Source organism: the organism of the source record quoted next, unplaced genomic scaffold (assembly GCF_019419815.1).
Source record: "Pyrus x bretschneideri cultivar Hongxiangsu unplaced genomic scaffold, Pyrus_bretschneideri_v1 Contig13, whole genome shotgun sequence".
NCBI lineage: Eukaryota > Viridiplantae > Streptophyta > Magnoliopsida > Rosales > Rosaceae > Pyrus > Pyrus x bretschneideri.
In genome coordinates, this window is record NW_025999424.1 from 1 (window position 1) to 117350 (window position 117350).

Here is a 117350-nt window from a genome sequence, read left to right on the forward strand (position 1 = left end):
TTCAACAACTTTAACGAAGTAAGATCTTGAGGAATTTTCCCGTGCCACTAACATTTCTGCTTAACACCAGTCAATGGTGCAAGGGATAAAAACTATATAAGAACAGTACTACAATACCATGAAGCCACCAGTTTCAGTTTGCCACCAAGTGTCAGAAATAGGACATTTTGAATCTCCAACCACATTGAAAAACCACCTGTACCAAACAGCGTTGGGTTAATAACTCTTTTTGGGTGTGAAGTGAAGCTTTTGAATCAGACAACAAAAGAGATGAGAACCTCCATGCACTTGGGTTAATAGGCTCGCCTACACTTCCAAGGACCCGTAACGATTTTCGCGAGTATCGTGTAACATACTGCATAATACATAAATAAATAAAATTCAAAGAACACACACATCCATAAATACTTAAGGCATTATGTAAGGGGTACTGGAATCTTAGCCTTATCCAGACAACAAAACCACCATGGATACAGAAACAGAACACTATGTAGAATGGCAAATCTTGCAATCCAGATAGTAAATGACGGAGATTATAAAGAGGACTGATTTCTTGATGGTAATTTAATAAGATACATCGAGAGATGGGACACCCAAGAAAACCAGATATGTATGACAAGGGAGCATCTTTGATGGAACAAAAGAACAAAAATTAAACAGGGACAAATGACAAGAGGATATTATAGCCTAAAAACACAGACAAGCTTTATACTTCAACAAAATCATGTCCAGTTAATGAAAAAATCCATTAGATTTAAGGAAAAAAAAAAGGTTTGGGAAATGATTAACCAAGAAACAAAATAGAGAAAAGCATTTTTTGTACATAGCTGCTAACAGCCATCATAAACTTATAAAATCATTTGGATCAATAACAAACACATTAAAATAATCACATCCATTTATAACAACGGAATGGCTAATATCTTACCTCGTCACTATCACGCATAAGGGACCGCACTAATGTGGGGGCAGTATAAAATATGGTCACCTTGTATTTATCAACAACATCCCAACAGCGTCCAGGATCAGGATAATTTGGAGCCTGCAACATATACATGGATAGTAACAGCCACATGAAATGTCAACATAGGAAATCCAATTCAGCAAAAATTAGAGGAAGCATGTGCACCAAAAAATACACCATAATCAACCTCACTGTAGCGCTCTTTACACATGAGATCCTCTATCCACATATTCAGATACAGCTAGTCAGTGTTCTAAATATAATTATGTATTTAGCACTAGAAGAGTTCATTTCATTTATAGTATAATGTTTAAAGATTTTAAAATTTTATATAGATCATAGACAGTGATACGTGATTCTTCTCACCATAAGTAAACACGTACAAATTTTAATTAGATGTCATATTCATATCTAGTCAACTACTGTTTGTTATTTTGCCTTCTTGAGGAAATAAAGGCATTATTAAGTTACTCTGAGTCCAATGGTTAGTTTACACCAGAGGGGTTACCCTTTTTACCATAAGAACCTATCCACCCTTTAAACAATAGTATATGTCCAATTAAAGACCTTCCGCTAAGAGGAGAGTACAACACTGGTACAAAAATAAAAAGTTAAAAGAAAAAAAAAATGAATCTTTAGACCTAGCCGTCCAGCTTCTTCTTGGTATACTCTTTTTCTTTTTTTCCGAAAACTTCCAAGTGCCTGACTAGAGATGTCGGCTGATCCATATGTGTGCATGAATGTTTTTCTTTAGACATGTATATTAGGTTCCTCTCTTACAGCTACATGTAAAACGATAATATGTATACATTAATCTGTCTATTAGTTACCCCTTCATATAAAACAGCAGTTGCTCCATTAAGCAGGGGTCCATAAGTGACATAGCTGTGCCCGGTGATCCAACCACAGTCAGCTGTACACCTAAATTAAAGATAAAGCCATGTTCAGCAACAAAAAACATCAGAACAAAGCAAGTTTCTTTCACATGAGGAAAATCAAAATAACGTTAATGATAAGCTTAGGGTTTTGAAGGATACCAGTAGATGTCAGATGAGTTGTAATCAAATGCGTACTTAAATGTTGTGGCAGCGTACACCATATATCCTCCAGTTGTGTGGAGAACTCCCTATAAGAGCTTATTATTAGAGAAATACACAAGGAGAAGAAAAAAATTATTTGAAGTATGGAACATATATTACCTTCGGTTTACCAGTGCTCCCACTGGTATAGAGCAGAAAAAGTGGATCTTCTGCATCAACCCACTCCACTGCACAAGTAGTTGGATATTTAGGTATGACATCCTGGGAGATAATCATGGGTCATCACTCATCAGTCACAACCGTCCGTACGACAAACATTCAGGTCAATTATAAGCATATGATGAAACAATAATATAGGAAGAGCACACAATGCAGCATGCATGTTACAAACAAAAGAATTCTTTCCTCATGGAAGTCTATATCAAGAGGTGTTAGTACAAGTGCTAACCTGCCACCATACATCCCTTCCTTCAAGCCATTTAGTACTTTCCCTCTTCATAGCCGATTGATTTTCATAAGTTAAGCATACATCTGCTCAAACAGGGCACCATATGTCATGATACAGAGAACTTTTACATAAAAACTGTGCACTGCCTCGCCATACCCACACACACAAATAGGTCATTCCATAGATCACATATCAATTTGCTAATTTCCATACCTACAGAAACCCCACTTTGGGATGATTCTATAAGGGCAGCATCAACTATATCTTTGAGGTGGATAACCTTAGAACCTCTTTTAACAGCATTGCAAGTGATTACAACTTTCGGTTTGCAATCTACAATCCTTTGAGCAAGAGATTCTGCAGAAAATCCGGCAAAGACAACCTGAAAGATTGTAAAAGGCAAATAATTATGAAAAAAAATATCATTGGAGGATGCTGGAAAGCAAAGAGAAAGATGGTGCAATACCGAGTGAACGGCACCAATGCGAGCACAAGCAAGCATTGTAATTGGAAGTTCCATTAACATGGGCAGGTAAACCACAACAGTATCACCCTTTTTAACTCCAACATCTTTCAAATAGTTCGCAAGCTGTGAATGAATGGTAGAGGTAAGAAAAGTTAAGATACTTTACTTATTATTTTTATGAAGCAACTCGGATTCCCAGGCAGATTGATAGACGGACCGACCTGGCAAACGTTCTTGAGAAGCTGGGTGTAAGTTAATGTGGCATCAACACCAAGCTCACTGCCTTCCCAGTAGAAGGCAATTTTGTCACCAAGTCCAGCTTCAACATTTGTGTCAAGGCAATTGTAGCAAATGTTGGTGATACCGCCCTTGAACCACTGCTCAAATCAAAACTTTCTAAACTCGAAAAAAGGCAAGGCAAGCAAATCGAATCGAATCAGAAAAAAGGAATCAAAAGAAAGACCTCAATTCGGATATCGCCTTTCCTGACATCAAGATTCTCCGAGTACACAGGTTGGCCCCATTTCTGTTTCCAAAAGAAGGTGGCAGCGATGTCGGACCAAAATCCGGCGGGATCCTCGATGGACCGTTTGTACATCTCCAGATACTGAAGGGGGAGGAAGAGGGTAATAAGATAGGATTAAGAGGTTAGATGATGTTGTTGGAAGTGGAAGTGCAAAGCGCAGAGAACTGAGAGAAGAATTAATAAATGGAAGGAAGATAGCCAAGGTACCGTACCTGTTGGGGAGAGGAGACGTGGGCCTGACGGGAGAAGTGGTCGCTGGGAAAGACGAGATCGTTCTCTTCAGAAGCGAGAGATTCTCCGAGAATGACAGCGTTCAGGTGGGAAATGTTTCCGGCGCCGGAAGGCATTGTGGCCATCGACTCCACATGCCGCAGGTGATCGCTTGTCGTAATCAAATTTGGATTATTACGAGGCTTCTTGTTGTTGTTGTTAGCAGCATGATGATCGGCATGATCAGGCGTTGATGATTCCATGTCCCAACCGCAGGATTTAAATCTGAGCGACGCCCATAAAGAAGTCCTCCTTTTTCCTCCTCTTCGTCAAAGGAGAAGAAGACGACTCAGCGAATTGGAATTGGAGTCTGGAATTGACTTTCTTCTTCCGTGGAGAGCGGAAAGGAATAGATGGCTAACGGAGGAGTGTGATGATGAATCTGATGATGTGCAAAACCCTGACCCTCAGCAAGGATAAGATTATGAAGATTATTATAACAACCCCTCCTCCTCCTCCCTCCTCCCTCCTCCCTCCTCCTCCTCCTCCTCTCCAGGTACAGGTATTTTTAATATTAAAATTAGTCTAGTTTCCTTTCTCTCTCCTCTTGGTCTTGCTTCTGCGTTCGTTCGTTCGTTCGTTCGTATAAAGTTAAGCTGGCTGATTTCATTGCGTTGTGACTTTTCACCCGTTAAAAAAATAAAATAATATTAATTGATGGATCATAAACAAACGTTTCAAAGCTGGCAGGCGGTGACATAGAATAGAATATCCTTTTCTCTCTCCACTCTCCACTGAATATTTTACTCTGAAGAAGCTGTTCCCTTCCAATGTCGATCACTACTGCAGACAGACAGACTGCACCTGCCATATCCAGGATTTCACGCCGTGGCGGGAGGAGTCGCCCCTCACCTTACATACCTACCCACGTGCAGTCCACGTCAGAGGATTTATACGGTTCATTGTTCAATGATGTTCACTAGTAAAAGTAAATAATTAGAAAATATGAAAATAAAAACAAAGTAATCATAGTATAAACAGCTTATTCTTTAGAAAAATTGATATGAGTAACTTATAATTAAAACTAAGACTTAGTTAAACATTCAAAACAAAATATGAAAAATTGAGATCACGAATTCAAATAAAATAAATGCAAGAAAGTAAAATTAACTAAATTGGCAAAAATAGGAATCACACAAGGTAAAAATAACACATGGGTTTAGAAAAACAAGGGTAAAGGCATTAAGGTTTAGTCATCGCCATTAGCAACCATATCTAACATATGATTTGTCTGTGATACTCAGATCAATCTAAATATGCAAGACTTCTTAAGTTTTGTGAAACATTTTGAAAAATTCGAGAATCTTTAAGACGTGGTGGCATTCACCTTGAGTGAAATTACAATTAATAATCATAAGAAGTCTTACTCAATTTCAAGATGGCACTCCAACAGAAATTGCACACAATTACTTGTATAAACATCCTAATGGTGGTAAATTATCAAGACATACAAATAGTTTAAACATAATGATTAATAATTCAATGTATGTCTGTATAACATCATAAGTAATTTGATAAAAACTACATATTCTTGCTAAGACTCATAGCAATGCCCTAGCAAAAAAAAAAAATTAGTAACACATATTGATAAAAAATAAATAAATAAATTTAGTAACACATATTCATAATTAAAAAGTAAACTATCATTAGAGTAACTGATAGAAATCACCTTATATCGAAGTAAAAATCCAAATAGCTATGTCGAGTTCTCCAAAGACTAGAGTGTTAAGAAATATTGGTGATGTGGATGCTATTTCTCTTACAACAAATTACATAAGATAAATATTAGAAGTACTTTACGGTGCCACAATTAATTAGATAAAATAAATGAATACAAGATAAATACTTATCTTTTAAAAAAAAAAACTAATGAAAATAGTTAAAAAGTTTTAATCAAAATGACAAAAATGTATTTTAAATGAATAGTATCAGAAGTGATTTTTTAGAGTAAAAATGTCATTTTCGTTAAAAGTGAACAGTACCGGAAGTGTTTCATTAAAACTCCCTATCTTTTATAGGATGGAAATCATTGTTCATCGTTACTTGATTAGAACAAGATTTTATGTTGAGACGTGTAGGTTCATTGTTCTTAAAGCAGTTCCAGCGTGGGAACCCTTCCCCCATGCAATACACTATTTAATCCACCAAGTGAACAGTAACTGCCCTTAATGAACAGTAATCGCCTTTTGCATCTCCACCGTTGCACTTGAATAGCTCTGGCAATGAATAATAAAATATTAATTTTTTTTTCTCATCCAATCCATCAAACATCCCCATCACCCTTTCCCTTTTTTTTTTGTTTGACCGGTTCTTCTTCCTCTCTCTTTTCTTTCTATCTCTCTTTCCCTTATTCCCCTCATTTACGTTTTCCCCTCATTCCACCATCATCATCTCTCCTCTTCTCTGCTTTCATTCCCTCCCTCCTCGGTTTCTCCTTCTTCCCCAATCTTCGTCTTCCTCTCCTCTTCTCTGCTTTCATGATGTTTTTTTTTTTTAAATTTCTCGTTTGATTTATTTGCTGCCGATCGAATTTGATCCTATATGCGGTGTTTTTAGAACCGCAATTTTATTGAAAATTTTAGTTTAATTTAATTTTTTGAAATTGATTCTGCATAGTTGATGTTTTCCTTCGAATTGAGGGTTTGGGTGTGTAGATTCAGGTCAAATGAGGGGAAGGAGGACGGGAGATGTCAAGGTCGGCGCATGCACCGATGCCGCACATCACCCACACGTCACACAACCCTCAGGCTCTCGAGCTGTCGATTCCTGCCTAGCCTCTCGCTCGAGCGTGCTCGGGCTTGCTCGCCAGCACACGCTGGACTTCATCACTTGTGCTCTTTGGCCCTGTTTTTGCGCCTGTCCCTCAAGCTAGAGCACACAGTGGAAGTGCTCTTAAGAGTAGATTTCACCCCTCCAAGATAATTTCTCGGTGTAGCAAGTTATGACGTCCTACTCTACAAGATACAACAACCTATAATCATTGCAAGCGTGTACTTGTAATACTTGGATCGAGTGAATAACTCGATTATTTCTTTTAGTATAGAAGTGAATAATGTAAAAGTACTCGGAAGAAAGACAAATCAAGGGAGGAGATAATTCATAGTAACCGTAGATAGGCACCAAATCATAGTAACCGTAGATAGGGCATAACTCACATTTAAGCAAGACAACAAAGAATTAATCAAGGCACTTACGTTAAATAGATATGACATGGTATAAGCCTTTCCATTGCCTTTAGTACTATTACAGATTCGTAGTAAATTACCCTCCTCAATAACACAAATGCTCTCCACAAAACGAAAGATTAGAACTAATTTAATAAAGGAAAAACTTAATAAGTAACATAATTTGCGGCGCTTAACTAAAAAGCTTCATGTATAATTTACCCAACGCCTATTCCAATCTTTTATTAAATATTCTATGGATAAGTGCAAATTCAAGAAATACCAAAATGTACCAATAATTTCAACATTTAAAGGAAAGATCTCACCGATAATCTTACTGTGACAGCCCGTCCCGGGAATATCGAAACGTACACGTGAAAAGATAGTTTTACCCCTAGCGTGATTTTTGTTGTGTAGTTGTTCTTTTTGGCTTGGTGTGGCTGGTTTTGCACCACACACTCCTCCCCACACTCACCCTCACTGTTTCCCCCTTTCCATGCGCCTGTCTCGAGTCCCTTTTCCCCATCCCATTCACCATATACGTACGGACACACACCCAAAACCCATTAAACTTCCACAGATCGAGGAAACCAAGACCATATTCGAGTTCGTGAGGCTTGTAGGAGTCCAACCATACCATTTCCAGGTAAGAACACCATCGTTTTCACGTCGAATCCACAATGTCCGATTTCGAGTACTGTTCATGCACACGTGATTTCTCACGTTTTAGGGAATTTCAAGCTTGTAGGTAGCTTGGTGAGGTCCCTAGGAGGCTCGGGGTGGTTCGTTTGATGGTTTTGGACGTCGGGAACACTAGTTTCGAAGTTGGCCGGAGTTGGGTTGAATTTTCAGGTGAGATTTCGTGGTTTTTAACCCTTGAAAGTGGATTGTGTTCCTCTAGTTCTAAGCTTCATTTTGGTACCAATTTTGTGAAATTTGGCTGAAAAACGAAGAAGATATCGAAGTTTAAAGTTTTCGCGATTTTCCGGCGCCGACGTCGGCGCCGGAGGCTTGCCAGAGAAGATGACGGAATATTCCGTCAAGTCTGACGGAATATTCCTGACGCCGTTGACAGAATCTGTTAAAACTGACGGAATATTCCCTACGGCGTCAGTTGACGCCGTCAGCGTGCCAGGCACGTGCCTGCACGTGGCCAGCGCGTGTGGCCGTGCCTTGGCCGGCGCGTGGGGGCGCGTGCGACGGTGAAAAATTATTTTAAAAATATGGGGATGTTCCTGAGGTTAAGTAGATCACGTTGGTGTATTCATACACCCCATTTGAGCAATGTATGAGAAGTTATTTTTACAGGTTGGTTATGTACTTTAAAATTAACGTTTTTATAGTTATTTCGCATATAAGTGAGACGTATCCCGAGGACGAGCGTGGTCACTCAAGGCAGGGGGGTTACGACCCTTCCACATACCAGTAAGTGGGCTTTTGGTTTTTCATATATACCTATATACTTATATTTTCCCAGAAATTGATTTGAATCGTCATTTGCCATATGCCATGCATTAGATTATCGTTATTTATGCATTGTTAGTTACATTGTTAGTTGTATATATATACTTATACATATTGGGTGCTGTGGACGCACAGGTAAGTGCCAGGTAAGTGTTATTTATGTTTACATTCAGTAGTGATTCGAGATGCTTAGAGAGCTCATAACCTGCACCCCCGGTGTTAGTGTTCCCGTCCAGAGTAGGGCACAGTCCTTCACGTGATGTTCACCTCCCGCACCACACGCTCTGCTTGGATCCAAGTTAGGTGCACAGTCCTGTCGTACAGACCACATTAGGTGGTTTCGACTCGTAGGTGACCCGCGATTATTCGCACAACCTTCACGTGATCGTAGCACTAGAGCGTTTATATGTATTACACACAGTCCTGTCGTACAGACCACTTTAGGTGGTTCCGACTCGTGGGCAGGTTTAGTTATTGATATTGAGATTTGAGCTCTAGATGCAGCCGTACAGGTCACGTTAGGTGACTCCGGCTGCCAGACTATATGTTATGGATATGATTTATACCCGAGCACTTGCATTTCATTCTGAGGTTCCGACATGGCATATTCTTGTGCATGATTGGCATATCTATATATATACATATGTTTATTTTCTGGGAAGTATACAGGTTTTACGGCGAGGGGTTAGAACTTATTTGTTAAACGGTTTTCGAAAAGCTTTGTTTTCGCCCACTCACGCTTTTGTTTTGCGCCCTTCCAAGTTCTAGCGGTCTAGCAGGTTTGGTGGTTTCCCAGAGGGCTTTCCCGGCATTTCTGATAGACGATTACCAGTGTAGGGCCACCTTCGGGTGTATTGTTGTCGCGTCGTTTTTCGTTTGGACTGCTTAGGTGTTATGCTCTGAACTTGTGTCTCACTTACGCTAGCACTTGTTCTATTACATTATGTATGCTAGTTTTTATTTATTCGTACTTCTTCTATTATTGTTTTATTAGCTTCCGCACTGTGCACATGGTTACGTCACCTCCGCATGATGGCTAGCACGCTCTGATTTCGGTCGGGGTGTGTCACTTACGCATAGAACGGGGAACAAATTGGACCCAATCACCCCACTGCGATACATGTCTATCTAGTTCCGCGTTTCAATCAATCTTATATTGCCATGACCTGAAAATTAAAATGCCTAACCAAATCACCATCAATCTCTTGTGCTGTGCATCCATGAGCCCACCATCGACATAGATGGTAGTTTGGGCGGAGACCAAGCGATGTAGAAGTATCATCCAAATCAACTCTTAAGATTGTTGGAATATTGCGGCTAAATGCTATTTTCTCTACAACAAATCACATAAGATAAATATTAATACATAGTAATTTACGGTGCCACAATTAATTAGAAGTCCGCAGAATTCAGTAGCATGGTATCACATTCAATATTTTACAATAAACTCATTTCTTGTCCAAAAAAGGTGAAAAAATACCAGTGTATACAATCCATAAAATTTGAAGTTATGAAAGTCTATAAAAAAAAAAATAAGGACCTGTATCAGGCTCAAATTATTGACATGAATGGTTTCTTATCAAAATTACATCAGTTACATATAACACTTAAGCAGTATTTATTCTTTTCCATGTCATAATGAAAAACGAACTATGGATTTCAAAAGGATTTTACAACATAGGTTTAGAAAGAAAACCAAGAACCAATGATTTGTTTCTTATAATTAATTGCACAAAATTACGAAGAGGATTCGAATAAACGAAATTAAATACCACTTGGGTAAAACCCCAAAGAACCCCATTATAGGATTACCTTAAACTAATGATATAAACGCATCAATTCAAATCAAAGTATAAAAGGAATTTATTCAATCACAATACAAACCCAACATACTCTTAACGAAAATTCCATATTAATCCGTAGAGGGATTTGTAGTTGGAAGTTCGAAAACAATCCAAATTATGCAATTTATACAAAAACATTATTCAAATTAAATATCACCCAAGTTACCTCATGACGGCTAGTGATTCACTGGAAATTCTCATAAAACAGCCAATGTCCAGCCGGAAATGCATCGAAGTCTCAAAGCTTTGATTACCCTATTATTTTGTCCATGAAGGATAGACCAAGATACCAAGTATCTATATAATAGAAAGCCAGCGCCCCAACTGACAAAAATTGGGGTCAGGCTATTCGACAAAAATAGTAGGACAAAATTGCCCTTCAACCAAAAAAATCCAAAAGCAGTCTAATATAATATATCAAATAATGCAGGGGTAATTTGGTAATTTGATCATCATAAAATATAATATAAATATAAGGAGGAAGAGAGAAAAGAATAAAAAAGGTTTTTCGCACGCGGATAACAATGTGATTAAATAAGTTGTCAAATGATTGTTTTTTTTTTTTTTTAACAAACGATATTATTTACACTAAGAGAGAGGGGGTAAGCTTAGCCTCATAATGGGCTAGCAATAATGTAATTCAATCAGTTAATTATTTATTAAATATTATTTTCTCTATTTTTAAATACATTCAAAGCATCTTAAGAAGCGTGTAATGCCGGTTATAAAATAGGTCTTTTGCACACGGATAATAATGTGATTAAATTAATTGTCAAATTATTATTATATTTTTTTTTAAATAAACGATGTTATCTACATTAAGGAGGAAGGAGGTGGGCTTAGTCTCACAATAGGCTGGCAATAATATGATTCAATGAATTGTTTATTAAATATTATTTTCTTTATTCTTAATATAAATTTTATAGATACCGATTTTATTATGTGAATTCAGCTGCTTTAATTGGTTTATGAGGGGTTTCTTCTAGCATGATCTAAAACTATTCATTTACTTCAAATATTTGACTTTCCTTTTTTCAATTTACGCATATAAATACATTTAAAATATGTAACACAAAAGGATTTGGACAAAAATACCCCTAAGACAAAAAAACTTCAAAAGCATCCTAAAATAATGCATCAAATAAGGTTGGGGCATTTTCGTTGGTTTAATAGTATTTTTTTAATAATATTTTTTTTTTGTGGTTTTTTTTTAATTAGTACCTCATAATAGGCTAGCAATAATATGATTCAATTTCTCTATTTTTAAACACATTCAAAACATCTTAAAAGGTTTATAATGCCGATTATCAAAAATGTCATTCGCACGTGGATAATAATGTGATTAAATTAGTTGTCAAATCATTGTTTTTTTTTTAAACGATATTATCTTCACTAAGGAGAAGATAGTGGGCTTAGCCTCACAATAAGCTAACAATAATATGATTCAATCAATTGTTTACTAAATATTATTTTCTCTATTTTTCAGCATGTTCAAAACATCTTCAGAGGCGTGTAATGCTGGTTATGAAAAATGTCTTTCGCACGCAGATAATAATGTCATTAAATTAGTTGTCAAATTATTGTTCTTTTAACAAACAATATTATCTACACTATGGGAGAGGGGTGGGCTTAGTCTCACAATGGGCTAGAAATAATATGATTCAATCAATTGTTTATTAAATATCATTTTCTCTATTCTTAATGTAAATTCTATAAAGACGGATTTTATTATATGAATTCAGTTGCTTTAATTGGTTTATGAGGGGTTTCTTCTAACATATCTAAGATTATTCATTTACTTCAAATATTTAACTTTTCTTTTGTCAATTTACGCATATAAATACATTTAAAACGTGTAAGTTGCGTGTAGCACGCCGTGATTCAAAAAATGTCTTCTGCACGAGCGTGAGCGAGTGCATGAAGGCTAGTAAGATAGAAAACATGAGGGAAAAAAACCCCTTTTGTCTTTCACTCCTATCATCTAATTTCCTCCCTTATTCATGTATTAGTTCATAATTATCAAATAGGAGTCCAATTTTGTTATAAACTGATAATATTTATCAAAACCAAATCGATAATTGGACGAATTATTTTGAAATAAACTAAATGGGATGTAGTCAATTTGGATTTTAGAGGACTTTAATGGACTTTTTTAAGTGACAAATTTCAAAGGATTTTAATAGATTCTACAATTTCATATGGATTTTGACAGATTATTATGGATTTCTATTATAGATTTCTATGGATTTGTAAGGATTTCTTTTATGGATTTCTTAAGATTTCTTTTTTGACTCCTACAATATAAATTATTTTCTCATTGCACAATCTGAAAAGGACATAAACATATATATATATATATATATATATTGATATGAAAATATAAACGAATCAAATATGTCTTTTCTTTCCCTTTCACATTTGAATTGTGATTTCTTTAGGAAAATAAAATTTTAACTAACCAAAACAAGTAGTGCTTCTTAAATCAAATGTCTCAAAATTAACCCTTTTTCCTCATCAACTGATTAGTTCATAATGTTTTGTTCAGTAGATATTACGTTTCTACAATACTGACAGCCATCAAAATTCCTGCAAAAATTAGTCTACACAATACCCATAAAATATGAACAAAATAAACTTAATTATTATGTAAATTTAATCGATACAGAATTGCTTTTATCATGTTAGCTAATTCTAATTGAATAGTATAAATAGTCAACCAAACAATATACACAAATTATACTTTAGTTCTGTCGATCATTTACAAATTTTCATTTAAACAAATTACCTATTAATTGGACCCTAAGTTTGTTGCATGACTCTGATACCACAAGTAAGACATATTATGAAATCACAAAAACAAAACATTAGGATCACGAATATAATGAATCAAATCAATATAAAATGGAGATGAACTAATTATATTGAACTTATCTGTAGAATACGGAAGACATGATTCTTTCAGATGACAAAGGAATCAACATATGCATAAGAATGTCTTCTACTCTCTGCAAACTATATGTTCTTGCTATGAATAGGGTTTAGCACATAATAGAACGATTATTGTGAGAGCAGGGACACTCCTTATATAGTTGCTAGGATATATCTCAATTAAACCTATTATTAAATACTCATACTCATAATCACAATTATATATTTTATATCCCACCATAATAAGTTTTTACTAAATAAGATCATGTAAGAGGTTAATTAGAGGTTAAAACTCTATTATTCTAACCATATTAGGCCATAAAATCACTTGACAATCAAATCGCCTAAATAATAAGTTACTTGAGAATAAAGCGATTGATTGACAAGTCATTGATATTCACACCTATGTACAAACACAACACAACACAATACTGTCTTAAAGAGAGAATGAAAGACAGGAACTAGTATCACTTCTTTCTTGTATCACAATATATTTGCTGTATTATTTATTCATCGCTAACCTACAAATTCATTATATGTTTTAGTATATGTTGATGACCAAATTGTAGCAGTGTCTAGTTTTGCTGCCATTCACCAATTCATCAATCTTTTTGGAAGGTGTAATGTTGTCAACCACGGTGTCCCGCTCTAGTTCTGAAGGTGAATGTTGTGCTCTTATCACCACTACCGCTGAACTACGATGGTTCTGTCATTTTTTTCGTTAACTTGGCATTCCTATCTGTACCCAACCTGCCATCTTTGTTGAAAATGTCTCTGCTCTCGACATGGCCACAAAATCCGGTCTTTTATGCTCGAATTCGTCACATTAAAATTGACTACCACTATGCCAGGGAATTGCTTGACCAATGGTATATTCCACCTCACTACCAAATCGCCGATGTCTCTCCCAAGGCCTTTCACGTGACCCGTTCTCTCTCATCACTTCTAAGCTTAATCTCCACTTTGCTTTATTTCGCTTGAAGGGGATAAAATGATTACCGTGAATCTAGTAAAGATTACCATGAGCATTCAACACATACAAGAATCACTCATTTCTTGTATCACAATGCACTTGCTGATTTATTACTCTCTTAAATGATTACTAGTATATGCCCACATACAAAATGTGTGTGAAATTTTTATTTTTGTTTTTAAAATTGAAGGAGAAAAGAAGAGAGTAAGAGACAACATGCGGAGAGAATGAGAGAGGTTTTTTTTTTTTTATTTATTTATCTTTTTTTCATTTTTTTTTAAATTAGAGAGGTTAAAATCACATATAAGTTGATGCTTAAATAAAAAACAGCAAAATTTGGTTTTGAAAGATTATGTTACTGCCCTTAACTTTTTTTGCTGTGATAGAAGACTCAATAGTATTTTCACCCTTTTTTGGTTGACAAAGAGGGTTCTATTAATATGTAGTTTAGATACATAGTTAACTTGTAATATGAATATATTTAAAGCTATGTAAATACGGAGATTTATGTACTAATTCTCTAACCATCTACCGATTATTGTAGGCATAATTTACTAAACAATTATGGAGGTCATAGAGAGGGGGTGCGGCACAGTAAAGAGAAAGAGAGAGAACTGTAATTGTGAGGTGTGTGTTATGCCACCCTATTGTGCCTTTATTTACAGTAATAGGGAAGGTAAATTCCTTACCCCAATAGGATAACAACTCTAATCGAATAATATCTAGTCTAAGAGATATAGTAGAATCCCGTAAGGATATCCCAGATATGATAAGATTTACATGATCACATTCCTAATCTAATAGGACTGCAACACTCCCCCTTAAGTGTGTAAATACTCAAAAAAAATAAAATAAAAAAAGGGCGCATCATGTCTTCAACGATGAAGTAAGTTCAGTTGATGAAGTCGTCGGCACAATGAGCAAATGCGAGTTTCAAAACAACGGAAGAATACATAAAATGTAAAACTCACAAAACCTTGCTATGGTAAACCCCAAGGTGGGATAAAAACCCATTGATTAAGGAGAAAAGTGAGAAGTTGCATTAAGTTAAAACTATACGCCTTATGGACGCAAGTAGAAGAGCTCACAAGGGTATAACCAGCCTAGGATAGGTGTCTCGTCAAAACCTAGTTAGGTAGCAAAAACCCAGTGGGAAAAATGCTCCTAATCATAGGGAAAATGAGTACATTAAGATCAAGTGAGTATACTTCTGGATACTCTCCTAAGTTTGACAAAACTTCCAATTGAGAACTACAAGCATTGCCTATGAATAGTTAGGCATATCAATTCCTTGGACAAGTTTCTGGAAGGTTAACTTTGGCAGTGACGTAGTGTAGAGGTCGACAAGGTTGTCTGGGATCGGCTTGCATGACTTCAATCTCATGATGCTTTGTTGATGTAGGCGTAATATGTCTTGCGTTGATTTCGTTGATGTATCATGTCTTGGTCGAGTTGATATATGCGGCATAGTCTTTATAGATCGTCGTCGAGACTCAATGATGGATGAAAATAGCGTAGATACTTTGAATATGCTCAATAAGAGATCTCAACCATGTCTCACGTGTGGCATAGTGAAGTGAGGTGAATCTTGGAATAGTTCAAAGATTTCGCAACTAAGGTCATATCGTGAACCTCCAAGATATTACGATATCTCTAACGATAAAGACATAACCATTCGGGGATGTACCTTATACGGGTTTGATAAATAACCAGCATCAGCATAATAAACAAGGCAATCATCATTTTGAGGATCAAAGGGGTCAGATCTACTCGAGATGCATTGGAATTAGCCCAAATTCGTAGTACCTTCAAGGTAACGTAAAAACCATCTTTAATACCAATTCAGTGGATGTGTGTAGGCGCGATGCTGCATCTTTACTAATAGATCAACAACGAAGGAGATATCCTGTCTAATACATAAGCTAAGTACAACAAAGCACAAAGTTGAACTCAGATATGGAACTTCGAATTCCATAAACTCTTCAAGGTCTCATTTGCATATAACGTATGGAAGATCATAGGTATACTCAAAGGTAACACCTTCGGGGTGTAGTTTCGACTGGTAGACCAAAGTACTGTCAGAACAATGCTTGAACTGAAGGAAAATTTGTGAAAAACATGTTCATTTAAGCAACATCAATAGCATGCAATTAACAATTAAAGGCGGAATCATGCTTGTATGCACTTAAAACAAAACATTTACCCATGAAATTCAAAGCCTAGTAGATAGGTGAATCAAGACTCAACTCAAAATAAAGTGAGTTGAGAAATCAATACCTTTGTAGATTCCTCTTTGCATAAGCAAAGGCTAATCACCCAAAGAGAGGGCCTTCATTCCTTGCATCTTGGATCCATGGATTTGGATGGATGAAAAGGTTTCTCCAAGTTCCCAAAATTGAGAACCTCTAAGTCTCCACACCAAGGTATATTGTAGAAGAAATGAGTGATCTAGAGGAAGTAAGATTGCTAGCTATTCCCCTCTAGATTGGCCAAAATTTTTGAGAGAAAAGAGAGCTTGTGTTCTCATCCTTTCCCCAAAAATAACCCTTAGTAAATTTTAGGCTATAAAGTCCTTTATATAGTCTCTTCAAATAAGTGACCTAATGGACCAAAAGCCCTATTCTTTTACACATGGCTAGCCTATAGGTTTATTGGGCTTTCAAGCCCTTTGTTTTATTCAAGTTGTCATACAACTTGAGTTAATGGGCTTGACATTCAAATCCCATTGGGCCTTGCGGCCCAAAACTAACCCGAGGTTTTTAACGAACTTATTCGTTTGATTAATTAACATTTTAATTAATCCTTGCCATAAATAATTAAACCATTTAATTATTCTTACTCATCTCTGTTGAATCTTCAAACTCTACCTTACACGGTGTACGATCCATTAGGTTCCTTTTAGCGAGGCAGTGGGCGATTCAAACTCTTTCAAATCGATTGTGAATTGAAACTTACTTTCAATTCTCCCGTTAGTGATAATACACTTTTAGGGCTTCCACAAACCATGAGTGACACCTAGCAGCATATCATGGTTACCCAAGCTAATCAGAAGAGGTGGAGAACCTATTCAGTTTAGGATTACAAATGCAATACGGTCTTTCTCTAATACAATACTCTTGACCACATTGTTTGGTTTGATAGTTTATTCATGTCTACTATCCAATGTGAATCTTTGTACTTATATGATTACCTTGAATGTGATCTGGAACGCATTCCAACATCTCATTCATACTCTGGCCAGAGATTCCAAATCATATCATAGAGTATTCTCCCTCAAATAGTTTGAAGGTTAGAGATCCCTTGTTGCGCATTCACTTGCCTCCATGGCTAAGTGGCTTAACCCCAACGATGCCGTGGACACCCTGATAGAGTGACGTTAACATAATCAAAGATTAAGGACCTAACCACAAGACAACTGTGATGCCTCAGGTCAAAAGACTAATTTGCATTATCCCAACCATGAGTTCTCATGTGACATGAATATGAGAACTCTTCGTTGATCGTGTTCAGTGAACTCATTCTCTATTGAGCACCTACGTACTTGTCTTGATGTCACACACACCAATGACTCGAGACTAGTCACTCTCCCTGAGAGAAGACATAGCACGTACTGATCTTAACGGACTGTCAATGCCCAATTGACAATCCTATGATCAGAAACGTTTAGGATGTGTCAACGAAAGAATGGTCTCATGAATCTAACTTCTTTAGATCGCATTCTTCCAATCACATATTCCTTGGACTTATCGTTTAAGCATATAACATTTATATTAGACGGCTTAAACAATAATGTTTGCCCTTTAAACTACATTAGTTTGAAATGTCCGTAAAGTATCATCATATGATTGGTTTTAGGGCACATTTCCAACAATCTCCCACTTGCACTAGAGCCAATCAGCTTAGTCATCATTGATGATACCTCTTCTGTAATTCATTTCATAAATGGCTGAGTAGTAGGCCTAAACAATGGATATCTATATGTTATCCATAGAAGCAACCTTGAGAATAACGACGTCACCATTATACATGATTCTCAATCATGTGGTTCAGTCTCTCATTTGAGTTCGGACCTTGATGAGACCTTGATTCCCTGGCTTGAGCTATCGCCCCATTAGTGTCATACACTTTCTGGTTGGAACCGAATGAAGAGTTCATGAATGAACTTTCCCATCCAAACAACAATGTTGTAAGCTTCTATATGGCAATATATTTTGCATACATGATGGAACACATTAAAGTCATTTACTTTTAACGTTTCCACCCAAATATCTCTTTAGTCATAATAAAGAGATATCTCTTTATCACTTCATTCATAATGAAGAGATATTCTATGATGGATTAGATTCATAATCTAATACATTTACGCTTCCATTACGTTACTCTAATTCTTCCTCATTCTTGAGGAATCCATCCTTAGTATTTCTTAAATACCTAAGGATTCACTTGACAGTTGCCATGGTTCTGATCCTGGGCTTGCATTGATATCATCTTGTACCGTTCTAGGTACGACTTATATCAATGTTTTCATACAATATGAAATACATAAATCACCTTTCTGCGTATGCATAAAGGATTCTATTTACGCATTATTTCTTTGGGAGTCAAAGGGTACATTCCCTTTGAGAAGAACAACTTCCTAGTCTCACTAGAATTGTCATTCTAATTGAAGTTTATCATCATATGAGAAACTTCCTAGCATCTCTTGTCTATTTTAGGGATTGATATAATCCAATTATATCTTGAAATCTATCATTATAGATTTCCATCCCATGTATATAGACTATGTCTCCCATATACATTCTATCATTATAGAATGTTTAAAGTCATAACTTTAACGATGAAGATTTCTTTTCATTTTCAAAATTAATATATATCATGTATATATATATTCTAATTTAGGAATATGATCAACTCCCACTAATCTTTTGTAAACCTAGTAAACAAAAGATTCATTTACATCTTTATGAGAAATCAAACAATTGATCTTTTCTCATAAGACGCTTATAGCTCCCACTAGCTTGCTAAGATCCATGATGGATGGATCTTCTTACAACTAACATGTCTTAGAAGTATATATCATATATATATGGGTAATTGATAATGTCCAACGAACTAAATCTTATTTATGCTCATTCTTCTCCTAATGGAGAAATTCATTATCTTATGATGCTACTTTCCTTGATATTTTTCAAGGAAATTAATCTAAAGTGTTACTTTTTCCTTGGATCAAATCTAAGGAGGTAAATACTTTAGACATCTTACTCATCTACTTACATTTCTTGAATTCTTTGAAACCTTTTGCAAAGTATTCAGACTTATGTTTATTCAAAATAAACTATAGTCCAACCGAGAGTGATCTTCGGTGAATGTCATACAACATGAGTAGTATTATGTTGTGGATAAGTGCCACTAACATCTAAGTGAATTAACCTCAACAACTTTGTGATTCTTTCTTCTTTCCAAAAGAATAAAGATTCGAACATTTCGCCTCTATGCAATTTTTAACAAGAAGGTCTTGGATCCGGATCTAACGATCCAAAGCATCCATCTATGACCAACTCGTAACTTATGTTTTAGAGGTATCACAACTCAGTTGGGATTAGTCACTACCTTGCAACCTTTTGGGTTTTAAGCATCATCGTATTCTAAACAGTTAAACTACCACATCATCTCTACTATAGAGATAACCAATTAAATTACAATAATCTAATTATTGATTAATAAAGAACAATGTTTTGTCAAACAAAACATTCATCCATCTCTACTATAGTGACGGATTTAAGTTCCTTAAAATTGGAATGTAAAGACAATCTTTAGTATTTTCCAATTTCTTTGGTAGTTCATATGAGGAAGTAAGTACAATCCGCTTTCGCAGAGATCTATATTCGATTCACGTTTGGAATGTGAAGTACTTTCTCTTCTCTCATTAATCTTCTACTTCTTATTAGCACACTTTTACAACAATTGTAAAACATAGTTACTAATACGGAATCAAGCATTCAAGTAGAAGAACCAACTGTTTTGAACTATTTCAAGAACATATTACAACACCTTCGAAAGGTGTGTTCTTGACACTTGCAAGACATTTCTTGCAAATACCCCTTCCAATGTCCATCCTTTCATAAAGAAAGTTTGTTCCCTTGGAGTTATTTTGCCTTCTTCATTTGACTTTCCTTTTGACTACAATAGTCATGGTCCCTAAACTCCCACTATCTCTCTTGAAACTTATTTCAAATGTGTTATACACATCAAACGATTTGGAGAGCGTGCGATTATTGTTCACTATATAGTTTACAATAAACTTAGTGAACCATTAGGATAGGGACACAAAAGGTGAAGTCCTTGCCTAGTTTCCGTCTCGTTAAGTGGTTTAACACTTCAACACTCAATGATTCAAAATCATCATAAGTCCATATAAATGAACTATTTTTGTCAACCAACCATTATGTTCTAAACATAATAACAAACTTTCAAGAGTTGTTCAAGGCAACTCTCATTTCTTCATACAACAATTTGTAAGTGAAGAATCATGGCACATAAAGTGTCCATGCCCTTGTGCTTACTTCTCAAGTTCCTTGTTCGTGTAACAAAGAGACAAGCACTAGAGTTTGCATTGTCCTCTTCATGGTAGACTTATCTAACATGTTCTTCCATTGATACATTATCAATAGGAAGATTGTGAGGATGAGACTACTTAGGTACTTTTACAATCCATTCAAGACAATCTATGGGATTGTGATACCAAGTTCGGAAACTAAAGCATTCGGTTTTTCTTTGTCAAGTTTTGGATAGCGTTTGCAAATATATTGGTAAACAAATACATAACGAATATAAATTGATTGATTTTAAGCCATTTGATTCGGGTCTTTAAATCAAATAGCACCACCCACTATTTTTGGCAAATTCCATATCCCTCATCGGAATTCGAGAGTTTTGGAGGAAACTCTTAGTAGGGTATGGGAGGCTCACCATTACCAAGCCCACCTCACGATTATACGATGTTGGTTAGCAAAAATAATGATGAGAGAATAACGCTTTACTCATTTACAACGTTTGTAATTACCCATCTAGTTTGGCCTCTAGAGAATGAATGCCTCAGAATTATATCATGTTGGTACCATTGCACTTAGTTAAGTTATTCCCACCATGCTTAGTTTATGTAGAGGTTCAAGCACAACCTCAGAATTATATCATGTTGGCCATACTCGTTGTCTACACTCACCTCATCATATGCGTATAGACTCCTCCTGAATGTAAGCATGCACTTTGTACTCCCCCATTATAGGGTGAAGCCGGTGTACAAGTCACAAACGATTGGAGCCTACCACGGTGGAAGGCCACGAAGAGATATTCAAAGCATCTCTCGCTTATCAACTTAATATTGATTTGTTGAGGGTTTTAGGTCTCATCACATATAAACATACATTTTAATCCAATTAAAACATTTTGGTCCTATTACAACTATTGGTCCATTTGATTGATTTAGTTGTATATAATACTCCCACTAAGCTTTTTAAAACGGTTTTTAAAGCAAGAGTATATGATACTACTAACATAAGGTTTGCATTCATTGATGGACTATATAGTTGCCTTAGGGCCTTAGGATGACTATGAACCTTTGATTCGATTCAACACGAGCCTAGTGTTGAATCTCGGTCTAGGGATGGTGATTGATTTTAGTTACGCGTTTAATCACATTAAGGCGTGTTGTCTTATTGGGCGTTGGACCCAACTACTCCAATTTCATGCATATCGAATAAAACAAGAAAGGAGTACTTCAAAGTAAATAAGAGCTTATGCTCTTTTACAACAATTGATCAAATCAAATTACTTTAAAGTAAAGAAGAGCTTATGCTCTTTTACAACAATTGATCATATCAAATTACAACCAAAATTTAATCTACACATTCCCATGGTTCAAACAAATTTGAAACGGCCTTTCACATAGCTCAATTATCGTAGGCTAAGGTTCATAATCACCCTTTCTTTAATTAATTAACGCTTTAACTAATTAAACTTGAATGCAACATTTTCATTTGGTTTTTGTATCCATAGAATTGATTTAAATGGAGCTAAATGAAATGAAAATCCAATTCTCATTTAAAGAAACAAAACAATTTTGTTCTCTACCTAATTTGGGCCAAAATGCTATGACCTCAACTTGTTTGGGCCATAGTGCAATTAACCTCAACTTTTGGGCTATTTTGCAAAAACTTAAACTTTTGGGGTCACTTTGTAAAAACACAAAAGTCCACTACTTCATGTAATTACAACTAGAACCCATAATTTCCACAAAAAAAAATAAAACTTCATTAAAGGAGCAAAACAATTTGTCCTTTTAGTGATTTTGGACCTTTACATAAAAACGTAAACTTTTGGGTCAAAATGCAAATACACAAAAGTATCAAAACTTTATATAATTGCATGAAAGCCCCACAAGGACCCTAATTGATTAGGGTGGCTGATTTTGAAGCAAAGTAATAAAAAAAATTTCAAAGTTTTTGTAAGTGGGGTGTGTGTAATGGAATAAATCATTACACACCAACCCACTAAAATTTCTTTAATTTTTCAAAATAAATATCTAATATATTTAAACATAAGAAATATTTCAAAACAAAAACTTTATGAAATAAATCAAAACTTTGAATCAAAACACCAAACCTTTTGTTCTTGGTAAGAACATATCAAGAACAATGAAGAACATTCATGAAAACCCATAAGAGCTCCATGAACATTCTTCACCCAAAAACATACCAAAACCACTCAAACTTAAGGGAAATAGCATACAACCATACTAGGGTACATAGGGGTTCCAAAAGTTACTTTAAAACAATTTTAACAAGTCAAACAAGAACCCAAAATTCCACCCTTTGGATTTGGCCGAATTTCCCAAAAACATGGCACCAAATTTTAGCTCCAAAATTCATGCTCATATGAACTACATCTACAACATTTGAGATGGCAAATTTTCTAACAAAATTTACATTCAAAGAAGCAAGAATAAAGCTTGTAACAATTACAACATTCAAATCACAAACTATGAACTACAAAACCCAAAAGGATTCACCAACTACTAGACTTAGGCTCTTGATACCACTTGAAGGAAAATTTGTGAAAAACATGTTCATTTAAGCAACATCAATAGCATGCAATTAACAATTAAAGGCGGAATCATGCTTGTATGCACTTAAAACAAAACATTTACCCATGAAATTCAAAGCCTAGTAGATAGGTGAATCAAGACTCAACTCAAAATAAAGTGAGTTGAGAAATCAATACCTTTGTAGATTCCTCTTTGCATAAGCAAAGGCTAATCACCCAAAGAGAGGGCCTTCATTCCTTGCATCTTGGATCCATGGATTTGGATGGATGAAAAGGTTTCTCCAAGTTCCCAAAATTGAGAACCTCTAAGTCTCCACACCAAGGTATATTGTAGAAGAAATGAGTGATCTAGAGGAAGTAAGATTGCTAGCTATTCCCCTCTAGATTGGCCAAAATTTTTGAGAGAAAAGAGAGCTTGTGTTCTCATCCTTTCCCCAAAAATAACCCTTAGTAAATTTTAGGCTATAAAGTCCTTTATATAGTCTCTTCAAATAAGTGACCTAATGGACCAAAAGCCCTATTCTTTTACACATGGCTAGCCTATAGGTTTATTGGGCTTTCAAGCCCTTTGTTTTATTCAAGTTGTCATACAACTTGAGTTAATGGGCTTAACATTCAAATCCCATTGGGCCTTGCGGCCCAAAACTAACCCGAGGTTTTTAACGAACTTATTCGTTTGATTAATTAACATTTTAATTAATCCTTGCCATAAATAATTAAACCATTTAATTATTCTTACTCATCTCTGTTGAATCTTCAAACTCTACCTTACACGGTGTACGATCCATTAGGTTCCTTTTAGCGAGGCAGTGGGCGATTCAAACTCTTTCAAATCGATTGTGAATTGAAACTTACTTTCAATTCTCCCGTTAGTGATAATACACTTTTAGGGCTTCCACAAACCATGAGTGACACCTAGCAGCATATCATGGTTACCCAAGCTAATCAGAAGAGGTGGAGAACCTATTCAGTTTAGGATTACAAATGCAATACGGTCTTTCTCTAATACAATACTCTTGACCACATTGTTTGGTTTGATAGTTTATTCATGTCTACTATCCAATGTGAATCTTTGTACTTATATGATTACCTTGAATGTGATCTGGAACGCATTCCAACATCTCATTCATACTCTGGCCAGAGATTCCAAATCATATCATAGAGTATTCTCCCTCAAATAGTTTGAAGGTTAGAGATCCCTTGTTGCGCATTCACTTGCCTCCATGGCTAAGTGGCTTAACCCCAACGATGCCGTGGACACCCTGATAGAGTGACGTTGACATAATCAAAGATTAAGGACCTAACCACAAGACAACTGTGATGCCTCAGGTCAAAAGACTAATTTGCATTATCCTAACCATGAGTTCTCATGTGACATGAATATGAGAACTCTTCGTTGATCGTGTTCAGTGAACTCATTCTCTATTGAGCACCTACGTACTTGTCTTGATGTCACACACACCAATGACTCGAGACTAGTCACTCTCCCTGAGAGAAGACATAGCACGTACTGATCTTAACGGACTGTCAATGCCCAATTGACAATCCTATGATCAGAAACGTTTAGGATGTGTCAACGAAAGAATGGTCTCATGAATCTAACTTCTTTAGATCGCATTCTTCCAATCACATATTCCTTGGACTTATCGTTTAAGCATATAACATTTATATTAGACGGCTTAAACAATAATGTTTGCCCTTTAAACTACATTAGTTTGAAATGTCCGTAAAGTATCATCATATGATTGGTTTTAGGGCACATTTCCAACATGAACTTCAGGTCAAGGCATAAACGAATTTTCCAAGATCCTTCATCTAAACTTCCGTCTTTAGATGTGAGACAATTTTCTTAAGCTCTTATATAGTTTTAGTGAGATTCATGTTAACGACATAAACTGTAACTCTAGCAATTTGGAATATAACTTTATAGTTTAACATGCAAGGGCTTAAGTCATATCTCTGACTGATCAAATAATCACTTAGACGGGTATACCACATCTACCAGATTACTTCAAACCGTAAGTAAACGCCTCAAACGAGTTGAAAGGGTGTTCCATGGTTTTGGAACTATTTGAACCAGTTTATGTAATTCTTCAAGAAGTTACATGTAAATCTCCATATCAATATCCCCATAAAGAAACATTAACCATGTTCATAATGTTGTAGTCAATCACAAAGTGTTTAAGAGAAACCTTGCGTCGTAAGGTGTGCATTATATCGCATTATTTCATTTATCTCATTATATTTCCTTTCCCATTTGTAACACAGCAAGGTTACCTCAGGCAGTGTAAGAACTATGAGTCCAAAACACACTTTGGTAAGCAATTTAACTTGGATTTTAATTTCGGTTGTCCAATCACTTCTACATTGTCACTAATCAACGGAACACGATTTAATATCGTCGCTTTTCATTTATGTCGGTAACTACCATATAAGTGAAAACACCATTGATGATAATCTCATTCCAATTCCATTATCTCATCCAAACTAGTATCTGGACCAAAAACTTCAAGTCTCGGGAGTAATCCGGATTAATCTCATGAAATGGAGATGATTTGAGACAACAATCGAGTATGGATTCATTGTTGTGCCATGATCTTCCTCTTCTAGGGAAAGGAATCCTATGAATCAAGTGATCTGTTGTGCTTCAGGCCGAGACAGATTGATTGGCTATTCGCAAGGGTACCAAGTTGTCTAACAGGGACAACCAAACCGTCTTTCAACACCATTCAGGGATGTTAACTCAACGTCTGTTAAGCACGTTTATCCTTGCAGGCATGTTTGCAGTTGATATATGATTTCGTCACTTTAGCTAGATCAGAGGAATGCGTCTAGGGTAACATTTTGAAGGCTATAATACATCGCACTTGCTTATCACACTTGTGCAGTACGAGGATTGAGATAAGACATAGTGGGCAACGTCCACGCAAATTCGCGTTGTTCTACAGGAACGTTGACCTTCTTATCTCCCCCTAACGGCGAGAAAACTACCTCATTAAATGAGCGGCAAAAAGATTGCATGCAAGGGCTCTAAAAGAGCTAGTGTGAAGAAAAATCCTAATCAATAAAGATTCACAACCTTCTATGAAGACCCATATTGGTACGTTGCAGTGGCGTAACTTGGCACATGGAATGCACACCCAAAACGCATAAATACGAAGTGTCAGGTAAATACCCAGTAACCAACTGTGACATAAAAAATGATTGGGTGGCAGTGGACCTCAAGGCGGACCAACTTAACTACGTATAAGATTGCATAGCATTAGGCAGAAACCGTAAGCTTGGTGCATTCACCAAGGTTCGGGCGATCAATTAAATTGCGCTTTATGATCGTTCTGCTAGGCTATTTTAGGTTGAACATGAGAATTCGATGTTCAATTATAAACCCAAAAGACATGCAATACTTTATCAAAAACCGTCAATATAAACTCCCCGGCATTATCCAGTCTTCTAAACTTTATAGGATAATTAAGGTGGTGAACCCTTAAAATCGACCAAGAGGTTTAGCAGCAATGTGTGTGGACAAACATATGACCAGTTTGTCAATTCATCAGCCAAAACCATAAGTATTTATACAGTCAGCATTTTGGTTAGAGTAGTCCACATATATTCCCTTGAATCCACTGTGAAAAAATAGTCGTTTCTTATCTTTGCTAGGGATGATTTAGAAAATCAATTTCCCTAACGAGCAGGCTTGGCAAATTGTGTTTGTAAGCACAAGATCCTTACTTCGGGTAAGGACATGCGTCGTGGCATCATTGTTCAACCTAAGTGTCCCAAAAGGTCGTGCCAAAGTAAACTGCTCAATCACCAAACTCTAGGCCAGCCATATGTGGCATGTTTCCAGTTGGGAGGCAGCCTATTAGCCTTAAAGTAAAGCTTCAGGCTCATTTTTGGAGGTGGTGCAAAGATATTCAACTCTATTTTCTTCAGTGGTTCCATTTATGATTGTTGTCATCTCAAATATCCTTAAAACTCAACAATGTTCTTCCAGAACGGGGAGAATATAAGGTATCTTAAATGGTAAGTTAATACCATTCATACAACAAGGAGCGTGCCAATGCTCTTAATCAAGTTGGATAAACCTGGAGTCGTTGCTAGAGATGTGATTTAGGTATAAAGTTAGTGTGCATAGTATCGCATTCATCCAGACAACTAACTTTCCCACATTTGTAATCATGTGTTTAATTGAATTTGGTCACATGTATACAAGAAACATGATTCAATTAACTCATATTCGAGGATAGTATCGATAATATTATCCATAACTAAAATAAACACCAAAGTTGAATCCAAGAACATTGAAAAATGGTTTACTAAGGGGATTCACTCAACAAGGTCATCCATGTCAAAATTCTGTTCTTCCAATGGTGTCCGGTGGAGCAAAATTAGCCTCACATATTGACTATGAGAATGATACTCCTCAACGACATTGGTAGGGGCACGAACAAGTGCATAACCAATGATCTATTCCATCAGACAGAAGTAGATTTTGCAAGGTTAAGGTTTAGGAATATTATCCCTTATTCTTGAAGTTTTAGGTCATAGGTGCCAAGGATCACGCTTCAGGTGCGATGCCACACTTTGGCAAGCTCTGATTCTACCATAGGTTGTAAAAACAAACTCTAAATTAAATTGTGAAAGAGACAGCCCAGATTTAGGTTCAGTAGGCCTCTACCGAAGCAGAGCAGTACCGTTCAGTGGGCTCCAACCAAGATTGGGAATCACCATTCGATAGGCCTTGACCGAACTAGGTCAAGCCATTCGATAGACTCCAGCCGAGTTGGGTCTATACCGTTCAGTAGACTCCTACCTTTTTTTTTCACATTTATGGTAGTAATCAAATCCGAGAATTTGGTAAACTTGCACTCTCTACACTGCTGCTTCAAGGGTGAGTTAGAAACATGGAATGACGAGAAAAATATTCTCTAGTCAAATTCGATCGATTTATAAATTTCATAATTGTACTCATTCATAGACGTAATCATGGTGTGCTTCAGGCAATATCTTTCATGATTCAACAAGTCATAGAAGAAAGCCAAAGAGCCATGGAATCCTCATTTGGGAGGTATTTCCATTGGTAATGCTTAGGGCATAAGTCTTCAAGTGAAAATCATGGCGAAGGCTTATTCAGCTCTTCCATGCCATTGTTGGCTTCAATGGTTACTCAACTTCTTGATAGTCAAGTGGAGATTCACGTCTTGTACCCACATAAAGTGGTTTCGGTCAAGAAACATCCAAATCAGTGATATCGAACTTGCTACAGTACGACAATCCACTGAATGGGGGGAATAAGATTATGATTGGTACTATAGAAATAAGATATCCATAAGCATCAAAATTAGAACATTCGGGTTCTAAGGCATGGTTGACATGAAAATTTTGAGTTTTCATTGGTGTATTGTTTTATGAAAACTTCGAGTTTCAAAGGCATTAAATTTGAAATTACAGGTTCGAGTTTAGTTATGAACTTCTGGTTCATAAAATGAGGTACATGTAAGAACACAAAATACAATATACAACTAAGTGTAGTGGATTTGGGTTACTTCAGGAACTTAAGTGTGAGTGCTTTGAGACAACGAAAGGGAGTCAGCGGTTCAAAGAAAAGAAATAAATTATTGAATCGTTAATGTCCAAAAGTGGGCTTCAGGCCATTTTGGATGTCTAGTTAGATTAATGGACTACTGATTACTTTAATTAATTCAATAGATCGAGATCATTCGGGATCGATCATAGAAGCAAAAATAATATTTGCCTAGGCCCATTAATTGTTTAATGTTGGTTGCAGGCCACACTAGAAAAATAAGGCCCAAATTGGGCTTGGGTTGGCTTCATTGGGCAGCCCAGTAACCTGCAAAGCTAGTTGCATGCTTGCTGCGATATCTCACGGGCCGAGAGGAACAGCCCAGTAGCATGCTGGTATGCGGCCAAAACAAAAGAAGCTCAAGTAGGCTTGGTCTGTGAATAAAATAAAAATACATCAGCCTTAGCTGGATGTGGATTGAATGAACATAAGCCCAAAAGAGAAAAATGTTAGGCGGGTTAGCCTGGGATAGGGACTGGTGCAAATATGGTTGAGAGACGATACCGTCCGCCGCAGATTTGTCCAGCAGGTAAGACAGACGGGAGGGGGGGGAGGGGGGACGGGGCGGGGGGGAGCAAGGGAGGAAGATAATTTTGTAATTTTTTCAATTTTTTAATATTAAGCCGTATTAACACGTGATATTCATTTATCATTCACATACTAAAATTATGATTTTAAGTACTATTCTGAAATGAAAAAAAAACTTTATGTAGTAGAAAATCAAGAAATAGTAAACTGAGATTAAGCTGAGATTAAACCTAATTATAATGATTATTTTTTTTTTTTTTTTTTTTTTTTTTGAAACCCACCTAATTATAATGATTATTGACGGCTGAGAAGGAGATGAAAGAGCAGGAGGGCCAAAACTCGCGATGCTTCTCAGAGCACAATCAGACGAGTTCACCCACAACTATTAAAAGCCCAAAGGGAAACTGAAGCTTTGATTCTTTCTGAACCTGGGAAGCTCCGGGAGGGTTTCGGATTGGATTGGGTTGCATAATTTAATTTTTGTGTTTAGGGGAAGTGGGGACGGTGGACTGGTAATCGTTGTAAGTTGGAAAATAGTATTATTGGGAAGAGAGAGAAAGAAGGATGGGGGCGAGTAGGAATAGCGACCCGAATCAGGATGGGTCAGATGAGCAGCAGAAACGATCGGAGATCTACACCTACGAGGCGCCGTGGCACATCTACGCCATGAACTGGAGCGTCCGTCGGGACAAGAAGTACCGGCTGGCCATCTCCAGCCTCCTCGAGCAGTACCCAAACCGAGTGGAGATCGTGCAGCTGGACGACTCAAACGGGGAGATCCGATCGGACCCCAACCTGTCCTTCGAACACCCGTACCCGCCCACCAAGACCATCTTCATCCCGGACAAGGAGTGCCAGAAGCCAGACCTGCTGGCCACCTCCAGCGATTTCCTCCGCGTGTGGCGCATCTCGGGGGATGAGGACGACTCAGACTCCTCGTCGTCGGTGGAACTCAAGTCCCTCCTCAACAGCAACAAGAACTCCGAGTTCTGCGGGCCCATCACCTCCTTCGACTGGAACGAGGCGGAGCCGAAGCGCATCGGCACCTCCTCCATCGACACCACGTGCACCATCTGGGACATCGAGCGCGAGGCCGTAGACACCCAGCTCATCGCCCACGACAAGGAGGTGTACGACATCGCATGGGGCGGCGTCGGTGTATTCGCCTCCGTCTCGGCGGACGGCTCCGTGAGAGTGTTTGACCTGCGCGACAAGGAGCACTCCACCATCATTTACGAGAGCTCGGAGCCGGACACCCCCTTGGTCCGCCTGGGATGGAACAAGCAGGACCCCAGGTACATGGCCACCATCATCATGGACAGCGCCAAGGTGGTCGTCCTCGACATCCGCTTCCCGACCCTCCCCGTGGTCGAGTTGCAGAGGCACCAGTCCAGCGTCAACGCCATTGCCTGGGCCCCACACAGCTCTTGCCACATCTGCACCGCCGGTGATGACTCCCAGGCCCTCATCTGGGACCTCTCCTCCATGGGCCAGCCGGTGGAGGGTGGCCTCGATCCCATTCTGGCCTACACGGCTGGGGCTGAAATCGAGCAGCTGCAGTGGTCCTCTTCCCAACCTGATTGGGTTGCAATTGCCTTCTCTACCAGGCTTCAGATACTCAGGGTATGAATAAGTATGACCACTGACCGGGCATTTCACTAACTCCTCCAGATTCCAGAGTCCAGTTTGCCACCAACCAAATGCCATCGCTCAGCTGCTCTTTAGTCAGTCCTCCTTGCTAGCTCGTAGTTCCTAGTCATAATTGAGATAATACTGCCTCACTCTGTTACTTTATTGATAATTGATGTCAACATTAGCTGAAGCCATATATGATTTGGTTATCAATATTGTATTTCATGCTCCTTGCCTCCTATATTTCTTACGAAAATGCATCCTGGTTGATGATAGTCTTGGATATCTGCTAATGAAAAGTTTATTAAATTGTTTCTGAATTCCATCCGTTTGTTAGCTAGATTGCTTAAATCTTTATAAACTATGCTATCATTTGATTTGCTATGTTGATATTGCTCTGCATTTTATTTCTGTTTCGCCATGCCATTTTCGTATGAGAAAGAAGAGATTGTCACCTACCTGACCATCTCAGTCTGCTCCTTAGCTTGAAATTCAGTCGCATACACATATACAACATCTTCTTTTGAAGTGTTTAGCGTTTTTTTATTTGACTAAACAGTATGATTTAATGAGTTATGCAAGTATGACTTGACAATTTGTTAGTGAGTTTGTTTCCTCATTACTAGTGGGTCACATGTGTGTAAGGAATGCCTCAATTTTTCTCGCTATAGTATGAAATTGCATTCCTACCTTCATTCGGAGCGAACACTGAGTAGTTGATAGAAGGTATATGACTCTGTTAGAAGATCTAACAGTGAAATTTTTCAACAGAGTATGTTGAGAATCTACAAGTGAAATGAAAAACAACGATTTGTGAGAGTTGGATTAGGCTTAGCTTAGTTGAATTAAGTAGTTTTCATCAAGGATTCACTCTTCGAAGGTTTTTTCTGAGTCGCCTGCACTTACATTCTAGACCTACCTTCCAGCTAATTGTGGTTATCAACGGGTTCTCAACCAGTCTGTTAACCTACTCTTTGAATCTCACACTAGGGTTTTCATTCAAAGTACAAGCATTTTATGCTAGAAAGCTGGAAATGCTCCATCGGTAACACTTTATAAGATGTCATTCCCGAAACATACCTTGGAATCAAGAGAAAATTTTATGTCAATGTCTCTCATAAGTTAGAGAGCAGAAAGGCACGACAAATTGTGGAAATAAAAAAGTAAATTTGAACTCTTATCTGAGAAGGAATTTCCTAAAAAAATTTATTTTAGGGACGAGGCTAGGTGGCTTATTGCTGCCTTCCTGCTTTTGAAGCGTTCGCGGTTCTGTTAGAGGTGTTGGCGAGTTGTGTATTTACAAATAGTGATTTCAACACTTTTTTTTTTTTTTTTTTAATTACCTTCTGCACCTATTATCATGATCGTTGAATTTATTTTAACTGTTCATCCTAATGGCTGCAAATTAAGAGGGATGTGCATGAGATGAGAAATGGTGTATGAAATTTCTTTTAACTTGTTGCCCTTTTATATCGAGTGCAACTTTGCTCAACCCTTCAGGGGGTGAGCTGCTCATCTCCTTGATTATCGTTGAATTAGTTTGGTTTAACTGATTTTAGATGCATATTTCAAAACTTAAACTAATAAACTAATTTAAATGGCAATAAATGGGAGTTAAATTAGTTTGGTGTAATTGATTTTAGACGCATATTTGAAAACTTCAACTAATTTAAATGGCAATCAATGGGAGTGAGCATCACTCTCACTTTACAGGTGAGCAAAAGATGCACTCTTGTGTAATTCCATTGTAATAAGAATTAATTTCCTATTGTATTTCATATCCCCTGGATTGCGATCCATGTAATTCCTATATATATTTCCTCCAAGTTTAAAATATGAAAAATACTTGTTTCTTCTGACATAAAATGAGTATTATACAAAATACTTGGTTATCAAACTCATCACAAATAAGAGCATCTCTACGGTTCCTGCCTTCCCTTTGCAATTGGGCTGCCTCTAATCCAAAAAAAGCTTGTCCATAGGTCTAAAAAGGGGAAGGCGACTGGTCAAAGGCTTGTGCCGTTAGACGAGAGAGAATTCTCGTCGGATCTTCTTTGTGAGGATCTTGGAGATTCTCTAATTATATTTGTTCATCGTATATCGTGCAGTCAGTTTTTATTAGGTACTGTTTATATTCAATTTTAAGAAAATTTACAGTGATTTCTGACCGCACGATGTATAATGAACAGATGTAATTTGAGGATCACTAAGATCCTCACAAAGAGGATCAGGTGAGGATCCTCACTCCCGTTGCAATTGCACTCGCAAGAAATGTCTGGGCTTGAACCAACTGGCAAAAAACAATTACAAAAAAAAATGATGTTGTGCCATGTGGCAAAATGTGGCGCTTGATTTCAAATTATTTTTGGAAATCAATGGTTAGGATTAATTCAAAAAATAAAATTCCCAAAAAATTCTTGAAATTACCAAAAAAACCCTTTTTTTTCTTTTTTTTTTCTTTCTATAAATACCTCTATAAAGACCCAACCATCTTATTCATTACCCTCACCACAACTCAATATTTATTTTTACTAAAATCTCTTACATTTATTTTCTACTTTCCAAATCCATTTGTTACCACAAAAATGAGTGAGAGGACAAATTGGTCGATAGAGGAAGACATTGTTTTGCATTGTATTTGCAATTAGACAACCGTTTTATTTTCAGGGAACAAACTTACAAAGCATAAAAAATAAAAAATAAATAAAAAAATAAAAAAAAATTGTGAATAGTAACCTTTATCCTCATTCATGTGATTCAAAAAGGGTTCTGCTAGACCACCCTATTGTCTTATTTTGTTACCTACCATGGAGTTAACTTTGAAGGGTAAATTAAGACAGTAGGATTTTTCTAAGAGATTTTTCTTAATTTTGGGACCGAAATAAGATTTTTCGGATATACATAGACTATGAATACGCCATGCACAACAATAGGATTTTTCCTATACCTTGAAATGATCTAATTGCCCTCCCATATAAATAGGTTACCCAAAAATTCCAACCCTCATTAATCATTTTGTAGAGAGAAAAACAAAGAAGAGAGAGAGAGAGAGAAACATCCAGTCCTCCTACACTCAAAAATATCTTTCTGGGCTTCAACCCATGTTGTTTGCAAATCAAGCAAGTTCGCCCATCCAGTCCTCTCATTTAGTACTTCCAGCTTTTATAGTTCTCTCTCTATTATTTTTCTTAGCACTTATCATATTTATGCAACGGGTCATTTTTTGGAATTTGAGTGTTGTGGCAAAGATCAAAGCTTTCAATTTTTTTAATTTGGGATTTTTGTTTTTACTGTGAGAAATTAGGGTTCTTGATGCATTATCTGGAGGGAATATTTGAGCGCGAGAGTTTTGGAGCAAAGCTTTGAGGAATGTGGTCAGTATTTTGCCTCCGTTTTAGGAAATCAGGTTTTGGGAAAAGTTAAAAAAACTTGATGATGGTCACAGCAGCGTCGTCGTCGTCGAGGTCGAAAATGAAGTTGGGGGATGATACGTGCAATGACGTCGATTTTATTGTGGACGTGCATTGTGCAATTAATTGCGTTGGGGGATATGTGGGCGCCTAGATTCTAGTAATCCTTTAAAATTCTGTAGTTTACAAACCTTTGACCTAAACCTAGATTCTGGAATCCCATTAAAAATCATCTCTTTCCAGTGACATGCACACGATATGCACATGATATGCTCACAAATCTAAGCCAACCTAAAAACCCAGAGCTCACAACTCTCTTTTCGAAATTAGAAAAATGGCGTAATCATTTGTGAGTTTTTACAATTTATATGTGGGTATTTTTGTCATTTCATTTTTGTGCATAGTGCGCATAACTTGTGCGTGACCGGTTTTTCCTAATTCAGTCATAAGATTAAGAAAATATGCCATTTTTGGCAATTTCCCATTAATATTTTATTAACATGTTTCATTAAAAAATGAGTGATCAAATTGGACAATAGGCTTTGTTTATCAGCACTCTTCAAATATGAAACTTGTTTCAACTAAATGGACTCAAATACCACTAATTTTTAATAGAGTAATACTAGCGAGACTAAATTTATAGACTAAATTTGCAAACTAAATAATTTGTCACTAATAGAAATGAGCGTGTTTATCAATACTGAAGTAATAATCCAATTATCAACTTCCATATTGTTTAGTTTATAAAATTTTATCTACAAATTTAATCTCGTTAGCATTGCGCATTTTAATAATGGGTAATTGTAATAAAGATCAAGTCAATTCAGCAGGACAGCTGCACACGTGTACACTAAAGATCGAACTGGTGGGCAGAAGCCCTAAAAAGTTGTTTGGAATTTCATTATGGACAGATGAAAATTGGCCCACTAAGAGAATGAGGCTCAGGCCCAAAGGCCTAACGTCCACCATTATATTAGTAGAAAATGAATATTCACGTGAGAGGGCTGAGGGCAGGGGAAGATGTGATGATGGAAGAACTATGAAAAGGAATAGGAATACGAGTAGTTGGGGGGAGAAAGAGTAGAAAGAGAGGGGGACACAAAACACAAAGCTTCAAACGACAGCCATTCGTTGAATGATAGGCTCTATCCATAATCTCATCCTCTCCTCTCCTCTCCTCTAGTCCTCTTGGTTTAATTTCAGTCATTCCCTTCCAACGACACACTACACTAGTACCTCATCTCATCATCTTAGTTTTATCTCAATCATTTATTCAAATGAATATATAACGACCTTGTGATTTTTGTGACTGTCTTCCTTCCTTCCTCCCTTCCTCCCTTAACACTGCTTAGCTATATCCTCCCTCCCCCCTACCCTGCCCTGAGCTAGTTATTAGTGCATAGCTAGCACCGCTCCGCTCCAAGAATGTCTTCGGCTATTCTTTCTGTGGCCAAACCATCTCTTCAGGTTCATATATGCAGCTACCTTCTCGTTTTCTTGCCTCAATCACTTTATGCTTCTTAACTTGCTCGCTCAGACCTGTATGGATATTGCATTGTGTGCTAGATATACACTTTTTATATACATATATATGCACACAGACGCAAGAGTACTAGGCCAGCTGATTACTTAAACTAATTAAGCGCACATGCAGAACGTACCGTACGTTAATTAGTTAAACTGATCATTAATTAATTATAGCTAGCTAGTGTTTGTTTAATTTGTGTTATATGTGTGTGTGTGTGTGTGAGATGCCCAAAATGATTAAATTGATTAATTTGCAGGCCAATGGAAAGGGATTAGCAGAATTCTCAGGTCTCCGTACCTCATCAGCTTGCCTTCCTTTCGGAAAGAAGACCTCAGACGATTTATTCTCAGTCATTACCTTCCAGACCTCTGCTGTGAGTACTACTACTACTACTTTGATTAATTTCTTCTTGTCTTTAATGTCTTACTGTCTCTGTCTTTTCCTATGTATATACGTGCTAGTGTCTGTAAATAACGTTTCAATGATCATCGATCAATCATAACATTTAAGGAATACCAATTGTGGTTATCAAATCTCATAATTAAACAACCAGGGAGTCGAGTTTAAGAAACACCGTGGTTTATATACAAGGAATATTAGTATATGCCTACGGCTAGCGTACGTGCTTATGATTTCAAAAATGGTGTGTTAATAAGTCCAAAGCAGGTTGCGCATCGACCATCAAACAATGGGTAAAGGCAACTACTGTTACTATTATATGTGAACCGCATTTTCCAAAAGTGACTCATTTCTTTATTAGTAACTAGCTCTCCAAAATCCAAATGCAGCCTGCAAATGTGTGAGTTTGTGTTTTTTTTTTTGAGTCTATCTATTGTTGTGTGAGTTTGTGTTTATTTTTCTTTTTATCTATTGTGTGCATATGTTATCTCATACTATTTTAATTTCTTTTAGGCTTTTTAGCCAAAATGGTCCCTGAGATTTGCATAACACATCATTTTGGTCCCTAAGATTGAAAATCAATAGAAACGATCCTTGAGATTGTCCATGATCCATTATTTTGGTCATTCTGTTAAAAACTCTGTCAAGTGTCTCAGAGCTCTTGGCCGAAAGTTTGGGCAATTTTCAAAGCTTCGTAACTCAATCGTTTTTTAACCAAATTCAATCTATAATAAATCAAAATGAAGATAGGAAAGTGTAGAATAAGATTATACCATTTGAAAGCCCAATGGTTGTTGGAGATGGCCGGAAAATAGCCTGAAAGATGACTGGTCCGCGGGAAAACTGGAAAATTTGTCGAAAACTGGGTAAACTTTAAACATTCATAACTTCTTCAATAATCAACCAAATCGAGTGATTCAAAAACGAAAATCATACTTCTTGACGAGACGAAGATAATTGTACTTTTCTCAAAGGCTAACTCGCTGTGGTTTGGTCAGAAAACAGCTCGAAAGTGGCTGTCTTGGTCGTCGAGTTAGCCACTTTTGAGCCATTTTCCGGCCAAACCACGGCGAGTTATCCATCGAGAAAGTACCATTCTCTTCATCTCATCAAGAAGTATGATTTTCGTTTTTGAATCACTCGATTTCGTTGATTAGTGAAGAAGTTATGAACGTTTAAAATTTACCCAGTTTCCGACGAGTTTTCCAGTTTTCCTGCGGACCAGTCACCTTTCAGGCTCTTTTCCGACCATCTCTGACATCTATTGGGCTTCCAAATAATATAATATTGTTCTACACTTTGCTATCTTCATTTTGATAGATTATGGGTCAAATTTGAATAAAAAACGATTGAGTTACGAAGCTTTGAAAATTGCCCAAACTTCCGGCCAAGAACTTCGGGACACTTAATGGAGTTTTTAACGGAATAACCAAAATAATGGATGGTGGACAATCTCAGAGACCATTTCTATTAATTTTTAATCTCAGGAACCAAAGTGATGTGTTATGCAAATCTCATGGACCATTTTGGCTAAAAAGCCTTTCCTTTAATTCTTAATTTTATAAATTATACAATTAGACTACTTTACCCCTTTTACATGAACTGTTTTCGTTTCAAGTTAGCGTATAATTGCTCACTTTGAAAAACAAAAGGGAGAATAAGAATTGTTGTTATCGGGGCATAAGATCGCATTTAAACGTATGTTTGTAAATGTGGCGGCGTAATATGTATTTTGTAAATTTTAATTTTGGGAAGTTGGGAAGCAATGGAGGATACAAAAAAGGAGTAACGGAGGCGAAGCTAAAGGTGGCAATAAATGGGTTTGGAAGAATTGGAAGGAACTTCTTGAGGTGCTGGCATGGACGCAAGGACTCGCCTCTTGATGTCATTGCCATCAACGACACAGGAGGCGTCAAGCAGGCATCCCACCTCCTCAAGTATGACTCTACCCTCGGTATCTTTGATGCTGATGTCAAGCCCGTTGGGGATAATGGCCTCTCCGTTGATGGCAAGATTGTCAAGGTCGTGTCTAGCCGCAACCCCCTAGACCTGCCCTGGAAGTGAGTTGGCTTCATGAGTTATAGCTTTATTAGTGAATACACACACCTGCATCTACGTGTACGTGCATATACATATGATCGATCATGTACTAATTAATTTGTCAATGGCTGCATGACAGGGATTTGGAGATCGATCTGGTGATTGAAGGGACTGGTGTGTTTGTTGATAGGGAGGGCGCAGGCAAGCACCTCCTGGCAGGGGCCAAGAAGGTACTTATCACTGCCCCTGGAAAGGGTGACATCCCCACCTATGTGGTCGGAGTCAATGCTGACGCTTACAACCCCGATGAAACCATTATTAGCAATGCTTCTTGCACCACCAACTGCCTTGCCCCCTTCGTCAAGGTCCTTGACCAGAAATTTGGTAATTACATCTTTCTCATCCTTACTTGTATATTTTCTTTCTTTCACCAAATTCCTTCATTACCAAATTTGTTTACCAATGTTGTGTGTACCTAGTACGTAGTACATAAGAACACATGTCAGTTTCTTACAAGGATATTATTTTATACTGCAGGCATCATCAAGGGTACCATGACTACCACGCATTCCTACACTGGTGACCAGAGGCTACTTGATGCCAGCCACCGTGACCTAAGGCGTGCACGGGCTGCTGCTCTCAACATTGTTCCCACCTCCACAGGTGCAGCAAAGGCCGTGGCCCTTGTTCTTCCAAGTCTGAAGGGCAAGCTAAATGGCATTGCCCTGCGTGTGCCCACCCCAAATGTGTCGGTGGTGGACCTTGTTGTCCAAGTCACTAAGAAGACCTTTGCAGAAGAGGTGAACGCTGCTTTCAGAGACAGCGCAGAGAAGGAGCTTGCAGGTATCCTTTCTGTTTGTGACGAACCCCTTGTCTCAGTCGATTTTAGATGCACAGATGTCTCCTCCACAGTCGACTCCTCATTGACAATGGTAATGGGCGATGACATGGTCAAGGTCATTGCTTGGTACGACAACGAGTGGGGTTACTCCCAAAGGGTTGTTGATTTGGCTGACATTGTCGCCAACAACTGGAAGTGATCATCCTTTCAAAATTCAAATTAGCCACTCCTACTCCTATTCTCCTTGTCATTCCTGGCGGCCGGATCCATGTTTTTTGTTTTTCCCTAACCATTCTGCGTTTATAATTTCTACTTTTATTCTTCTTTTCAGATTAACGATGAGAATATTGTTGAAACCAATTTCTCCTTCTTTTCATTATGCAAGATGAGTCTTGATGTATGTAGAGATCAAGGTGAACAAGTCGTTTAAACTTTGAAGCGTGTGTTGCCGATTCCTTCACTATTATATTTTTATTATGTACATTACATATATCCATTGCTATTTTTGGCTTCGAATTTTTTTTATTCTGGGGCTACACATACAACAATTGCTATGGTATACTCGCACTAATATTTGAAACTAAATGATTAAGCTACACCAAAATTAAAAGCAACGCTAATCATCTACGTGAAGCTTGTTTTACGAACTCCTAGGGGTGGGCACGGTGCGGTTCAGTGCGGTTCCACCCCTAAATTGGAACCGAAACCGAAATATATTAACGGTTCGATTTGGTGTGGTTCCACTTAAATTTATTACTAGAACATTATGGTTCGGTCTACACCGGTTCCGATTCGGTTCTTGCCGGTTTACGATTCCTAATAATAAATTATTTGAACACCAAATCATTATGCATTCAAATACATCTTCTAAAACTGATTACATAAAGTTGCATACAACACATCTTTTTTTAAGCAAATGTCTTTGTTAGTGGCACCAAGTCAACAAAAAGAGACAACTAAAATACATATGCACTGGTCAATCAGTCAACAAACAAAAAAATGATGAAGCAAATTGCAGGTTTTCAGACTTCAGAGAGCAAGCAAGAAGCAGCAGCTCCTGTACACAATTTTTCAACCTATTATACCATGACATGTGTGTGTATATATAATTTATTTATTTATTATTAATAAAACGGTTCGGTTCTGTTCGGCCGGTTCTTGGTCATTCGAAACCGGAACCGGAACCGGTTTGAACGGTTCGGTTCGGTTTTTCACTCAAAGTTGACTTTTCCGGTCAACACGGTTTTTTTCGGTTTTTTTTCTTACGGTTCGATGCGGTTTTGCGGTTTGACGGTTTTTATGCCCACCCCTACGAACTCCTTTTCAGTGCTTCATACCAAATTAAGGTGGTCTCATATGGTTTGCGGGATGATTTGCTTGGAAATGCAACTCCAATTAATGTCCATTCCAAGGGATTGTAACGAAACCTCATTCCCGTGTTTAGAAATGCTGGGAAATGAGAATTAGAAGCTTTATGAGCCTGTTTACTCACAAGGAATGATTATCATTCTCATTCGTGTCATATTATACGTTAACAACCAATAAATAGAAAGAAAAAAGAAAATCAGGCATAAGAATAAGATAACTAGGAAATTATTCGTCTCATATCCATTCCTTCCCCGTGCCAATTTCATGTATGGTTTATGCAGTAATAGGAATCAACATTCCAATAATAGCTTCAAACAAATTTGAAATATAGAGGAGGAGGGAATATGTGAATGTTGAATTTATGGCCAAATTACATTGGGCTTTAAGTTAATCTCACTAGCCCATTAAGTGGGCCTTTTATTTAGCCCATTTGAAAAGCCACGGGTGTGGCTAGGGTTTTAATTGGCAGCAGCAGCTGCCTTTGTTTTTCAGCAGCAGAGAAGAAAAATAAAAGGTGGTGCCGCAGCCCCACTTTGAACAGAAGAAGAAGGGGCTCCTCTTTGGCTAGTTCTCACTCTATCAATGTTGTATTTGTTATATTAGCTTTGAGCTTTGTATAGAGAGGAAATTATTCATTATATTTCCTTCTCTATTTGTTTCTTTGGTGAGAGAGCTTTTGAATGTATTGGGGTTTTGGATCGTGAGATTGTCAACACTTTGTAAACTCCCATTTGGTTGATAGTGGATTATTGAGTGAGCTCCTACTGCTCCGATGACGTACTCTAGTTACATTGACTGTTGAGGAATCTCGTTAAAATCTTGGTGTCTTTTATATTTTGTTCTTGCATTTCATTTGATATATTTCTTGTGGGTTAGCTTGAGTTGGTTCCAATTGGTTTGGTGCTATCCTAGCACAACAGTGAATACGTGGGGGAACAGCCAAATAATCCACACAGCTCATTATTACCGTGGCCAAGGTAACCCAACAAAACAACTGGCGAAAAAATATATAATAAAATTCATCTTAGTAATTTCACATCGATAATCGATAAATACCTTAAACTGAAAGGAACAATCCATCCGTCTCTGGTCTTACAAAAGAATTGAGCAATTCAAATAATACAATCTTGAAACACTCAACCATCCAGCACAGCCGTAATCGTCAAAACTCTAGTGTTGTATATACATAAGCATGCAACTGTATAACTGAATTAAATTGTAAACTCGAAAAAACAATGAAAAAGGCAACATCTAGAGAACTTATGCACAGTACTAAAATCTGTGAACATCCCGAGTTCTAGATGCCTAGAACAACCAGTGTTTCCTCCTTGGTTTCTGTTGAATTGGAGCATCTGCAAAAAAGACACGCAACTAAGATATTAACTTAACTCTCTCCTTGTACTGCAGTTGACACCTATAAAATGAGCCTCTTTCTGATGTAAATCAAACAAAAACACAGAAAAGAAACAAAAGAAAGACACCTCGGATTTCATATAATGAATTGTAATGAACCTCGGACCAAAAACTCAGCCACAACTCTGCATTATTTAGAAGGAAAAATAAGAATGTTAGAATCTGAAATTGTCCTATAGCATTTTACAAGACAGTTTTTCATCTGAATCTACAACTACGAGACTAGAGGATCTCTTTTTTTTATTTATTTATTTATTTTTTTTTTACATTTCAATGAGCATAAAGGAGCAAAAATACTTCCATCTTACCACGTTTTGGTGGCTGGTACTGAGGCATAATTTCAATAAAGCAAGTATCTCTGAATGATGTCAAAAGGCAAATCTTTGCTGAAAACTGCATCCAACCAGGATTACGAAACGTCATAAACTACAAGAGAAGATATTGCATAAACACTACGCCAACAAGAAACTTTTCAAGTTGTGAGCACTGGTCTACGTTTTATGTACTAATATTTGAACTATTGCATCATTTTTCCTTTCTTTTTTTTTTTTTTTTTTTTTTTCTTTTTGTTGCAACTAAAGATTCAATATCAAGTTCCATTTCAGGCTCATGAAGAAATATTTCCAGTCAAACTGAAAAAGTCTTGATGCCATCATCAATAAGTAGTACTTATTAAGTACATTAATAAAGCTAAGATAAATCACCAATGAGTACAAATCAACCACCATGAAAATACGAGAAAATAATGATGATAAGAATGATATGCCGACTACTAATCTACAGAGAGAAATTCAGATCCATTGGGACAAATGTAAAAGACCTTGTCAGCTGCTGCTTGTAAGGTAACATGATCTCCCCATTCACCAGATCTGCATCATGTGGAAATTAAAAGTGAATACAAACCTGCTGTACCGAAAAACAGATGAAACTAAGCCAGAATTCATGTATGCAGACAGAAGCTTGTTGATCAAATAACCGAACTAATGACCCTAAAAAATTTGACATACTTTGCCATTTTCTTGTGATAGCGCTTGTACTTCATAGGGACATAGCCTTCATACAAAGAACGATAGTCTTTGAGCTGGAAACAGGAAAGTAGTGCACGACAAGCATACTCAAATTAGGCATCCACTTTTTTGTTCCCCTTTAAACTAATCAAAGAACTGGTAAAATAATGTTGAAAATGAGACAATGTGGCACTGAAAGGTCACTATAAATTCTGGTCATGATAATTATGCATTGTAGAGAGAAGGGACACATGAAGCAGTAGTTGTGAGCGCAAAGAAAAGTCGCTTTGGCATTATACCACCCAATGGTTACAGGAGTGGTAAAGGTGGTGACTGCGGAGGTAACAATATGGTGGATGGAGGTTTACTTTAATCAAAATATGGCGATGCCCAGCAGTGGTAACAGTTTCCATTATCTCCTTAATTGATCCTTCATTTCATATCAATGGATCTCGAGTTCATTTTCTAGCCATCTAAAATTTTGTTCCTCCTATAGCAATTGGTTACTTCATATACACTCTACCTGCCTCACAATCTCTTTTCGAACATGTTTGTGATACTCTGGAGATTTGTACATTTGGTCTGAAAGTGCACGAAACTGCAAAACAATAAGAAAAGAAATCAATGTAACTTAAAAATGACATACCTATTATTTTGGATTTTCAGTATTGCAGATACCTGACAATTTCCATCACCAGAAACCTTTACTTCATATAAACTATGGACATGTAACCTGCAAGGAAGTAATAAGAAATTCACTAAACTATCAGCCAACAAGAAGTAAAACAGAAGTGTGGAGAATACAAAACAGATATTTACTTCTAGTCCGCCAAGATGCTGAGTACAGAGTTGCATCACACTCAATGCCTAAATGAGATTACAAATAAATTCATCTACAAACTAAAATGTTGTTATAGATTAAAGTATTGTAATACAAGCGTAATTTGAGTACAATCATCAACCCACATCCAAGGGTAAACTACCTCTCCTATTAAAATACCAACAGGTCCAACACCCCAACAAACATGGTAATAAAATACATCATATTTGATACTATCATTTTCAGGACTGTATGTGGTTTTCTATGAGTTGCAAAACTGCATATCCAAAGTGAGGTTTGCCAATACCTTCAGCCATTTCCAAGTGTGTGCTTACGTGGTATTATTTTTTTTTCCCTTCGAAATATGCAGTTTTTTTACCTGTATTATTCCCATCATCAACCAAAAAGAAAGGGGAAGATTGCTACAAGAAGTTATCTTAATACCTTTTAGGAAAGTTGTCAACCACAAAATAACCAGTCCATATTTCTATTCTGAAGCATAAACATACCTCTGGAGAAGGCGTTGGTGATCCAAACCAGCATCAGTTATATTGGGGATGTAGGAATTTACCCGTGGAACATGCTGGAATTTTGCAAAAGATATCATAATATCAGATATAAAGCTATGAATGAAAAGAGTGAATTGAGAGGGGAGCAAAGGAAATTTTCAATACAGGAACAGGTGCCAGGTTGGAAAGGCGCCTAGCAACTGCACCATCTAACTTAGCATACTCTTCTGATAGTACAACAGCAATCATGCAGTCATCCTCAACATCCTGTTGGCTGCTCAAGGAAGTTGAGCTAGAACATTTGTCAACACTGTGAGTCCCGTTCATCATAAACTATAGTCTGTTTCAAATTCTTCACACTGAAAACAAGTACCAGAATGAGCTTATAAGCTGAGTAGCCTAGTTCGAAAAGCTAACAAGAGTTTACAACCTTCCAACAAAAGTGAATTCACAACCAATAAACAAAGATATGGCATATTTCTTAATTGCGGGTAAGATTGGTCTTAAACAATTGCAATATATAAATGTAAAGCTATGCTAGGCTTGCCGAAATGTGCACTGTCAATTACTATCGGGTAAGATTGTTCTTAAAAGTTTGTTTGAGTGATGGCAATTAAGAGTAGTAAGACATGGCTGAATGTGGGTCTTTTCTTTTCCTTATCCTCATCATTAATAATGTCCAAATGCAATAAAAGAATGAACTGAATAAATCATGCAATACAACCTCAAACATGGAAGATTCAGATTGGATACGAACAAACAAACAAACACGATAGATATTTGGAAACTGAATACGAACCTGGAATTGGAATTGGAATTGGAAGGCGAAGAAACAAACAAACGATTCTTTTAATGCTCAACCGAAATATCAAATCTATTCAATGGCAAACAGAAAGAAAAACAAGTTAGAATCTTGAATGATTCCTCCATCTTGACATTCCGCGCACAGAAATTGTATGGCGTGCGTAAGCATAAAAATGATGAGCTTTTGCTCTTTAGACCTTACCCTGATGATGTTCTTCGTTTCGTTCGATAATTCAGAGGGATGATATCGTCGTCCTCCTCCTCCTTGGCCCGGTTGTTGTTAGTTGGTGGACTAATGTGCAATGCGTTGTTGGGTTGCGTGCCCAGTGCCCTGCCTGAAGCTGTATTTTCTTCTTTTTATTAAATTGATAAAATTATACCGTGCGCGCGAGCAGTGGTAGGTTCGTTAGTTGGATTTTCAAGCACCGGGTACCGGGTACGGGGCATCCCCACCCTGATTCGCGATATTTTATATTTCCATTTTGTCCTCCGAATTTTGGCTTACAACACTTTGTCCCCCAGAATTTCAAGACGTTCCATTTTCGGTTGCTTATTTCCGAATGTATTCATTTCCAGCCCTTTTTTTTTTTTTTTTTTTTTAACCAAATGATGTGTCATCAATAAGAGATAAACACATGAACCAACATTTATTTAATAATCCAATTATCAAAAACCACATCATTTAGTTTGCAAATTTAATTTAAAAATTTTGATTTCCTTAGAATTAGTCTTTTGTCAAATCCACCTATCACCATCTCCTAGCAAGATCCAGTCTCAACTAAGGTTGTTTGTTTGATGTTAAGGATTGAATTGAATGTCAACGAAAAAAATGAATGGCAACCAACGAATACTAATATTGTCTAAAATGAAAGTAGAAGACAAATTAGTCAACATTTCAAAGCTATTATCCATTTCAATCCAATCTAAGACACCAGGACCTTGGATCAAGCTTGAACGAGATCAAATTTAATTTGTTTCAGTTCAAATTGAAGGCACGAGTGACAATAGTTGTTGTAAACAGCCTATCTACAAACTCAAATCACAAGTATTCGCAGCCAAATTTCACACACACACACACACACATTTCCATTGCAAGTGCAAACAGCTGCTTGGCTGTAAAGCCTGAAATCCGCATACTATCCCTGCTAATCTTATTATAATCCATAACCACCCAGCAAAATCTTGTATTAGCAAGAATGCCAATGCAGCGTTGCTCTGTTATGGTAAATGTATCTAACTTAACCAATTCCCTGAATCCAGATTCTAGAGTAATATGGAATAGAACAATACGAAATTTCATCAATCATGCTTTCTCTTTCTCTGGCCTCCGCCAATGGAGTATGGGCATGCCATATACCGTGAATTAACAAGCTCCCGAGGTATAGCTGCACCAGAAGATCTCAAAACTTCAACTAATTCTGGAAACAAGTTCTTATTCTCCTCACTCACAAATACAATTGCTGTACCCTCTTCTCCCAATCTAGATGCTCTACCAATCTGATGGACATACTCCTTAACGGAGTTGGGCATGTCAAACACAATAACCTGTCTCACACTCAGGAGATCAACCCCACGGCCTAAAATCCCAGTGGCTACAATAACAGGAACCTCACCCATTAAGAAAGAGCTCATGATATCTCTCCTCTCTTTCATGGATTTCTCCCCATGGATCGACAAAGCTTTCACCCCAGTGGTGACTGTAATTGCACTAGATAGTAGATCAGCCCCAAGTCTTGATCCCACATAAACCACCACAGGCGGCATAAAATGCTGCTTGCTCATCAATATGTCGAAAAGCTTTTGCTTTTTTTGCTTTGACTCAACCCAGATGGGTAGTTGCTTCACAGCCTTATTTGGCCTGTTGGGATTGCCAACAAAGACTACGGCAACATCTTTTGCCATACAGCTTGCCATCTTCTCTATATCTGGGGAGACTGTTGCAGAATACAGTAAAACCTGGGGTCGCGATAAAGCCCTAAATATCTGCATTACCTGATCCCGGAAGCCCCTTTGAAGCATGCAGTCCACTTCATCAAGTGCGAAAATCCTTACATCATCCAGTTCTATATCATTCTTCGTTAAAAGATCTATCAGCCTGCCCGGAGTTCCCACAATGAGCTCCACTCCTTGCTGAAGGCGGTGAAGTTGTCTAGCCATTGCATCACCACCAACTACGAGTGCTGTTTTAAAAGGCAAACCCTTTCCGAGCAACTTAGCCTGCTCCTCAACTTGTATGCAGAGCTCTCTGGTTGGTGTTAGAACCATTGCTAATGGCCTCTTTTGGTCTGCGGACTGCTGAAAGCGAAAGTTTGCACAAAGAGAAACAATTGGAACCAAAAAGGAAGCAGTTTTACCAGAGCCCGTCTCAGCAGAAACAAGCAAACTTTTGCCACTCAAAGCAGCTGGGATTGCTTGCATCTGGACTGGTGTGGGCAGTTCAAAGCCTGCAGCCTCTATATTTTGGAGGAGCTTTTGAGGACAATTACACGAAGAGAATGACAAGATTGGTGTTGGAACTAAGTCTCCCGTCACATGAATTCCAAGTCTTGTTCTAAGCAAATCAGTGTGGTCGGCGGATAAGAATTGAGATCGGGATTGAGCACCAGAATCTCTAACATAAAAGCACTCATCAGTAGCGGGTAATGTTTTGAGAGGTGGGAGGTTGAGTGGCAAATGGGGGACGACCACTTTACATAAGAGAGTTTGTTTGCATTCCAAACTGCAAATGTCATCGTCTGTCTGATGGCATATGTACTCACCATAACGGTTACATATAACACATTTAGGCTCCCCTGGAAGAGCTTCTCTTTGATCTCTGGACCTTTCTTTCACTTTATCATCTGCAGGCAAGCATCAGAGGGAGAATGGAAACCATGAATATGCATAAGTTGGGTTGGGAGAACGGATTATGATCTTGTATTACTTATTTTAATTTATCATTTGCAGGCAAGCATCAGAGAGACAGACTGGCTGACTTTCGGAATAAGTTACAAAAAAATCAAGTAATGATTGGAATGGGAACAAAAATAATTACGATTTCATTGCAATTTGCAATAGCTGTACCTTGAATGCCAACGACTGAAGTATTGCTGCATCGGTCATCATTCTTTCTGTGTTCCATTGTATTTGAATAATCACATCACATGGACACTGCAAACAAACAAACACCAATCAAATATTGCAATTGCAAAAGAATTCTAGAATAATATCAGACACAGTGATGCACTGCAGCCAATTTTAGTGCCTCTTCCTCAGTGACTGAGTGAAAATTAGCACAAAAACTCTCCTCAACGACGACATTGAGAAGTGAAACCAAAAGATGAGGAGCATCGGAGCATCAGACCACGCCCAATTTTAGTCGATTCCGACATAACCCAATCACAACAAAAGACATACCTTGGAATTGGAATTGATATTGGTATTCGAATAGCCATCCGCCACCAGCCACCAGCCACCAGCCACCAGCCGTCTCCGTCTTTGTAAAACGGATTCTGAATTCGGAACGATTTTATGAACTAGGGTCTCTCTGTTTTGAGACTCTGCCAAGTCTTACTTATGAATAAAGAGGCCCAACCGGTAGATATCTCTAAGCCCAGGCCTTTTTCTGTGCGATTGTTTTCTTTTGGGCTTCGGCCCTCCTCAACAATTTAAATTACATTTTTCACTCAACAATTTAAATCACTTTTAAAAGGAAAAGTTGTAAAGTGCTTGTAGCATGAGTGGTTAAGAGTGTTTAATTCTCATTTTCACTTTAAAGTACTACAATTATATCAATTTGTACATTTGGTTTGATTGATTGTATGATAATTCATAAATTGATGAAGTGGTAAGCTCAAGACACTTAAATGGGCAAAGCCACATTTGCACAACATTAACAAATTAGAAGCATAACCCATTTTGAAATTCACCACAAACGATGTTCAGGAAGGGAAACAACTAAATTAGCCAAAATCTCATCCTACGTAATTTTTAGTGATTAAGGGCTTCCAGGGAAGAGAGTTCAGAAAGGAAACGATATTTTAGACTTTCATGTCATTAAATCAGTATTCTCATGTCAAATTTTGGATAGAATTATCATAAACTAGAACAGAAAATTAGAGCAATGGTCTTTGAACTTTGATCAAATTAGAGCTTTGGTTTATGAACTTAAAATCCATAATTTATGGTCCCTAAAATTGTCATAATATGGAGCAATGATCCTTTTATTTTGATTAATGATGTTACCCAAAAGAACTATTACTCAATATTGTAACAAGTTCAAGGACCCGTAATACTCAAGAATTTTGGTTCAAGGAACAAAGTTTCATTGAGCCAAATCCAAAAACAAATGCTCCAAATTTCTTTAAACTAAAAAGGTGGGTTAAAATTCTACAGAGAGTAAGCCCCCTGTATTGACTATATTTGGGTTGAATCTCAGTTTTCCAATATCTTACACTACAAACAACAACAACAACAACAAAAAAATAAAAAATAAAATAAAATAAAAAATCTTTGGTAAAGTTTCCGCCGGGATAAAAATGAATTGTGCCGCAATAAATAACTTTTCCCGACAAATGTCATTCTGTCGGGAGAAGTTTTGTCGTGAAAACAAATAATAATTATTATTATTTTGAAAAAAATAGGTTCTCATTCCTTATTTTCATATTACATTGATGTAAATCTTATTATTTTTCTATTTTAGATCAAGGTCATTTGGCTGATTCCATATCATCATTTTAGCATTTAAAATATTACACATCATCATAAATGAAATCTCATCCCTTTGTGCATTTAAGGTAAAATAAACTATATAAGTAAGTTTAAAACAAGGAAAATCCATTTGAACTCCTTCATTCTTCTTCTTCCCTTACGCACATCCAGAATGTACAACATCCCAAACCCAATTTTCTCCATTTTTTCTCCATCCTTGAATTGATCCAATGCATATATGTTGAATAAACCTATTGTGATTAAAATACAAATTAGCATCAATGATTTTATCGGCTTGTGAGATTTGTGTGGCATAGGCAAGGCAATGCCGGCATCGCTTTCTCAAGGAGTTTGATTGATTCAAACATGCAGAGACTGTAGAGTGAGCCGACTATGTGAAATTTGTACCATTCTCAAGTCATCTTCTTTTGTTCTGTATATTTTTTCTTTTCCTTTTATTATTATATATTAGTCTTGATTATTCAATGTATGGTTGGCTACACTTATATCCATGGGTACATTTTTAATCTACATGTTTGGTTCTAATATATCTATTGCTATAATATGTTTTGGTTGGTTCAAATTCGTTTTACATAAATATATGGATATTGTTGTGGCCTATATTTAACTGACAGGGGAAGGGGGGCCAGCGGCGCAGAGACAGAGATGTGTTTGTAGGGTTGTGTATAGGATGTGTTATTCCTCCTGTGTAGTGCCTTTATTTATAGTAATAAGAGGAAGAAGAAATCATTCTTCTCCAAGGAATACAAGTCCTAATAGGGAAGAATAACTAGAATCAAATCTAATTTAGGATTTACCCAATCACACTTAAATAAGAAGTTTATAACAGGTACAAAGTTTTTGGAGAATATTATGTAAAATGGTTTTTAGGGTTGCTGCATTTTATGTACCCATATATACCTATCTATAAAACAATGTGGTATGATGTACATTCTTTTCCTTGAGTTTTTAAATGTGACAGCCCGTTCCGGATTTTCGAACTGTAGGGGTGAAATGACGTTTTTGCCCCTAGTGTGGTTATTTCGTTGCGTGGTTGTTTTTGGATCTTGTTGGCAGGTTTTGGACCACACACACACTCTCCCACACCCCCTCACTCTCTCCCCTGTCCTGCATCCCTGTCCCGAGCTCTCTCTCTCTCTCCCTTTCCTATCCTTTATGTACGGACACACACATAAACACACCAAACCTTCACAGATCGAGGAAACAAATTACATATTCGTGCTCGTGAGGTCCTTGGGAGTTCAACCATACCCATTTCAGGTAAGGATACCTTCGTTTTCACGTCGAACTTGGGATACCCCGATTTGGTCACTGTTCATGCACACGTTAATTCTTGTGTTTTTGGGAATTTCAAGCTTGTAGGAAGCTTGGTAAGGCCCTTAGGAGGCTCGGGGTGGTTCGTTTGAAGGTTTTGGACGTTGGGATCGTGAGTTACAAGGTTGGCCGGAGTTGGTGGTGTTTTCCCAGCGAGATTTCGTGGGTTTTAGTGCTTAAAAGTGGTATGGATTTGTTCCTCTTGTTGTAAGCTTCATTTTGGTACCAATTTTGTGAAATTTGGTTGAAAAACGAAGAAGATACGAAGCTATGAAGTTTTCCCGATTTTCCGGCGCCGGAGAAGATGACGGAATATTTCGTCAGTTTGGACGGAATATTCCTAACGGCGTTAACGGAATCCGTTAAAGTTAACGGAATATTCCTGACGGCGTTAACTGACGTCGTCAGTGTGCCTGCACGTGGCCAGCGTGTGAGGGCGCGTACGGCGTCAGAAAATTTTTCTAAAAATTTGGGGATGTTCCTGAGGTTGAGTAGATCACGTTGGTGTATTCATACACCCCATTTGAGCTTTGTATGAGAAGTTATTTCTTAAGGTTGGTTATGTGCTTTAAAATTAACGTTTTTATAGTTGTTTCGCATAAAGGTGAGACCTATCCCGATGATGAGTGCGGTCACTCGAGGCAAGGGGGTTACGACCCTTCTACATATCAGTGAGTGGGCTTTTGGTTTTCCGTATATACCTATATACTTATGCTTTTCCCAGAAAATGAATTGAAACGTTTATACGTTTTTATGCCCTGCATTATGTTTGCCGTTTGTTTATACATTGTTAGTAGCCTATATATATATATGTATGTTGGTGCTGCGGGCACACAGGTAAGTGCCATGTGAGTATGGTTTATGCTTATATTCAGTAATGGTTTGAGATGCATAGAGAGCTCATAACCTGCACCCCCGGTGTCAGTGCTCCCGCCCAGAGTTGGGCACAGTCCTTCACGTGATGTTCACCTCCCGCACCACACGCTCATCTTGGATCCAAGTTAGGTGCACAGTTCTGTCGTACAGACCACTTTAGGTGGTTCCGACTCATAGGTGACCCGCGATTATTCGCCCAGCCTTCACGTGATCGTAGCACTTGAGCGTACTTATTATACACCCAGTCCTGTCATACAGACCACTCTAGGTGGTTTTGACTAGTGTGCAGGTACAGTTAGTGAGATAGAGATTTGAGCTCTAGATTCAGCCGTACAGGTTGCGTTAGGTGACTCCGGATGACAGCTTACATGGCATTAATTTGATATTCCTGAGCACTTGCATTCTATTTAGAGACATTTGGCATGGCATATTTCCAAGCATGATTTTTATATATATATATATATATATATATATATATATATATATTCTACTTTTCTGGGAAGTATACAGGTTTTACGGCGAGGGGTTAGAATCTTGTTTTTGAAATGGTTTTTGAAAAACTTTGTTTTTGCCCACTCACACTTTCTGTTTTGCGCCCTCCAGGTTCTAGTTGGCTAGCACTTTTGGTGGCTCCCCAGAGGATTTCCCCGGCATATATGACAGATTATCACCAGTGTAGGACCACCTTTGGTTGTGTTTTTGTAGTGTTATTTCTCCCGGACTGCATTAGGTCTTCGAGCTCTGATCTTTGTTTTTCACACTTACGCTTGCACATGTATGTTATTACTTTGTGTAAAGCTGGTTTTTATTTACTCGTACTTTTATTATTATTTTATTAGCTTCCGCACTGTGCACATGGTTACGTCACTTCCATGTGACGGCCAGCATGCCTTGATCTCGATCGGGGTGTGTCATTAAATGTACCCATGAGTTTTCTTATAAATTCGGTAAGTACCCATATGCTATTTATTTTTGGTCTAAGTTCATGGGTACATTGCTTTTGTATGTATGAATTCATGGGATATATTATTTCCCTTAATATTACTCAATGAAATTCACAAAAATATGTGCAGTGTGCATGAATTTTTATTTTTTTTTTAATTTTTAAGTCTCATAATTCGTGAGATTTGTACATATATGATCCCATAAAATTTTAAATTTCTTTTAGACTTGATCCCATACATTTTTGAATTTTTAAAATTTTAAATTTCTTTTAGACTTGATCGATTGATTGAATCTCATAATACTAGGATTTTGAATTACCTAAATTCTTGGATTTAAATCCCTTAAATGTTGGACTGCAATCAATATTTTAAATTACAGTTTTTTATTTAAGATATAAAAAAGATGACATGGAAATATAGTAATACTAAAATGCTGGGTGTACAAAGTCAAAGGACTTTGATAAAAAAATAAAAAAGAATAAGATTTCAACCTAACAATGTTGACTAGGGATCAGAACCAAAATGATTTTTTTTTTTTTTTGTCAAACGATAAATTATTGTTAGATTAGCTATCGATGAAGTTTGAGCCTACGCCATCATGCAAACTTTCAAGGTTAATTTCATGAGTTTCTAACTTTCTTTTACATAGCTAGCAAAGATTTTTACATCTAAACACTTTCTTTCCTCCCTAAAATAGCAAAACAATTTACTCTCCGTCCATAGTATTAGCACCTAGCTAGCTAAAAACGAAGCAATAGCTAGGTGCCTATAGAAGCCAGGTAAGCGCGCGCGTGGTAGGTAGGTCGATCAGGCAACAGTGCGGATCAGCTCCTACTGCTGCTGCTGGTGCCTCTTGAAGGAGTGCTGCTTCTGAATTCTCATTTGGCGGTGGAACCTCCTTATGAACAAGTCTGCCACGTGGTCTATTTCTTCTTCGAGACTGAATTCCTGGCCGGCCTCTTGCTTTGAGTTCTTGACAATATCTATCACAGATCCAAGCTGATCATCGTCCGAGTCGAACAGCGAGTGGGTCAGATCTGGGTACTTTTCTGCATCATTGACAACGACGTGGTCCTCCGACGTAGTAATGTAATCGTGATTATGATGATCAGTTGGAGTACTAATAATATTATTATGATGAACCGGCCGCGGCTGCTGCAGGTGGGACTGGGATTCATGGGACGACATTAATATTATACTATGATCATTATTAATAATACTGCTGCTATTCTGGTACTGATGATCTTGATTAATACCATCATCGTCATCATCTTCTTCTTCCAGCTGCTGATGATTAGAGTCGTCAGAGTGGCCAAACAAAGCGTGGATCTTGTGAGGGATGGAGGTGATCATCACCAACTTGTTGTTGCTCAGCAACGAGAATATGATGATTCGAGCCTTCATGGCCCTGGTTTTTCTCTTGAGAGCCTCTAGGGTTCTACCCTTGCCCAATGAGCTTACCGCACCTATTATCTGCTTCACTAATGCTGCACATACTTTCTTCTTCAACATCTTTCTTTTATCTCAGCTCGCGCAGCAGTTATTGCTCGATCGATCTGCACTTAAATTCTCAAAGCACACGTACGCCACAAGCCTGCAGCTGCTGGGAATGATCGCAGCGCTGTTGAGAGAGAGAGAGAGAGAGGGAAATATACACACTATTGATTTGTACGCAGGCGCATTGCAATTATCTAGCTACTGGGTGCGCGTATGGGTTTATATATAGTTTGTCTATATAGATATATAATGATACGTGGTCATGCTATAGAGTTATGTTTACATGCAATTGGCTAGCTGTATATCATTTTTATGGGACAGAGAAAAAGAGTGGGAGTTAAGAAAAGCAAAAGTAAAAAAAAGTGAAAGTGATGGTTAAAGTGATTGACTGTGCTAGCTAAATATTCTTATTTCTTACTTTGTAAGGAAATTAATATTGGAAGATTTTTGTTTTAATTTAGCAAGTGGTGTATTATTTTAGTAGTCAATAAATTTTGTTTTATTTTATTGTGTTTGGATTTAAATTTTTCTTTTTTTTTAATGTAAAGTTAGTTTAAAATTACACATAATAAAAATCATTTGATAATTCAAACTTCAAACCAATTATCTCACTGAATAGTCGGGCAGAAATCGTAATCAACTAAAACAAAAAGCACATACACCACCACCAAAGGAAAAAAGCACCAACGATTATATTTCAACTTTGGCTTTATCAAGTATAATGACAAAAAATAAATAATAAAATGATTAGATGCCTCTAGGTTCTAGTCAGGTCTAGCTTTAGTATTTAGTGTGTGCAACTTTAGGAAATCAGGTGCCTCAATTTAAATTTTGTCCATGTTTGACTAGTGGTCATACATTGCTTAGCCGGGGTATTTTTTTTTTCTTCTTTAAAATTCAGAAGAAAAATAATATGAAGGTTAAATTGTATTTGTTGTAGGCCTATTTGACTGAACTATATTTAGGACTAGAGAGAGAGAGGTCGGCGGCGAGAGAAAGAGAAGAGAGAGATTTAATTGTGAGGTGTGTGTTGTATCACCTCATTGTGCGTTAAATCTTTACCTAATAGGATTACAACTTTAATAAGTTATTAACTACGAAAGGGAATATTCAAAGATATCACTAGATACACTAGGATTTGCACAATCACATTCCTATTCTAAATATGTCTGCAACGCTCCCCCTTGAGTGTGTAAATACTCAAAGAAAATATCGCATCAGATCTTCAGCAGTTGAGGTAGACCAGTTGATGAAATCGGCGGCACAACGAGCGAATGCGAATCTCAAATATAAAGCAAAAGTATGCATTGGTAGTAAAACTCACAAAACCTCACTATAATAAAACCTAAGGTAGGTGAAAACCCATTGACTAAGGAGAAAAATGAGAAGTATGTATAATGTCTAAAACAAACGTCAAACAGGACGAAAATAATGAACTCAACAGAGTATGATCATCCCAGGATGGGTGTCTCATCAAAACCTCGTTAGGTAGCAAAAACCCAGTGAGAAAAATGCTCTTAATTGTAGGAAAGATAGTACATAAAGATCAAGTGAGTATGCTTCAGGATACTCTCCCTGAGTTAGACATAACTTTCAAATAAGAGAACTACAAACAATTCAACTCAGATAATTTACGCATACCGATTCCTTGGACGAGTTTTTGAAAAGTAAACTTGGGCAATGACTTGGTAAAGAGATCGGCCATGTTGTCTTAGGAACAGATTTGCTTAACTTCAATGTTATGATGTTGTTGTTATTGGTGAGAATAAAATAACTTCGACGCTATGTGCTTGGTGTTGTCTCCCTTGATGTATCTTTTCTTTAACTGCTCGATACATGCTGCATTGTCTTCAAAGATCATCGTAGGAAGGTCAACGATGGTAGTAAGACCACTAGTGCTTCGAATATGTTCCATAACTACTCTTAACCAAAAGCACTCAAGCAATGCTTCATGCAGGGCGAAGATCTCAGCATGGTTCGAAAAAGTCACAACTAATGTTTGCTTGTTAGACCTTCAAGATATAACGGTGTCTCTAACAGTAAAGACATAGCCCGTTTGAGAACGTGCCCTATATGGGTCAGACAGATACGCATCTACATAACCAACAAGGCGAGAATAAACCCGATGACCAAGGGGGCGGCGGCTCCTCTCGTGTAGGTGCATTGCTATATTTAGCCAAAAGATTAACAGCAAAGGAAATGTCAGGTCTAGTGCATTGAGCTAAGTACAATAAAACACCAATTGCACTTAGGTATGGAACTTTAGGCTCCAAAATCTCTTCCTCATCCTTCTTGGGATGGAAGGGATCTTGTTTAGCATCTACAGTCTGAACGACTATAGGAGTACTCGAAGGCTTCAATTTATCCTTATTAAAACATTGCAACACATTTTGGGTGTAGTTCGATTGATGTACTAAGATTTCATCCGAACAATGCTCGATCTCTAGGTCGAGACAATATCGAGTTTTCCCAAGATATTTCATCTTAAATTTAGATTTCAAGTGAACGGCAATTTCCTTAAGCTCTACGGGAGTTCAGATGAGGTTCATGTCATCGACATAAATTGCAATGACCTTGACTTGTCAAATATTCTATCAAACGGTTATACCACATTCACCTGAATTGTTTCGATATGTAGAGTGATCTCCTCAATCTAATAGAGAGAGTGTTACATGGTCTAGAACTATTTGAACCAGTAAATGGAAGTCATTCTGGAACTTTCATGTAGATTTCCGTATCTAGATCCCTATAGAAATACATGGTTACCACGTCCATAAATTGCATATTCAGTTTTTCAGAAACCACCAAATTGATAAGGTAGTGGAACGTTATGACATCCATTACAGGGGAATACATCTCCTCGTAATCAATCCCAAGGCGTTCAGAGAAGCCTTGCGTTACGAGGCGTGCTTTGTATCGCACTATTTCATTATTCTTATTACATTTCTTCAAGAAAACCCACTTGTAGTCCACGGGCTTCACATGTGGTGAAGTAGGAGCTATAGGTCCAAACACTTTATGTTTCGCAAATGAATTGAGTTTGACTTGGATTGCTTGTTTCCAATTTGACCAATCCGTTTTACGTTGGCATGCATCAACGGAACGTGGTTCAATGTCATCGTTAAGCATGATGTTAGTAGCTACTATGTACGTAAATGCATCGTCAATGATCATCTCATTTCGATTCCAAACCTCATCCAATACTGCGTAGTGGAGTGAAATCTCGTGATTCTGGAGAGGTCGGGTTGTCTCATCTAAGACAACACTGTAATCTAAAATAACCTCATGCGTTGGAACAAATGAGTAAGCGATTGTCAGATTCAGACTAGGGTCACTAGTTTATGCCATTTTCCTCTTCCAGGGTTATGAATCCTTTGAATTAGGGGGTCTGCCATGCTTCAAGGTAGGAGCAGATGATTGGCTAGCCGTCAATGTATTGGGCGACGTGGAAAGTGTGCCGCCCTACCTTAGGGGCAATTCGGCCTTCCCATGCGGTATTATGGCACACTCGAGGTACGTTTATCCTTGCATGTGAGTTTGCAGCGGGTATATGTGATCTCGTCACTTTTGCTAGATCAGTAAAAGCATCCATCATGCTTTGAGCAATGCTCTGAAGATCTATAATTCGTCGCACTTTAGTTTCAGACTGGGCAGTGTGGGGATCTAAATGAGTCATAGTGGGAGCATACCACGACAATTCGCGGTGTTCTATAGGAACGTTAACATGCTTATCTCCCCTAATGATAAAAAGATTGTCTCATCAAAGTGACAATCTGTAAAACATGCGATAAAGAGATCTCATGTCAAGGGCTCTAAATAGCGAATAATTGATGGTGAATCATAATCGACATAGATTCCCATTTTTCTCTAAGGACCCATTTTGGTATGTAGTGGCGGCGTAAACTGAGCACCCAAACACACGTAAATGCGAGACGTCAGGCTCGTATAACCAACTGTAACGGTGAATGAGGTTGAGTAGCGGTGGGCCTCAGGCAGACCAACATAACTGCGTGCAATATTGCATAGCTTTAGGCAAATACCAGCAATTTGGTTCGCATCACCAAAGTCCAAGCTATCAATTGAAGGCACTTTATGAAAGCTTCTGCCAGGCCATTCTGGGTGTGAACATGGGGTACATGATGCTTGACTTCAATCCCAACTAACATGTAATAGTCGTCAAAATTCTATGACGTAAACTCTTCAGCATTATCTAATCGAATCGACTTGATCGGATAATCAGGATGGTGAGCCCTAAGCTTAATAATTTGTGCTAGGAGTTTCACAAATGCAGTGTTATGTGTGGAAAATAAGCAAACATGTGACCAACGTGTCGATGCATCAATCAACACCATAAAATACCTAAATTGTCTGCATATTGGTTGGATAGGTCCATAAATATCCTCTTGAATCCTCTAAAGAAACTTAGGAAGGTTGTGAAGACCCTTTGTAATTGAGGGTTGAGTATTCAACTTCCCCAAAGAACAAGCTTTGCATGGCAAGAATCCAACGTATGAAGGTAAATAATGCCCATGTGATGATTTAAGGATACGGCGCATCATGTCACGTTTGGGATGTCCCATACGGTCATGCTAAAGCAGTAAAGTGCTTTGGAACCCAAGGTTAGGGCCGACCATATGATGGATTTCTATGCCGCGAATGGTTGTGATGTACAACCCACTTAAGAAACGTTCCAGCTTCTTGTGAATACGTTTCTGGCCATACTCGTAAGAAGTGATACGAAGAAATTTAGAACCATTCTCTTCAGTGGTTTCAACATGATATTGATTATCTTGAATGTCTCTAAAACTCAGCAACGTTCTTTCAGAACTTGGAGAATAGAGGGCCTCTTTAATGGTTAAGAAAGTAACATTAGATAACATTATACGGGCCTTTCCGTATCCTTCAATCAGGTTGAATGAGCCTGAAAGGGTTGTCAAAGGTGTTTTCTTAGGTACGAATTAGTAAAATAGCGTCGCTCACGCAATATGGTGTGCGTAGCAGCACTATCAGCCAGATAACTAATTTCCCTATTAGTCATACCTAGAAATAAATTGATTGAATAGGTCATATGCATAAATATAATTTCATTCATTCAATTAATCATTTCAAAAAATAATATCCATAAAATGATTATCCATAATTCAAAACAAACCAAAACCAAACAAATTATTCCAAAAATTTAGAAAAATTGTCCAAAAATTAAACCATAAACCTAAAAAATAACGCAGGGTTTGGCCACTAGGGGTAAAGACGCCCTAAAAACATGTCTAGAAGAATAAAACTTATTCGTCTATAAGAGTTGATGACTCCTGAAAATTTGATATCTCCATGGATGCAGTAGCATTTTCGGGATGTTCCACATGGGAAAAGTTAAACTCACGACGGGAATGATACTTGGCAATGGCCTCGGGAGTAGCTCTACATATGCATGACCAATGATCATTTGATCCACAGCGGTAACACATGTTCATTTAAGTGGAAGCCTATTGAACGGTAGATTTTCCCTTATTCTTGAAATTTAGGGCCTTAGGGGCAAGGGGTTGGCACTTCTGGGTCAAATTTCCTTTCTTGGGTGGGCCTTGACTCTGTTGACTTTGGGCCCGTGGTTGGGCTTGCTGCTCATTACCACGGCCACGACGATGTTTTCACCATTTGTGGTTACTAAAATTGGTCGCATGTGCTTTAGGCGCAGCATTCGAGCCAGTGGGTCGAGCTTGACGATATTTCATCAAAAGCTGGTTCTGCTTTTCATTGAGAAGTAAAATTGAGATCAAATTCGAAAATTTGGTGAACTTATATGCTCTATATTGTTGCTGCATGACAATATTGTTGGCATGGAAGGTCGAATAGGTATTCTCCAAGAGATCTGCATTTGTTAAGTCCACTTTACAGAACTTAAACAGTGATCGGATTCTACAAACTTCAGAGTTGTATTCGTTCACAGACTTAAAGTCTTGGAAGCGTAGATGATGCCAGTCATATTTTGTTTCAGGTAAGTAAATGTCTTTCTAGTGATAGAAACAGTCGGCCAGACCAAGTCAGAGGGTGCATGGGTCCTCCTCAGAGAGGTACTCGGTCTGCCGTGCATCATGGATGTGTCTTCGAATGAAGATCATTGCAAAAGCTTTCTGAGCTTCATCGCCGGGGTTGTTGTCGGTAGGTGCCTTAATGGTGACTCTAATACCCTTTGTAGTAAGATGAAGCTTCACATCTTGAACCCACTTCTGGTAGTTTCCTTTAGAGACTTCCAAAGCGGTGAAATCGAGCTTGTTCAAGTTCGACATGTCCCTAAAACAGAGGGTACAACAAAACGTAGTTAATCATATGGTAATCCATAGATATACATCATAGAACTGTCGGGGTCTATAGACTTGTATTGGTTTAATTTAAACGTGAAAGCTACAGGTTTCATGTGGTAAGTTTTGAATGAACACTTCGGGTTTCAAAGGCACTAAATATGAAACTACATGTTCAATTTATTTTATGAACGATTAGTTCATAAAGAAGATGATCATACGAGAACACAAAATACAATATGATGATTTAAAGTGGATTTCAGTTGCTTCAGGAACGTAAATGTGAAAACTTCAGGACTACGAAAGGATGTCAACGATTCAAAGTAGAAAAATAAATTATTGAATCATTAATGTCCAAAAGTGATCTTCAGGTCAATAATTTTGGATTAATTATCAGATTAATGAACTGTAACTCACTTTTAATTAACTCAATAGATCGGGACCAAACGTGATCGATCGTGGAAACAAATTAATGACAGACGGGTCATATTATATTTGGTTGGTGATAAACCAAGTGATAATTAAACTAGAATTAATTAGCGTAAACCAAAGTACCCAAAAATTAGCATTTGGTTGAAAAAAATAGCGCGGCCCAGCCAAAAGTGGGCTAGTAACGACGCGGGGATAGGCCATGTAGCTCAGCTGCAAGCTATTGAGCCTTGGGAAGGGCAACAGGCTTTTGGGCCGTGTGGTTTGGGTGAGCCCATCAGTAAAAGCTCCTGGTTTGGACCAAAACAAGGCGTAGGAGCAGGCCCAGCCCAAGGCTGGCTTGCGAGTTAGCACTCACGAAGCCCAGCCAAAGCTGGGGTCAAGTTTTGGGCGGAGGCAGTGCGGGCCCAGCAGCACAAGTTACTGGTGAGTGGGCCAATGCTGGGGCGAAGCCCAGCAAGTAACAGGCTACTGCGGGGAGGCCTATGCATAGGTCAAGAAAGGCCTAGCAGCTTTAGGTTGCTGGAGTTGGGCCAGGGACGCGCGGAATAAGACCAAGAAAGCTTCAAGCCTTTTCAATTTGGGCTGGGGGCATCAGTCCCGTGATTACCCTATCAGGCCTAGGGCCTGGGTTGTCTAGCGTGAGCAGTAAAACCCAAATGGTTGTTGTCGTGTGGTCCAGAGCGTCAAACGATGTCGTTCCCATGTTTGCTCCACACAGCTGGGCTGCAGGCCATCTACAGTGATCAACGATGGTGCTTATGGCGGTGCGGTGATGAGCCGCATTAAATTCCCAGAATTTTTATTTTTTTGGACATCTCTAGGGTTTGAAAAACCCTAAATTGCTTCTAATTTATTTATATGATTTGACTCACAAATTCCACATAGCAAAATAATTGCGTAATGCATGAACGTGTGTGTGTGTATATATATATATATATATATTGACAAATATATGAATCATATACAATATATATATATATATATCGGAAGGAAAATATAAATATAAGGGGTTAATGCATCATGGGGAATGTTTTCATGATTCGTGGACGTTTCAAATATCTTACTTTATTTTAAGCGTACCTGATTGGCATAAAACAAATAAAAGCCTTTGAATTTTGTAGAAGAAGACCTCCTGCTACAATCCTTTCAGTTCCTTAGTTTCTAGCAAGAGCGTGCTGATAACGTGTTGTAGGCCTGTTTAACTGAACTGTATTTAGGACTAGAGAGGGAAAGAGGCCGACGACAAGAGAGAGAAGAGAGAGATTTAATTGTGAGGTGTGTGTTGTATCACCCCATTGTACCTTTATTTATAGTAATACGATAGGTTAAATCTTTACCCTAATAATATTACAACTCTAATAGGATATTAACTATTAAAGGGGATATTCAAAGATATCCCTAGATACACTAGGATTTACACAATCACATTCCTATTCTAAATATGACTGCAACAGTGTTACCTTTTTAATGAAGGTAAAACTTAATTATTTATGAACTCTTTGAAGAAATTTTTCGAAGTTTTCAGAACCCAAACATCAGTTTTGACACATGGAGTACCCCTTTAATTAGCTGATATCACATGCCCCACTAAAAGGTTATTTTTTATGAGTAAATTACATGTTACCATCTCAACTTTGAATCACATAACAAACTCACACCTTATCTTTTGAATATTGCAATGCCATACATCAAATTATGAATTTATTGCAATATCATATCTTGTTTCTTTGTCCGCCAATTTGTCTGTTAACAGTTGACGGGAGAGAAGTAGGGCGCATTCCCTCGCCCACTGGAACTCCACGGTGGTACACTAATCCCACGGAGAAGAAGAATCTTTGGCTTACAGAATAATTGATGTTTGGCTTAGAGACAAAAAAAAAAAAATTGACAGGCTGGGCTATTAGGAGGTCGGTAAATTTTGGATTACCGACCACTCCGTGCTTGTTACCCAATAAATAAATAAATAAATTCCAGCTCATCATCTAAGAATTAAATCAACAGAATCCCAATCCCGCTAGTAGACACTTTTAAGTGGTCTAGCTAACTAAGAAACGGGATGAAATATATAGAAATCCTGAAAGAAAAAAAAAGATAACAAATCATAAAAAGAGACAAAGAAATGACCCAGCAAGCTAAACAACATCATTTCAAAGATAAAGATAAGAGTCAAAACTAATCAAGAGATAGGAGGAGAAGGAGACCATTAGTTAAGAAATTTCTCCACGAAGAAGAGTAGGTTAAGATTACGACCATTAGTTGTTAAGAATTTAGAAATATCTCCATAAATGGCTTGTTTGGTACATATATATTAATGGATTGAAATGAATTTAGAATTAATGTATGTTGAAGGATGAAATTATAGAAATATTTGTGAAGAAAACTTAACAACTCTATTCTTCTCCAATTCTTTTTACAATGGTAGGATTAGGAGGGAATTTCCTTCATAGCTAATCCTCTATCCTTTAATTCCCTCCAACTGAAAACCATCCATTTTCATCTTCACTATATTTTGAAATTCGAGAGCTACTTATTCAAATCGACTCATGCATACCAAAAAAGCTCAAAGAGTAAGTAATAAAGTAGCGTGTATGCCCCTCAATTTGTAAATGAAAGATATTTTAAGTTCAAATATGGTAAATTGCGAGTATGATATTATTTTATTCCGCATTTCTTACAAATATATCATTATATTAAAAAAAATAGAAAAAAAAAAAAAAACACAAGAACTTGGTAGAAATGAAAAGGAACGTCATATTGGAAAAATCCCTATTTCCCAACCGGCAGTCAGTCAAAGTCAGACCGGTTGGCCAGGGTTACGATGAAATAGCTACCGGTACCAGTACCAACCACGTCGACGATCCCTCCCGTTATTATTAATATATCAAACTAATTGATTAAAAAAACCCAATTATGTCATCCTGCTGATGTCCATGTCCATGTCCATGTCCATGTCCATGTGGCTGCGGTGGTCCAATCTCTGGGCTCCACGGACCGTAATCATGGTAAGGATGATGGAATGGGCGAGTTGGATGAGAAGGTAGAAGATAATTATATTCTGCCATGGGCGGTGGCGGAGGAGGATGAGGAGGAGGAGGTGGCGGTGGCGGAGGTGGATAATAGGCATGAACATGATCATCTGCTGGGGGTAGCACCGGTGGTGGCGGAGGAGGATTATAATTGTAATGGGCACTAGTAGTATGAGTTTGATGTAATTCCATTAGCGAGCTGGCCGGATGGCAGACTTGGTTACTGCTGTTGAGCTTGTTGTGGTAGCCGGCGCTGCTAATATTGCTATTGCTAATACATATATCATCGTCACCGTCTTCAAATGTAATTGTGGGATATTGGATACGCAGCGGCTGACGATCATGAACATCATGCCTTCCAGCACTACCCTTTTCAAATGGACGACCAAAACCAAATCAAATATTAGTATATGTATATAATGATCACTATAACTATTATTATTTTCACAATTTCACTATATATACATATGTATGTATACGTAATTAAGAGGGATGCATGGTTCATATGGGTGTATTGTATATGTACCTCAAATTTGTAAGGTAGCTTCGAATTCAGTAGTTTGTAGGAGAAGTTCAGTATCCCATTGGGTTTTTTATCGCTAGTCGTCACCTGATAATTTACATACCTTGCCAATGCATCGTGCTGCTGTTGTAAGCGTATGAGATCCTTCAAGGGCACACGAACCTCTCCTATACTCCTGTCTCCGATTCCCAACAGGCCCATACCCTCGTGTCGCAGATCGAAGTGAATGAAGAGATCATCATCGTCATCAAACTGATCAAACTCAAAGCGCATCTCGTGATTCCATTCTGGATTCCCATCCCCTTCCTTATCTGTTGGTGTTCTATTCATCATTTGTTTTTGTTGATCCACCACCACCTGCTGCTTATTGTCATCCTTTTGCACCGACACAAGCGCGTAAACTGACAGCTTCTGGAAGAAATTGAAGGCTTTCAGATCTTTGCACGACACCACTTTGATTTCTACGATCGCACCTCCTCTGCTGGATTCCATATGTAGATATATCGATATATATTCCTGCAGGCTAAGGCTGCAGGCGCACCAAGTGTCTCCTCTCTCTTGAGTCGAGCAGTAGATATACAAATCTCAAACTTCAAATAATTATAGGACTGCAAGTTTGCAACTCAAACGGAATTTGATCTCATCCACTTTCTAGGATTCCTCGTATCTTAATCATTCGTATTGTGCGGCCAGAGATTATTTAATTTTTTTTTTATTATTTAAAATTAAACATAAATAGTATCTAACGAAAACTAACTGCACGATATACGATAAACGATTAGAATGTGGAAATTCTTAGGCATCCCAACCACCCCCCCCCCCAACAAACAAAGTGAATCCAGAGGATCCTCTTCCAACTCAAAGTACAAGATACCGCTCAACTATATTTCTTTTTCGGGCAACTACAATTCATTACACGTCTCCAGAGTCTACATTTCAATTTTCAACACTTAATTTTTTTTTTCATAGATCAAATTTTGGATAAAAACAAATAACACAACTACCAAAATTCTATCATGCTCTGTGTATCATTTATAGGTTTTTTTGGTCAAAATAGTCTATGAGATTTGCCTAACTCCTTATTTTGGTTTCTAAAATTTGAAATCAATAAAAACGGTCCATGAGATTGTCCGCCATCAATCATTTTGGTCATTCGTTAAAAAATTATGTTAAATAAGGATCAAAATAACAAAATTACTCTCAATCTAATAAACAATAGGCTAAAATAATTTGACAAAATTTGATGGTATTTTTGTCATTTTATCCTTATTTTATGGAAATTTGTCACAGAATGATCAAAATGATTGATTATGGACAAACTCAATAACCAATTCTATCGATTTCAAATTTCAAAGACCAGTGTGAGGAGTTATGCAAATCTCAAAGACCATTTTGGCTAAAAAGCCTAATTTATATCTCTATTTAAAAATGTTCTTAATTTTTATTTATTTAATTTATTTCAATCTGATAATTATAAATAAATAAAGGTAAACAGTCATTTCCCGTAAAAATATATAATAATGCTGTTTTTCTTATCATGAATGAAGAATGAAGTATTATTGTTTAATTTTTCAGTGTTAAGTCTAGTTATTTTTTAAGAACTTTTACACGATGATAAACCAATTGTGTGGGGGCGTCGGTGCATAAAGGTGATGAAAATGCAAATCGATCGATAGGGAAGGCAAAGGTGATCTAAAGCTTTCTTCCAAATATATTAGCAAAGAATATACAATAACGTGACGAATTACACCTCGTTAAAAAAACATCAAAGCACAATACAACGAATCCTAAACATTTGTATTTCTACAAAACACAACAAAATGAATATAATTCCCTCCTAAGAAGCAATTTAATGCAATTTACTACTCCTATCGCGGGCTCTCAGAGAGCACGGGGTTTATCTCCAGCGTTTTTGTAGCATCTTCATCCATGGACATCTTGGTCCAACCAGAATTTCTGATGGAGAAAATCTTGGCGCGGTCAAACCCATTTCCTCTAAAGCCCGTTATCTTTGATGACACCATAGGCATCACGAGGACAGCAGATGCATTGATTGAATCATCTCCAAATCCCAGTGACAATGCACAAGCAGTCTGTAAAAGGATCCAAGTTCAGAGCATTAAAAGTCAGTCATGCGATATTTACCAGGATTCTATCTCAGTAAATTCAACAAGCCAGTTTAGATCACCTTTGCCTTCACTATCGCATCTGAAATCTTCACCAGGATTCCTTGCACAAATGATCGTGTGTCTCTAATTTGTACATCTTCAGATGAAACAGCAAACCTGTAACACCCACGCAGGTGTCAAACAGTGGTGAAATTGACAAAAAGAATACTGATCCAGCTCAAATTTGAAAGCATGTGCTACAACATATGTTTTTAAACTAAAACAACAGTGTAATATCCACTCTTGCACTGCTATCAATATGCTACAATATTGAAATCATATAATAAAAGTTGCATAAAAGAATGAATTGTACCTGCCCATGTCTTTTGGAATGCTTGAAGACACCACAGAAACTAAAGATGGATTTTCTTTGACTTCAGCACCTGAAATTTAAAGAGTTAGTTCACGTCTTGATATTCTGCCAGCTTAAAAATTTTAAAATATAAATCAAATACCTCTGGAATCATCAGGTGCCAGCAAAGTAATGCCTACGAACACAGACATCATTCCCAGTATGAACATTGTTGTCCTTAGTGCATCTAATACCTGTTTTGAGACCAAAAATATGCTTTTCACACGACCTCAAAAACATATTCCAAGGAAAAAAATGTTTTGGGGTGGGGTGGGGGGCTGCGGGTGGTGTGTGGGGGTGGGGAGAGACAGAGAACCTGGTATTCTTGAAAATATACAAATCCTGTACAAATGGAAAAGAATGTCCAAGCAATCTGAAACATAGGAACAATAAGAATTGCATCGAAAAATGACAATCCTTCATTCAAACGAGCCATCTGCACAAGTAGAAGTGGAAAGTGTTAATATAAAAGTTAAATAAAGAACCATAGCAAGACAACATGCAATTGCAGCAATTTGTGAGACAAGTAATCTAGAGTTAATCTGCAATAACTGATACCCAAAATCCAGCTGTACTTAGAAATAAAAGGAGCATGGAGTATGTGAACCAGCTATGTAACTGATAACTGCTAGATATGGCCAAACGTAGCAGGTTAGATCTGCCACGAAAAAACAAGGGAATTAGAAACAGAAGGGAATTGCATGATTGCACCACGTGCATTACACAAGGAGAACTATCATGGAAAGATAACTTACAGAGATTTTGCAAACAACACTGAGAATGATCCAACAGCACCTGAAACTATAGCATAGGAAAAAGGAAGCAGCATATGCCAATAGGGTCTCAGATCCTGGCCAGAAACAGCATGCAGAAGTTCTCCTCTCCTGTATATCCAGAAATTGATGTAAATGAAATTTGTTGGAGCCATACCAATAAGAAGGAAGAGTTCATCACTTAATTCCCACCTGTAAATGGAGTGATGCAAGGCAACAACTAAAACCAAAATCATACAGTAAAATAGGAATGCAATATTGCTGTATTTCTCAGCCAGCTGTTCAGGTGTGTATACTGTAACAAAAACAATTAAACTTCATTACATTTGAGTTTGTGGAGAAAGTCTTTTCTGCAGCAGTTATATATTACGGCCCTCTCACAATAACCAGTCATGTGACCAGCACACATGGGGATGGATGTGATAAGGCTGTTGTATGCAATGTTTGTAGGGACGATCGTTGTACTTGTGTGTGTGTGTGTGTGTGCGTGTGTGTTTACAACAGGGGGGAGTTTGGGATGGTACTTGAAAATGAATCATGTACCAGGTGACTGGTGGTTGCCAAAAGCAACAAGAAAAATATTCCCGATAACAATAAAGGCTGTGGCAACCATTACCCTGTAAAGAAAGCAGTCTTATTACATAGAGATGTACTCAGAAATATATGTAAAATGGATCTATGGACAGCATTACAGTTATGAAAATTCAATCTCACTCAGATTATAACGTACTTTACAGTCACCATTTTGTTTAACACAAAGTAAGCAAAGGCAATGTTGGATACAAACTGAACAGAACCCAGTGCCGCAAGAAGTGACTGCATGGAAGGATACAAGAAAACAAAACTAATTAGAAATAACAAACTCATCCAGATATTCTTGTCGCAGATGTTGACATCAGTGTATGTATAGTACTAATCCTACTTTGTGGATTCAAATAACAAGGCTAACAAAATAGAGTTTATACTGACCTGAGCAGCATATCCAAAGGATACAAAATTTAGGCAATTACCAAGAGCAAAAAATAAAAAGCCTGCATATGAAGAAAGCTAACTTATTTTAAGTCCTGTGTTCGTAATCCACCATGCAAACTAGAATATCCAAACAGTTAGAACAGATGAAGCACTGAGAGAGAAAAATGTACCAACTCTCCATGTCTGATAGTGTATGATAGGCTTCAAAGGAAGCTTTCCATTTCCTCCGTCACTTTCTAGTATTGAATGTCTCTCTCTCTGCCAAAACAAAAAATAAACATTCTGACAATTGCCTCATGGTATAAATACAGTTCCCAGTATTAAATTGCTACAGAAGGAACACAGGTGGCTCAAGTCTGCATTTTCAGACTAGCTACAAAGTGGTTGACAGCATACAAGAATTGAAAACACACAAAATGTAGATGTTCTCGCATACATCAAATGAAAACACACGAAATGTAGATGTTCTCGCATACATCAAATGAAAACTATGAAGTCAATGGAAGTGAAAGTCTGACTAATGAAGATTTAGCATGCAGAGAAGAATGAAAGGTGTGGTTTGTATTGTTGCTTGCCAGCTGCATGTTGATTGTTCAAGCAACAATGTGCAGTAACAGTTAGAGTAGAAGTGCTAAAAAGAGGAAAAAGCATACACACCCTACTAGTGGGAAAGTCATCACAATAACATGTGGAAGGTTATAAATTTGCCTAAAGATTGTTAGACACGATCACAATTCATAATGGTTCAACGAGAAGAAGGTAATGAGCAAACATACACACAAGACAGCCACCCAAAGTAATAGAGTATGGAGAATAAACCTCGTTATGCCCCAATTTGAGAAGGTTAGTTCCAAAGTTGATGGCAATGCTGCCAAAAAGGTTAATGAAAGCTCCAACGACCCACTCCCCCATGGATTAGAGAGAGATGTGAAGCCGAGGCTGCATGCAGCTTAGGTGTCAAGTTGCCAACCAATATTACTTACTGAACCTGGCACAAGTAGAAACAATCACATATATAGCAGCGATTTGCAAGGGAAATGTTTGAGGAATTCCCAATGTCTCGCACATTAACAGACAATCTGACAGATGTAACTCTATATGATATAATATGATATGATACGATACAAAAGAGCAAAAATAACATGTATGTATGATTGTAATTCTATATGATATGATTCACAATTCAGATGAAAAAAATTAATATTTATTATCATTTCGTTTCGATTCGATAGATCAGGCATAAGAATAAGAAATCATAAATACATTTAACAAACAAATAAATTCATAAAGAAAAAAGAAGAAAAATATAGAAAGAAACCACATTTGGAGCTATTAATTTACCCCTCTTTCTCAAGGACAAGTTGGAATTTCGATCGAGGCGGATCCAAATTGTGAAGGTATTTACTTTTCTTGTGTTTCTGTTTAATCTGTGTGTTATTTCCCGAAGAGAGAAGGAGAAGATAATTGTAAAGGAGAACAGAATCCCAGATGCGAGATCGATGGATGGATAGGTGTGAAAGACTTGAGATTAAGGAGGAAAGGATTAGGGAAGAATGAATGCCAGAAATGCCAGAAATGCCAGAAACAAGAAAGAAGAGGAGAGACGACGAGGGAGAAGAAGACAGAAAAGAAAGAGTTGTCCGGTCAATAGCCCAAGGCGTGATGCTTCAACGCACGCTATGACGGCCTTACTCTTCAACTTGTCGGCAAGACAATCACCTACGCTAACCCTCATGACAACAAAACTATAACTGCTATCATCTGTCCGTCCATCTTTGTTTTTTTTTCGCTTGGGTAAGGAGTGGGCTCCACTAACTGTCATTGAAGTAGTTAATCTTGGATTTGGATCCTCTCCTGAGCTAATGGAGAGGATCCTCCTCATCAATCATCTTGGACCGTTGGATTTTTATCCAACGGCTACAAATAGAGAATCTTTTAAAGTTATAATAATTGTAGCCATTGGATAAAAATTCAACGGCCCATGATGATTGATGAGGAAGATCCTCTCCATTAGCTCAGGAGAGGATCCAAATCCATTAATCTTCGCCTCTAAACTGCCAGCAACGTCTTTACAAAGAGACCGGATTCTCACCGGTCTTCTTTGTGAGGATTTCTAGGATTTGTGAATCGTGTTCGTTCATCGTATATCGTATGGTTAAAAATTATTTTAAATATTTTTATTTAAAAATAAACATAAACAGTACTTAAAAAAACTAATCGCATGATATACGATAAATGATACGATTTACAAATTCTTAAGATCATCACCAAAGAATCCGGAGAGGATCCTGTTGGCTTTACAAGGCGGGTTGTAGTTTGTTTGTTTGACATCATTAGGCTATTACTAGTAATTCCATTAAACCCTGAAAAACATTACCTCAGCTCTTCAAATTAATTCAACTAATTCTAACTAACCAACTGGAATCACCTCTCACGAGGTTGAAGCACGACGAGTATCTGCACACTCTCTGCCCATCGACTACATGTATCGCTGAACCAATTTGCAGTTTTTGTAGTTAGAACATACAAATATATTTTGAAGAAAATTTAATATTGTATTATTGAAAACTCGTGTCAATGCAATATGTAAGGATGAGAGCACGCGAATATATCACTTATAAGCTATTTACTTTTTGACACCAACTTTCAACTATGTATATATACTTTTACAAAACGCATTACCTCCCTCAAAAATAAAAAATTAAAATTAGTTCCCGTCTTCAATCAACATATTGATCAATTGTGCCGATAATTTTACAAAAGTATTCCGTCTCACATGCATTTCCCTCTCTTGGAAATGTAGCAGAGAAATCAGTTGAGGTGGCTAGCTAGCTAGCTAGCTAATTTCTCTCAACCTCTCGTTTATTTGTGATCAGGATTCCGAGCATTCAGGAATATCATAAAATATAACACGGAGTCCCTTTCTTTTGGTGTGACCAAAATACATTTCCAGATAATGCATAGGTTCTTACTGTAGTGTGTCGTGTGATTAACATCTTTGTATCTTCTTGTGGTGGATAACTGACATATGATGAAGCGTCCTAGCTAAGAGAGAATTAAGCATAGCTGTTTGAATTCAATGTCCTAGCTAGCCAAAAGATGGAGTTTTGTGCTCTTGTCCTTGTTGCATTATCCGTCGGAAAAACTTGAGCTAACAATCACATTTTTAATCGGTTTTCGACCAAAACCATCGTATTTGAGTAACTCTGGTCAATGCCATTTACGCCCTTCCGGACTCCCAGTAAGGGAAATGCTATTCGTAACACAGCTTATACAAACACAAAAATGAATGAAACACACACGGTTCTTTAGAGGACACCATTAGTAGTACCACAACTTTCTCATACTAATCAATTATAATTGTTCTGTTTTTCAGCCCTCCACTTCATCAACTTCATACCTTCATATAACAAATTTCTAAACAAACAGTAACTTAATCCAACACCCACTCTAATTATGCAAACAATATAACTGCACAGTATAAGTTGGTGTCAAACATACTCTTTAATCGTCATCTTATCATATATGCTATAGAATGACAATATTTTATCTACGCAATAGTCAATACCAAGCACAACAAAGTCATTTGGTGTCGTCGATCAAAATCCTGAGATTGCACTTCTCCTGCTTAAATTAACACATATGAGCAGACACACAAAGCACTGCCAGAATAAATTTACAAAGATGTACAAAAACATGAAACCAAATGGAACAACCACCTGAATCTATTTCCAAGATGAGAGTATCTAAAGTTTCAAATGCGCGTTGAAACTTGTTACAAAGCACCTGAGAGATTATACCATACCATACCATATGAAAAAGAACCAAACAGTTTTCAATTCAAAATATCTACCAACCAAGGAGTGCTTTGCAGTGAAATGCAGGAGTTCAGGTACCTTCACTATCCGCAAAGCTACCCCATGTATGGTAACAGATCTTACTTGTCGGTTACTTCAGTAAGAAGGAGACTAATAAAATCATTGCATCTGGTTTTCTTTCTTTAGTGAAGCTGTTAGTGAAGAGCTTTAGAATCTTTCATGCCCACATTGCCATCCCACCCACACTATGTGAGTCTATTTCCATAAGCACAGGTGTCCCTAATCATGCAATCCTGGGAAGAAGTTGAAGATGTCTCAAACGAATGGTTAACCCGACATTGCCACCTAAATGGTATTTTCATTTTACTAGTTCATTACAACATGGTAGGCAGTAAAGGCCCTTAAAGCAGTACGCCAGCAAAACAAGTAATCTAATCTAATTGACAAGAACAAAGGAAGAAACCACACAACAAACAGGCAGGAAATAAGAGAGGAGCCGGATTCATTAATGTAACAATGTAAGAGTAGGAGAGAGGGCAACATTGGGCAAGAAGTAAAAAAAAAAGAAGATACCAGAGCCAAAAGAAAGAGTAGAGCAGTTTGCAGTTTGTACTTGTGATGGTAACATAATGCAACTAATGTTAATGGTATACACACAGAATTAAAAATCTGCCGGATGTCATCACAGTAGTACTACAGTGATTTAAAGAAAAAGAACCCAAAAAAAAAAAAAAAAAAAAAGTACCGGTGATTCTCCTGAACGAGGGTGAGGGTGAGGGTGTGGGTGTGGATGCTAGGCTGCTAGCTAAGCCTGAGTGCCGCTCAAGGCCTTCATCTGAATGTGGTTGTGGTCGGAGGAGGGGGCAGCGTTGGGCAAGGCCTCGTATGAACCCAATCTGCGGATTCCAACAGACTTGGTAACGACGGCGTAGGTGACCATGACAATGAGCAGGACAAACATGACGTGCACCAAGAACACCAGATCCAAAATGGCCACCGCCCTGAACCGGGACTCGTCCAGGTCGCACTTGGTGGAACCCTCAACCGCGTTTACCACGTCCAGCAGCCTGTGGCACCCCTCCGGGATGAACGCCTCCACGTACAGCGACAGCCCCGTCTGCAACACCCACAGCCCCTGCAAGCACATGGCCGCCCCTAACCCCACATCCGCCACGAACACCCTCGGCTGGCACGCCAGAACCACGCACAGCCCTGACGCCACCGCCGTGATCCGACCGGAAACCGAGTCGCACTTGGCCTGCAGATCCGACATCTGCACCGACGCTGCCCCCCACGACACGAGCGATTGCAGGTAGAAGAGGGCCGCGGACAGCCCGAACACCAGATCCGAGGGCAGCGGAAGAACCGATGGAGCACACTCGGAAAGCAGCAGAGCCAGCGTGAGCACCAAAAAGAGGAAGAGGGAGGCCGCGGACTGCAGGGACGTGAATCGGTGGACGGGGGTGCGGCCCTTGAGGAGTGGGTCGGCGTCGAAGGAGGTGAGGGTCTGGTGGACGACGGCGACCAATAGGCAGGCGATTATGGCATAGAGCTGGAGATACCTGAGGCGATGATGAGGAGGAGGATTAAGGTTGGAAGAGGAAGAGGAGAGGGGGAAGGGGTGGTAGGGCTTGGCGGCGTAAGACTGTGGAGATTTGAGGTGGTTGCGGGTGGTGGCCACCATGTGGTAGAGTCCCAGTGATACCAATGCGGAGGAAGACAAAATCTGGTATACTAGGGCTGCCATTTCTCTCTCTTTCTCTCTCTCTCTCTTTCCCTGCTTATTCTACTGCTGCTTCAATCCTTATCTCTCTCTTGAGTTTTGAGTCTTGGAGTTTTGAGTCGCGAATCGATTACTTGTTTTCAAATAAATACTCGCAATGAAATAAATAAACAAAAAACGAGGAGGAGGCAGGCCAAAGCTAAACACAGGCAGTCATCGCTCGACCTCCGCTCCGATCCCAACCAGATCCTAATCAGATGATCCTCCTAATTACTTAGATCCTCGGATCCTGAGAAGCGTATGATATAGAAGCCGATGACCGCTGTAGATGATTCACATAACCTCTGCAAACTCTCCTTCCCAACTCACCCATCATTTCAATTCTCAAAATTCTTGCGCTAGAAATTGTTTTATGTATGGGGCCGGGTCACTTTTCTTTCTATGATGTGATATCTACGGACTATATTCTATTTTTTACATATCTTTTTATTTTTAATTGTCGGATCGAATGAATTAAAAAATATTAACGGATAAAAGTTATTAAAAATTTGTAAAAAGTAAAATAAAGTGTGTGAATAACACATTCTTCTTTTTACATGGGCATTTTGGCGCATTGCCATTAGGTGAGGCAACAATGCAAATTTTGCATTTTCTTTAGGTAGATTGTAAAAAGAAAAGTAAAATTATGGCTGTTTTAGGGTTTTAAATACGGCAGTGTTCACACATTCATTTTTATTTTCACACAATTTTGTTTTATTTTAGTCATTGAATTTTTTCAACTCATTTGATCTCACTATCAAAATTAAACTATGAAAGTTCAAGGTATTGATTATGTTTTTTCGACAAAATTAAATGTCTATAAAATCCAAATATACTTTATAAATTGTTTATAAAAATCCTTTTGTATTCAATAAGAATTTGATTTCAATTCAGTTTGAAATGTGAAAGACTTTTTTATTTTATGAATTTAGCGAGATTTTATAGTGCGCTTTGGGTCATAATAAAGTAAGCATTTTAAGGGGTGTATTCAATTGAGTATTTTTTTTTTTTTTAACAAACGATATTATCTAAACTAAAAGGATAGGGAGTCGGATAAGACTCGAACTGCGCTAGCCATAATAATGTCTTTGACGAAAATCGAATATGAGACATCTCACTTACTAGCTAGAGAAATACAACTAAGTGGCTTATTCAATTGAGATTAGTCATTTTAAATTTTAATCATGGTATTCAATCAAGATTCTACCACAAGTCTAGATTTATTCAATCAAGATTACTTCTAACACGGTTTGTATAGATCGGCGACTATTATTCCAGCCATGTCAGAGTCATTATTACGCATCTCTGGAGTTGTGGTCACATGTTCGAATCTTGGGTAGCAAAATCAATATAATGGGTTACAATGACCTTAGCCATCAAGTCCTAGGTGCCTATGTTCCACTCAGATGCAAACATTTTCTCAGGGTCGAGTTAGGGCAATGGGGTGTTAAGAGCAACTCCACCGTTGCAAATGCCCCCTAGGGCTATTCACTATTTAATCCACCAAGTGAACAGTAACTGCCCTTAATGAACAGTAACTGTCTTTTGCATCTCCACCCTTACACTGAATAGCCCTGACAATAGGCAATAAAATATTAGTATTTTTTTATTTATAAAATAATAAAAAATAATTTTATTAATAATTTCGGATAAGATTTTTAATCATTCTCGTTGTGCCATGTGTCATTATCGGAAAATGCAATTATTGGTGATGGGTTCCAATAAGATTTTTATCCAATGCCCTCGTGCCACGTGTCGTTACATTTTCAGAATCGTTGAGGATAGATTTCTGATTAGATTTTTAACCAATCACATCGCGCCACGTGTCACAATCTATTTACAATCTTTGAGGATAGATTTTGATCATATTTTTAACGAATGACGGCATACCATGTGGCATTATTTACAACCTAATCCTTTTTGAATCCTCCATATAATCCACCATCCATCCTCAGAAATCTCACACCAATTTTCTCAAGATCTCTATCATTATTCATAGTTTATGTTTCCTTTGTCACCAAAATCAAAATCTGTATCATTATTCGTAGTTTCTACTTCCTTCTTACAATGTCTTCTTCTTCAAGGATGATGTGGGAAATCGATCAGCAAGAGGAAGAATTGTTTAACCAATCAGAATGAATGTTCAATCTCCAGGTGCCCCAAAATGAGATGGAAGAGGATGAGGAGCGTAGAAGGAGAGATGACGAAGCAAGAATGGCAAAAGCCTCACATTCTCGTTGAGTCATCTAAGCTGTGACTCAGATCTGCAGGCCCAGCTATTCCGTAAACCTTGATAGAAGCAGGCAACGATGAGGTACGAATCTCTTGGACGATTATTTTGTCCGTAACAGTACATTCCCTGATATGTACTTTAGACGTCATTTTAGAATGGAACGACATTTGTTCAACAAAATCATGATTGCTGTTTCCAACCATGATTCTTACTTTGGGCAAAAGAAAGATGTTTTTGGTGTTACGGGTCTCCTTCCTGAGCAAAAAATTATTGCTACCATGCAGATGCTTGCATATGGAGCATTGCAGACCAAGTAGATGAGATAGTGAAGATGGGGAAATCAACCATTCTTGAGTACCTGATGAGGTTTTGCGAAGCAATCGAATCTATCTACACTGTAGAGTACTTCTGGAAACCTACTGAGATGGTATTGCAAAGGCTTCTGAAGAATGACGAAATGCGAGGTTTTCCTAAGATGATTGGAAACATCGACTATATGCACTGGACCTGGAAAAATTGTCCAAGTGCATGGCAAGGTACTTATGGGGACATAAAATGAGCAAAAAATATCATTTTGGAGGCGGTGGCATCTTTTGATACATAGATTTGGCACGCCTTTTTGGGGTTCCGGGAGCTCAAAATGACCTCAATGTCTTTGCCCAATCCTAGTGTTCAACGATGTCCTGCAAGGTAAGGCACCAAAAGTCACGTACTGGGTCAACGGACATAAGTACGGCCATACTACCTAGCATACGACATTTACCTAAGGTGGTCATCATTTGTCAAAATAGTGCCACGTCGCGAAGTGCAAAGGAAAAACACTTTGCAAGCTATCAAGAGGGGTGCATGAAGGATGTGAAGCGTTGTTTTGGTATCCTCCAAGCTCGTTGGGCGATTGTCAAGGGTGCTGCCAGAATGCTTGATTTAGAGTCGCTTCGATCCATCATGATGACGTGCATCATTCTTCACAACATGATTGTGAAAATGAGTACGATTATGATGTCATTCATGAATATGAGCCAAATATGATAAACAATTCCAAAACATAAATATATTGTGCTCATGACGCCACTGAAGAACCTGTGCAACACGAGCCATTATAAAGGGATGGACGTTATAATGAAAGACTCGTTCAACAATATACTGCACTTCAGAAGCCATATATGCACAATGCCCAGCAAATTGACCTGATAGAGCACCAGTGGGAATTGAAACAAGCTCAAGATACTTAAGTTCATTTAGTGTGTTTTTTTTTATTTGGTGTGTTTATTTAATTTTATTTGGTGTGTTTTTTAAGTTCATTTAGTGAGTTTTTTATTATTTGGTATGTTTATGTAATTTTACTTGGTATGTTTTTTAAGTTCATTTAGTGAGGTTTTTTTTTTATTATTTGGTATGTTTATGTAATTTTATTTGGTGTGTTTATGTCCTTTGAATAAAGAATGTCTTAGTTTAAATAAATTACCAAATTAAATAAATATAATCTTAGTTTAAATAAAGTACTATATTCAATCAAAAATATTTAGAATTCATTTTTATGTGGTGTTAGGATCATCTTCTCTTGTAGTGCTAGGACCATTTCCTCTTACTCTCGCTTCTCTTACACGCCTCTCTCGGACCACGTCCGCTTTCTTCGAATTCCAAAAATATTTAGAATTCAAAGACTTCCTTTCTAAAGGCATGTTCATAATGTCATGATCTCGTTGAGCCCTTCCTTCTTTTCTAATCTCTTCCCTTTCTTGCCTAAGTAGCTCTCTTTCTCTCTTATTAGCTTGAAATTCTCTCTCAACATCTACAGTTTTTGCCTCATCTCTGGCCTTATCAACCTCAAATTTAGCCATTTCCCTCGCCAAACTTAATTCACCTTGGCGAGCAAGTTCTTCCATATACTTTGCATAATCATTCTTGGAAGCATTCCCTTTTCTCTTTGAAGCCTTCTTACGTTGAGGCCTAATTGGATAACAGGTCGATTCCAACGCTTATTCAAGTGGGGCATTTCCGGCACTTCTTCTGCGTCATCTTCATCATGAACATGCAAGGCATGATCGGGCGTAGAGTAGTAGAGGGGTGTTGTTCATGACTACTTTTGGACCGACAGACACAACTCTGAATTTAGGACAGTCTTTGACAATATTCCAACATTCCTACTGAGTGAATGATTGCTTTTGGTTTTTGAATTTAGTATTATACCAAGCTTGTGCTTGAAGTGTCTACACAATGAGGGAGAAGAAATAATATTAATCAAAGTAGCTAATGTAAATTTGGGTATAGTATAGTACAAACAAATAAATAATATATTGTTACCTAATCCGCTAAATTTTCCCCAATTCGAAGATTACTACTAACTTGTGTCAAGGCGTCTCTCCACATACTAAACAATTGGCTGAGTATTCTCCAACGACTGGACATCGATTCTTTGGTTCTTTTCCCACCAAATTTCTCAAGATAATTGGTATGAATAAGACTCCACATTTCTCGCAACTGCATCTCATTACCCGTAATTAGATCATGAGTAACTTCAACCTAGTTAGTACACAACGTAACATCTTCAATAAGCATCCAATTTATACCTGCATCATTAGTCATTTTGTTGGAAAAAAATTGGATTGAAACTTTGAGAGAAAGATAGGAATGTGGTTGAAAGTAGTTGAGAAAATATGAAATTGTCGTTGAAACTTTGAGAAAATATGAAATTGTGGTAGAAACTTTGAGAAAATATGAAATTATGGTTGAAAATTTGAGAAAATATGAAATTGTGGTTGAAACTTTGAATGTGACGACCCGTCCCAAATTATAATATATTTTATCTTCGAAAGCGTGGAAATGACAATTTTGCCCTTGAAATGATGTGTGGTGGTTGTATAAGCGGGCTAAGGAATTGGACCAATTACTGTACCTCCTACTTTCTTAGGTCCAATTAGAATTGTGGGTTTGTTTTGAATTAAATTGTTAGCCCTAAACCTTATGGGCCAATCAGGGCCCTGCTCTTTTATTTTTGCCCAATCTCGTAGCTCAGTCACACACACACCCACACCTACAACTCTCTTTCCTTCTTCACTCTTCTCAACTTTTCTTCCTTGTTCGTACAATCCGAGCCTTCAACTCTCAAACACCATCCAAACTTCATTGATCAAGCTTGAGCTTTGCATCAAAGTGTTTTTGATGACTTCACGAACCTATCTGTACCATTCGATCAAAGAATAGATCACAGGAACCTAAGAACCTATCTATAGCTATGTCGTGATCGAGGTTAGTTCATGGAGTTTTAAAGCTTAAGGGAGTCTTAAAACTACTCCATAAAGATCTGGGAACAATTTTTGGAGGATTTAGATGTCGGGATAGGTCAGCTCCACAAGTTCTTGTTTAGTCAGAATTTTCCAAATTTTTCTAGAAACCGGGGAGTGCAGCGGTGGCCGGCACTGGAATCCGGCGAACCCATTGGAGAAGACAAGGAATATTCTGTCAACTTTGACGAAATATAGTGATGGCGTAAGGTAACACCATTAGTTTTTAGACGATATGTGCTGATATTTAACGAAATATTCCCTAACAGCGTTAAGGTTACCATTAGCATGCCAGGCACGTGCCTGCTTGTAGCCAGCGCGTGGGACGTCGGAAAATTTTTCTAAAAATATGGGGATGCTCGTGGTGTTGAGTAGGCCATGATGGTATATTCAATCACCCCAATTGAGCAAGGTATGAAAAGTTATTTCATAATGATGGTTATGTGCTTTAAAATAACATTAACTTAGTTGTTTCACATATAAGTGAGACGTTTCCAGATGAACAACGTAGCCAAGTAAGACTTGAGGGTTACGACCCGGCTACATACCAGTGAGTGGGCTTTTTGGTTATATATATATATATATATACACACACACACACACATATATATATATGCCTTATGTTTCCCAGAAACTGCTTAAATGGGTTTTTACGTTTTAAATGCCATATCGTATGTATTATATATTAGAATATGCTTTATTATAGCTGTGCATATTACTGCTCGACGCTGTGGACGCTCAGGTAAGCTTCAAGTATGATTGTGATAGTAGTAAGTATGATTATGATGAGTTGCTTTTAGTGATTTATATCATGCACCTCAGTGTTAGTGCTCTGCCCAAGGATAGGGCCTAGCCTTCACGTGATCATTCACCTCCTACACCACACGCTCACCTTGGATCCAAGGCAGGTAGACCACATTAGGTGGTTCCGACTGGTAGGTGACTTGCGATACTTCGCACAGCCTTCACGTGATCGTAGCACTTGAGCATACTTATTTACAACTAGCCTGTTGAACAAACCACATAGATGGTTCCAACTCATGTGCTGGATTTGATTTGATTGTTGAGTTCTTGATTTCAGCCATACAGGTCACGTTAGGTGACTCTGGCTAATATGTCACTTTATATTAGTGCAATTCTCCTGGCTTACTTATTCATAGTTGAGATGATTGTCATGGCATACACATAGTTTGGTTATTCTCGAGTATAGTTTTCATATGTGTTTACAGTATATTTTCTGGGAAACTTATACGGGTTTTACAGTGAGGGGTTATTATATTTGAAAAGATAAATGGTTTTGAAAGCTTTGTGTTTTTGCGCACTCATACTTTCTGTTTTGTGCCCCTCCAGGTTCTAGATAGAAGTTTGTGTCGATGGCTCACGAGGACTTCTCGATGGTTCTGACAGATATCCACCAATGTAGGGTTTCTTTTATGGTCTGTATAATTATTACTTAGTCTTCTGCACTGCACTTCAATACCTATGCTCTGGTTGTGTGTGTTTTTACTCTAATCACTTTCACTCGTACTTATAGGCTAGTCTAAGGTAAGATAACTATTGGTTTTTATTTATTCGCATTTTCATATCATTACCACTTCCGCACAGCGTACATGGTTACGTCACCCTCACGTGACGGCCAGCATGCCTCGATTGAGGTCGAGGTGTGTCATTGAGAAAATATGAAATTAAGGTTGAAACTTTGAGAAAATATGGTTGAAAGATTGGAATAATGTAGAAGATAATGGGAAGGTATTTATAGAAAAGTAAAATCAATTTTTTTTTTTTTTCAATATTTTTTTTCAGATTTTTATTAATTTTTTACATTTTTTTATTCACATAATTAATCTTTGCTGTTGGATTAAAAAAATTTTAAACTCCAACCCTCCAAATTGTGCCACGTGGCACAACGGTAAAATTTCAAATTTTATTATTATTATTTTTTTAATTTATAAAGACGAATAACATGGACTGTTAATCTCAAATCCAACGGCTGAAATTAATGAAGGTTTGAATTTTTTCTTTTGGACCGTTGGAAGTCCAACGGTCCATAAAATGTAACCGTTGAAATCCAACGGACGTGAAGAAGCCACGTCGACTCCCCCAACGGGCCCCACTGTCTGAAAATGTGTCGAAGACGTGCCTGACACAAAAATGGCAAAAATGTGGCTGACATCTCCCTAACGTCAGTCTTGTGTCACATGGCCATCAAGCTCTCGGGCCAGCTATTTGTGCCGGGCCTCTTCCTCAGGGCCCCCTCAGGCTCCATCACCAGCAAGGGCTAGACTTGGTTGCTGGGGTGATTTAACCCTGTTTGATTACCGGTCCATGGGGCTACTCCACACGATGGAGTTGCTCTAACGCAGGGTACATTTCTAGCCTCTAGAAAAGAGAAGGCCCGACTAAGGCACATAGAAATAAGAGAAGACCAAGACCTAAAAGAAAGGAGGACTAAGACCTCAGGAGGTAAGAGGAGATAACTTTTTGGCACATGCTAGGCAATCTTTGAAGTGCTAGGGTGCTCTAATTAGAACACCAAGCCACCAGAAGGATGCTCTAATTAGACCACCAGATCATGATGCTCTAATTAGATCACCAAACCAGGATTCTCTATAAGACCACCAAGTGCGAGGCTTAGTGGTATGCATGCAGTGTAGGCATGCAATGCTAAGAAGAGTGCTAGACATACAATGCTAGGCATGCAGAGTGCTTTACGAACAACCACCTCACCTAGTGCTCTACAAACGACCACTAGATGAAGTCCCGTTAACCAAGACTAAATGTTTATTAGACCATATTTGTTGAGCGGATAGGAAGATGCCCGTTTATGAGTGAACCACTATACAATCCTTGTGTTCATCTTACCATTGTTTTATTTATTTATTATATCCTTTAAGTCAACCTTATGATATATGAGTATCAGCCCACACCTGTCTGAGTTTGACCCGCAAATTTTAAGCATTAACACGGGGATTCATAGTTTCGGTCCCTAGTCTGAGGACCCAAGATCATTCCCTAGTTTTGATGGGCATCCTGAATTGCCGATGACCACGTTTATTATGTTTCATATCGGAAACACGAAAACAATCGTCTTCAACACATAAATCACTGCAGCCGCTTGGTCAGTTTTATAGTTGGTTTCCACTACTTACATTTCAGAAAATAGACATCGATATCTCAGGACTCGTACCAAATCCTCACCATACTCACCTTCACCTTCTTTCCATTCGTATTCTCGTGGTCTCCATTCTGGAAGATAGCTGGATAGGACATGCATCTTTTAATATAAGCGAACAGGACAGCAAAACCAAAAACTAGTAATCCACTATTAAAAAGAAAAAATTACAAAAAGTGAACCCCAGGAACCATAATACAGATAACAAAAACAAGCAGAACCGCCGCAAGATAAAAGGAAAGTGAAAAAAGAGACGTTCCAGTTTCCACTCTAATACATGTAAATCTCAACCAAAGGCTGGAGGACATCAATAAACAAAGAATTGATCAGACAAACAACATTGTCATGCAGAGGCACACCGTGACTATGTATGTATGTACTTGCACATTATATGATAAGGACGATCACGACGATCACGACCACCACTACCAAAACTACCAGCACCCACCAACACTGCAACAGATAATAGACCAACATTGAAGATAAGATACGCTGCTTCAGACAAGAATTTGACAGGAAATAACAAATAGGAGACAATCAGAATCAAATTCTAAGATAACCTAAAATTATTGTGCGGTAGGGTGATCTTGATCGCAAACTACCCAAACATGTCCTCTACAAAGTCTCTGCTACACCAGACCAGACAGTCTTCTTGCTATTTGTCACTAAACAAAACAAATGAAAGTTTGTGTTCGCAATTTTGCACATAAATTCCATTTCTTATTGCAACCTAATGTCTTCTTTTCTATATTATGTATCACAGTCTAGATGACATGATGTGAGGTTGCTAATTTCCTTTTGTGATAACATTAATTTTGTCACTTCTTTTTTTAACGCGCACAATTCTAAACACATCCTTTTCCCCTAACAGATCAATCACAAAGTACTAAACACCCTGTATTAATGGTAAGTGGGGTAGATAAGACGTGAAAGCTAACTAGTTTGTTCAATTTATTGTTTACTCCTTACCCATGAGCATCTGGATTTAACTCCTTTGGACGCCTTAGCTAGTTGAACTCTAGCTTGGGTCGTTGCAGCAGAAGAGTTGTCAATGTTTGATTGAATGTCATCTGCAATGATAGAACAATATGCCCGATAAATAAAATAAGAGCAAAAAGCTCCATGAATGCAAAGTGAAAGTGAGCTGTATTACCAATGACTACACCCTGCTCATGAACGAGAACAGCAAGGTCCTTGAAAATTTCACTAGCTTCCCCTATTTGTGCTTCTATGTCTCGAATACCCTGTTCCCTCTCCTCAATGATGGCATCATTGAAAGCAACCTCATTATCAAGCAAAAGTAACTCCTGCCTGTAGGTGAGGTGTTTGTTCAAAACAGAATTGTGAATCCTTGTAAAACGTGTATCAACCCAACCCATGTGTAAGGGTGTGTGCAAGCGAAGATGCTCAAACTATTAACCATACACGGTAAGTTGTCAGCCAAAGTTAAGACTCCCTCCCAATGTACAAGGTTCACAGAAGCAACTTGAAACTTTGAGCCACTGAAAATACACACGAAAACTTTGGCCATAGCCACGGGATGGGATGGGAGCTCCAAGTTTTTTAACAATACAAGAGTTAAAAAGTCGAACTGAAGAATGGTCGGCAATATTCAATCCTTTTTTCATATGATGAAAAGACAAAAGTGGAAGGTGAAGGGAAGGATGATGTGAAATTGTTAATGAGTCAATGAGAGATGAAATAATAAAACGAAAAGAAAAAGGACTGGAATGTTAGGCAGAGCAAATGATGTGAATGTAGATAGAGAGCATGGAAATGGGTTACCTCTTTTGGTCCTGAAGGAAAGGTTGGCGGTGCTGATCCCTGGTGCTGCCACTGCTAGGTTCCAAATATTCCCCAGAGGCAGAGGCGGAAGCTGCAGAGCTGTTGTGAAAGCAAGCATCAATAAAACAAGGAGAACAAAAACAAACAAGAACAGGAACAAGGTGTGGAGGTAAGCCAATGTCATACATACACACAAAAACACAAGTATAAATATTTGAATTAGAAAGGTGATAAGAGGAGAAATGTAGTAGTAGGGTAGGGGTGGTACGTTGGCAAGGAAGGCATGTAAGTAGACTCGCGCTCAGACGCGAGCTGTTGAACTTTCTGAAATTCTTGCAATGTGGTCTGGAAATCTCTTGCAAGCTTCGCATCTTCTATCTGCTTACTCGGCTGAAAAATCATGATAACATTTTTTATTATTATATATATTTTTTTTTTTTGAAATTTGAATTAAATTAGAAAGAAAGAAATGCCTGAAATTGTTGCAGTGTGATTTAGTTTAGTAGATGAAATTCAAAAGGCGGAGGCATGAGTGATGAGAGTGAGTGAGGTAAAGAAAGAAACGCACATTGACATTGGATTGGTGATCAGATTGGGTGAGGGATTTGAGCTTGACAGACGTATCTTTTACCAGTTCAAGTATGCGTTGCCTCGTGTTGTGCCTGCACTTTGCATTTCCACTCATTACATTACATAACAATAACAACACACTAATTATGAACGACTTTGCATAACAGAGAGAGAGAGACGCACAGCTTCTGGCGGTGATCGGGAGTGTCCTTGGCAGTCCCGATGGCATCGACCAGTCGACGGAAAGTGCCGACGGCAGTGTTGATCTGGAATATACCGGCAGCCACCGCCTGAGACGGAAACGCCGATGCCTTCCTTCCCCTTCCTCCTCCGCCACTCTGCACATCTTGAAAGCTCATTTCTTCCTTCTTTCTTTCTTTCTTTCTTTCTTGTTAATTTCTAATAAGATCGAATTGGGAAGGAGAGGGCGCATTACAGATTCACAGGACAGCTGCTTGATTGATGGAATAAATTAAATCAAAATTAATGGAGTTAAGACTCGGACCAGTGGGATCCATCATCGATCTACGCTCCACGTTTCTCTCTTCCCCACTAATCTATCTGCAACTGTAAAGTGAGCCGTCCTCAAAAAACAGAGAGTAAACAACACTAGAAATGCTCTCGGTATTTTTGTTTTGCTGCCAAGTACTAGCAAATTCGTTGGTATTTTCCTTTTCTTCTCAATTCATTAACGTCTTAATTTAGTGGTGATGCCCCGATCTTTCTCTTAACGTCAGAAGAGGTTCGATTTCTCTCCACCAATTGACTGAAAATTAAATAAAAAGAAATCCATCGCTAATTAGACATCTGACATTTTTCACCCTTTTTTGTATTTATGTATTTATTTCATCTCATACTTGTAAATTTATTATTTCTAATATGTAAATTGAATAAATTAAATAAAGATTAGATAAGGGCATGATTTTATTTCTATACGAATTTGAATTCAATAAATAAATAGATAATTAAATGATAGAATCGAATCAGAAAATAAAAAACATTTCCTGTTAAAGAATACAAAAGCCAAAAATTAATTTGTGACTTAGTGGACGACCCCATTCTGTAATTTATCCGCATACGTGGCTTCACCTGTCGATTTTATACCCGTCAGTCAACGGCGCACCCCAGGCACTAACCAAATGGCAAATACCAAACCAAAGTAGCAAATTAGCAACAGCAAGGAAGAGAAACAAGAGTAATTAGAGACTAGAGAGCTCCTCCACCATTTGAAATGATCTCTCTTCTCTATCTCTACTAATAATAGCAAGTGCAGAACTACTCCACTTTACAGAATTACAGATGAGCATTTAAATTAGCATCTAACTATGCATATACCCTACCAACGGATTGACTGATCCTTCCTTCCATATACAAATACAAATAGGATTATCGTCGTCGTATGCATATGCGTATGGCCTATGGCGTATGTGGATGCATGCATGACAACAACAGAGTGCGTATTTCACTGCCCCACACACACCTGTTTGTATGTATGCATCTATGCATGTATGATGTATCTCCCTCCACTTGTCTTGCTTACCTAATTCACAAGTAACCTGCAGTCCATAGTACTGATATAACTTAACCCATATGAATAAACCAACCATCAGATCAATTGGTGATGACTTACCAAGTGACTCACGCAGATATACTGCATCTTGGCTTTACAACAAAATCAGGCAGATATATTTGGCGCTCTCTTTTTACGACCCAATCAATATGCTAATGCTCAAGGCTTCCAAGTACGGCAAAAGGGTTAACAAATCCACTCCATCGTGTACTAGTGTAGTGCTAGTCCATCTTTAAAAAAAATTGAATTCCTGTCCGTGCCCTAAGACACCTAATACTTTATGAGAGCAGGTAAGGAAGCATGCAGTTCAGCCAAACATTGAAAGATCCAATTCAACAGCTGTTCCCTCGGTAGCTCTAGAAGAAGTTCCGCCTGCAACACATGACACAACCAACATGACGATATCGTGACAAAATTTTCTTTTATGAAACTTAGCTCACTTGTCAAAATGTAAAAGAAAATGTATTCATGAAATATGAGATTACCTTGATCTGGTCACCCTCAAAAACCAGAGAGTTTCGGTAGACATCAGAGACCATTGATTCAGTAATCAGCTTGAAGACCTTTTTCTTCAAACTTGTTTTCATAAAAACCATCTTTCCTGAGGCATATATCTTGCTTATTCCAAGATCTGCTGCCATCCTCCTCACATAAAGCTTCTTTAAAAGAATCTCCATGGAGTGTGGCTCCTTTCCATATTGCCGGCGTAAATTCTCAGCATAATGCATCAAACTCCAGATATCTTTCTCAGCAGCTTTCTCGGCTTCATGAATTATCTCCATGGGATTCTCCAGATAATTTATGTATTCAGAGGGGAGATGAGGATTTATATGTAAATCAATCTGAAAAGTACATAAAACACACCCATCAAATACAAATATGCATGCATATTGTCATCCCAATCTCTTCTAGGAAGTCCCAATCTCTTCTAGGAAGTACAGTAGGATGTGTCAAAATTAATCAGCATCTATCTTTGTTCAAGTGTTTATCTTAAGATGCTGAAAGTGATAGTAGAAATACCTCAACAGACCAGTAAGGAACTGAAACTATACGGTGTTCATCAACCTGGCATCAAACAAACAAAACAGCAAGTTTTGAGTTCAAAAGTTCCGAGAGAAGACAAATTCTAGACAGTGAGTGGGCCTAACGAATGAAAAGTTACTACATGTGTGCATTGTTCGAGAGCGGAAGAGAATATATTGAACACCATTTTAGATATTTTGAACCATTTCCATCTCATACATTGATCTTTTATGCAGTTACAGAACAAAAGATATTGCAAATGCAATAATAATAATGACAATAAAACTAGCCAAAATTGCACTTAAAATGGAAACAAGAAGTAAAAGGTAAAATATTGGATCATGAGTGTAAACCTTGGATAGGCTCTCAAAGAGCATTTCAAAGAAGAGATCAATGCCAACATTTCCAACATCCCCTGTTTGTTGCTCACCAAATATGGTACCAAAGCCTCTGATTCCCATGTCCTTCTCTGCAAGTTGGAAACCTTGCCCAAGTTCACAGCATTCCTCAAGAGCTGCAAGTCGCTCCTAGAGCATGACCACAATGATTGCTACTTTAAACACTCCAAAGTAACCACAGACAAGTAAATCTAGAGCAAAGTAGCTAATTGCCTTTAAAGTGTATCTAAAATAGCATGCAATCATGAAAAACAAGTGCTAAATATCATGAAGGGTAACAAAAGTAGTTACAAAAATGTATACAATATTCTATAAGGGACAAGAAGTACCAGCGCTTGATCAGTTAGCAGTGACTTCTCCGGATAGAACAAGTATGCATGAGCTTCCTTATCTGCCCGGCCTACCCTTCCCCGCAACTACTACCATTTATGCATTTAATGAAACAAAAAAGAACACAGTAAGTAAAATGGATTAGGAGTTGGAGAAGCTCAGGTACCATTATGCTCTCCTGTTTAATAATTGAAAAGCACTTAAAATAACCATAATAACAATTTCAAATGTTAGTATTCCTTATATGATGCACCATTTGGAAATATATAAAGAAAGAAGAAAGAATAAGACCTGGTACAACTGCGCTAAGCCAAATTGTTGAACATCCTGAATTATGATGGTGTTTGCATTCTGAATATCAAGCCCACTTTCTACTATATTAGTGCATATAAGAATCTTGATTTCACCTTGTGCAAAATTCTCCATGGTTTCCTCCAGCTGCTTTGAATATTGCTGAAAAAATATGTAGATATAATTACTGACATGCAGAAAAAGAAACCCAAATGAGCAAATCCCTTTATAAGTTGTAACAAATGATGCATACAACTTGACAAAAAAAATTGATGCATACGAAGAACTTTCTCGTTCAAATCCTGATGCATCCTCAATTTCCCTAATTCTTAAAATGTCATCACATAGTGGTTCCCTTTGGAGATACCAAATGCCAAAGCAAGAAAGAAAATACCTTCCCATGTGCAATAGCTATTTCAACATTAGGAAATGACTGTTCAAGAAAGTCCATCACTTCTTCAAGTCCTATATCATAAGAACAGAAGTGAAATATGTATCAGCCATCAAGAGAATCAAACGTTTATGTGGGAAAACATTCTTGAATTTCCTCTAATTAGACTGTTATTCAGTAATGGAATTTCTCTTATTCTTTAGACATGTACGCCAAATGAACCTAGAACCACGAACAAGGCAGTCCTCATTTACTCTATAAGTCAACAGGCTCACAAAATAGTGACATATGCATGTAGTCATTGATAAAACTGAAAAGAAACAATACAGACACTACCACCGAGCAACATCATGACAAAGAAACTTTGTGCTTAGCGTTTGTAGAAGTAATAAAAAGCATAGATCATCATTCAATAAGGTTACCTTTAATGCGAGGCAATACATAAAACACTTGGCCTCCTCTGTCCAGCTCATGCTTAATTGCTGATAAAACCTTTTCTTTACTGTATGCAGAAAGATGGGATTTGATAGGGACCCTTTCTGGTGGTGGAGTTGAAATCAAACTGAAAATTTGAAGAATACATAATTACAGCAGCACCAAATTAAGGGACTCGCATTACGCAAGAACTACTGCAAAGATAAGTCATTACCAAGTATCACAGAACAAATTGAAATGGGCATCTAGATCAAGAGATCTCTAGAAGTCCAAAGACAAGTCATTACCTAACATCACGGAACCCAGTCAAGGCTAAATACAGGGTTCGAGGTATAGGTGTTGCAGAAAGAGTAAGAACATCAACCGATGTTTTGAAAGAAGCAATCTTCTCCTTTTGTTTGACGCCAAACCTCTATTTAGCAGAAAGAAAGTGCATGCTTTAAGACAAAGAAAGAAGATTGTGTAGGTCAACTAGGAGAGAATCTAATTTGTTGCAGATAGCAGATTCGATGACAAACCTGTTCTTCATCAACCACTAACAAACCAAGATTACTATACACAACACGACTTCCAAGAAGCGAGTGAGTCCCAACAATTATGTCCAATTGCCCCTTTTTAATCATGTCCAAATGCCCCTCCTTTTCTGCTTTGGTCTACATGCCATAACGGTTGTGATCAGTTTAAGACTAAAGGGAGCAGTTTGAAAATTCCAGGATGCATAAGATGTGATACCCAATAAGTATGTAATATGTAAGAACAAGACTTGGGTTACCTGAAACCTGCTGAGAAGTCCAACCTTGATGTCGGGGTAGATAGAAAACCGGTCTGAAATAACATCAAAATGTTGCTTGGCCAAAACAATAGTCGGTGCGAGAACCATAGCTTGCTTCCCCGCAGAAACTACACAGAAGATGGCACGCAAGGCAACTTCGGTTTTGCCAAAGCCAACATCGCCACAAATTAAGCGGTCCATTGGGGTTTCTCTGGCGGTTAGATCTTTGTGAACATCAATGAACGCCTGCTGTTGATCAGGGGTGGGTTGATAAGGAAACTGAGAAACAAAGTGAGTCATGGCAGGAGTGAGTGGGTAGGGAGGGCGTCTTTGTTTGAGTCTGTGAAGATACAGCTCCATCAAATCAACAACCATTTTCTGAATGGCAATCTTTCCTTTGGTCTTTCTTTTCTCCCAGACACTGGTGTCACTCAATTTGCTCAACGTACGAGGCCTTTTCGTTTCGTTCGGCCTGAAACAAAACATACAGATTATAAGTTAACGTATCGTTTTTTTGGTTGGTTTGTTTGTTTTGTGGAATGAATTCATGAGATTGAAAAGGAAGAAAGACAGAAAGGAAGGAAAACGTACAGATTATAACGATAGAGCAAGCGAGAGGCCTGCTTGACAGGAAGCTTAGCCATGCCATCGGCGTACTCGATGAAGACGTATTCAATGGAGTCGGTCTTAGAAGCGGAATTGAAACTGGGACTAGCACTGTCTAACTTAATCCCAACGAATCGACCAATGCCGACCTTCTTATGGACGACGTAGTCCCCAGAACGAAGAGTGTAGGGGTCCACCTTGTAACCAACATCGCCTCGGAGCTTCTCGAGGCCCCTCTGCTGCTGCTGCTTCACCATCTCTATGTACTTGTCCGCCTCCTCCGATTCCATCACCGTTCTCATTCCCGAGCCCTCTCTCTTGCTCTGCTCCCGCCGAATCCTCTCGTTCAGAATGGTTATGGCGTCGCCCTCTGCCGAATCCTCTCTCTTCCCCGATTTCGGTTTCCACTGCTGTTCCGTGCTTTGGGTGTGGGTGTGAGTCTGGGCGGTGTAGACAGCGTTGGGCACCCAGCAAACCAGTCCTCTTCTTCCGAGTCCGACTCCGCAACAAAAGCTGGCCCCGGGACACGGCGGCACCCTCAGCCCTCTAATTGCCGAGCTAGAGTTTAGGGCGGGGATTGGGAGGAGCAACGCCATTTTTTGTTCCCTGCAGAGCGACTCTTCAGTGGATAAAGTTAAGAGGTTTTAGAGAGGTTTTACAGTTTTACATTCACCATTCCTTTTTTCACTGTTGCCGCTGCTTTTGCAATTGCATTGTGAACAATATGAGAGAGTCCTCAACTCAATTCAATTCAATGGGAGGCATTTGATGCGTGGAGTGGAAGATTTTTCGCTTTTTTTTTTTTGTTTTTTTTTTGGTCAAGTGGAGTGGAGGATATGTGCCCACGCCATGCTACCCAGGCACCCACACACTGACTGACGACTCGACACCAGATATTTCTATTTCTGGGCCCCTTGCCTTCTTGTTGTTGGTAATGGACCTTGGTGGGCTTACAACTTTCCCAACAGACACAGCATTCTGTTTCCTTTCTTTAAGATTTTTTTTTTTTTTTTTAACAAACGATATTATTTACAATACACTAAGAAAAATGAATAGACTTAGCCTTACAATGAGATAATAATAATGTAATTCAAATTCTCCTTTACCAAGAATCGAACCTAAGACCGCTCACTTATAAGTGAAAAATAATACCATTAGACCATAGTACTAAGCGGTTTTTTTAAAGATTTTTATCACCTTTTATTTTTTACCAACTCATCAGTTTGATTTTTTATGTTTCAAATTCATCAATTTAGTCCTCTATCTATTGTCCTCCACTTGACACAATGTAATTGGATTTGTGGGCTCCACAAATGTCCACACAAGTATCCTAACAAATATTTTAACAGAATATAACGACAATGACTACATTGATCAGTAAGATAATAGATAAACACTAAACTGATGAATTTGAAACATAAAGTATCAAACTAAGGCTAGGCACGGGCCGGGCCCAATTTTGGAGGAACTAGACCTTATTCGTTTTAAACAGTAACAGGGCGGGGCCGACAGGGTAGAGGGATTTCGAGTTTTGGAACCAGATCTAACCCAGCCCGTTTCAAACGAGCCAATTCAGGGCGGGTCCACAAGTCTAACTTTTTTTTTTTTTTTTAAATACGTCATTTTGTAAAATGGGGCTACAACCTGCCATTGCATTGCAGTGCACAACAACACATATTACATTTATAGAAGTATTGAAGCACATATTAATATAATCCCAAATCATTGAAATTTGAGTTCTCAAGGATACCATGATCCCATTTTAACAATGGTTAAATTCTCAAACTGATACCAGCTAATGCTTAATCCCAGATTTCGACCCCTTCCACCCAAATCATTTGAACAAAAGATTTGAAATTGGAACATAACAAAGGTCAAGATTCCAAAACCCAACAAAATCTCTAAATCTAGAAAACCTTAATTTAATTTTAAATCCTAAATCCCTAAAACATAATACCTTAAAACTGAATAGGGCTGTTAGCAGAGCTCGACTGTGCTACAAATATAAGTCTGAGTCAGATGGAAGAGATGATTGATTCGTCGCTTCGAGTTGTTCGACTTCGTCGTTCGTCCCTTCGAGTTCGACAGAAAGAGAGATTGATTGATTGATTTCGAGAAGAGAGACACACACAAATCAGCAGTGGTTTAAGGTTACATTAGAAATCAAGTAGCTCCAGATCATCGACCATGATTGCATTCCCTATCCCAATTCCTTGTATGCATTCAAAAATTAAAGCCACATAAAACAAAGAAATTCGCTATAAATTGAATAAAAAAAAAAAGGAGAGAGGATTTCAGTTTCCTTGGATCGAGGTCTGATGATGGTGGTGGCGGACGGAGCTGATGATGACGGCGGCGGACGGAGCTAGGATAGTGAAAATGAGTCGGGATGAGAGATCAAGCTGGGAAAAAGGCAACTGAGTGACTCTTTTCGGAGTATACGAGAAGACTGAAATGAGGATAAAACCAATTATTCCTTGCTAGAAACGGGCCGGACCGAGGGCTCGTTCCCTCCTATTTCTGGAACCGCACCGAACCGCTAATTTAGTATACCCGCCCCGCCCCGTTTTGTGTTTTGAAATTTAGGACCCGCCCCGACCCGCGAGTCCAAGACCTGTTTGCCTACCCCTAGATTAAACTAATGAGTTGGTAAAGATAAATGATCAATTGTGATAAATAAAAAATAAAAAAAAATGAACATGGGGAATTGACAGGCAATTGACGGAAAGTTTATTTTTAATAACATGGAACACGAACATGGGGTGGGTTTTTTTTAATTTTTAATAACTTTCTTCAATTAATTATTATTTTAATAATTAAAAATATTAAATGATTTTTTTTTTTTAGTTTTTAATAATATTTTATTAGTTTTTAATAGAAAGTGTGCCACGTCAGCATTTAACGGAGGAATTGATAGATAATTGACGGAAGGTATGACATTGAAACTTTTTAAAGACAAGGCATGAAACTGTTAGTGACCCAATAGTTGAGGTAGTTTTGTAATTCACCCAAAAAAAAAGAGAAGAAGATGATGATGATGATTTACCAAACCGTTCCATTTTAAGCTTTTCAAAGCGGTTTATGTGAGTTTGAGTCTTATATTTAGAAACCATGCTATTTAAGTTTGATTTTATAGCACTAATTTTGTAGTTAGTGAGTTTAAAAGTTCCGAGAGCCATAATCAAATTCAAAGGTTTCAACCCACCCTGTAGAACCTTAACAACCCATCTCCCTTAGTTATCTTCCTTTGTAGACTAGTAAGCAAATTCATCTATTTTTTTACATATAACAAAAAAGATTTGTATCTTAAACCGAACAAAACAATAGTTCAAAATGTTTATTACCGATGATGGAGGAGAGATTTGAGGGATACATTACTGCCCAAACTATTACGGGAGGCAGCAATGGGCAAAAGCTTGATGGAGCAATGCCGCGTGAAGGTAGAAGATCTACAAGTTGTGAACTTCTTTTTCCGAAGAAGAAGCAATAATAGTATCTGGAGAAAAAGAATCGGCTAACTTTGTGCCCGCAGTCTCAATAATACAAAGGATGCAAGCGTTATCCCAAATGATTGGACGTAAAGCGTTTGTAGGTGGCTTTTTAAGTCCGCCGTCAAATCCTAAAGCTCCACCGCCTAGTGGCTCTAGGGAAGTAGGAATAGGAGAGCATTCATCTTGGGTGGGCTTACTACTTAGCTGTTTTCAACAGTTATCCACTCCGTACTTGGCTACCCAGCGTTTACCATGGGCACGATAATTGGTACACTAGAGGTGCGTCCTTCCCGGTCTTCTCATACTACAGAAACCCTGAAACTCAAAGTTAATGGCTCCATAAAAAAGGCTCGTGGTGTGGGGAAAAGTTTCACACAAACCTATAGCATTGATTATCTCGAGACGTTTGCTGTTGTGGCCAAACTAAACTCAACTCCATAATCATTATGTTAGTTACAACTAACAGATCTTGACCACTGCATCAGCTCAATGTCAAAAGGGCCTTTCTTCATGAAGACCTCCACTAAGTTTTCGAGTTCAAGGGGAGGAAGGGAAAGTTTTCAGGTGAAAAAAGTTGATATATGGTCTCCAGCAGTCTCCTCAGCCATGGCTAAGTGATCCTAATCACATTGGACCCAGTGCCCAAGTGGTTTGGCCAATAAGAGCACTCCCACCATAGCATATTGCTCGGGGGACCGACTCCAGAACAAAGGCCCGAGGGCCGGTGGAAGGCGTCCAGCGTGACGCAGGCTGGGGGACGGGGGAGGCCCGAGGGCCAGGCCCGTGAGGGATTGCCAGCCCTTGAGCCCGAGGTGGGAGTGACGCAAGGCTGACGCCAAGGTGGCGTCAGCGTATTATTTTATTTTTTTTGTGTCAGGCGCATGCACCCCACCCGCGCGTGGGGGCGCGTCCCGACACAATAATCAGAAAAAAAAATGTTTTGTCAGTTACCGTTGGGAAGCCACGTGGCTTCCCACGGTACGTTAGATCCTAACGGTCACTTAATGTGGACCGTTAGATCTCAACGGTAAAAAAAAATAAAACTGTCAGATTTAATATCCACCGTTCGATCTGAGATCAACGGTGGATATTAAAATGCTTTAAAAATTAAAAAATAAATGAAAAAATAGTTTAAAAAATCTGAAAAGTTACCGTTGTGACACGTGGCACAATCTGGAGCGTTGGAATTCAAATTTTTTTATATCCAACGGCAGAGATTAATTAATTGAATAAAAATTTTAAAAAAATTGTAAAAAATTCAAAAAAAATCAAAAAAATATCTGAAAAATCTGAAAAAAATTGTAAAAAAAATTGTTTTTACTTTTCTATAAATACCTTCTCATTATCATCTACCTTCACAACAATTTCATATTTTCTCAACTACTTTCAATCACATTCCTTTCTTTGTCTCAAAGTTTGAATCCATTTTTTTTCAACAAAATGACCACTGGTGCAGGTACGAATTGGTCGCTCATTGAAGATGTTGCGTTGTGTACTAGCTGGGTTGAAGTTACTCATAGTTCGCTTACGGGTAATGAGATGCAGTTGCGAGAAATGTGGAGTCTTATTCATACCAATTTTCTTGAGAAAATTGGTGGGCAAAGAACCAAAGAATCGATGTCCAGTCGTTGGAAATTACTTAGCCAATCGTTTAGTACGTGGAGAGACGCTTTGGCACAAGCTAGTAATAATATTCGAAGGGGGGAAAATTACTCGGATATGGTAACAAGATATTATTATTTATTGTTTGTATTCTTTATTTGTTACGTACAAAATTTATTATTTATTGTTACTTATTTGTTACATTATAATTATGTTGTTTGTTACATTATAATTATGTTGTTTGTATTATTAATTTGTTTGTTACATTATAATTATGTTATTGTTACTTATTTGTTACATTTATTTGTTACATTATAATTATGTTGTTTGTATTATTTATTTGTTACTTATTTTCATTAAAATTAATGTATAATATCACTTACATTAAGAAAAAAAATGTATATATATATATATATTTTGCTTGTTATGATTAACATGACATCTATATATAAATATATATATATATATATTTATTTGTTAATTATTTTCATTATTTACTAAACTTGAAGCCTTCTTACTTATTTTCATTATCTTTGTTACTTATATATATATATATATATATATATATATATATATGTATATATTTGCTAGTTACTTATTTTCATTATAATTATTTATTTGTATTATTTATTTGTTACTTATTTTTATTGTGTAGGAACTTCAAGCACAAGCTTGGTACGCTGCCAAAACCAAAAGCAAAAATAAATCATTCAACCGGTGGGAATGTTGGAATATTGTCAAAGATTGTCCTAAATTTAGAGTTGTGCCAGTTGGTCCAGAAGTGCACATGAACAGCACCCCTCTACACTCTACACCCGATCATGAGAGAGCAGATGATGCAGAAGAAGTGCCCGAAACGCCCCTCCCTGAACAAGCGTCGGGTTCGACCCGTTTTCCAATTAGGCCTCAAGGTAAGAAGGCTTCAAAGAGAAAAGGGAGTGCTTCCAAGAACGATTATGCAAAGTTCATGGAAGAACTTACTCGCCAAGGTGAATTGACTTTGGCGAGGGAACTGGCGAAAGATGAGGCTGATAAGGCTGATAAGGCATCAAAAGCAGCAGCTGTTGAGAGAGAATTTTATGCTAATGAGAGAGAAAGAGAGCTACTTAGGCAAGAAAGGGAACATGTTAGAGAAGAAAGACGAGCTCAACAAGATCCGTGAGATTATGAACATGTCTTTAGAAGGGAAGTCTCCAAATTCTAAATTTTTTTGGAAGTCAGAGAAAGCGGACGTGGTGCGAAGGAGGCGTGCAAGAGAAACAATAGCAAGCCAAGGTGGTTCTAGCACCGCAAGAGAAGATCATCCTAGCAGCACAAATTGGTTAAGTGATGATGAATAGAGTACTTTTTGTAATCGGAGCCCATAATTTTCCAATCACTTTGGGTTGTAATTTATTATTTATTGTTTGTATTATTTATGTTGTTTCCATGTTCATGAATATTTATTCAAATTAATTTGGTAAGTTATTTATATTAAGAATTAATTTGGTAAGTTATTTAATTTGGTAAGTTATTTATGTTGTTAAAAGTCCATTAAAAGTTCATCGTTCTAATTAAAAGTCCTTTACATACATTACATATACTAAGAATTACATAAACATAAACATAAAAAAATTACATAAACATAAACATAAACATACTAAGAATTACATAAACATAAACATAAAAAAATTACATAAACATAAACATAAAAAAATTACATAAACATAAACATAAACATATACTAAGAATTACATAAACATAAACATAAAAAAATTACATAAACATACCAAATAATAAAACACACCAAATAAAATAACATAAACATACCAAATTCAAAATAACACACTAAAATGAACTTAATTATCCTCAGCTTGTTTGAATGCCCACTGGTGCTCTATCAAGTCAATTTGTCGGGCATTGTGCATGTCTGGCATTTGAAATGCAGTATATCGTTGAATGAGCCTTTCATTGTAACGTCCATCCCTTTGTAATGGCTCATGTTGCACGGGGTCATCGGTGGCGTCATGAGCACAATATATACGTGTTCTTGAATTGTTCATCGGGTTTGGCTCATATTCATCAACAGCTTCATAATCGTACTCATCTTCCACAATCATGTTGTGAAGAATGATGCACGTCATCATGATGGATCGAAGCGACTCTACATCAAACAATCTGGCAGCACCCCTGACGATCGCCCAGCGAGCTTGGAGGATACCAAAACAACGCTCCACATCCTTCCTGCACCCCTCTTGACAGCTTGCAAAGTGTTTTTCCTTCGCACTCCGCGGACGTGGCACTATTTTGACAAATGTTGACCAGCGCGGGTAGATGCTGTCAGCTAGGTAGTATGGCCCGTCGTACATACGTCCGTTGACCTCATATGTAACTTTTGGTGCCTTTCCTTGCAGGACATCGTTGAACACTGGGGATTGGGCAAGGACGTTGATGTCATTTTGAGCTCCCGGGACCCCGAAAAAGGCGTGCCAAATCCATGTATCAAAAGATGCCACCGCCTCCAGAATGATACTTTTTGCCCCTTTTCTGTCCCCGTAAGCGCCTTGCCATGCACTTGGACAGTTTTTCCACGTCCAATGTATACAATCAATGCTTCCAATCATCCCAGGAAAGCCACGCATCTCCGCCTTCTTCAACAGCCGCTCCAAGTCCATGTGTGTGGGTTTGCGGAGGTACTCAGCGGTGTAGATAGATTCGATTGCTCCGCAAAACCTCATCAGGGACTCAAGAATGGTTGATTGCCCCATCCTCGTTATCTCATCCACTTGGTCTGCAGATGCTCCATATGCAAGCATCCGCAAGGCAGCAGTAATTTTTTGCTCCGGCAGTAGACCCATAGCACCAAAAGCATCTTTTTTTTGCACAAAATAAGAATCATGGTTGCAAACAGCAATCATGATTTTGTTGAACAAATGTCGTTCCATTCTAAAACGACGTCTAAAGTACGTATCAGGGAATGCACTATTAGGAACAAAATAATCATCCAAGAGTTCCATACCTCGTCGTTGCCTGCTTCTATCAAGGTTTCCGGAATGCCTGGGCCTGCAGATCTGAGCCGTAGCTTGGATGACTCGACGGAAATGTGAGGCTCTGCCCCTTCTTACGTCGTCATCTCTCATTTGACGCTCATCATCTTCTTCCCTCTCATTTCTTACCCCCTGCTGATTGAACATTGATTCTGATTGGTTAAACAAGTCTTCCTCTTCCTGATTCAATTCCCACATCATCCTTGAGGAAGAAGAAGAAGACATTGAAAGAAAGAAACAGAAACTATGAATATTGAAACTGATTTTTGTGAATAAGGAAGCAGAAATTATGAATAATGATAGAGATCTTGAGAATTTTGGTGTGAGATTTGTGAAGATGGATGGTGGATTATATAGAGGATTCAAAAAGGATTAGGTTCTGCATAATGCCACGTGGCATGCCATCATTCGTTAAAAATCTGATGGAAATCTATCATCCAAGATTGTTAACAGATTATGACACGTGGCATGCCGTCATTCGTTTAAAATCTGATGGAAATCTATCCTCAAAGATTGTGAACCGATTATGACACATGGCGCGACGTGATTGGTTAATAATCTTATCAGAAATCCATATTATAATTATTTATTTTGTATTATTTAATAATACTTAGGATAATGACACGTGGCGCACCGACAACGATTAAAAATCTTATCCGATATTACATTTAAAATTATTTTGTATTAATTTTATAAATAAAAAAATACTAATATTTTATTGCCTATTGCCAGGGCTATAGAAGTGTAACGGTGGAGATGCAAAATCTATTGCCAGGGCTACTTACTGTTCATTAAGGGCAATTACTGTTCATTAGGTGGATTGAATAGTGTATTGCTAGGGGGGAGGGCTCCAACGCTGGAGTTGCTCTAATGGGTCAAGAAATATTGAATGGTGAAGTAGGGGGAGTTTCCGAGGAATACAAATAACCTCTGGGTTTTTTTTTTTCAAATTTGGCTAGCATCTAGAATAACTAGTGAATTACAACTCTATTGTATTGCAATTGGTGCATTGGTCCTTGCTACCTCAATACTTCTTGCTAGTTGGTTCGATCATCACAAAATTGCTACGAAACTAATGAGCAAATTAATAGATACAGAAAAGTCAAACTCAAGAACAAGAAAGAAGGGCAGTAGTAGTGGTCACGCACGTTAGGAATTGGTTCACGAGAAAAAAATAGAGAGGGTGTAGAGAGATAAAAATGTGTTGTTGCTAGTTGGTGGGTTTTGGGTTCTAGTATTAGTTTTTCTTTTCATTTGTCTAAAGGCCATATTTCGTAGTTTAGTAGAGAGATTTTATTAGTTCGGTGTCTCTACACAACAATTGGGTTCAAATAAAATTTTTCAAACATAATACTAAATTACTTACCATTAACCAATGAGAAAAGAGATGATTTTTACACACCATTTTTCACTTCAAACATATCCTCTAGTTTTGTATTTGTTAGATTGAACGAGTAAAGTAAAACTAGCAGTCAAAATTAAAAGAAAAACACATTAGAAAATACAAAGTGAAAACAATAAGAAATTTGATATATGTGGTACGCCACACCCATTCATTACATTGATCATCTTTGATCTTTAATCATCAAGGAACTACATATAAAATCACTCCACAATCATCTTTGTTCAGCATCGATCACAACATATAGGGCTACTCAGAAATTGTATTTAGAAAGAAATAATAATAATAATAATAATAATAATAATAATCCCATATAACAAGAGCAAGAGAAGAAGGAGAATAATTCATTAATTAAATACAAGAAGACTTTTCCTAATTGCAAGCAATATGCTAATATCCACAAGTGTTCCGTCTAGAATAATGCGTTGTATTTGATGCCAATAAATAGAAGAATCTGAAGAGACAACGACAGAGCTGTGGCCGCCACGCTTCCACGAGAGAGCAACGAAAAGGCATCGTTTACAGAATTTGGAACTGAGTTCCTGGAATTACTAGGAGCACGACTAGGAGGAGAACCTGCTGAGAGAGAGAGAGAGAGAGTAACTAACTAGATGATGGTGAGGAGAGGACAAACAGATAATTAATGAGAATTAATTTAATTTACTATGGACATGATTCATTAAGAGTAAGACAAGGCTGGTAATCAGTGCGATGAATGAATCTTACTTGAAAGGCAGGCGAGCGGGTTGACACGTTCACCACATCTTCCCGGCAACTGCTGAGCCTCGTTGATATTGATGCCGGCTTGCTCAGCTTGATTGGTGGCCCGGTTGCTGATCATACTACACAAACATTGTGGATTAGACTTGATCAACGATTTGAGAGGATCGCAACAATTGTCGGGTGGGTGACGGGTTCCATTCAGGTAGTTGAGGCAAGGAGCAAGCTGACTGAGGCAAGACGTGTCTCCTTGAGCAGCAGCCACCATTAACATTCCTTCCTGCGCCATAATGCCGGCAAACACTAGTATTACCAGTGCATTGTTTTGGTACTTGGCCATTTTCCAAAGTTTCCTTGAGAACGCAGTTGTTTGTTGTGTTGTTAATTTGTTTGATGTTTCTGTTAACAGCTAATGCATATGTGTGTGTGTGTGTGTGTGTATACACATATAGCAGCAGCACAGCACACATGAATGAGATGACTTGAGGTGAGGATGGGTTTGGATTAATTCAGTTGGTAATCCAACTTCCTGTTGTCTAATTGACTAATAGTCTAACAATTAAAGTCACTGTCGCAAGTAGGAGGAAGGCGGTGGTGCTGGTAACTGGCTCATTACATTATATAGCTGATATAGATAAATAGGTGAAGCTACTTTCCCTCCCAACTCCCAAAGTTCCAAGGAATTTCAAACGTGCAGAAATCAATCCCCAATGTTGTTGTTGTTGTTGTTGTTGTTGTTCACCTTATTAATTGATTTGCTCCTGAAATTGCATTTAGTCTCACTTTACCACTGAAACTGGTTTCATCTTACTTTGTCCCATAAAACTGCCATTTTCGTCTCACTTATTCCCAACTCACCTCATTTTCATCCATTTTATCAAATAAACGTTAAATTAAAGGGGTAGTATAGAATTTTACTTTTGACATTGTTCTTTTCCTCCAAATTGTCTGCCAAACAATCTCAAATCCATTTTTAATACTCTAATTAAAACCCATGTTTGTTTCTCTTGCGTATTGGTGTGGAGATGAAGTTGCAGCTGTTGGAAAAAACAAATAATGAGTTTGCTTCAAAATCTAATTCAAGCTAGTCATTGAATCCAAGGGTTGCAACTCAACTACGCATCAATCCGCAAGAGAGACGGACGAATTACAGTTGTCGAAAAATGGAATTAGAATTGGAATTGTTAAGTAAGAATTGTGTAAAAAATAAAATGTTCATACTACCTCTAATTCAACATTTATTTGATGGAATGGGCGAAAATGGATTGAATTGAGACTAAGTGAGACGAAAATGGAATTTAAAGTGAGAAAAACAGCTTTAGGGGGTAAAATGAGATTAAAAGTCGGTGTCAAGGGGCAAATAAATTATTAAGCCTTATTATATTATTATAATATGCATGCGCTGGCACCTGGTAGTAACAGATACCATCGGGATTGGCTGCTGCATCAAACCTTCCCTACATCCTATCGTTCCTTCCTTCTAATTTATGATTAATTCGTACAAAAATTGCTATCAAATCACTATTAGCATTAGCAAAAGTAAGAAGACACATCAAGTACAAGTAGTGTAGAAGGAAGGTTAAGGGTTGTAGAGGGAAAATAAAGTTGAAACTTGAAAACCAACCCCAGGCGCCAAGTGGTGTTGCAGTTGCTTACCAAATAAAAACGACGACAGAAATTCCAACAAATTGGAACAAAAGCAAAGCGCAGATATGTACCCTGCCCTTTCGATTATTTGTCCTTCTTCCCCCTAGCCTAGGAGCAATAACATCTATTCCATCAGACATAGTATATCATCCCAACTTCGATAAGACTGATGTGAGGAATGTTAAGCGCCACGGCAGGGCCCCTGCAGTTCTTCCTAAGAAAAGAATACCCCATATCAATCACAAGCTTCTTCAGAAATGATGACGACCTCCTCGCCTTCACATATGAATGCCCCATTATATACGCAACCCCTGCTTCCCTGGCCTGGATTAAATCCATCAGCTCTTCCCTTACTGCAGGATCCATACCCACATTTGACGGCACCTGAAACCTCACTTGGTGCCTCCTCATTTGTGGGTTCTCATCATCATACACTGATCCCATACTCCGCAGGGCCAAAGATTTGCTGCTTTGGATGGAGTCCCCCACACCAGAACCCTCTTGTTCACTAGCTACCAAGCTCAAACTTGATTGCACCGTCCTCGTGCTTATAACCGCCATCCTTCCATCAAATGATGTGCTTTCTGGGCTTGAGAATTGTGGTTCCCCCGCTTCCATCTGGATGAACTCTGCTATGCTCTGTATGAGCAGGTCCTCAAAGTCCCCATCATCCCGTTGGATGTCCTTGTACCCATACCTCACAATGCACCTATACATACGATAAGGTCTTGGACATATCCGGCCAATCAGAAATCGTTCCTCAGGTGAAACCCATGGCACCTGAACTGATTTTACACAAACAAAAACCAACACCTTGTGGAATGCAGGAAGATTTGTTACAAAGTGAGAGAATATTGCAGGAACTCCTGTTGCCAACTCTGAGTATATGAGACCTATCCCAGGCACCCGGACGATACCAAGGCTCGGGCCAAGACCAAGTAGCCATTTTAACGAGACTTTGTTGTGCAGATCATAGTTATACTTCTTCCGCGTACCATAATGCCAGACATACATAACAATCATAAAGATGAACGAGAGAACAAAAGGGACCCATCCTCCCTGAGGTACTTTAATGAGTGCTGCTGATAAGTACACTCCCTCAATGAACCAGAAAAAAATCAGAAAAATCGCAGCCAGGACCACACTTTTCTGCCAAACAAAGATTATTACCAGTGCCATAAGGAATGTCGTGGTAAACATAACCATCATGCAAGCAAGTCCTGAGAACCAAAAGTGAACAATTTGTCATCCTTACTTAATTTGTTTAAGGGGCAGAGGAGGGGGGGGATACAAAGAAATAACATACCATAAGCATTTCCGATTAAAGTAGTGTCTTGAAATCCAATAGTTATGGCAAGAGTAAGGATCATAAGTATCCAATTAATTTCCGGAATGTAGATCTGCCCACATATATGCTTTGAGGTGTGGACAACTTTGACTCGGGGGAAACAACCAAGGGCATGACATTGCTTGATGATTGAGAAAGTAGCAGTTATAACAGCCTGGCTTCCAACAATTGATGCGAGGGTAGCAACAACAAAGACGGGCCAAAATACAGGAACTTGCGGATATGGGAGGACAGAAAGCAAAGTTACCAACACTGATTTAGAACAAAATTCTGGAAAGCAATATTGATAAATGTTAGGATGAACTAACCGGGTATGGAGTCATAGAAACTGTAACGAATGGAGCCAGGATGTTTAGACAGGAAAGCAGCTTGACCCATGTATTGTACCACCAAACAAGGATATATAGCAAATGCAAACGCAAGCTGCACAAGCACGAGCCAAAAAATAAAAAAAAATATTCTCACTTTTGAAATTTCACAGTCCATATCACAATGATCAGGGCGTACAAAGCTAGAGTGGGTAGAGTAAACAAACCACATATTTCTTTTATATAAAAAGGTTATCAGAGGATAAATAATAAACTTACTCTTATCGATAAGGCAGTGAAATGACCAAGATCTGCAAACATAGCTTCAGTACCTGATAAACATGCAGATGCCTAAAAGTCAGTTTACTTAAAATAGCAAGCATGCAAGAGCAGACCTTGAAATTAACGGTGTTGATAACTTCTTATTAGTGCAGGGCTAAGATAAAACTCCCAAAGAGGTTTCGTATGGATAGTTACACCAGTACGATAACTTCTTGTTACTCCAGGGCTAAGATAACTTTCCCAAAGAGGTCTCGTACAGATAGTTACACCAGTACAACAACCAGTAAATATATTATTTATATGTAAAAAATTTCCATCAATTTTCGAATTCAGCGTACCAGTTATTGAGAGAAGAATCCCACCAAGAGAAATCCAACCATCTTTACCAGTCTCATGGAAAAACTTGATAATATAATGGGGCGACAATGCATGAACAATATCTGGGTTCCACTGTATTGTGTTGTACAGCCCAATGGAAAATATCGATATCAACCAGATTATTACAATAGGTGCAAACAAAAATGCTACCCTGTGGGTGCCACAATGCTGCAAAGCAAACAGGCCAACCAATATGACACATGCCAGCAAGAGGAGTTCACCTAGTATCAAAAGCAAAGCCAATTATATGATACACAGAGAACTATATAGAATAGGCATCATGAATTTCAAACTCGTTTATAAAAAAGATATAAGAAAAAACTGAAAGTGAAAAAGAAATGCTCAAAGATATAGAACAGGCATCATGAATTACCATCAGTTAATTTCTCTTCTGTAACTTGTAACCCTGATACCGATGATAAAACTGCACGTGAAAAAGAAATGCTCGAAGATTTAACTCCTTAATCAAGGGAAGTGTGAAAACATTATTTTATAAACAAATAATAAATATCAACAATCTGGGTTTGCCTAGACAAAATATTTTATTAGGTAGAGCTTACTGAAAACTTATCAGCATTTGAGCATAAAACAATCAGCGTATCAACAAACAACAGAAAGACTGACAGACATGGTATTATTAAGTGGCTCTACTAAATGAATAGTAGGAATATATTCAGAAGTGTATTGGATGCGGCGAATTGTACATGTATACATCTTCCTCGTATTTACAGGGATTGGAGCCCCAATTTTATTGGATATTCCCCAAGGGGCAAGACAACTTAATAATGTTATCATAAGTTTTTTGTTCTTTTTTCTCATCTGTCTCGGGGTTCTGGAATGGGTGATTTACTAACATTAGATGAATATAGACTGTATTCAACACCAACAATTATTCTACAACTTAGTACCGTACCTGAAATTGCTGGAGTGAGCACGCCATCTCCTATGACCATGCAAGTGCCTAACAATACCACCACTAGTAGGGCTGTCCGTAACCTTTTATGCTTCTCCAAAAATCTCTTTAATGGGGAAGAGCTTACAACCTGTGATGAAGGACCGTATTTGTAAGCTGAAAGCTCCTCATCAGCTGCTTGCTGGTTGGGAAGTAAACTAAACTTTGCATGGCGGCAAAGCAGCGAGTAAAGCGCAAAAGTCCCACCTGAGACGAATTAGAATAAATATTGACCCTTTGGAGACCCAATAAGAAGCAAGTATGAGATGTCACACAAAGGATGTATTCAAAATTCAAGTGTCACCACACCTTCACCATTATCGTCAGCACTCAATAGAATAAAGACGTACTTGAGCAAGGGTACCAGTGTAATGGTCCAGAAGATTAAGGAAAATGCACCAAATATCACTTCCTCAGAGTTATGGTTGTGCAGATTCCCTGTGAATGTGCTAGTATAAACATAGAGAGGAGAAGTACTAAGGTCCCCATAAACCACGCCAAGGCTTTGATATGCAAGTATGAGATTTCTGGAGAGATTCACCCATGAAAGCTGCAAAGCAACAAGTGGTTAATTGGTTACACTAGTCGGTAAGTAACAGATGAATCACATTCAGCCCAGGGCATAGGAGAAAGAATCCATATCTAAAATGATTACAAGCCTAAATCCTTAACTAGAGAACACAAACTATACTTATATGCCAACTAGTTGATATGGAAGTGATTGAATGAGGCATTCCATTACTTCTCGTCGTTGTCAAACTCAATTATTTATATATTTGGGCCTAGGTATCCACTGATAAGAACGTAAAGCCACTCAATGAGTGCTGGTACAAGCACACAACAAATCCTCCTGAGGAAATAACGATTTAAAATATAAACCACACTGCACTAGTTGGCAAAAACCGACTTCTTCTTTAAGGCGAAAAGTGCGAGACAAGATTGAGAATTTGTAATTTGTATTTAAGATCTCCAAATTACAACTAGTTAACAGAATCTCATTTGCTACTTAGTTGTTACACATACATGCGGATCGACCAGTGCTCAAATGAATTGAATTGAACTGAATTGAAATGAAATGAAATAGGTAAGGATTTGGGCGAGTGTGGAGAGGATAGATATTAGACAGACAGAACCAAATCAATCCAAACAGCAGCAGAGAATCAATGAATGAATGCAAAAGTAATAAGAAAGAATGAATGAATAGGGAAAAGAAAGCATCAGCAGCAAGTACCCTGACGACGAGGAAGAGGAGGAGGATTCCGGGAGGGCGTCGAAATTGCAGAGTCCGGCTCCATCGCCGCCTAATCCTAAATTCCTAATCCTAATCTGAAGAGGCTAGGCTAGGCTTCTTCTTCTACAAAACAACTAGCTATAAGCTGTCCATCTCAATCTCCATGGAGGCTCTCAACACCTCATCACCTCTACTCTGCGTCCGTCTGTCTGTCTGTCTGTAACTAAACACTTCAAACTGAGCACCTTTATATTTATCTTATAAGAAGAAGAAAGATAGAAAGCATTTGATTTTTCAGATTTTTAGATTAGGTTGCAAGGACTCTGCTCTAGTCGTCTAGTTTGGTATGATTGAAATTATATCAACTAATTATAAAGCTTAAAAATTTTGGCATCCCTTCCTTGCCACCTAAATGATAAATCCCTAATTCCTGAAATAATTACGACGAGTGGAGGGAGGGAGGGAGGGATTTTGCCATCTGCTCTCATCTGGGGCGGGGAGGCATATTTCTCTTCTTTCGCTTCCCTCCTGAATCCCCCCACTATCTCTGCGCCACCTGTCTGTCACTCTGAAAGTCAGTCTATTTCCATGCGCGTCCAATGCGTGTGTCTATTTCCTTCTTAACAAAATAAATCTCACTCGCCACTTAGTACGATTTAGTAGTATTCTTCATCATTTATAAATAAAAGATTTTAAGTTCAATTATTGCTAAATGCAAATTTCAATCACATTATTGCTAACTCATTGTGAGGTTAACTTCACTCTCTTTTCTTTAGTGTAGATGATATCGTTTGTTAAAAAAAAAAGTCTCACTTATCAACAATAAATTTTGAATATTTTCAACCAACTTTATTAAGATCATTGGCATACTGATATCTTTTGTTCAAAAAAAAAAAAAAATCCCACTCATCAACAAGAAATTTTGAATATTTTTAACCAACTTTATTAAGATTATGGGTATACTGGATCATGGTAAGTTGGGGATTGGGCCAAATGAATGAGGGGGCATGATAAGTAGCTGATTGCTTATTGTTATGGACGTTAGGGGTTGTGCCGAATTAGCAAATGAGGGGGGATGATGATGCAGCTGATTGTTTATCGTTGTGGACTATTTTCCCTTTTCTCTAGACTAATGGGCTGAAGATCGATGACCCAATTAAATTTACACAAAAATCCTTCCTCCAGTCATGTTTCCTCTCCTCATGGCTTATTTGCCTCATTCGTTCTAAATTTAAAAAAAAAAAAAATCAGACCGCTACAGTATGAGTGAATCTTGGAATTTGGAGTGGAGATAAATTAAAAGTTAAAACTTTCTACTGATATTTTATCTTTGCATGAATTTGCACATGCATATCTATTTATTTATTTATTAATAAGAAAGAAGCATTTAAAAGTTGCACTGTCATGACAATTTATATGATATTTGATCGATGGAGAAAGTTTTATCAAACAATTTGGCTTTTGCTTTGACATTTAGTCAGGGTCACTATTAGGCCGAGAAATTGAACATCACATATGCCAATTTGCCAATTTAATTGGCAGCAGCGCGCGCACACACATATATATATATGTTCGATCGATAGTCATATGCATGCGGCATGCCATCAATGGCAACCCCACCTTGTCCTTGAGAGCCAAGTGCCATGATAATCAACTGATATCACCAGTTGACTAGCACTAGCACTTGAAGAAGAAGAAGCTGGCTTTATGTAGCAGTTTGACGACACTATTTTACATTCAGCCATCACATGTTCCACATCTGACAAGGGCGGCTGCAGGGTAGAATCCGGAGGTGGCAGCTCTCCTCCTAATTTCATCTCATCTTCTGATCCCATCATCATCTCCACAACTTTCACTTTTCCATCCTCATCATCAATATTATCATTATCATCACAAACTGAAAGTACTAGTCCTCCTCCCATGACTCTCAGAAACTGCTCCAACGCTTTGCGCATCCATTCATACCGGCACACTCTAAATGCCTCCTTTATGCTTAGCTGTATCCATACTCATTAATTAATTAATTAGCTAATTAATCTCTCCCACTCCCAATGGTTCATGAGTACTAGCTTAGAAGAAATACCCTTTAATTAATATCTACTTTGATTAGTACTAATTAATTACCCATTTCCTGTCACGGTTTTGGTGCTCTGGCCAGGTATCAAGCTCTTGGGTGACCTCTAATGCAAACATATATCCTCTGCATCCACCTTCCAGGCTGAGGTTGCATATCTCCTCTCGACTTTTGCTTCTGAACTCCCATACTCCCAACGGAGTTTCCTGATAGAGAGAACAAATAATTAAACAAACAAACTACATATTGTTGGTGATTATCACACGAACATTGGCAAAGCTCAAGCTTAATTAAATAACTTCCTAATAATCAATTAATGGATCTAAGTACATACTCTTAGATTTCCTTTGACCCCTGCTTCCTCAAAGGCTTCCCGACAAGCAGCTTCTAAAACAGTTTCATCATCCTCCCATCCACCCTATTTAAGACACAAACACACACACATTTGATGTTCATTAATTAAACGAAAAACATTCAGCAAATCATGAATTAATATTGATATTAATTTGGAAAAATTAATTAATTAATAAAGTATATATTAAGATGATGTATGTATACTTTTGGGAAGACTCTGTCATGGCGGTCTGGTGAAGAAACCATAAGAACTTGTATCCTGTACTCAATATCACCACTCTCAACATCATCTTCGTAGTTTTCTGTTATCCGGTAAGGAATGCGTCTGTTGCAACACGTACAAGTACAACCTAGCTCTATGAGTAATACATTGTATGAAAAATTAGTATTCAATCCCTAGTTTACAACCTAGCTCTATGAGTAATACATTGTATGAAAAATTAGTATTCAAGCCCTAGTTTACAACGTTCATTGACTGAGACCTTATCAGTCACTAGTACAAAAAACACTTTGCGCGACGCAGGTCCTTCGTCGCGCAAAGTCAAAAACCGTCGCGCAAAACTTAGCTCAACGCACCTTCGTCGCGCACTAACCGTCGCGGCAAGGCAGTGACAGAAGGGGTTTGCGCCACGAAGATTCCCCCTACGTGGCGCAAAGTGGCTTTGCGCGACGTAGAAGGATGCGTCGCGCAAAGTGGCTTAGCGCGACGTAGGGGGATGCGTCGCGCAGAGTGGCTTCGCGCGACGTAGTAATACGTCGCTCAAAGTGTCTTTGCGCAACGCATCCCCTACGTCGCGCAAACACTTTGTGCGACGAAGATTCTACATACGTCGCGCCAACCTCTTTGCGCGACGCACGCTTTTACGTTGCGCGAAGTGGCTTAGCGCGACGTAGGGGGATGCGTCACGCAGAGTGGCTTCGCGCGACGTAATAATACGTCGCTCAAAGTGTCTTTGCGCGACGCATCCCCTACGTCGCGCAAACACTTTGTGCGACGAAGATTCTACATACGTCGCGCCAACCTCTTTGAGCGACGCACGCTTTTACGTTGCGCGAAGTGGCTTTGCGCGACGTATGGTCGTGCGTCGCGCAAAGCCACTTTGGGTGACGTAGAGTTTTGTGTCGCGCAAAGAGGTTGGCGCGACAAAGATTCTACCTACGTCGCGCAAACCTCTTTTTTTTGTTTTGGTCAAAAAAAATATTTTTTTAATTTTTAATAAATATCTTAATTAAACTCTAAACGATAATTAATTAACCAACGAAAAGTATTTAGTTATAAATATATGAAAATATACATACAAAATGTCCAAACAAAAAAATAAGAAAAAACTACAAGTAGTCTTTTAGGTTTGATACATCAAGCTACTAGGTATCGGTAGGGCAAAGTGGCTCAGAAGTCGAAGGTGTAGGAAGATCAGGTACTGGTAGTGAGATTTGGAGGCCGGACATCTGTATGGCTCGTACAAGGTCTCTCATGTGTCCGGCATAGGCCTTCACCTGCTCGCCCTGGGCCTTAATCTGCTCGCCCTGGGCCCTCATCTGCTTGTCCCGGGCCCTCATTTGCTCACTCTGGACCGCAAGTTAACCCTTTAGGGTTGTCACTTCCTCCTTCAATGCACTGACCTCTCCTGTGTTTGATTTGGAAGAAGAGGCACCCGTCTCACGAACTCGCGCTTTTCCCATACCCCGAACAACTTTGCCAGGACGACGACCGAAGTTTTGATCCATGACATTAGTCAGGATCTGAAAACCTGCATCCTCGGGTATCGTGGCGTCCTCGATCAAGGTCTCCGGGGGAAGTTGTGATGTTGCTTCTTGGAGAACAGTAGTGCGCTGTTCCACCATAGCATCCTGTAATAATAAAGGAAAAAACATATAATGTTTAATAACATAATATAAATAATATTTGAACGATTCATACATATAAGAATACGGGTACGATTCGAGTTCGCAGTTCGATTCGAATACGGAATTCGGTAGAAACATAAAAATATTGTAATTATACATTTTACAATTATATTGTATAGTTATTATCATCAAAAGATGAAAACACGTCAAAAAGAATTAATTTACTGAATTGGTTTAATAAAAAATAATAAAAATGTTCTTATAATAATATAAAATATTTTCATGTTGATAAAACGAAAGTTGTATTTTAATATAAAATATTTTCATGGATGTGAGCACAAAAAACTAATAAAACATGTTATCATTATAAATACTAGCATTTACCAACACATTTTATGTTTATGAACACATTTTTTTTAAAAATTAAAAGGAGAGAGAGAGAACGTGGGGGTGTGGGAGTTTTTTTTTTTTTTTTTTATATTGGAGATATTTTAACATTACCTATAGGTAGGTTTCAATAAAAAAAATAGTAAAATTTAAGGAAAACTAATGAAATGATTTGAAAACTTTAAGCTTTAACGATAAAGACAAAATAAAGGGTAAAGTGAATAGTATTAGGTTTGACTTTTTAGTGTAAAAATATGATTTTTCATTAAAGTGAAGAGTACCGCGGCCTTTTAGTTAAAACTCCCTAAAATTTAAACCTGTGAAATTATATTATTGCCCATCATTTTTTTGTGTGTGATAAAAGTCAATTTATTTTTTATCTTCTTTTGATTAACAAAGTGAATTTGATTAATTAGTAAAGATTTGAAAATAAAAAATATTAAATAAAACAAAATTTTCAAATTGGGCCCACATCTACACATTCCCTAGCCCAGTTCTCATAAATCCCTTTTCCATTCCCACCATTTTCACCTTTTCCACTTTCGGAGCCACCACCACCGATTCGAGAGAGAAATCTGAGAGAATGAGCCGAATTTACCACCGAATTGCCACCGAATCGATTCGGCAGTACTGATACGGGATTTGGATGGTGAAGGACCATAACCGGCAACTATGGTGCCAATATAGTGTATAGTGGTGTGCGGTGGTCAGGGCGCAGAGGTAACGATGGAGGTAGGGGCGACAGTAGTGGCGGTGGTAGCAGTTGTGGTGGCATCTGAGTCTAGTTGCTCGCTGTGTAATTCTTAATTTACTAGGGAATTAAGAAATAAGGTCAAGCTTGTGTAATAGGTGATGTATGTATATTGTGTAGATAATGCTAGGGAGACTAATTTTTTAAACTAAATTTGCAAACCAAATGATGTAGTTGTTGATGATTGAATTATTATTTAAGAATTGATTAACGTGTTTATTTCTTATTGGTGACACATCATTTAGTTTACAAATTTGGTTTAAAATTTTAGTCTCCCTAGCATTACCCGTATTGTGTATATATGTAATTAGGTAATGCTAGAAAAACTAAATTTATAAATAAATTTTGCAAACTAAATGATGACGTCACCAATATGAATGAGCACATTTATGAATGGTTAAATAATAAACTAATCATCAACTTCCATGTCATTTAGTTTCCTAAGTTTTGTCAACAAATTTAGTCTCCCTAGCATTACCCTATATAATTATCATTACGATTTTGTGATTTAGAAAGTCTTAAAATGGGACAAAAAATATCACTCAAATCCTTAAACATAAAGAAATTGAAGCCATAATATATATGCATGCTAAGACTTTTCCGGCTACCATTTCTCAAATTAATTTGCATATTGGCATACAGGTTTGACAAACTTTTTTCTTTTTCTTTTTCCTTCTTATCCTTGTGATGTTGCTTAATCTGTTTTGCAAGTTTAGACTTTTAAGTTTGGTGTTAGAGGGGTTAGATTTCATGTCTCCCCCGCCCCCTCTCTCTTCCTTATCTTTATTGTTTGCATTTCTAGAAATGTAAGGTTTATGCCCCCTCCAGACTAGGTGTAACTTTTATTTCGTTATCAATAAAATTCTCTCGTACCGTCGAGGTTTAAAAAAAATTATATACATATGCATGCTAAGGCACACTATTAGTCGTATATTTTGGAGAGATAATGTTCTTAGAACATAGGTCGGTTGGTACACCACGTGTTATAATACAAGTGGATAAAAAAAATTCCAAGTGTTTATTTATTTGTTTTATGACACGTAATATACCGGCTCATATTCTAAATACATAAAAAAATTTGTCTATATTTTGAAGAAATGGAACGGACAGGTGAGAGATCAAGACAAGTTGGTTCCATCAAAGAAGAAAGTCAATTATCAAGGTATACGCATGCTATTGCCGGTGGTCGATCCGGACATGGGAAAAAGATACCTTTGTATATGCATGCTATTGCCGGTGGTCGGGACATGAGAAAAATATACTTTTGTTTGTATTTTCTTTTGGTGCTTTACTATATAATTATATTATTATTTCTCAGTAATCAAATTATTTTTACTTCATTACGAAACAAGAGCTTATTCCTACCAAAGGTTTTTCAATTTGAAGGCAACCGATCGAGATAAAAGACAATTTAATTAAATGGAAAACATGACTGATTAAAAAAAGCAACGAAAGGCAAGGCAACAGTAAAAATTAAAGAATAATCCAAATATATATGACGTGAAATTATTGTCATATCGTTGTCGCTGTCGTCCTATTCGTGTCAGTACAGAAGATGACATGATCATATATTCTTCTACACAAACAATACTTCAAACCGAAAGTGAAAATTAATTAATTAATTAAAAATGATAAGGTGATTTGAATCTTATTAGGTTAAAAAAAAAATAAAAAAATAAAAAAAGCAGCAGCAAAAATCACAATGAAAGACATAAGTGAGGAGAGGAGGAGAAGACGAATTAATATTTTGATTATGCACTCACGCAATTTTTTTATGGATTTTGAGGAAACAGAAACTTTACTAGCTTTGATTCATAACATAATCACAAACTGATTAAACTGATCCGCTCTATCGATCAAGAACATCTTTCTTAATTGATGAGCACTTGAACTCGATCGATTATATATATAAAAGGCCAGCTGCTGCGTGCATTGAGAAGAAAGCTTAATTCAGGACAGGCTAGCTAGCCTGGAATAATGCAGCTGGCACAACACTGACGTCCTAAAATCCTGTTAACTCTTTTGATTTCTCCCACTGGTGATGAGGTGATCTCTACCAAGAGGCGGCTGGCCGGGCAAGTTGCCAACTGACTTCTTGTATTCTGTCAGACAAGAGAACAATCTAAATTCTACTACAGCAACCAAATAGAAGAAAGAAAAAATTAGCAGCATTCTTTTCTTTTCTAGGAGATAGATGAGTAGGATTAGAAAGGGAACAATACAGAAGAAGTATTGATGGAATAATAAGGTCGAGCGAATTTCAAAGAAAGAGCATAACAGAGAGAGAGAGAGAGAGAGAGAGAGAGAGAGAGAGAGAGGGAGAATGAGGTGAGGGCCAGAGATTTCCGCGGGACCAGGGCAACGGTATCCATTTATAAAAAAACCGGAAAAGGATCCTGCCGGATCATGGGGATTCGGAGATCCTGTGATCATGACCGTTCATCGTACATCATGTGGTCAATTTTTGTTAGGTAGCATTTATATTTAATTTAAAATTTAAAATGATTTATGACTGCATGATATATAATAAACGGTCATGATCACAGGATCTCCAGATCCTTGACCAATAAAACCGTGGGCCACGGGTCTGCTGTCTCCAAAATAAATGTCTCCTTGGTGTCTCTTCGGTAATTTTGAGACACCTGTCCAACACTTAACAGAGAATTAACACTGTTATTTCTTCCTTTGCAACCACGGGTTAGAGCAAAACCACTTTTTCAAGTTTTCATTATTGCCGTCTCCTTCAGAAATTGATATATATTGGAAACTCAAATTCTACAATTTCGGATTCAAACAGAATGTTTTCCAATCTTTCCAGTTGACCCAACCCATCCTGAGTTGCTTGACTTATTGCATCTTAATTTATGTCAATTCTGATAACAAATTTTTTTATTCCCATCCAATTAGCGAAAATTTGTGTTGCTTGAGAGAGATTAACGATAACCGAAAAATTGATTGATGGAGAGATAAAACGAGTTTGAAATTGAAATATTGAAAGATCCAATGACTTGTTTTGACAAATTCGTTGAGATTAGCAGAGTGGATGTTCCTGGTGACATGTGCTCGCAACTGGTGGCCAAGCCATCTGAATCGAGATCGTCATTTTGAATTGTGGGCCCCCGCTGGCGGCGGTGAGGTGGGGAGGAGTCAGGAGTAGGTGGGGTCACATTGGTATATAAACACAACACTGTTTTGTTGATGATATGAAGAACAAGGCGGCCGGAAGATATGGAGGATGAGTCCGTCGGAACGGTTCTGGTACCAGTGGGTGTTTTCATAAGAGAGGAAACGTCCAAACCAAAAAATAAAAGATTTAACAGTATGTGTTAAGTTTTGGACAGGTGTCGTAATATTAAATAAGAGACATAAAGGAGACATATATTTTGGGGACAGAAGGCCTGTGGCCAAAACCGTGCCAAAATTCATTTCCATAACGTCCCCAACTCCCATTAAGTTATTTTATTATTTTTTGTTATACAATTTTATTAAGCTATAAGTTATAACTGATGATTATATTAACTTATATTAATTAAAATTCAGTTTTTGGTAAATATATCCATCCGTTTACCAACTTCATTAGCAACTAGCTAGTAGGAGTGGGAGTCGGTTGGATAGATCAGGTTAGACTTCAATCTATTGGCCAATCCAAGAGGCTTGGTTTGGAATTGTTCAAACTTATTGTCACCCAAGAAAAGTGGCAATCCAACGGTTGGGTGGAATCTATGTGTTGGACTTGATTAGTTTCTTTCTTATTTCTAATGTGAGTATGAAGGACAAATAATCAATAATTACATCAAATTAGGCCTAATTAAATCATTTGAATTTGATGTTGTTCTATCATTACATGTTTTTATTATAATTATATGACTACATGCATGGAGAATTGTGATTGTACATATATGCTGCCAAACAGTAATTAATATACATGAACAATTATGTCTATTAATTCAGCTTAATTAATCTTCTACTTTATATATTGATTGCTACAGCAAGCTGGCATGGAACTTGAATTCATGATGATCATTTCATTCTTATTTTCCTTGGCGACCATGACTTCGCTAAAGCATGCATTTTTCTTTATAATTAATTTGTTTTGCATGCCTTTTATATATGTGTAAAGACTTGTAAAAAGGAAAACTAAGGACAAATTAACT

At 37.9% G+C, this 117350-nt stretch overlaps 15 protein-coding genes across 23 annotated transcripts; 2 read left to right on the plus strand and 13 right to left on the minus strand.

Annotated features, from left to right (window-relative positions):
* Positions 1 to 24: 24 nt before the first annotated feature.
* On the minus strand, positions 25 to 3983 carry LOC103966615 (acetyl-coenzyme A synthetase, chloroplastic/glyoxysomal). 2 transcript variants are annotated; one of them, XM_048578771.1, is made up of 12 exons: positions 3657 to 3983; positions 3382 to 3525; positions 3140 to 3295; positions 2919 to 3041; positions 2666 to 2834; positions 2453 to 2535; positions 2164 to 2265; positions 2002 to 2090; positions 1795 to 1885; positions 929 to 1042; positions 279 to 355; positions 25 to 196 (listed from the first exon to the last, which is right to left on the minus strand). In XM_048578771.1, exons 1-12 carry the CDS (start codon positions 3915 to 3917, stop codon positions 109 to 111), a joined length of 1497 nt encoding a protein of 498 aa, XP_048434728.1. In that variant the 5' UTR covers positions 3918 to 3983; the 3' UTR covers positions 25 to 108. The 2 variants fall into 2 exon arrangements, 1 of the variants encoding a protein (XP_048434728.1); XR_007256160.1 differs by lacking the exon at positions 25 to 196 and having other exon boundaries at positions 274 to 355; positions 2164 to 2231.
* A 25708-nt stretch (positions 3984 to 29691) lies between these two features.
* Positions 29692 to 31253, plus strand: LOC103966614 (WD repeat-containing protein LWD1). Its single transcript, XM_009379798.3, has one exon. The coding sequence runs from the start codon at positions 29866 to 29868 to the stop codon at positions 30928 to 30930; it is 1065 nt and encodes a 354-aa protein (XP_009378073.2). The 5' UTR covers positions 29692 to 29865; the 3' UTR covers positions 30931 to 31253.
* A 4330-nt stretch (positions 31254 to 35583) lies between these two features.
* LOC103966613 (glyceraldehyde-3-phosphate dehydrogenase A, chloroplastic) lies at positions 35584 to 39641 on the plus strand. Its single transcript, XM_009379796.2, has 5 exons — positions 35584 to 35810; positions 36128 to 36244; positions 38026 to 38330; positions 38450 to 38694; positions 38848 to 39641. Exons 1-5 carry the CDS (start codon positions 35769 to 35771, stop codon positions 39348 to 39350), a joined length of 1212 nt encoding a protein of 403 aa, XP_009378071.1. The 5' UTR covers positions 35584 to 35768; the 3' UTR covers positions 39351 to 39641.
* Positions 39642 to 41514: 1873 nt separating this feature from the next.
* LOC103966612 (OVARIAN TUMOR DOMAIN-containing deubiquitinating enzyme 12) lies at positions 41515 to 45437 on the minus strand. Its single transcript, XM_009379795.3, has 11 exons — positions 45275 to 45437; positions 45068 to 45142; positions 44434 to 44627; positions 44269 to 44342; positions 43618 to 43672; positions 43463 to 43537; positions 42940 to 43013; positions 42753 to 42801; positions 42241 to 42325; positions 42001 to 42057; positions 41515 to 41871 (listed from the first exon to the last, which is right to left on the minus strand). Exons 3-11 carry the CDS (start codon positions 44596 to 44598, stop codon positions 41825 to 41827), a joined length of 681 nt encoding a protein of 226 aa, XP_009378070.2. The 5' UTR covers positions 44599 to 44627; positions 45068 to 45142; positions 45275 to 45437; the 3' UTR covers positions 41515 to 41824.
* A 518-nt stretch (positions 45438 to 45955) lies between these two features.
* Positions 45956 to 48597, minus strand: LOC103966611 (DEAD-box ATP-dependent RNA helicase 41). Its single transcript, XM_009379794.3, has 3 exons — positions 48469 to 48597; positions 48136 to 48222; positions 45956 to 47912 (listed from the first exon to the last, which is right to left on the minus strand). The coding sequence occupies exons 2-3, from the start codon at positions 48191 to 48193 to the stop codon at positions 46372 to 46374; spliced, it is 1599 nt and encodes a 532-aa protein (XP_009378069.1). The 5' UTR covers positions 48194 to 48222; positions 48469 to 48597; the 3' UTR covers positions 45956 to 46371.
* A 4915-nt stretch (positions 48598 to 53512) lies between these two features.
* LOC103966610 lies at positions 53513 to 55025 on the minus strand. The gene has a single exon (XM_009379793.2). It carries the CDS (start codon positions 54426 to 54428, stop codon positions 53748 to 53750), a length of 681 nt encoding a protein of 226 aa, XP_009378068.1. The 5' UTR covers positions 54429 to 55025; the 3' UTR covers positions 53513 to 53747.
* Positions 55026 to 63770: 8745 nt separating this feature from the next.
* On the minus strand, positions 63771 to 65449 carry LOC108868652 (protein SRC2 homolog). The gene is made up of 2 exons (XM_018652231.2): positions 64694 to 65449; positions 63771 to 64536 (listed from the first exon to the last, which is right to left on the minus strand). Exons 1-2 carry the CDS (start codon positions 65180 to 65182, stop codon positions 64036 to 64038), a joined length of 990 nt encoding a protein of 329 aa, XP_018507747.2. The 5' UTR covers positions 65183 to 65449; the 3' UTR covers positions 63771 to 64035.
* A 929-nt stretch (positions 65450 to 66378) lies between these two features.
* On the minus strand, positions 66379 to 70616 carry LOC103966622 (probable magnesium transporter NIPA8). Of its 2 annotated transcripts, none has more exons than XM_018652230.2 (14): positions 70297 to 70616; positions 69775 to 69943; positions 69126 to 69213; positions 68953 to 69014; positions 68714 to 68799; positions 68527 to 68600; positions 68176 to 68278; positions 67966 to 68094; positions 67769 to 67868; positions 67527 to 67646; positions 67314 to 67404; positions 67172 to 67241; positions 66879 to 66975; positions 66379 to 66783 (listed from the first exon to the last, which is right to left on the minus strand). In XM_018652230.2, exons 2-14 carry the CDS (start codon positions 69865 to 69867, stop codon positions 66559 to 66561), a joined length of 1338 nt encoding a protein of 445 aa, XP_018507746.2. In that variant the 5' UTR covers positions 69868 to 69943; positions 70297 to 70616; the 3' UTR covers positions 66379 to 66558. The 2 variants fall into 2 exon arrangements, with proteins under 2 accessions (XP_018507746.2, XP_048434730.1); XM_048578773.1 differs by having other exon boundaries at positions 67763 to 67868.
* A 2046-nt stretch (positions 70617 to 72662) lies between these two features.
* Positions 72663 to 74897, minus strand: LOC103966609. 2 transcript variants are annotated; one of them, XM_009379791.3, is made up of 2 exons: positions 73519 to 74897; positions 72663 to 73066 (listed from the first exon to the last, which is right to left on the minus strand). In XM_009379791.3, the coding sequence occupies exon 1, from the start codon at positions 74518 to 74520 to the stop codon at positions 73579 to 73581; it is 942 nt and encodes a 313-aa protein (XP_009378066.2). In that variant the 5' UTR covers positions 74521 to 74897; the 3' UTR covers positions 72663 to 73066; positions 73519 to 73578. The 2 variants fall into 2 exon arrangements, with proteins under 2 accessions (XP_009378066.2, XP_048434731.1); XM_048578774.1 differs by having other exon boundaries at positions 72663 to 73118.
* Positions 74898 to 83353: 8456 nt separating this feature from the next.
* LOC125468058 (syntaxin-22-like) lies at positions 83354 to 85108 on the minus strand. Its single transcript, XM_048578777.1, has 4 exons — positions 85010 to 85108; positions 84378 to 84726; positions 84194 to 84294; positions 83354 to 83677 (listed from the first exon to the last, which is right to left on the minus strand). The coding sequence occupies exons 2-4, from the start codon at positions 84601 to 84603 to the stop codon at positions 83612 to 83614; spliced, it is 393 nt and encodes a 130-aa protein (XP_048434734.1). The 5' UTR covers positions 84604 to 84726; positions 85010 to 85108; the 3' UTR covers positions 83354 to 83611.
* Positions 85006 to 85938, minus strand: LOC103966607 (syntaxin-22). The gene is made up of 4 exons (XM_009379789.3): positions 85763 to 85938; positions 85578 to 85671; positions 85278 to 85399; positions 85006 to 85108 (listed from the first exon to the last, which is right to left on the minus strand). Exons 1-4 carry the CDS (start codon positions 85936 to 85938, stop codon positions 85006 to 85008), a joined length of 495 nt encoding a protein of 164 aa, XP_009378064.2.
* LOC103966608 (ATP-dependent DNA helicase At3g02060, chloroplastic) lies at positions 85939 to 92181 on the minus strand. Of its 5 annotated transcripts, none has more exons than XR_007256164.1 (13): positions 91381 to 92181; positions 90790 to 91261; positions 90536 to 90670; positions 90305 to 90429; positions 90005 to 90144; positions 89586 to 89656; positions 89192 to 89353; positions 88900 to 88986; positions 88526 to 88699; positions 88170 to 88214; positions 87635 to 87991; positions 87210 to 87521; positions 85939 to 86345 (listed from the first exon to the last, which is right to left on the minus strand). XR_007256164.1 is itself a non-coding variant. In XM_048578775.1 (12 exons), exons 1-12 carry the CDS (start codon positions 91989 to 91991, stop codon positions 87420 to 87422), a joined length of 2481 nt encoding a protein of 826 aa, XP_048434732.1. In that variant the 5' UTR covers positions 91992 to 92181; the 3' UTR covers positions 86566 to 87419. The 5 variants fall into 5 exon arrangements, 1 of the variants encoding a protein (XP_048434732.1); XR_007256163.1 differs by lacking the exon at positions 85939 to 86345 and adding an exon at positions 86486 to 86668; XR_007256162.1 differs by lacking the exon at positions 85939 to 86345 and adding an exon at positions 86486 to 86710.
* Positions 92182 to 101020: 8839 nt separating this feature from the next.
* Positions 101021 to 102847, minus strand: LOC103966604 (non-specific lipid transfer protein GPI-anchored 30). 2 transcript variants are annotated; one of them, XM_009379788.3, is made up of 2 exons: positions 101643 to 102847; positions 101021 to 101492 (listed from the first exon to the last, which is right to left on the minus strand). In XM_009379788.3, the coding sequence occupies exons 1-2, from the start codon at positions 101974 to 101976 to the stop codon at positions 101329 to 101331; spliced, it is 498 nt and encodes a 165-aa protein (XP_009378063.2). In that variant the 5' UTR covers positions 101977 to 102847; the 3' UTR covers positions 101021 to 101328. The 2 variants fall into 2 exon arrangements, with proteins under 2 accessions (XP_009378063.2, XP_048434736.1); XM_048578779.1 differs by having other exon boundaries at positions 101021 to 101495.
* Positions 102848 to 102997: 150 nt separating this feature from the next.
* On the minus strand, positions 102998 to 108313 carry LOC103966603 (potassium transporter 4). Its single transcript, XM_048578778.1, has 9 exons — positions 107784 to 108313; positions 106861 to 107101; positions 106513 to 106758; positions 105973 to 106023; positions 105560 to 105820; positions 105219 to 105271; positions 104940 to 105054; positions 104590 to 104844; positions 102998 to 104503 (listed from the first exon to the last, which is right to left on the minus strand). The coding sequence occupies exons 1-9, from the start codon at positions 107844 to 107846 to the stop codon at positions 103416 to 103418; spliced, it is 2373 nt and encodes a 790-aa protein (XP_048434735.1). The 5' UTR covers positions 107847 to 108313; the 3' UTR covers positions 102998 to 103415.
* A 1073-nt stretch (positions 108314 to 109386) lies between these two features.
* On the minus strand, positions 109387 to 115518 carry LOC103966621 (nudix hydrolase 13, mitochondrial-like). The gene is made up of 5 exons (XM_018652224.2): positions 114692 to 115518; positions 110415 to 110533; positions 110191 to 110274; positions 109907 to 110062; positions 109387 to 109779 (listed from the first exon to the last, which is right to left on the minus strand). The coding sequence occupies exons 1-5, from the start codon at positions 114762 to 114764 to the stop codon at positions 109387 to 109389; spliced, it is 825 nt and encodes a 274-aa protein (XP_018507740.2). The 5' UTR covers positions 114765 to 115518.
* Positions 115519 to 117350: the final 1832 nt, after the last annotated feature.

Excerpts from the sequence above, each read along its gene's own strand:
- LOC103966615 (XM_048578771.1), bottom strand. The coding sequence starts at position 3,917 with ATGGAATCATCAACGCCTGATCATGCCGATCATCATGCTGCTAACAAC. Across the intron at positions 3,296-3,381 it reads AAGGCGATATCCGAATTGAG|TGGTTCAAGGGCGGTATCAC; the intron begins GTCTTTCTTTTG and ends TGATTTGAGCAG. Across the intron at positions 2,536-2,665 it reads CCAAAGTGGGGTTTCTGTAG|ATGTATGCTTAACTTATGAA; the intron begins GTATGGAAATTA and ends CTGTTTGAGCAG.
- LOC103966614 (XM_009379798.3), top strand. The coding sequence starts at position 29,866 with ATGGGGGCGAGTAGGAATAGCGACCCGAATCAGGATGGGTCAGATGAG.
- LOC103966613 (XM_009379796.2), top strand. The coding sequence starts at position 35,769 with ATGTCTTCGGCTATTCTTTCTGTGGCCAAACCATCTCTTCAG. Across the intron at positions 36,245-38,025 it reads TTACCTTCCAGACCTCTGCT|TTGGGAAGCAATGGAGGATA; the intron begins GTGAGTACTACT and ends AATTTTGGGAAG. Across the intron at positions 38,331-38,449 it reads CCCCTAGACCTGCCCTGGAA|GGATTTGGAGATCGATCTGG; the intron begins GTGAGTTGGCTT and ends GCTGCATGACAG.
- LOC103966612 (XM_009379795.3), bottom strand. The coding sequence starts at position 44,598 with ATGATGAACGGGACTCACAGTGTTGACAAATGTTCTAGCTCAACTTCC. Across the intron at positions 44,343-44,433 it reads CCAACCTGGCACCTGTTCCT|CATGTTCCACGGGTAAATTC; the intron begins GTATTGAAAATT and ends GCAAAATTCCAG. Across the intron at positions 43,538-43,617 it reads CTGGTGATGGAAATTGTCAG|TTTCGTGCACTTTCAGACCA; the intron begins GTATCTGCAATA and ends ATTGTTTTGCAG.
- LOC103966611 (XM_009379794.3), bottom strand. The coding sequence starts at position 48,193 with ATGGAACACAGAAAGAATGATGACCGATGCAGCAATACTTCAGTCGTT. Across the intron at positions 47,913-48,135 it reads TTCAGTCGTTGGCATTCAAG|ATGATAAAGTGAAAGAAAGG; the intron begins GTACAGCTATTG and ends GCTTGCCTGCAG.
- LOC103966610 (XM_009379793.2), bottom strand. The coding sequence starts at position 54,428 with ATGTTGAAGAAGAAAGTATGTGCAGCATTAGTGAAGCAGATAATAGGT.
- LOC108868652 (XM_018652231.2), bottom strand. The coding sequence starts at position 65,182 with ATGGAATCCAGCAGAGGAGGTGCGATCGTAGAAATCAAAGTGGTGTCG. Across the intron at positions 64,537-64,693 it reads AGCTACCTTACAAATTTGAG|GGTAGTGCTGGAAGGCATGA; the intron begins GTACATATACAA and ends CCATTTGAAAAG.
- LOC103966622 (XM_048578773.1), bottom strand. The coding sequence starts at position 69,867 with ATGGGGGAGTGGGTCGTTGGAGCTTTCATTAACCTTTTTGGCAGCATT. Across the intron at positions 69,214-69,774 it reads TCAAATTGGGGCATAACGAG|AGAGAGAGACATTCAATACT; the intron begins GTTTATTCTCCA and ends TTGTTTTGGCAG. Across the intron at positions 68,601-68,713 it reads AACAAAATGGTGACTGTAAA|GGTAATGGTTGCCACAGCCT; the intron begins GTACGTTATAAT and ends CTTTCTTTACAG.
- LOC103966609 (XM_009379791.3), bottom strand. The coding sequence starts at position 74,520 with ATGGCAGCCCTAGTATACCAGATTTTGTCTTCCTCCGCATTGGTATCA.
- LOC125468058 (XM_048578777.1), bottom strand. The coding sequence starts at position 84,603 with ATGGGTTGGGTTGATACACGTTTTACAAGGATTCACAATTCTGTTTTG. Across the intron at positions 84,295-84,377 it reads TGAGCAGGGTGTAGTCATTG|ATGACATTCAATCAAACATT; the intron begins GTAATACAGCTC and ends CTATCATTGCAG. Across the intron at positions 83,678-84,193 it reads TTAAATCCAGATGCTCATGG|TGTTGGTGGGTGCTGGTAGT; the intron begins GTAAGGAGTAAA and ends TATCTGTTGCAG.
- LOC103966607 (XM_009379789.3), bottom strand. The coding sequence starts at position 85,938 with ATGAGCTTTCAAGATGTGCAGAGTGGCGGAGGAGGAAGGGGAAGGAAG. Across the intron at positions 85,672-85,762 it reads CCCGATCACCGCCAGAAGCT|GCACAACACGAGGCAACGCA; the intron begins GTGCGTCTCTCT and ends TGCAAAGTGCAG. Across the intron at positions 85,109-85,277 it reads TACATGCCTTCCTTGCCAAC|CTCTGCAGCTTCCGCCTCTG; the intron begins GTACCACCCCTA and ends CTTTCACAACAG.
- LOC103966608 (XM_048578775.1), bottom strand. The coding sequence starts at position 91,991 with ATGGCGTTGCTCCTCCCAATCCCCGCCCTAAACTCTAGCTCGGCAATT. Across the intron at positions 91,262-91,380 it reads TTGCTCTATCGTTATAATCT|GCCGAACGAAACGAAAAGGC; the intron begins GTACGTTTTCCT and ends GTTTTGTTTCAG. Across the intron at positions 90,671-90,789 it reads GACTTCTCAGCAGGTTTCAG|ACCAAAGCAGAAAAGGAGGG; the intron begins GTAACCCAAGTC and ends TATGGCATGTAG.
- LOC103966604 (XM_048578779.1), bottom strand. The coding sequence starts at position 101,976 with ATGGCCAAGTACCAAAACAATGCACTGGTAATACTAGTGTTTGCCGGC. Across the intron at positions 101,496-101,642 it reads CCCGCTCGCCTGCCTTTCAA|CAGGTTCTCCTCCTAGTCGT; the intron begins GTAAGATTCATT and ends TCTCTCTCTCAG.
- LOC103966603 (XM_048578778.1), bottom strand. The coding sequence starts at position 107,846 with ATGGAGCCGGACTCTGCAATTTCGACGCCCTCCCGGAATCCTCCTCCT. Across the intron at positions 106,759-106,860 it reads TGCTGACGATAATGGTGAAG|GTGGGACTTTTGCGCTTTAC; the intron begins GTGTGGTGACAC and ends AATTCGTCTCAG. Across the intron at positions 105,055-105,218 it reads TCACTGCCTTATCGATAAGA|CTTGCGTTTGCATTTGCTAT; the intron begins GTAAGTTTATTA and ends GTGCTTGTGCAG.
- LOC103966621 (XM_018652224.2), bottom strand. The coding sequence starts at position 114,764 with ATGATCATGTCATCTTCTGTACTGACACGAATAGGACGACAGCGACAA. Across the intron at positions 110,275-110,414 it reads ATGACAGAGTCTTCCCAAAA|GGTGGATGGGAGGATGATGA; the intron begins GTATACATACAT and ends TGTCTTAAATAG. Across the intron at positions 110,063-110,190 it reads GGGTCAAAGGAAATCTAAGA|GAAACTCCGTTGGGAGTATG; the intron begins GTATGTACTTAG and ends TCTCTCTATCAG.